General features: G+C 39.4%; 1 long non-coding RNA gene across 8 annotated transcripts; it reads right to left on the bottom strand.

Annotated features, from left to right (window-relative positions):
• Positions 1-54435: 54435 nt before the first annotated feature.
• On the bottom strand, positions 54436-108012 carry LOC135175470 (uncharacterized). 8 transcript variants are annotated; one of them, XR_010302365.1, is made up of 8 exons: positions 107856-108012; positions 107462-107499; positions 103325-103498; positions 102471-102512; positions 97753-98080; positions 97491-97637; positions 74586-74982; positions 74047-74486 (listed from the first exon to the last, which is right to left on the bottom strand). It is a non-coding gene; the product is annotated as an uncharacterized LOC135175470 (long non-coding RNA). The 8 variants fall into 8 exon arrangements; XR_010302366.1 differs by lacking the exons at positions 74047-74486; positions 74586-74982 and adding an exon at positions 54436-55454; XR_010302370.1 differs by lacking the exons at positions 74047-74486; positions 74586-74982 and adding an exon at positions 65202-65958.
• Positions 108013-144179: the final 36167 nt, after the last annotated feature.

Here is a 144179-nt window from a genome sequence, read left to right as displayed (position 1 = left end):
TGGTGTAAACTCACATAGAATCATAGAATCAATCAGGTTGATTCTATGATTCTATGAAAAGAGAAATTCTCATGAAAGAAGCTCAATAGTGTAAACTCACATAGAATCATAGAATCAATCAGGTTGATTCTATGAAAAGGGAAATTTCCATGAAAGAATCTCAATAGTGTAAAGTCACATAGAATCATAGAATCAACCAAGTTGATTCTATGAAAAGAGAAATTTCCATGAAAGAAGCTCAATAGTGTAAAGTCACATCGAATCAGAGAATCAACCAGGTTGAGTCTATGATGCCATGAAAAGAGAAATTCCCATGAAAGAATCTCAATAGTGTAAACTCACATAGAATCATAGAATGAATCAGGTTGATTCTATGATTCTATGAAAAGAGAAATTCTCATGAAAGAAGCTCAATAGTGTAAACTCACATAGAATCATAGAATCAATCAGGTTGATTCTATGATTCTATGAAAAGAGAAATTCCCATGAAAGAATCTCAATAGTGTAGACTCACATAGAATCAGAGAATCAATCAGGTTGATTCTATGAAAAGAGAAATTTCCATGAAAGAAGCTCAATAGTGCAAGCGCACATAGAATCATAGAATCAACCAGGTTGAGTCTATGATGTTATGAGAAGAGAAATTCCCATGAAAGAAGCTCAATAGTGTAAGCTCACATAGAATCATAGAATCAACCAGGTTGATTCTATGAAAAGAGAAATTCCCATGGAAGAATCTAGATAGTGTAAACTCACATCTTTCCTTACTGTCAGAAACTGTGTTGCGTAGAGCAAAATTCACACATCTCTCTCTTCAAGCTGTATAACACCTTCATCCATCCTAAAACACATAGGTAATGTCTGCAATGTTTTTAGTGCATCTGTGCCACCAGTAACTCTCCATGCCACAATTAATACTCCATACAAACAGTTATACCACTAGTATTTTCAGAAGGCAACGTTTAGCTGTTCACATTTTCCTGGCTTTTTATATCCGGGATGTCAACTCTATTGAACATGAAAGATGTTCAATCTTGGGAAGATTTTAGGCATGTCATTAATAGCCAAGAATCATTTAGTAAAGTAATTGTGCCGAAACAGAGCATTTATAAACCTAAATTTAATCTATAAACTGGAATTGTCACCTTGGGGTAAGGAAAGTTAATCCACGGCTGTGCATTCTGTGGCAAGTTGCCTCTCTGCCTGTTGGAGAGTGCACAATGAATTGCCTCTCTGCTTATACTTCATCATGTTTGTATGTGCTGGGACCTGATAGGTTCTTTGCAATGTTATGAAACAAACTCTTTTTGCTACTTGAGGCAACCATAAAATCCAAGATCTGAGACCACTGTTTGTCACTGAATGCCAGTGTGGCACTTAAACTCTCTTTGTAGGCGAGATTTATAGTTTTGTATTACAGCTCTGAGCTTCCAGATTTACCTGTTCTTTCTCCTGTGTATGATTTCTGTTGAGCAAGCCACGGGGCTTGGGTGCCTGCTGTGGGGGTGGGGTGCATGAACAGTATTATTTGCTGTTCTTCTTAGAAACTCAGCTGGTGCAGACTTCCTAATTAACATGTTAACAAAAGCTGGCTGCAGACATGTTGTCTGAGAATTATGGGTGGTTGATAGACATTCATGCAAGAGAAAGAAGCTATTAAAAGGAATATTGACTAATATTCATGCATGTTTGGGTGCAGGCAAGTGGATTTCTTCATTAATAAAATTTGCTTATTAACATAAAGGTCATCCTGAAAGAATCTGCTGTTAAAACCCAACCTGAAACTTTTCCTTGGATTTGATTCCCTCAAACCTTACCACTCTGTCACGATTTCTCTTTATTTCTCCTATATCTGAGTGGAATAAGTTGACTTTGCTGCTGAGTCAGTGAAAAAAACAACAACCCATTTTTGCTTCCCCAGCTTGATCAACACCTGTCAGCAGGGTGAGGAATCTCAGGCAAACATTGCTAGAGGTAAAAAGAAACACAGTTTTAACTGCAGTGTTTGAAAAAAGCATGTGCTTTGATTCAGCAGTAGGATTCCCATGCAGAAGCCATGTCTTTTTGGCCATATCTGGAAGCCATTGCAAAGCTCAGATGCTAAGATAAGAGGAAATTAAAAGAACAATAAATTATCTAAACATTATTGTGGTTATTTTGCGACTTAGTATACAATTTATATTTCTGAACTAGCAAGATCAGACTTTTTTTATGTCCAGTGCTGCTCATGCTCATTAAGTTCCTCAGATGCCTTTGTTGTACCACCTGGAATAAAGAATTAGGTAGGACAAACTAGGGACTGCAAAGTTATGGTATAAACACACAATTCTGGCAAGTTCAGAACATGTTTTTTATTGCAGTGACAGCCTTATATATATATATATATAGTGATGATGCTGGCAAGCTTAATACATGTACATGTAATGAAAGTTAGAGACCATTATGGTCCATATGATCTATAAAACTTTTCAGTTTTTAAACAGAGTCTTTGAGGCAACGTTAGAGTAGATATCTGGAAATTTTAGCTGCAATGCTTGCTACATTCATCAATATATTTCTCACTTTGGTGGTTATCCTACAAGATGTACTAGATGGGAAATTAATGAAAGATATTATGTTGGGTAACACAAATGAAGACATAATATTTGCAGACCAGCCAAGTGAGAGTAGTTCTGAAACAGGGGTGCTTGGGTGAGCCATATTTCTATTTCAAAGTGTTTGAAGCTTTAGTTGAATTTTGTTTTCCTTAAGCTGTTTGTGACCATGAATTTAATTTACAAACCAGAAATGGAAAACATATACACACTTTAACCCGAAATCTGATCACATTAAAAAGCCTTTGTGTAGTGGAGATAAGGCATGTATACTGCCTTCCATCAGGTAAACATGTGTGGAAGCCATACCTTCATGTATTTATTTGTTCATATGAAGAGGTCAGATACAAAGAAGTGCCACAAAAGGGATGATTCTGACTGAGATGAAGTGGAAATGTCTATGAGATGATGAAGCATTCATCTTGCAGACTAAGAGGTGTAAATATGTCTACTTGCTCAACAGAAAGAGTTGTTCATGCTATGACTACACCAGGGAATCTGTAATTAAAAGTTTCTTAGGTCTGTGCCAGGTGTCTGATCTCTGCTCTTCCTTTATTAACAGAGTGCCACCGCTGATGCAGATGACATATAAGAGAACAGTGGAAAATAATGATCAACTTTGGTGTTGTCTAGCATGTAAGACAAGAAGTCTGGGCAAAATTCTTGAGCTGTGTGGATGACCAGTGGACTGGACAAGCCTTGAGAGAAAATGCTGATACCTGCTAGTGTAAGACAGTCATCTACTTGTGTCAAAAAAATGGCTGGTGAAAGGATTTTGATTTGACTTTCACTGGGGTTCTCAAACTCCTGAGCTCAGAATTTGTGACATGTAAAAACTCAGCTGTGACATGGCATTGATCTGATGATTCTTTTGGTATGAAGCCTGAGATTTCAAGAACAAAGGAGCACAGTGATTTCCTTATATTTCTTTATACAAGGATGAAGGTGATCTCTTTCTAGAGATTGAAGGTCTGCTGAATACTGCAGTTTGTATAGGATTTCCTTGGGAGTATGTTGTGCACTTATCACAGAGTAATACAGTTCATCATTTCAAATGGAGACTTCCAGACCATCAATGGTGTCTTGGGGAATTACAGCAAGGAAAACCTCCTTTATTTGGATGAATGTAGACATTGTGGCAGGCTCTGCTAGAAGGTGGCATGTGATAATATATGAGCCTTGTCTACCAGCACAAGAGTAAAAGCCTCATTATTGTCACTTTGGTAACAAAAATCTTGTGTTTAAATCTGCCAAAGAGGGCTAGATGACAAGATGAACCCAGCTGTCACAACCCTGAGAGGTCGTGTGATAACCTGGTCTATGGCAGATGCAGGAATGTCGAGAGCCTGTATCCCTGCTCCTGCTGTTTCAAAGAGTATTTGGAGTCACTTAGCAGAACACAAATCAAAGTCAAACTTCAGGTTGGAAGGGTAGATGTAGTTGTCTGAGCTCAAGGATTCTTGGTTCTAGTTCTTTAGACAGGGTAATAGATAAGCTAATCTAAATAGGCAGCTACAAAACATTGGACTCTGGTGAGCTTGCTTAAGTAGTAGAACTGCTGCTAAGGTAGCATTTGTTGAAGTCTGCAGAGATTTATTCAGTTCCAAGGCCAAATGGAACAATTTCACATGCACATTGTGGAGTACAAGTCTCTTCTGGGGTTAAGCCAGTGTTGTACTGTTGCTGAAAACTTCCCCAGTCAACATGGCTTTATGGAGCCTGTGCCCTTCATATTGATTTGACTGAAAAACACAAACCTAATTCCCAGATATGTCATGTGGGCTATTGTTGGTAGATTGAGAAGTATTAATGCTTCTGTAAAGTTGATATTTCCTCTGAAAAATAACATACAGTTTGATTAACTTCTGATTTTGATTCACTTTTTGATTTTGTTCAGGAAAGATGGAGACACTTGGATGTCATCATCACAGTATCATCATCATCATGTCCAGAGGAACAGAAATGATATTTTTGACAGGAACCTGCAGTGGTTTAGCCTTACAAAGCGAAAACTAATAGAGAAAGTGTTTTTGTTTTATAAATAAAGTTCAATATAAGTTTAAAAATATAAAGGGAAAAAATTAAGCAAAAAGAAAGAGAATGGTATATGCATAAGAAGACATATATAAGATGGCCACAAATATATTAAGACTTCAAAATGAGAAGGCAGTTTCTAACAACCAGGAGCAAGTGGAAAAAGAGTCTTTGATGCTTATGATTCTTTAGGAGAGAGATATGTTCCTCACAGTTAGCCTGGGTACCTCTATGGAGAATTGCGTTTTGCCATGAAGTCTATTACATATCTTGTAAATTGAAAGGGTTGTTTAAAAGAGATGTAATGGAAGAAAAAGCACTTTTGAAATAATATATAAATTTAGTTTAAAAGAATGTCACTTTTGAAATAATATATAAATTTAGTTTAAAAGAATATCCAAATGATAAGTCAATTTTAAAACTGGTCTATGTTTTTTAATAATAAATAGTTCAAATCTGTGCTTCAAATGTAAATTTAATGCTAGCAAGGTAACATCAAATTGGATTCTGAGTCTTTAGAAGACAAACACTTAAAATATATCACAGCATTTTTAATCCACTGTGGAACTTTTAAATATACTTTATCTAATCAAAACTGGCAAAAATGCATAAAAAACATAGGTAGACATACATTTCTAGTGTGCATTTGTGTACATGCATGTTTAAATACTTATGAAAGAACTTGGGAGTAGAATAAAAACTCCAGGTATGTGTGCACCTGCATATTTAAAGCTGATTGCTTGAAACAGGATATGATATTTCCTTTCAGCTGTACCACGCAAGCAAAAGAATGAGGAATGCTAATAAATGAAATAAACAGCAGATATAGTATAAAGTGGATTTTTCTTTTTTTTGGGATCCTCATTTATACTAGATAATTTGCAATTAATACTTTATGAAAATTGCCTGTTTTGTATGCATGAACAGACAAAAAAGCTTCCTAAGAGCACCATTGTTTCCTTAACGAAAGATACAATGCCAGTGACATTATCAGTATTATACACTTGAACCACAGTTGGTGGAGACGACATCTTCTATAGTGTTCTGTCATGCATTTAGGACTAAATCTTATTGCAGCAAGTGGATATTTTGCCACTGAATTCAAAAGGATACAGATTTGGCCCTCATTACTTGCCTCCATTTCTCCATCTAATTAAAGCATTTGAATGCTGACAGGTCACTGGAATGAATGCCCAATTAATTACTGACTTGTTCATCATAGCCACAGCCTGAATGCTGTGAGTTTATACTGGGGACTCAAAATGATTCTACCTTGGATTTGAACTGTGCTCTGAATAATCAGACATTTTTGCATGGCACATAAAGAAACCCCAAATACATGAATTTTGAAAGTTAGGTTAAATTTGGACATTCAGTGTGTACTGATCATTATCAAAAGACCTTTTCCTGTTGCATACACCGCATAGGTGTATTTGCAATATACAAAACACATACTGCACAGTATGTTGACTGTTCTGCCAGTTAAACTTACATATGTGCAGATTATAAAAGATGTCAGAACACTAAAGAAACATCTGCTAACCAAAGTAAAAAGTATTAAACATGGTGATAATAAGGAAAGACAAAAGTAGGTAGTGTTTGGGATGGTTTTTTATCCAGCTGTGTACAACTATAAAAAAGTTATGAAACAAGGCTAGCCTCTTAGCTGACAATCCCAAACAGAAAGGACTTTTTAAGTGTTGAAATGAATTCTTTTTGATGGTGTTTTCTTCATTTCTGTTATTCAGAAGTCTTTTACTAATGCACCCTCTCATAGGAGAGCAGGATGATGGAGCTAAAAATTGATTATTTTTTTAAGGATGTCAGCATTTTGAAATGTGGCTTTGTTCCTATGAGGAACAACTGCCAGAAAAGAAATTAAAAAGATTGTTTGCAAGGCATCTCTAGGCTGTTTTCCTAGAGGTCTCCGTAACAGCATGAACAGGAAGCCTCTGAATTCCCTGAAGCAATCTGCTTGAAGAGATGCCCTGCATCACAGACTTTGAGCAGCCAAAATTTCCCATCATATGTTCCAAGAAGCTAGGCAGATGACCAGGGAGGACAGTAAGTGTCTCTTTGAATCATTCGACCTACCTCCTGTTGTTTGGTTTCACTAATTTGAATGCCATTTAAAGTGTACACTGCCCAGGTTAGCAGGAAAAGCACTTCAGCTGGTATCATGACAGGGACAGTATGTGACAAGTAATCATATAATCAATCATAGTACCACAGAGTCACATGATGACAGGGCCTGGATGAGATCTCTGGAGATTGTCTAGTACACCTCCCCTGCTAAAGCAAGTTCACCTAGAACCACTTTGGAATTTCATTTGCAGGCTTATTTGTATAGTCAACCCATGTCAAGATGCTGTTAGATATTTATACATGTAGCAGTTGTGTCATCCTTGTTACAGAATGTTAAGATGTTGGCTACTGTGAGCAGTATGTGGGTGAATGCAACACTGACCTCAGTACTTATTCTACAAATGTGAAGTCAACAATCACTGTTTTGAAGCAGAAATTTCATATCCCAGCCTTTTCATTTTAGCTTTAACTTCAGCATTGGTAGCAAAACATTTTGTGCCTTAATGACTTTCACATGCTATAACAATGTAACTCATTAACCACCGATAAAGGTGCATTGTGTATGGATGTTCATATTATCACCTTCCCATCTCCTCACCTTGCGTCCTTGCTTTTCAAGGAAGTTTAATTTTCATCTACTGAAGCCTGGAATAGAAGCTGGACAAACATTCTCGCAGGCAGCTTGCATGGTCAGTCCCTACAAGTAAAAACATTGAAACCCTTTGGGTGTCATTCAAAATACCTTGCCTGCTCTTTCATTCTCTGTAATATCCACTGCCTTATGTGTGGTCCTTCTAACCAGATTTCCCTGTGGTTCTATCATTTATGGTCAGTATGAAGGTAATGCTAGCTCATCTCCAGCAATCCCTGACAATTAAATCTTCTATTTCATGTGATGAATAGCCTCATTTTAATTCTTTATGTTGCAAGGCAAAATATATGGTGCCTCTGATAGTGCTAGCAGAAATGGCTTGGAGTGCTTTGCAGTCCTCCCAGAAAACTAAAAACAACATTTAATACACTATTCTGCAAAATGTTACTTTTTTTTTTTTTGTGCTGAAGAGGACAAATGAAATGAAGTACACACTGTACACACTGAAGTATTTCTTTCAGCTTTATTCATACATTGTCTAAATAGCGTGTGAAAGCTGTGAGAACTCAACTATTTTATAGTTATGACTATCAGCTGAGTAATAACATCCCAAGCCAGAGTGAAATGTAGGCAGACTGATCCTTGCTATTCTTTCCACTTTCAGAGCATGTATACACAGTTTGTCCTCTTTCCCACAACTTCTGAAGCTAGGAAACAAAGCAACACAGGTAAGATACCTCAACCATTACATAGGTATAGGTTCATTATGCAAATTTGTTTAAATCAAAACTTCTCTTGCTCCTAGTTCCTGGGTATTTCTGAAATAGTTCAACATGGGCAAATCACTACGAGTGATTTCTTGCAGTTGAATAAGTTACTAATAACTCATATGGGATTTAGAAGTAGTAGAAGACCTTATTATTGCTCCAGCTCCACAAAGTGTCTATGATCTTTATGGAATGTTTTTTTCTTTCATCTCTGGATACAAAGAATACACTTTCCTCTAGACAGTAGGAAAGTTGCAAGTCAGAGTTGAAAAAGCAAATGGAGCTTTTGGTGTGTTCTCCTTCAAACAAGAGCTTTAGAAGTTTGCCTGTTCATGAACAGTTCAGGAAGTCTGGATAGTAGTAGGTCAATGCTGTAACATTTATTACATTGTAATAAACTAGCAGTTTTATCTTAAGGCTTTCATAGAATCAAGCAGGTTGGAAGAGACCTCCAAGATCATCCAGTCCAACCTAGCACCCAGCCCTAGCCAGTCAACCAGATCATGGCACTTAGTGCCCCATCCAGGCTTTGCTTCAACACCTCCAGGCATGGCGACTCCACCACCTCCCTGGGCAGCCCATATATTTTCGCTTGTGAAAACATGGATTGGATGGGTGATATATACTCAAATTCTATCTTTACACAAAAGTCATAATGAATAAGGGCCATTAGAGTTGTATTCAAGTCTGCCTAATACCCTCTAAAATAATTCTTCTTGCACAATCCAACATTAGAAGAGCAAGTACTATGGAAGATGTGACAAGCAAAACTGCAGTAGAAAACTGATTAAAACCAATCAGCCAACCAACCAACCTCAAACCCAAACCAACCAGAAAACTCCAAATATCACCTGCTTTTGTCTTTTTATGAACCCAGAAAATCCAGAAAGTTTTAAAATGATTAATTTACTCTTTCCAAATGTTGAGATACTTACCTGAACTTTTTGGTTTGTTCATGTTAAATGCAGAGCAGACATTTCATCCCCTTCCATTTATAAATCTGTAATCCATGTATCTGGTAAATATGTTTGTAAAATAACGTAAAGAACCACTTTATTTTTATGCCTGAAAGAGCAGACTAACCTGTGTCTAAGTAAATATGAGTACTACCATTAAAAAGGTACAATATAAGTCACTTTGAAAATTCCAAAAGTATTCAATTATTTTTTTTTATCCTCAAGGAAGAGCAATAGTGCAAACATTTTAGGGTCAATATGGAAACAGAGTTTAGAAAATGTTATTGTGTATTTATATAAATCAATGATACAAATTCAAATTAATACTGTATTCATTGTTGGAAACTCTGACTTGAAATAAGGAAAGGAAGAAGGGCAATAGAAATAATCAGTAGAGTTACTAACAGAATGGGAAGAGAGATGCCATACACAGTTAATATTTGCCATGTAGAACAGAGATCATTTAGAAAATGCACAAAATAATGAAGGGCATACACAGGTCAGGAAAATTCTGTATGTCCTGTTTGATCATAGTACAAAGAAAGAAGTCATTCAACAGCATCAGCAGGCTGTTAAACAGGTCTCCTTTCAAAACAAGGTAGTTTGGGAACCCAGTTGTCATGAGGTATTGCTGAAAAGTTCAGATTGGAAGTTCTGCATATTGAAAAATAATTAAAAAATAACAGCAAGAACTAGTGTCCTTAAGCAGGAACAAAAAAAAAAAAAGAATTATTTTCCTATATTTTTTCATTTTTAGGTAGTATTTCTGTAGCTTCTTTAAAGCAAACTATTAAAACCATTATGTAATTTAAACAAAACAAAACAACTCCCCCCCCCCCGCATGAGAGTTCCTGTGAATCCTTATTTCCTTAGTGGAAATTTCCTGGTGGATTTTAAATATGATCAAATTCATGGAACATTTGCTTATTAAAATATGAGAAAATTTGACTTAACTCTCATGAAATGAGGATGGGAAAAAAATCTCTTTCTTCCTGGGAACAACTGGTTGGAAAGCAAGGGAAGAAAGCTGGAAGTATATGGGAACTAGTTGATTTAATTGACTTGTAAGAGCTTCTAAATGGCACTTCATTCAGAGCTGTGTTCTTCAGACAAGGCTTTCTTGAAGATTACATGCCATCCTTGAAAAAAACAACCAACCAAACAACCAACAACTCCAGGGTTGTTGTTGGTATTTACGCCAAACTTACTGCAAGAGGAGTCCTTGCTTATTTTCTAAAATTCTGAGTGCAAATTCTTTAAGGTAATGAATATTTACAGGTTGCAGTGAAGTAATTGAGGACAGAGAGAAATTTTCTGCCTACTATGGACACAACAGACTATTCTTTCTTGAATGTACCTTTTTTTTTTTGTTTGTTGGAATTGTAATCATTAATATAAATACTTGTATACATATGCCAAAGTGTTGAAAGATCACAAGATACAGTGCTCCTCATGACAAACTGGACAGTGTTTTCACACGTTATTTGCTTTTGAGTTTGTCCTTCAATATTACTCTGATTATCACAGTTTTCTCTATCATACTAATGGAAATAATTTAAAAGCTTCTTCCATTTCACAGGATCATAGGGTCAAAGTGATTGAGGATGGAAAGGAGATCTCTTGTCCAATATCATGGTGCTCAAAGCAGGGTCAGTAGTGAGATCACATCAAGTGGCACAACTGGCCTTAAAAACTTCCAAAGGTGGAGACTGTACTCCTGGGTGAACTACTCCACAGCCTACCTGTTCTCATGGGGAAAAACGTGCCTCCTTATACCTAGTCTGAATCTCTCTTTTAACTTGTGCATTCTGTCTCTTGTCCTCACACTATGCACTATCTCCTTGATGCTCCTCTTTACATTTGGAAAGGTTGCTGTGAGGTCTGCCAAGGCCATCTCATCTTTTGGCTAGAAAAGCCCAGCTCACTCACTGTTTCTTCATTTGGCAATGTTGCAGCCATCATCCATGCTGGTGATCATCCACCAAAACTACTCCATCTCACTGAAGTATTTCTTTTATTGGTAGATGAAGCTCAAAACTGAATCCAATATTCAAGATATGGTCTGGCAAGTGCCACGTTGCACCCTCATTCAGCTATCTTCTCCCAGGCAACTAGCAATAGAACAAGGGGACACAGTCTCAAGTTGTGCCGGGGGAAGTATAGGCTGGATGTTAGGAGGAAGTTGTTGGCAGAGAGAGTGATTGGCATTGGAATGGGCTGCCCAGGGAGGTGGTGGAGTTGCCGTCCCTGGAGGTGTGCAAGAAAAGCCTGGATGAGGCACTTGGTGCCATGGTCTAGTTGACTGGATAGGGCTGGGTGCTAGGTTGGACTGGATGATCTTGGAGGTCTCTTCCAACCTGGTTGATTCTATGATTCTTATTGGAAGACGAGGAAAGACTGGCACTAAAATACCCTAATGCAATTTGAATTGGAAATTCACATCACACACTCCTTTACTTCACTGCAATATGAAAAATGCACAGAAAAATACCAAATGAATAAAAATTAATGTGAATTTGCTTGAATTTGAAGATCATTTAAATTCCCATAAATATTTCTTTTTCTTGCATGGATAATCTTATGGAAAAAAAGCCTATTGAAAGCTTAAGGGAACTTATGCATCCACTCACATTCTAATTGAAGATAGTATCAGTATTATTTTCCGACCTTTTTTATTTTCTGACTTATTTCCTCACTTGTCAGCAGGTGAAATCTACTGCCAGTTAGAGACTTACAGTGTTTAGCGTCCATTCTGATGCAAACTGAAAAAGGCGAGTCTGTTGCTAGCTGAAGACAATGAAGTCATTAATCAAAATCACTCTCCATCTCCACTGATGATGGGAAAAAAGAAGTCTGCCTACTATTGAGGCTCAAAACTAAACTAGAATCATTGGACTGTGACTTTAGAAAAGCACTTACTGTGGAACAAGTTCTAGAGACAATGATGGGAGGGGAAGCATATTCCAAATCTCAGAATTCCAGGGCTGATCTTTGGGTTCCATAGAAATGGATCAAGGCTACCTCAGGGGACTGCTGATTTTGAAGAGCCACGTGGAGTCCTTCTGACAACAGTGGGCAATACCTAGGACACAGAAACTTACAGTAAGTTCCATCCCAACGTCTTTGAAATGGAACTTGTAGAAAAGAAAAGGGAAAAAGCTATTATTGTGGGATTTCTGTACGTCAGAGAAATCCTCAAAGAGATGCCTAAGCTGACTTTAAGGCTGCTTTGTTCTTCCACTATTACACAGAACAGGATGAATTTCCCTGTGGATCTGTCTTATAAATATTCTGAGGAGACAATCTTGAATTCTTTAAAATGTTTTAGTGTGCAAGTATCTGTCATGGAAGGTAGCAGAGCCCTTTAGCAGGCCTCATTTCTGCACAGGGTCTTGGCTCACATGAAGCCAAACCATCGCAAAAACCAAAACAATATTTCCTATCTGCTATTCAGCAGCTATAGGGCCCCTGAGAAGATTCCTCCTTCAGAGGGGTAAAAGGTAAACATTAGCTCTGTTTTGAGCCAAAAGACCTTGGTTCCCATAGCCCGCTGGACACCTGTTGGGGGCTGACCCCTGGGTGGTCCTACAGGTTGTTTATGGTAATGTGGCCGTTTGAGCTGATCCTCTAGCTCAGACATAGGGGAGAGATGAACATTCCAGGGATAGGCCACATAAATGGCAACAATAGATAAATTAATGTAATTTCATTGGAGCATCAAAAACTTAATGTCTAGAAGCACAGTTTGTTCTCCCCCTTCTCCCGCTGGCTTCGGCTGCTTCAGCTTCGCCTATCTTCCTCAGCTGCTGTTTTGGCTACTGCTGCTTCTGCTGCTTCGCCGCCGCCTGACCCCTCCCCCATCTCCCTTAAGGTTATTGTATTGGTTTTTTCCCTTCCTTCCTTCTCTAGTTATTATCTCTCTTTACATTGTTATACTATAAGAAAATACAATTTCATCTTTCCCTGACTTTCAAAAAAGAAGGGTTTTGTGTTGTGCTGAGTACACTTCTCCCTGGGGGGAACCTCCCCCAAACCCGGGACAGGTAAGAATTGTCCAATTGTATGAATTGATTATAATTTTGTACCAATCTGAAATATTAAAGTAAAAATCGCCTGAACTGGCTAAACACACAGCTCTTGAACACTATAAAAATGCTGCATTCGCCTAAATCGAGCACCTACCTACCTCTTCCTCTGCAACCCCCTTACTCTCTGCACTTTGAGACCCTCTCGCTCTCAACCCTGCTCTCCGTCTGACTGACACCCTGCCTGCATATGCATCGCTCGGCATTCGCACTGCAGCATTAAGAATTACGGCCAGCTCGGCACGAACTCGGCAACGCCCGATCACCGTAAGCCTCAGAAGCCAGGGTCCAGCTCAGCCTGAACCGGCAGAAAGCTCAGACAACGCCCTGAAATTCATAATACTTCAAAACCCTGCTGAACTGCTTGTGGACAGTGAATAACTGATGAACTTTTTTATCTAAAGACTGAGTAACCTCTCAAGACTCAAATGAACTCTTTTAAAATCACAAACTTTCTTCATTTTAGCAATTTTCTATTTTAATCTGCAACCGCGAACCAAGAATCTACGTGGGATAGTTATAGGTAAGTTTGGGGAAGGGGATTTCTTCTATGTTAGCAATAAATCATTTAATCTTCTTTCTAAATCGGCCTCGAATGTTTTTCCCTACAAACTCCCCTAAACTCCATTTCACCACAGTATCCTGAAAGGCATGTGAAGTTCCACACACATGTAATTGGCCTAATCCAAGTGGTTGATGGGATCCTACAGTTGAAGGTCCTAGAAAATGCTGGTGAGGCCTTTAGCTAGTGATTAATGGCCAGTTGTGGGAAGCTTTCTCCTGCAACGAGGTATGGAATGCAAACATCAGGCCCTGTGATGGGAAGTGTCCTTGGAGCCTTACAGGCTCCCAGGGGCCTAGGCTGACAACAGTGAGCAACCTGCGCACAGCTGTCAGGGGGTGGAATCTGCTGGCCCCTGGGGTGGACCCAGCCCCAGGGGGGCTGACTCTGGCCAAGCCCTCTGAGTGGTACTCACAGGTTGTTTACCACAGGTAACCTATCTCTGCCTTACACAACTTGGGGCCAATCTGTACTGTCCACTTGTGCCAGCCCCAGGCTGGCTGGAAACACCTCCTCTGAGCACTATATAAGACACTGCACTACCCTAATAAAGCTGTACTGATGCACAGATGCCTAGAAGCTGCTGTCTCAAGTTGTCAGTACCCCGATCTCGCCTCTCGTCAGCCAGTAACTGAGATTTCCACGTAAGACCCCTAATCATAGCAGGAATAATCTGCACATGAGGAGCACAGGGAAGGAAGAACACTAATAAAGAGCATTAGACGCATCACCTTTTCTTCCCCTGCCACCTCCCTGACATAAACCAATCTCCTTAATAGTCTTCATGTAAGTCAAAACACTGATTTATCTGAGTGAGGTCTTTTTGACATTTTTTCTATCTGCTGGCTTTAGATCTACTGTAGATCTAAAGTAATAGAAAGCTTACTGGGCAGCCTCACCAACTTTTGCAGAATTTAAGGTTTCTTTGATTAAATAAATAAACAAAACCTCCTTTCTTTCTGATCTCCAGAAAGCAAAGTCTTCCAAAAACCCTGTTGATTGGCAGACTGCTGAGAAGTTATTTCACCACTGTGTTAGCCCTGAAGTATGATGACAGTTTTACTGCCAATGCCATGAATTATTCCATGGCTAACTCCCTTAATGGGGTGAAGTAAACAAAATTGTAAGAACACTTCAACAGCTTTGCTGTAAGAAGACCCTATCTATGCTTTTCGGCCTATAGGCTGATGAATGCTTAAATGGTTAATTCATAAAGTGACATGTGTCTTATCAAACAACAAAACAACATGTTCAGTTTGACAAGGCCAAAGGAAAAAAAAATGACAGATATGTACATGAAACCAGGAGTATTCCTCCAAAAGGGCAGTAAATTCTCTGTGGATTACACCATAGCAGAGCTATACCAAACAAAAACAATGCATCAAGTCCAGTCTTGAGGATGAGACCTGAAATGCACTGATCTTGCTGAAGCCACTGGGATATGGAAGGGCCCACCACCTCTTAAGATCTGGCCTTGAATTTCAAATCAAGTCTTTCATTTTACTTGCAAGTGCTAATGTCAAAAAAACTAAGCAAAAAGGAAAATGATGTTTCAGTCCCTCAGGCTTTTATTAAAGAGATTACCTCGGGCTCAACACTTTTATCCTTGGAATAAGATACCAGGGTCTGTAAGAAAAGTTAAAATGATCCAAAATACTCAATAAACAAAAAAATATAAATTATGAGCACACTAGTTATGCAATTATTAATGACATCTCTGAAAATAGGCATCTTGTGCAATCAGTAACATGACTAAACAGTCACATCACCTCTATGTCCTTTAGGTCAGAACTTCAAACTATGGTTTAAGGATCACACCGAAGTATTTAAGTGGCTGAAAACACATGTTGCCTTAAACTGTACCTTTTGACCTGCAGCTTTTGATTTCTCGACTCATTGATGATTTGATCTGTTCTTTTTGAAGTGTATGAACTGTAATGTTCTTATGTTTCCACTTGGATAGTCTGCATTTGGTTTCTGCTTTTTTATTTCCTGCAGAAGTACTTTTTACATAGGCTATCTTCTTCATTGAATAAAAGAGCATTTAAACGGATGTGAGCAACTGGTGAGAAATAACATGGCTATTGGTTTTCACAATATACAAATGCTTCCTCTATTTAAGTCAGGGTAGTGAAACCAAGCTTTAGCTATGAACTTTAGAAGGACTCTACAAGACCAGAGATCATATTTCTGATTAATTTCAGAGCAGAAGGAAGTGTGATCCGCTTGGAAATAATGCACAAGCCCTACCAAAAGAGACTAAGGCAGCTGTGGTTGTTCATCCTGGAGAAGAGGAGGCTCAGGGGTGACCTTATTGCTGTCTACAACTACCTGAAACGAGGTAGTAGCCAGGTAGGGGTTGGTCTCTTCTCCCAGGCACCCAGTGACAGAACAAGAGGACACAACCTCTAACTGTGTCAGGGCAGGTTTAGGCTGGATGTTAGGAAGAAGTTATTCATGGAAAGAGTGATTGACATTGGAATAGGCTGCTGGGGGAGGTGGTGGAGTCACTATCCCTGGAGGTGTTTAAGAGGAGGCTGGATGAGGCACCTAGGTTTAGTTAATTAGAAGGGTTAGGTGATAGGTTGGACTCAATCTTAGAGATATTTTCCAACATGGTTAATTCTTTGATTCTGTGATAATCAAGGAGAGCTTTATACATGCAGTGCCAGGTGTTGAACAGGCTATTACTATCAAAAAATGAGATAATGGAATTATAATAATGAATATGTCAGCTCAGTGCTAAGTTGTAATCAAAAACAGAAACATGTTAGGATGCATGAGGAGAGCAAATACATAAATTTATAGGTAGGTATATTCTATGATGCAACTGCAACTTGAACAGTGTGTCTATTTCTGGTCCCTTCACCTTGACAAAGTAGCAAACTTGTAAATCATTCTGAGAAAGTTGATAAGGATGACCCAAGCTATGGAACAGCTTCTATAAGCGACAAAGTGGATCAAAAACTAGCTAAGCAACAGTTCAGAGGATTGTCATCAGTGGCAGAGAGTCAGGTTGGAGGGCTGTAGTCAGTGGTGTTCCCCAGAGGTCAGTACTGGATCCAGTTTTGTTCAATATCTTTATCAACAAGCTGGATGAGGGCATTGAGTGTACTCTCAACAAGTTTGCTCATGAAACCAAACTGGATGGGGGGTGGCTGACAGCCCGTCAAGTGGATCTGGACAGACTGGAGTGCTGGATGAGGCTAACCACATGAAGCTCAATAAGGACAAGTGCAGGGTCCTGCATCTGGAAAGGAATAACAACAGGCACCAGTACAGGTTGGGCGCTGCCCTTCTGGAAAGCAGTTATGTGGAGAAAGACCTAGGAGTCCTGGTGGACTGCAAGTTCTGCATGGGACAGCAATGTGCCTTTGTGGCCAAGACACCCAATACCATCCCGGGGTGCATCAAGAAAAGTGTGTCTAGCAAGTCCAGGGAAGTTCATCTCCCCCTCTACTCTACCCTAGTGAGACTTTATCTGGAATACTCTGTCTAGTTTTGGGCTCCCCAGCTAAGGAGAGACTAGAAAGAGGCCAGTGGAGTGCCACAAGGATGTCTGGAAGACTTAAGCACCTCCCCTATGAAGAGAGACTGAGAAATCTGGGGCTGTTCAGTCTGGAGAAGAGAAGACTGAGAGGAGATCTTATCAATGTCTATAAATATCTGAGGGACAGGTGTCAAGTGGATAGGGACAGACTCCTTTTGGTGGTCAGCAGCAATAAGACAAGGAGCAACAGCTACGAATTGGAACATAGAAGGTTTCACTTCAACAAGAGGAGAAACCTCTTTACAGTGAGGGTGCCAGAGCACTGGAACAGGCTGCCCAGAGAGGTTGTGGAGTCTCTCTCTCTCTGAAGACTTTCAAAACCCACCTGCATTCATTCCTGTGTGAACTAACCCAGAGGATCCTGCCTTGGCAGGGAAGTTGGACTTGATTACCTCTGGAGGTCTCTTCCAACCTCTAAGGTTCTGTGATTCTATGTGAGAAATTATTAATTATGCCAGAATTATTCATCATGGAATGGAAATACCCAGTTGTGGGATTCTACTATAGTTGACAAAACAATAAATGAGAAAGAGTGGGTAACCAGGGAACAACTCTTCATTGTGCTTTCAAATACAACAACTAGGAGGCATTGCATGAAACAACTAGATGACAGCTTCACTATGATAAAATGAGATGTTTCTTTGGGCTGTACAGAGTTAAATTGTGAATATCCTTGTGAGATTCCTGGATTCCAGGAGTTTTATGTGGATTAAAAAAGCAATAGCAACATGCATAGAAGATGAATCCACGACAGATCAAACAGAATGATCCTATCTCTGCACTAGAAGCTATGGGAGAGATTCAGGGAGTGCCAGTCTGTGTGCTGTTCTAACATCCATCTCTGACTGCCATGGCCTTAGTGAAAGATATTCAGGCTTTTTGGGACACGTGGTTTTTGGCTAGACACAGTAGAGGCATACTAACATTTCAAAGAACCACAGCATGGATATAAATGACAATAGAATATATTTTGACAAGCCATTAAGTCCGCATTTTGAACATTAGTTTTGTCCTAAAGTTTCCTAGTTGTGCTGCTAATGGTGCTTTGACAGCAAGGTTAAGTGACCAATTTGGTCATGCCTTCATTTCCCAGACAATTTTTGGTCTGTTAAAAGGCTCATCTCTCATGACCTGGTTACCAAGTTTAATTAATACCTTCTCATAGAGAGACTTTATGAAAAGCCTTCTGAAAAGCTAAATATGTTGCATCTAAATAATCTTCTCTACATAGTATTTCATTAACTAGTATCAATAAATTGTTTTAGAGAGAAATCAACAGTGATTCACTACTTTCATTGGTAAAACCTTCTAAACAAAGATTCATATTAGGAGTTTGTCATAATTCAAGATTATACAATCTTTCTCACTTTTGATTTTTTCCTCTCCTAAGTTTAGCAAGGGCATCGTAGTAATTGTGTGCTTTCTTGGGCAGAATTAGATCAGGCTTTCCTTGTACCAGCTTGATTACTCTGTGCTGCACTGTGAGACTTCTACTCCAAAACTGTGGGCAACATCAAGTGAAAAGACAATATCTGTATGTTTATCATAGAATCAACCAGGTTGGAAGAGACCTCCAAGATCATCCAGTCCAACCTAGCACTCAGCCCTGTCCAGTCAACTAGACCATGGCACTAAGTGCCTCATCCAGGCTTTTCTTGAACACCTCCAGGATGGTGACTCCACCACCTCCCTGGGCAGCCCATTCCAGTGGCAAATCACTCTCTCTGTGAAGAATTTATGTTGAGCTTCACAGCTAACTGTTCACAAATTCACATGCCAGCAAATAGGCAGCAATAAATCTGACATTTCTGATCCAGGGGGTTTAAATTTCTGTAAAACAACAATAGGCAACAGCACAGAGATTATCTTGGTTTCTTTTGTCTATAAGTGTAAGAAATACTGAGTTTAGAGGACTGCAGAATCTTAGAATCACAGAATGCCAGATTGAAAGGGATTCCAAGAATCATCTGGTCCAACATTTCTAGTTAGTAATATAGATTAAATGAGATGGCCCAGCATCCTGTCAAGCTGAGGCTTAAAATTGCCTAACGTCAGGGAATCCACTGCTTCCCTTGAGAGATTATTCCAATACCTAACTGTTCTCATGGTAAAAAAATGTCTTCTGGAGTCCAACTGTAGTCTCCTCAGGAGTGACTTGTACCCATTACCCTCTGTCTTCATATGACTTGTAAGAAGGAAGTCTCCATACTCTTGGAGAGTGCCCTTTAGGTACTGGTATATGGTAATAAGGTCTCCACTAAACCTTCCGCTCTCAAGGCTGAACACACACAGTTCTCTCAGTCTTTCTTTGCATGGAGAGTCTTCCAGTTTGATCATTCTTGTGGCCCTTCACTGAATGCTTCCCAGCCTGTCCACAAATTTTTGTATAGTGGGAGGCAAAACTGAACAGAGTACTTCAGGTGTGGTCTGACAAGTGCTGAGTAGAGTGGGATAATAATTTCTTTATGTCTGCCAGTGATGTCCTTGTTGATGCGTTTTAGAATCCTTTTTGCTTTCTTTGCTGCTGCAGCACACCATTCACTCATGTTGAGCTTGTTGTTCACCAAGACCCCCATGTCCCTTCCCACAGGTCTGCTCTCAAGCCAGGTGGATTCAGCATGAGCTGTGCTCATGGGTTACGTATTCTCAAGTGCAAGATCCTACTCTTGTTCCTGTTAAACCTCGTAAGGCTAGTTGTTAGCCCACTGAAGGAGATGTGCATATAAGGTAAGTCAATTGACTGATGGGTTGTATAAAAGTTGAGTTAAATGTGAAGAACTGAGAATCAAGCATAGGTAGGTGATCTTTTTGTTCTTAATTTTGATGTACAATTTTTGGACCCAAGATAGAAAGCATAACACTTATTCCCTTTACCACTTTCCTTCTGACCTCTTTTCTTCACACTTCATATGTAATCATAGCAGCATAATTAAAAACAAAATTCCCAGCCACAGAAAAGTACAAGTAGAGATGGAATTGCTCATATCACAATAAATAATCCCCAACACAAACAACCACAACAACAAAAAGCCCAAATCCCCCAGTGTTCATTAGGAAGAGGCTTGAAGCAATGTAGGCTATTAATCTGGGGATTTCATGAGACAAAAGTCAAAGCTGTGCCCCTGCTACTAATCTGCCCCAGTGAGAATTGCCCACACGATTCACAGTGAAAGGGGGACCAGAACCATCCTAGGACACTGACAAAAGAACTTCTCAGCTGCAGCATTAGACAGTCTGACAAAATCAATAGACAGCAGCAAGGAAACCCAGTCCTTAAATGAGAACCATACCACTGCTGGACATATGATCCTTCTGTGCCTCCCCTCAGATTGGGTCCAGGCCAAGTTGGATGACATGAGCTTTTTGAAAGAGTCTGTCTTCCTAGCTTTGACTTGCTGTGTCACAGAGTTTCTTCAAGGTGAGGGGGCATGGCTGCAGCTGGTGGCTGAACTGGTCATGCCAGAGGTAGCCAGCCTGATGAGATGCATTTGTCCCTCACAGCATTCACACTGATGAAGTCCAACTTCTGTAACAAACATACTTTGCATTCTTTCCTGTAAATATCAGGTGTATGCTGACTGACACATAACATTTAGCAGATCTGTTTTGTGTCTTCCCTCTCTCTAGCCACATTGATGGGGTTGGGAATAGACAGCGAGGTGGATCTAATCTGATCTCGGGGGAGTGGGAAGCATCCAGTTGCCAAAAAAGGGTCATATTAACAGAAACACTGTCTAATCTATGAGCCTGCTGCAGATTTGAAAGACGATGAACTGCTCCATGGAGCAGATTTTATGAGCTCCGTGTACTGTCTCAGTGGGAGTGAGCAAGGCAGTGTCAGCAGCGGGGAAGATCGGGTGATGATAAACAACTTTCTCTCTACCACTCTATAGGTGTTTGTCTCCCTCAGCTGCCCCCATGCCTGGGAAAATGGCATATATCCCAAAACAGAGCAATCCCCAAATAGCTCTGCAGCCTATATCACTAAAAAAAGCAAGGAGTAACTTGCAAGATTTATGTTGTATAAACCAACCACCCCTACCCACCTCTCTTCAAGGAGGAGTCTACAGTGTGACTGCAGTGACCAAGAAAGGGTGAGATACAGAAGGCTTGGACAAGCCAGTAAGAAGCTGTTTAAGCTGGTGGGAATCTTCTGGGTGCCTTAAAAATGAATCTTCAGCACACTCTCTTTTCATAGGTAAACTGGTGGTTCCTATCACTTCTGAGCTTTTATTCCTGTTGTTTTAAGAGCATCCACTGCCATGCTTATATAGTTCCAAGGGCTTGTATTTTCAAAGTTAGTATGGTAAAATCTTCCAAACCCAGCAGCTGACATGATGCAACAGCAAAAAAATCCCACAACCCAACAACCACAACCAAAAAAAGTGAAAAGGAGAAAAAAAAAAGTTAAAATTATGGCTGATTCATGATCTTGTTCTTTTTCCATCTCAAACCTAAACTTTCTAGGTGAATCCTTCTCTGATTGCCACGTTGTTTAAACAAACACCTTTAAATACAAAATCTATATAAGTACAACAAGTGACAATTATAAAAACCTAGGAGTAGACTCTAATCAACTGACATTTTTCTCAGGTCATTGGCAGACTCCAAAAGTCACTCCAAGTGTTGATTTATGATGCTAGAATTCAGTCTTGTTATGACATAGGACTGCAGTCACTGGAGATGAAGAAAATGTATTAATTTGTTTTATTGATCTTATTGGTTCTTATTAAGCTTCCCAGAGCCCAAAGCCTAACAGAACAATTCAATAACAGGATGCCTTCCCCCTCTGGAAAGAAAGGAATTAGATATAGAGAGTGAAAAAGGGTAAAACACCTAAAGAATAGTCTTGCTTCAATTTGGAAGTTAAAAGAAAAACTTAAATAAAAGGTATTTAAGGTAAGGGGAGTTAAAAAAGTATAGGGAAGGGAAACAAAGTACAAGATACCTGACTGGTGGCAATGGATGGAGGTAGATCCAGAGGTGGTTGTGCCACCACGTGGTAGGCTGGCCACGTGGCAAAGCACCAGCAGCAGGAACCAGGCCATTGCTGTCAGGCAGGCAGGGCAAAAAGAGAGAAACAGGCAGTTCCTTGTTTTTTTATAGGGCTTCCAGACAGAAAGTGGGAGTGGGCTAACCAATGCACCTGGGGTCAGGTTCAGACCACTCCCAGGGAGGAGTCAGGAGGACCTGGGGTCAGATTCATACCACCCCCAGGAGAGGTTAGCCCTTTACACTGATGGGTAAAGTTCAGCAGCTAAGGATGAAAGAAAATGTGCAGTGTCAGGGTTTGAGCAGAACTGAAGTGAAAAGAACAGGCAGGGTAAGGTTAGGTCATTCTGATAAGGAGGCACAGCTGCAGAAAAGTGGCCTTGGGGAGGTTAGTAGAGAAGCTGAGAAGTTAGCTGCAATTTGTGACTGAGCTGTGTGAGGGGGCCTTGAAGGGGGGCAGGCTGGTCAGCCCTGTGAACAGCTGATGATGGAGCTTATCAAAAGTACATGCCCCTGCACCGAATCCACGATATAAGCATCACTCTTAGCTTCAGTAAACGGATTGACCTTCTGTGTGTCGTATCGGTATAAGCTCGTGTCTTTCCAGCTCCCACACAGCCTTTGAGCAACCCAGCAATCCAAAAACTTCTTCAGTTTTTTCTTATCCCTTTTTGCATTGTATCCAGTTGTGTTTTCCATTTTCATCTAATTATTTCCTGTCAATACCTATTCTCAGTTATTTTAGTTACAAATATCACCATGAAAGAGAGAGAGTGAGAAAACATAGAATCATAGAATGGTTTCTGTTGGAAGGGGCCTCTGAAAGTCATCTGGTTCAACCCCCTTTGCAGTCAGCAGAGGCAACCTCAACTAGATCAGGCTGCCCAAAGACTTGTTGAGCATGACTTTGAATATCTCCAGAGATGGGCCCCCAACCACCTCACTGGGCAACCTGTTCCTTGTTTCACCACCCTCATACTAAAGAACTTGTTCCTAACATCCAATAAAAATTTGCTCTTCTCTAGTTTGAAGCCATTGCCCCTCATCCTATCACTGCGGGCCTCTGCAAGCAGTCTCTCTCCATCCTTCTTGTAGGGTCCCTTCAGGTACTGAAAGTCTGCTACTAGGTCTCCCCAGAGCCTCCTCTCCTCCAAACTGAACAACCCCAGGTCCCTCAGCCTTTATAGCAGAGGTGCTCCAACCTTCTGATCATTTTCATGGCTCTCCTCTGGACTGGCTTTGTCAAGTCCATGTTTTTCCTATATTGAAGGCTTCAGATCAGAACACAGTACTCCAGGTGAGATATCTCCAGGGCAAAGTGGCAGAATCACCTCTTTGGATCTACTGGCAATGCTGCTTTTGATGCATCCCAGGATGTAGTTTGCCTTCTGGGCTGAAAACACACTGTCTGCTTATGTCCAACATGGCATATAAGGAGGGATTTGAAGACATAATACTCACGTGTAAAAAAAAAAAAAAAAGTGAAAGGTCATACCATAGAGTCCTTTTTGATAGACACAATTAAGGATGATGAAGAAGAAGAAATCTAACTGCTATGTGAGTACCTCAGCAGCAGCACCGACTGAACAGAAAAGCCCTCTTCATTGCCTTATCTTTTGCCCATCTGCAGTAACTCTTAAAGTGTTACAACCCACCACTCCCTTAAGAGCAGAAATGATCAATGCTTTGTCTTTCAGCGGTTTGTTTCACAGAGGAACTGATGTTAAACTATTCCTTCCTGATGCTCAGGGTTTAATGTCAATAATAAATGCATTTCCTTTTTACAAATATGTTTAATTTATTATGCCATGCAGACATTAATGTTAGGAGGAAGTTCTTCACAGAGAGAGTGATTTGCCATTGGAATGGGCTGCCCAGGGAGGTGGTGGAGTCACCATCCTGGAGGCGTTCAGGAAAAGACTGGATGAGGCATTTAGTGCCATGGTCTAGATGACTGGATAGGGCTGGGTGCTAGGTTGGCCTGGATGATCTTGGAGGTCTCTTCCAACCTGATTGATTCTATGATTCTATAAACAGAAATAACGGATTTGTTTAAGTAGTTAAATACAATTATTAAGTAGTTAAGTACAATGATTATTGCAATAATGACCAAGGACAAAGAATATTCCAGCCAGTGAATTAAAATGCATGATAATTCTGACAAAAGTCAAAGTATCTGTACTGTGTGCATCAAACCATTTAGAGCACTGTGTTTGTTTAAATATGCAGAGTGCTGAGCTAGCAAGTGATTTATACCAGCTATGAGAAAAATACAAAGTTTTTGCAAATAAACACAACATTTCAGTACACCCACTTCCTAAAATCATGACTAAAAGATATTGATTTCTAAGATGACAGAGAAAAGAAATATTGAAAAGTTTTTATTTTGAAATTGCAGCCTATTCCATAATATACACAAATGTAGACATGTTTAGTTGGACCAAAGCTTCATTTAATCAAGTACCATCCTCTTTAACATCTTCATTGATGATCTGGATGAGGGCATCGAGTCAGTCATCAGCCAGTTTGCAGATGACATTAAGCTGGGGGCAGATGTGACTGAGTTGGAAGGCAGAAGGGCTCTGCAGCGGGACCTTGACCACCTGGACAGATGGGCAGAGTCCAATGGGATGGGGTTCAAAGTGTGCTGCACTTTGGCCACAACAACCCCATGCAGAGATACAGGCTGGGGTCGGAGTGGCTGGAGAGCAGCCAGACAGAGAGGGATCTGGGGGTGCTGATTGATACCCGCCTGAACATGAGCCAGCAGTGTGCCCAGGTGGCCAAGAGAGCCAGTGGCATCCTGGCCTGCATCAGGAATGGTGTGGTCAACAGGAGCAGGGAGGTCATTCTGCCCCTGTACTCTGCACTGGTTAGACCACACCTTGAGTCCTGTGTTCAGTTCTGGGCCCCCCAGTTTAGGAGGGACATTGAGATGCTTGAGCTGTCCAGAGAAGGGCAACGAGGCTGGTGAGAGGCCTTGAGCACAGTCCTACGAGGAGAGGCTGAGGGAGCTGGGATTGTTTAGCCTGGAGAAGAGGAGGCTCAGGGGTGACCTTATTGCTGTCTACAACTACCTGAAGGGTGGTTGTGGCCAGGAGGAGGTTGCTCTCTTCTCTCAGGTGGCCAGCACCAGAACAAGAGGACACAGCCTCAGGCTACGTCAGGGGAAATTTAGGCTGGAGGTGAGGAGAAAGTTCTTCACTGAGAGAGTCATTGGGCACTGGAATGGGCTGCCTGGGGAGGTGGTGGAGTCGTCGTCCCTGGGGCTGTTCAAGGCAGGAGTGGATGTGGCACTTGGTGCCATGGTCTAGCCTTGAGCTCTGTGGTAAAGGGTTGGACTTGATGATCTATGAGGTCTCTTCCAACCTTGTTGATACTGTGATACTATTTCTCATGAAGGGACCTGACGTATTACTGGAGAAAAGCTGAAACGTGAAGTGATTCTTTCAAGAGCTGAACAATGAGCAGTGTACAGTATCTAAAACACTGATTTATCATCCATTTATTTATCTAACACAATTTTTGTTTTGTTTTGTTGTTTTTTTTTGGTTTTGTTTTTGTCTCTTGTCATGTTCGGCCAATGAATTCCCGATATAATTCACTTGGAGGAATGGAAGAGTAAAGATGTGTTTCTCATCTATTTTAAATATGATATTCAATATTTTCAGTGACTGACCACTTGTTCTCCAACTATAAAAAGCAATATTGCTATGATCTTTTTCACACAGACTTACAGGTGGTGGTCATATACCCCACTGCTGAAGAGTTTCAAGCTATACAGTTCTTCCCTGTACAAAACTACCTGTGCTAGTTTGAAGCTAGCTAGAATGTTTTGGTGAGAAGAACTAGATTACAGGCTGTGAAAGGAAAACAGTGGTGATGTCTACTTGGCTCAGAGTCTTGCTGAACAAGAAATGAAATCATTAGATAACACTCTCGCCATTTTCTCGCTTGGGCTGCTGGCTGAGCAACATCTTACTCCCTAACCTCACCTTCCATTTGGTCTAACCCACCTTTGCTTCTTAACCTCTGGCCGAACCTCTATTCTTCTTTAGGACTGGGGTAAGGTTAGGAGGGGCAGGGGGAAAGTGCAGGGGTGGCTGAGAGCCCCTCCTGGGGACTCAGGTTTCTGGGAGGGGAGTTGTGTTTCTGTATTACCTTTTACCTTGTATATTTCTGTCTATAACTGTATATACTGTAGATATGTGCTTGTATATTGTGCCAGCTGTAAATAAATAGCTTCATTCATATTCCCAGAGCTGGCAGAGTCTAGTCTGGGTGATTTCTAAAAGTGTGGGGAGGCGGGGAACACCCAAACCATCACACTACCCCATCCTACTGCTCCTTCTTAATTTTCTCCTCCCTTTCACTTTTCCTCTAAGTTTCCCATAATCTCATAGTAAGATAAACCAGATGTAATACTCAGGATTAGATTTATTTGCCTTTCTGGCTGCTTTTCATCATCAAACTAATCTTTGCAGAGTGGTAGTAGTAAGGTTATAGTCCATTATTTTATATCACGTGTGCACTACTATGTGCCCATTTACTGAATTTCATTTACCATTGACATATGAAGATCTTCTGAAATACTTTGTAATTAGTTACAGATTTGAGTGTCTTGAGTTATTCTGACTTGTGTACTTTGTTGGCTCTTTGCTCACTGAGGTAATTTATTAAGAGCCAAGAGTCCTGGAGAACTTTCGTTGTGAAAACTGACCATTTATTCCTACCTACTTTTTCATCTTTTTAAACTAATTATTAATCCATGAGAGGGCCTTGCCTCTTACCTACAATAGCTTAATTTCCTTAGCAGTCACTCCTAAGGGACTTTGTCAAATGCTTTTTTTTCCCCAAATGTAAGCCCTGAGTCATTGGGTCACCATTGTCCATAACCTTCATGACTCTTCAAAGAGCTTTCACTGGTCTGCGAGACTGAACTCCTTTCAAAAAAGTCCACTTGATTCTTCCCTGGAATATCTCATATTTATCTAAGTATCTATTAATTCTCTTTGGGGCTGAGGTTTCTTCTATTTAATTGATACAGAAGTCAGACTCACTGCTCTGTATCTCCCCGAATCATTTGTGAAGCCTCTTTCAAAGAATGGGGACTTGTTAAGTGACTTCCACTTCCCCAGCACTGAGACTCATAAAGCTATGCTTTACATAAACCTCTGTTAATAGATGATTGGGTTTGCATCTTCAGGACTCTTGGGAGTACATTGTCAAAGCCTTCAATATTTCTATCAAACTGTATAACAGCAACTCACTCCTGAGATCGAAGTGTTTGGTAATCTTAAATGACTCAAACTGGAGCAGCCAAGGTGCAGCCAGCCCAGAGCATTTTATGTACTACCTAATAGCGCTGGCAATATGATATGTGGAGAAGTCCAAAATGCACATCTCTTAGAAGTAATAGCTTCCAAACCATAGAGCAGAGTAACTGTTATTTTTACTTAACTGGTAAGCTATAAGATTTCTTATAATATGGTTGTGATCTCATACCATACAAATACATCTGTGAGCATCTAATTAGTATATCTTTCTTATTAGTGAGAAAGTAGGAAGGGCACAGTAGAGTAGCCTTCTTTATATTTTACTAAGCATCATTGTTGTTCTACTAAGGTTGTATTTTAAGGAACAAAAAAATATATCTTTTGCTAAACTTCCATTTGCTGGATTTCCCAATTCAAAGACTGCAAGCCTTTATGCTGATCTTTGAGGTTACTAGAGATAAATGCTGAACATATGGAAAACATATAGTTTCAGAATGCGGTACCTGCATCAACAGCCTGCTTGCAAAACAGAAAATAAACCCCTGATCATGATCACTGTGGAAAAGCTGCAAAAGGGAGAGAGGGTGGCTGAGAAACCTCAGAGTGCAAGAGCAAGAAATGACCACTGTTATCACAAGAAGCAAAAAGAAAGATGAAAGCTTTGCGGTTAACTATCTTTAATATAGATTTGTTTACTGTTGAAAACCAGCTACATGGTTATTTGTAGGGAACAATGCATTACAATATGAAAAATTAATATAAAACTGCATTTAAATAACTAATGTGTTGGCACCAGAACTGATGTGGACCCAGGAGGAATTCCTTGGTTCCCTTGTTAAAGTAAGCTCATTAGCATAAGAAGCACAAATATGAAGGGCAGGAAGGGAGGAAGGTTCCCATGTTAATAAATATTTACTTCATGATTCCTGAATGACAAAAATCAACAAAAGCTAGGAAAGAGAAAGTTTCAGCAGACATTCCAACATTAACTAGGAAACAAAATCAGAGGCTTGAACCCAAATTTTCCTTGTTTTTTTCTTAACATGAGTCACAAAAGAGAAATTCCCCCTGGCTTTCCCTGCAAAGTTTGGTTCATGCAAGTAAATAAGAACGGCTCCAACCATTCCACTTTGCCTGCAATGAGGTTAGAATTCCTATTTGCATCTTCTGTATTCCCCTCCCCCCCAAAAGTAGATTTGTTTTCATTTATGCTACTTCTATTTTTATAGAAACTTTTATTCTAAAAAAAAAATCTCCTATATTTTATATAAGAAAATGAACCACTTCATCTGCTCCTGAAATTCAGCTAGCTGTCAAATGTCTAACACTACAGAATGCTGGGTAATAACTAAAAGTATTTTAAATTAAATAGGTGAAAGACAGGTGCCAGGGTGGAAAATTTGGGAAAGAATCAATTAAAAGAAACCAAACTCAAAACATATCTGCAAGTAGCCAAAATCTTGGTTTATGGTCCCTGCTACTGGAACACTGACACAATACTGATTAAAAGGATATACAGAAAAATAAGTCAACTATAAAACAATCAAACCCAAAATATCAGAACTTTTGTTGGAAGCATTCTCCACAGGATTGTCTCAGCTATCTCCTGCTTCATGTAGGAGGTATAATGACCACATGCTCAAAGGGGGTTGGAAGCCAGCTCTATATTACTTGGGAGGAGAAGAAACCTCCTTAGCTGCTTTCATAAAGATACCAGTCCTGCCGATGGATTCAAGGGATTTGTTAAACTGTGTGTCATACTGTGAAGATGGCAGGGGTTTGGGTTTGCTGTGCTGTGTAGCTGTTTTTGTGGAGCACACGACTTACATCTTGTTCCACCCCATGCCAGCTCCGTTGGGTCAAAGAGTGAAAATTCTTTGCAGCTGTGGGCAGGTTGTGGCTCAGCAAAAACAGAGGTCCCACTCACTCTGTTAGCAGCCCCCAAAACACTTGGTTGAGAATTGCTATCTTAAAATTGCATCAGATAGCTCCCAGCTAGTCCCAACTGAGAAAGTAGATACACATATGTACTACCATGGCCTTACATCTTTTCAAAACAGAGCCCCTCTGAACAGGGCTATAGATGGTTTGTGCATGCAGGCTGGAAGGAATGAGCTAGACCCATCTCTTTTTGGACTTTCCAGCATTCACAGTGTATAAACCTGCATGTTATAAATGAAGGGATGTCTCTCAGCCTTTGAGCTAACTACTGCAATGGAATTAGTAAAATATCTTTCATGGGAAGTACTAAAAGACATTTTTGAGCTGAAAAGTGGAGAATCAAAAACATGTAAACCCATGCAACCTGATTAGAGTCTCTGTGTGAGCTTCTGTATGCATGTTGAATTGAGAAACAGGATCTGAGTCTGCTTCTAAAATAAACATAAACCCCCTTTGAAGTGCAGCTCTAAGATAGATTTTCTCTTTTAATGCCTATTCCTTCCTAACTCTGCTGAAGCCCAGCTTCTGCTGTCTGGTTTTGCAGCCTACACTGACATAGTAACATATGAGAACAGTTTTTGCTATCCAAATTTCTCTACTACCTGAGAGGCAGTCAACTTTTGAGAGAGTGATAGTATCTGCATGTTGATGCACTGCCACTGCTGCTGGGATTCATAAATTCTTTAATGCAGGTGTTCCTCGAGGTGTACTGGCAAAGCTGCTCATGCACCTTTGGCTGGGATGGGGTGGGGAAGTCTGATTTAGCAGCCTTGTAGGTGGGGTTTACACTGGAAAAAGAAAGCTTAGAATAAACATATTGAGAAATTTTCAGATTCCATCACTTGCAATTCCAGAGAACATTAAATTAATTAGGACAAGAGTGGAACCCAACCTACATACAGAATCCCTTAAATAAGTGGCTTCGGTTCTCACCACCAAGAGAAATACGCACTGCCTGGGACAAATGGATAGCCAGACACACAAACTGCATCACAGGCATGGAAATCATCAAACATGAAGAGGAACACCAAAGCAGATTCACAGATTAACCTTAATCAAGAAGGAAAAAAAAAAAAGAAAGAAAGAAAAAAGGTATTGCACACATCAAGGGCAAGTCCTGCACAGGAATGTAGCTATGTTCCAGAAAAAAAGCCACCGCATCTTTAAATAACTGTGCAAGGTAGATAAAGAGTTGGAGCTGTGCCAAGGTAAAAGTTGTAAGACTGGATTGATTTTTGCTACTACTTGCTAAGGGATCCCTAGAGCAAATATGCAATGTTCAAATATAATAATTGGTAGCCTGAAAAAATATTTCTGATAAGTGTGCAACTGTAACTCAGAGTCTTGTCTGAGATGAAACAAGCTTTTGAGTCCTAGCTAACCTGAATACTGGGGTGACCCAGATCTGCTGTTCCTTTACCTTCCACATCCTTCAGCTGCAAAGAAAATGGGCATTTTGTTAAAAGCCATCGTGGAAAAGTAATTACCTGACAGCCAGACCAGTGCATATGAACGGGGAGGGCTCTGGGGAAGGAGGGAATTCACATTCATTAATAGCACCCCAGCAATCCCAAAGGGCAGAGGAGTTAGTGCTAATCTAACCTCTTTTCAGCCTTCACCTTGGCATGGTGACCACCTCAAGCTCTGTGTATGTGTGTATAAATTGCTTAAGATTCAATTGAATACATTAAGTTTTAAAAAGGATTTAAGTGAAAATTTTCAATAGCTTCTGAAAGGGGATAATTTATTAGCTCTGAGTAAATTAAAATCTCAAGCAGGGGTAAGGACTTTAGAGATTACTTTAATACATTTTATATGCTTTCAACAGAAATGTTCTTTTAAATGGTCCCAAAATCAACTAATTTTGTCCTATTTAGTAAATTACCTCCTAAGGCTGTAATGTTACAGGTTACAATTGCTAAAAAAAGTTATGCCTTATCAAAAAAGAATAAACTGCATTTTATGGGTTTAAATATCGCATTAAAAAAATGTTTTCATAATTGAGGCTGGTAAAATGCTGTGTTAAAATAATGGTAGGAAAGGACTGAGTCTTTTACATTCTTGCTAGGTCAGATAGCAATGTAACAGAATCTCATGGCTACATCTCCAACATCCCATATTAGCAATTTAGAGTCTATTTTGTCTTTGAAATCAGACATATGATCAAATGACTCTGGTTAACTGTTACCACGCATCAGACAAGTCTCAATAACTGCCTGTGCAAATGCTCTTAGCCCATGGCATAGTCAGAGTAATTTGGCTTAGGTTAGCCCCTTTTCACTGCGGGCTAACGTATGTCACATTATCTCATATCTGTAGTGGACAGTTACCACAGCTTTGCTGATATGCAGTAACCTGCTGTGCTGAGACTCTTTGATTATGTCTGAGTCTCAAATTTGTCTATGAAACAATTGGTATACAGGTTTAAGGTCTCTTTGGGGATGACAGCAGGAAAAGCATTGGCTCTGAACAAAAATCCTGTCTGTCCATCCTTTACACAGTCAACAGGCTATCTTTCAAGTTGCTTCTTTTATGGCAAGAAACCGTACTGCCTGCTCAGCAGAGAAGCTGGCTTGGCTTCAGGCAGCTTTAAAGCTATCAGTAGCTGGAAAGCCAATGACTACATTTCAAAGCTAGAAATCAGTTTATATAGGGAAAAACTTTGAATCTGGTTTATTATAACAGTTCCTGCAAACCACAGGAGTCATCTGTTATGCACATCACTGCCTTAAGGTTTTCTTTTTCTGCTGCTGGTGAATGTGGCTGTGGTAGCAAATTTAACAATGCCAGAGGTTGTACTGGAATTTAATTGTCTATTTTGGAAAGTTTGAGAGGTCTCAGACTCTGTGATAATCTTCACATTGTTCTTGGATGGGATTTGGGGAGGGTTTGAATATAGCCACCCTATCTCAAAAGATAAGAGTGTGAATGAGTGTCACTCTGCCAGCTTGCTTCAGTGCAGAAAATGGCTTTGAAATAATTTATTTTATTTATTGATGCAGCCTAACTTACAAAATCTAGTGAAAGAGTTAGGTGATGAGTAGCTGTTGAGAAGTGATTTCAGAGACTGCTGATGGTAAGTTTGAGAAGTTGCTGGTGACAGCGGGCTCAGAAAGAGAATGCAATCAGAAGAATATAGGGCAGTGAGGCTGAACGTATCCATATATGTATAAGAATACTGTGCAAAAGAAAGAGCCTGGAGCAGAAATAAGGCTAAACTAAATATTGCTGCAGCTGAGACTGAAAGGAAAGGTATTGAAAGTCTAAGCTACAAAGAACTTTACTAGCTGCTGACCAAGGAAAGATAAAAAAGTGGATTTTTTTAATTACAGAAAGTGGGACAAAGCACTCCATAATCTTTGGATGGATATTCAGATCCATACATTTGTCTGCATGGATATACATGTCCAACAGCATTTAGGATGAAGACACCTAAAGCTTATGACTTTGGGAGCTCAGATCAATTAGTATCATCAAGAATTTAAAGGAAGTCAAGGTTGTATTTTCCTGGTGAAGTTATGGAAAGGGCAGGAACAAAAGTAGTCTGGTGACTGTTATGTGCTCAGAAAAGGGGTGGTTTACTTTTTGTCCACGATTTTGTGTTTTGTTTTTCTGTATCCCTTGCCCACATAGGTGCAAGCCAAAGTTGCTATTAGGGTTCAGAGAGGATACATACTTTTAATTGTTTGTTGTTTCATGCTCAGATATGTTCCCAGTAAATCCAACATCCAGGACAAAAAGTAAGGAATCAACAGTTTTTGATCTCCAGATCTGCCTGACATCAATCCTGAAGCACAGAGAAGATCCTCAGTATAAATGTAACTTTTTTCCCCTAAGATCTCCATGTGTAGGCAGACAGACACTTGTCTGTGAAGACATTCATTGTGTCCAATTAGTCCTATATGACAGGTCAGGTCAACAAATCATGTGAGCCCTGGGACTAACGAATTCTACTTTTCTGTCAATCTCTTTCCTATGTGCAGTAATTTGGTTCCTAAAAAGGCCCTGGACCTGACAGAATCTTTTTATGGATTTAGTCACTGGGATGGTTTGGCCCTAACTGGGGGACGAATGCCCACCAAAGCTGCTCTATCACTCCTCTTCTTAGATGGATGGGGGAGAGGGGAAAATATAACAAAAGCCAGTGATAAAATAGAAACAATTTAATAATAATGATAATAAGCACAAGCAAAAGTCACACATAGAAAAAAAAAAGCAAAGCTCGATGTTATTCTCTACTTCCCATCAGCAGATGGTGGGAGGAGGCAGGGCTTCTGTGTATGATAGATGCTCTGAAGGACAGGTACCATCAATGAATATTCCCCACACTTCCTTCTTTCACTTCATTCTTATATCTGAGCTGACATCATCTGGCATGGAATACCCCTTTGGCCAGTTTGGATCAGCTGACAGGGCTGTGTTCCCTCCCAAGGACTTGCCCACCTCTCAGCTTACTCTTGGAGTGGGGAAATGTTGGAAAAGCACAGCGTGGAATCTTGGTCAGCAGTAGTGAAAACACTGGTGTATCTGTATCAGCTACACTGGTGTATCTGTATCAGCTACAGCACCGCAAGACACAGCACTAGAAGATTGCTTTGAGGAGAATTAACTTCAGCTTAGCCAAACCCAATGCAGTCAGTCAATGAAGTCAGTCTTCACTGCATGTTTTCCCACCTGAGAAGGTGCAAATCTCCCTCCCCTGGAGCATTTAGGGAGTACTTTCATCTGTTCCTGGATCCCTATAAACCTTTAAGACCTGGAATATCTCTTAGATCTCATGACTCTGCAAAATTTCTCAAAGCTAGTGGGGTAAGACAACAGACAGGGTACTCAGCACAACTGGAAATATACTAATTGTTGATGATACTTCTTTGGGGATACAGGTTCCCATGCTGTGTTAGTCCAGTGCTGATCCTGCCTCAGTATCTTACCTCTGCTTACCATTACCTTTTACTAGTATACCAGCATCTATGTAGTCAGAAAGTGAAGTCTTGCCAATAGGAAACTAGTGTGCAAACCACTGATTTTATATTATTTTATTGAAAAAGCTCCTTTTTATTTCATTGTCTCATATCCTTCATAATTTTCACATTTTGAATTTTCTTTTTTTGCTATGCTCTTAAAGAGAGTTTCCTCCCTAATGCTATCCCATTGTCATGTAATAAAAAAGTATAGTAATTTTTGTATTATTGTTTTCTTTTGATCTTTGATATCTTCTAGAATGCCAAACCTCTCTCAGCAAATTACTAGTCTACAGCAGCAATCACCACTTCTCCCCTCCAGAAGGTGCACTCATTACTTATATTCATTGCTGTTTAAACTCTTTGCTGTTTAAACTCAGAGATCTCAGTAGCACAAACGATTTCACCTTCAACATGCTTTAACTTTTGCTAATTGAGTTTCACCTACTACCCTGCTGTCCTTTCACCTCACTTCCCTCAACCTCTCTGGAGCAATCTGCACATTTCTTTAGCGTTGGTCAAGCCTTTTTTGTACCCCTAAGCATGGTCAACTCACTGCTCACACAGACTTTTGTGTCACTAACTTACAAAACGATACCAATCAACACACAGCTTTGGACTATGCCAGTACTTCGTTTTCCTTTTCCCCTGGAAAATGGAGCGATTTCTCCTTTGTGATAGCCTGTTTTTAATCCAGTGTACTCTGCACGGTGTTACTTTTTTGGCAGCTTCCTACAAGGAACTTGCAAAAACCACTTCCAGTAAATCCAAATATATCACATCAACCCTGCTTTTTCTTGAATGCTGATAGAGTACTCAAGGAATGCTTGAAGAAATGAGTGATAGATTATCCACCACTAAATCATGCTGCTTTGTCCAAATCGTTATCACGGTTAGCTAGTGTTTTACACATTAGCATTTCAGTCAGCAAAGGTCCTTGACAGGTTACTTTGAGATATGACTAAACACAGAAGTTATACCTTTTAATTCAATGTCCTATTTTCATGCTGTGAGTTTGATATGTCTTGAAGGCAGGATCACCAGGCTGTGATCCTTAGGCAGTGAGCATTTTCATCACTTAAAGTTGCTTCAGCACAGAAGTAGGAGGGGAAGGGAGACATACTGAACAGGACTGTGATCCCTGGCCTTGCAACTTCAGGGTGATGCCTGCTGCTTCTGCTTCTTACAGAATGGGGCAACCACAAAGCTAGCCCTTCTGCAGCACTGGCAGACCCTTAGGAGCCTGTTACACCATACCATTGCAAAAATAGTTTGGTGTTTTGGGCTACTGCCCACTCTTGCTCATGCTATAACCAGCCAGGCTCTCAACTCATCAGTAAAAATACTAGAAAGCTCTCAACGTTATAGCATGTGGTTAAGTACCTTTTAAAGTTTTGTTCATTTCTGGTATCCCTGGGTCAAACCTTTGCATATTTTTTCAATATTTTTATTTTACTGCCTCTGTCTTCTTTGTCCTAATGTGTTTTATCTATGTAACTAGTGTTGTATGGACTCACTGGACTAAATCCAAGCACTTATAGTGTCTTTATAGTCATCTCAGCCTTTCTCCAGTTATTACTTCCTTTCCATCTCTTCCTCCCTGCCTCCCCAAATCCCACCTATCTCTATATTTTTTTGGTGTTTTTATGTTCTGTGACAATCTATCTCTGACTTTTGGGCAAAGGCTAGTTGCTGTCTTCAGATCTCACACATTGTGCTCTCAAGGGTCAGACGCATCTTGGAAAGTACTGTGGACCTTAAACACCGTAAAATCAAGAGACTGGGGAAAAAAAAGGCATTAAAATAGCTACACAGATATAAGGATAACTATATAGATATAAGGGTATACTAGGGCATATTTGAAGCTATATTACAGAAGGCAAGAATATTTAAACCTTAATACCCCAATACTGGAGACTTAGAGACTGACTTCTCAGAATGCAGATGAGATTCTTTATTTTTTTTTGGTTTTTACTGAACTCGTGCTCTAGCTTCTAGCTAGGATGTAACAGCAATAACACAAATCAAATACTGAACCCTTTGTAATTATTTACTGGCCATTTTTCACACTTGTTTTATGAAAAGTCAAAATATTGTTCACTTTTGCTTTTAAGAATCTTGATCTGCAAATAGTAGCACTGATTTTTATCTTCTATCAACTATTAGAAGCCTTCAAGCTGAGACACATATTGCACACTGTCTGTCTACAAGAAATACTGAAGCACAGGGATGTCAAATCAACCTACCATTTCAAGAGACAGAGACTGCCATTTCAAATGTCCTTGTGCAAGAATCTTTCTGGTGGTCATGGTCACTAGAAACGTGTCTGAACAGTAGAAGACAAAGGGTGAAATCTCATTAATTTCAGCGGGGTCAGGGTTTCAACCAATTCACTTCTTCCTACAAAAGTAACCTTGCCAGTACTTCTGGTGTGTTGCTTTAAACACATTAAGAGGTGATTCACCTTGCTTTTCCAGTGTTTTTTTTTTTTCTCTCAGATATTTGTGTATCTAACTATATCCCTAAAAAGGTGCTACGTTAATAGCTCCAACAGTTTGATTTTTTAGAAAGTAGCATCTAATTTTAGCAAACCATTAGATAACTCAGAGTGAAATATTCACCAAGTAAAGGGTACTTTACAAATCTCACTGTCTAGATGGGTGATTTAAATACTAAATTCTGATTTTATTTTTACTTGCCTGAGAGTTGAGGCTATGATGAAAATCAGGTGGAAATCTGTCTCAGCAATTAAATAAAATCCAACTAATGGCAATATTTAAGAGTTTTTCCTATAGGAATATGTAAACTACTGCTTATTTGTGTATTGCTGCTTGCTGAAGGTGCATAGCCTGTGAGGAAATACTGCATCTTTTATCTAGATGACCTGATTCTCAAATTCTAAACACTGAGGACTAGAAAACAAGGCAAGAGCTAAAGATGATAATAATGATAATAACAACAACAACTACAAATCCCCAACATCTGCATTTATTTGAGTTATAGATGAATAAAATATAGGGCACATAAAAGTGACAGTACCTTCTAGGTGAGCAGATTGCACAGTCAGTATTTTCATGGCTATAGTATTTTCTCACGCATGTGCTACACTAAGAATACTAAAAATACCTACATTTAAAAGGTGGAGATGACAGAACATATAAGTATTGATGAAATGCTCAGATACTTGTGAATTACATCTTCCAAAGAAGTATCTCAAAATGAAGTGTAAACACTTTAGTTCTTTACTCATACTGATTGAAAGGAAAATTCTTGGGGGAAATCTTAGATATATAAATGCCCACAGTACAGTTCAGGAGATGGTAGTGGCAAGATTAATTTGGCAGAGCCTTTAAATTCCTGGGTGAAGGCATAAAATTGTGTCTATCTACTTTTGTCTTCAAGAAACTATTAAAAAAGACACAAACACCTGGGCTGCAGAGGTATCTTGAATTCTTTCTCTTTTGACATCGTATCTGGAAGGGCCTGCAAAGAGAAAAGCGATGATCTGATTTTCTTCATTAAAGCAACCAAAGCCATGACCAAATACAGTCCATTTGAGTATACTTACACTTCTATATCAAAAGAGGACAGGAATTGGTGCAGACACTGGCATTTTGATCCTCTGTTGAGCTGCTTTGTCCACTACTTCTTGTTATCAGCCATATTTTCAGCAGAGTTTGCACCCTCAGACGACCTCATCATGCCAAGACCTATGACATGGCATGTGTGTGGTCACTTTCATGGTGTAACACCCACAAGCTTTGTCAGCTCCAGTGCAAACCTTTCTGATGTCAGACACTTTGAACTGAAATAAAAAGAAGCTTTAGGGTCATGAAGATATTGTGTGGAGTCTACAGGACAAACTGATCAAGACAGAATTAATCTGAACCTATTTGAAAGCCAGTTAGTTGGTGAGACACAGACTAATGCCTACAGTTTCTGGAGGAAGGCATTTTTCATGTTTTCAGATACTAAACTAAAATTAAGTATGCTTTGAAAGGCTTGAAAGGTACTGCAAATCACATGAAAGAATCATAGAATCAACCAGGTGGGAAGAGACCTCCAAGATCAACCAGTCCAACCTAGCACCCAGCCCTAGCCAGTCATCTAGACCATGGCACTAAGTGCCTCATCCAGGCTTTGCTTCAACACTTCCAGGGACGGTGCCTCCACTACCTCCCTGGGCAGCCCATTCCAATGCCAATCACTCTCTCTGGGAAGAACTTCCTCCTAACATCCAGCCTAGACTTTTCCCAGCACAACTTGAGACTGTGTCCCCTTGTTCTGTTGCTGGTTGCCTGGGAGAAGAGGCCAACCCCCACCTGGCTACAACCTCCCTTCAGGTAGTTGTAGACAGCAATGAGGTCCCCCCTGAGCCTCCTCTCCTCCAGGCTAAACAAACCCATCTCCTTCAGCCACTCCTCATAGGGTTTGTTTTCCAGGCCTCTCACCAGCTTTGTTGCCCTTCTTTTGATATGTTCCAGTATCTCAACATCTCTCTTGAATTGAGGAGCCCAGAAAAGGACACTATACTCAAGCTGTGGCCTGACCAGTGTTGAGTACAGGGGAAGATTAACCTCCCTTGGCCTCCTGGCCACACTGTTCCTGATGCAGGCCAGGATGCCATTGGCTCTCTTGGCCACCTGGGCACACTGCTGCCTCATCTTCAGCCTACTGTCTATCAGTACCCAGGAATATATTCTGACTCTTAGTGTTATTATAACAAGTTCCACTTCCTGTAAAATGTCATTTGACTAACCAGCCATGCTGTTAAGGTCAAAACTAGAACATAGACTGCTAACACTTAAATGGTAAGAATAAAGTTCAGAGCTGTTACTACTGCAAGACAATTGTTAAATAGTTAACACTGAGAGAAACAGGAGCATTCAGAAGCTGGCCAGTCACAGTTCAGCATGACACACTTTTTGAAACCACATATCTTGCCAAACTTGTCCTTCCTACTTTTTATGCCAGCTCTGACATCCATGACATAACAGTGTAGTTAGTTGCAGAACTGAGTTAATTCATGCTAGCTAATAAACATGATGCACTTTGTGCATTTTTAATGCAGAGTCCTTCCAATGATTACCACTAATAACCTCCTCTTCAGTACAGGAGAGTAAATCTCCTCCTGTGTTATCTATGCTTAAGATGAGATTTCATCTCACACAACTTTAGCTGTCAAGTTTAAGCCACTCGCCACAGACTCTAGTCACTGGAGAGAGAGAGGCACCTCCAAAGGGTGATTCCTTCCATCTCACTTCGATGCCTGTCTTCAAATGGGATGAATCAACCTCTAGAGGTGGCTATTTCCTCTTCATTGTCTAGAGATTGAGTCAAACTAACTTTATCTTACAGACATCTAACAGACGCTTCTAACTTATGCATAGTGAAAGTTAAATGAATCTCATCTTCAGCATACTGTACTTTAAGTAGTTCTCTGCTTCATGTAAAGAGGATTGAGGGAAGATTTCTCTGAGTGCAAGCATGATTTTGTTGCTGCTGGTAGGAATGCTTTGCTTTCCTCTCTTGCCTCCCTGAGATGCTGACAGCTCTGATGTTAATAATGGAGCACCAGTTGGGCTTCAGTGATTTGGAGAAAAAAGGCAAGTTATGTAATTTTTGAGGTAATAGCTGCAGTCTGGGAAGAATTGGCCTGAAACTGTCTGAAGCAGGGAGAATTTTCCATGTTAAACAGTTTAATTTCAGGATAATATATCCATGACTTGAATGTAAAAAAAACTTCACAACCTATTTAATTTGGTGTATTAAGTATCTGGGTTTATTCCTAATATTCTTAATTAGGTCAATTTGAAAATTTCAGCATATACTTTTCAACTGTGAATTTAGAGAAATTTTCACAGCCTATTCCATTCACACTTCACTTGTACAAGGTACCCATATAGCCTTGTATAGTGATAAAATAGTGCTTCATGAATCAGACAAAGAATTTTTGACATTGATTAATAGAATGGATTCATGATCTGTCACCTGACATTTTCCCAGCACTTATCCATGGCCTGGGTTTATCCCTGATGTTCCGGACCAGTTTGTTCACATACATTACAAAAAAACCCACAACAAACTAGTTAATTTAAGAAACTACTTGGCCCAAGTGGCCAAGAGAGCCAATGGCATCCTGGCCTGCATCAGGAACAGTGTGGCCAGTAGGTCAAGGGAGGTTATTCTTCCCCTGTACTCAGCACTGGTCAGGCCACAGCTTGAGTACTGTGTTCAGTTCTGGGCCCCTCAATTCAAGAGAGATGTTGAGGTGCTGGAACATGTCCAGAGAAGGGCAACAAAGCTGGTGAGGGGCCTGGAGCACAAACCCTCTGAGGAGAGGCTGAGGGAGCTGGGGTTGTTTAGCTTGGAGAAGAAGAGGCTCAGGGGGACCTCACTGCTGTCTACAACTACCTGAAGGGAGGTTGTAGCCAGGTGGGGTTGGTCTCTTCTCCCAGGCAACCAGCAATAGAACAAGGGGACACAGTCTCAAGTTGTGCTGGGGAAAGTCTAGGCTGGATGTTAGGAGGAAGTTCTTCCCAGAGAGAGTGATTGGCATTGGAATGGGCTGCCCAGGGAGGTGGTGGAGGCACCATCCCTGGAGGTGTTGAAGCAAAGCCTGGATGAGGCACTTAGTGCCATGGTCTAGATGACTGGCTAGGGCTGGGTGCTAGGATGGACTGGATGATCTTGGAGGTCTCTTCCCACCTGGTTGATTCTATGATTCTATGAAATAAATATGTGAAAACTAGTATGGAAAGACATTTTATTAACTTGTCAGAATTTGTGCTTTAATCACACATTTTGCAATAATCAGTATCTTTAGTGATTTAGCTGCAAGAATCCTGATTTTACCTGACAATTACTGTTTTTATTGAGAAAAAGAAACAACAACTAAACAACAAAAAAGGGTTTCCTAATGATCTGGGCTTCCAAGGAGAGCTCAAAAATATGGACTGTAAAATAAAAATAAAGAAGGTGACAGATGAAAAGGAGCAACTAATATAACATTTTATAATTTTGGAGGCCTGATTTGATCCCACTGCCCCCACTTCTAAAGTACAAATTTCCCATAGAGCTTTCTTTTCAGGATCACAGTCCTTCATGAGGTTGAAGTGAGACACAGGACTGTGTGATCAAATTCTTGCTTGATGAGTGAGTCAAACTAAAGCGCTCTGCCTTCCTTTAGGTCCAGATTCTTGCCAAGACAGTCGTCTTGTTGGATGGTTAAACCTGAAGGGGCTTTACATAAGTTTTGCTCTGTTTTGGAAACAGGTCTTTGAATCAGTTTGCATAGAACCAGATGGATAATCTGTCCTGAACCAGAGTGTTGCAGAGGGGTGAATTTCATCTTAAAAATAAGATAACCAAACTAAAAGTCTTTGTGAAAGGAAGAAAATTATACACTTTTCTTGGTGACTAAATTTAGATACTTGAACAAGTGCCTGAAATAGGTTAGTCTCATATAACTAATGGATAGGAAGGGAAAGACACTCCTGTAAAGCACCTTAATGAAGTTTCTGCTTGGCTACTGAGGAACCCTGCTGTCCTAAAGGCAGCTTCCATTGCCAACTAGATCCTGATTCTTGGAGCACAATGCAGACCTGATGTTGAGTCCTGTTCTTGGTTACATTAATTTTGTAGAGGTCACTGACACAAGGCTTGTGAAGGCATAGGAGCAAGAAAATGATGTGTCCCAAAACCTGTGTAGATATGGCTGTTCTCCTGCCCCAGAAGCCACTTGGAATGGACACGTTTTAGGCAAGTATGGACATGTTTTAGGCAAGTATGTGGCATTACAGTTTTAAAGGAAAGGGAAAGTTTGAAAAGCAGTTGACCTCACCTCATCCATCACAGAGAGAACGTGGAGGAAAAGAAGAGTTCTTAGAATGAGTTAATAAGTGGCTGATATCTTTGCCTGGGATTTTTGAACAGCTGACCTGGGCTACGCTAAGTATGAGAAATCCTCCACCATTGCAGGGTGGAAACCTGCCCATCATTTACAGCCACAAGCAGCTGGATGCTCAGAAGATTCAGAAAGATCACATGCTCGTTGGAATGTTGAGAATTAATGTAAATTGGGATAGCTCTCATTCCTGAAAAACTGGGTTGTTTTTTAAGAGAAAAGTGATCAAGTTTTATTCATGCTCACTGCAATGTAAGTGTATGTTACTCTTCCTTCCCTTCTTTCTCCCCTCCCATCCTCTCCTCTCTCCTCTCCCCTCCTCCTCTCTCCTCCTTTCTCCTCTCCTCCCCTCCTCTTACCTCCCCTTCACTCTCCTTTCCTCTCCTCTCCAGGACTCATTAGCTTATGGAGCAGGCAAAGGCGTCCTGTTCTGTCCAAAGTGGCACAACAACACCCAAATCTCCTTCAGAGTGTCTCTACCTGGAACTGTTCCAGCACAGCTACTCTGCATTTAAACAACCCACAATACTATAACCTATTCTGGAATAATTTCTGTGTAAGCTGTCATCCTAAATAGCCTGCCAGATACAGCTTGGTTAACAACCTAATCAAGGCTTGCCTCAAGATGTTATTTAGAATCATTAACAATAGAAAGGAAAATCTAATGGGCATCCATGCAAGGTCTTACATGGAAACGTTGGCAACACTTTTGGGGAACAAAACCTGGGACTGTCTATGTGCAGATTGCATTGCTTTAACTAAGAACAGAATTTAAAATCAAAGTATTTAAAACAGTGGAATAGGTTGTGTCAGCTCTTTCAAATCAATGCAAGGCTGACAAAGCTTAGTTTAACTTATACTAAGTTAAAAGTAAACCAAAATAAGCTGCTTGTAACCCAACATTAGTGTGTCTACATAGAACTTGTACCAAATTAATGAAACTGATTTTAAATTGTTTGAAGTCAAAACAGTGCTAAATCTGTGTGCAGACAAAACTTTAATTGGAAAATAACTGATTGATAATGTAGCAAATGATGGAGTATAAGAGAGAGAAGGAGATCAGAGTCTGGTCATAATGAAAAAATCTTAATGAAAATATCTAGGCATTGTGCAATGTTCAGATAGATAAGGGGAAGAATATTTAGATTGTAGCCACTTCCCTACATAATGTAAGAAACTAGGATGCCACCTGGAATACTAGTTCAAGAAGCAAATACTGCAGAACAGGTCTCAGCAGCCCAATTTTCCCCCCCTCTTCACTTCTCTAAGGTCTTCACATGCTAGTATTCTAAAGGGGAAAAATATGCAAAGAGCTTTTTCTGGTATTGTTAGAGATTGCCTGTTTTTCTTTAGACAAGAGTTGTTTTACTATGCAGAGCTCCTCAAAAAAATTGGAGATGTTTTCAGCACAATATGAAAATTTGTCATGAAAAGCATAAATGCTCTTTCAACTTGAGAAGGAAATCTCTTCATAATTTGCACTCTCTCTACCTGAGAAAAGAACAACTTCACTACTCATGAGTTATCGGTTTTCCCCTCTTCATTAAGCATTCTTTGTCTGTGTTTCTGTTTAGTGCATGTTCTTCCCACCCCCTTGTCAATGCCCTTAGATAAAAGGGATATATTTGATACTCAGTGCACAAAGAACTTTCACTTTAATATCCAGTGAATTAGAGACGCTGCACATGCATGTATATGTGGTGTGCCAGACTATTAACCTCTAATTCGTCCTCCTTGGGTAGTCTTTTGCTCACATCCCACCACTGTTTTCTAACATTTGCAAACCAATTAATTTCTCTCCTGGAGGGAGTGCTTTGTAGACTTTACTGGTGATGATACATGTACAGGAGGATATGTTGAAATGACATCTGAAGTATTGACATTGCTGACAAGAAGCTGGGTGATGTGAATCGCGTAGAGTACGTACAGAAATGTAGTTGCCCTATAAATTTATCCGTGTCTCTAAACAAAGACAAAAATAGGTATAACTAGCCAGATACTGTTTAGTTATGTAACAGATTGAGGGTTTGAGTTTTAGTCACTGAAAATGTGATAAACAACATTGTGCATTAATGCAGAAAACAGATTGAGCTTTTTAATGGTACATCAAATAAGATTTTATTAGCATCTATTAGGTTCAACCCAAAGCCCGGGAAATAGCATTAATGAGCATCATATATCAGTCTGTCTGTTATTAGATAACATTATCCCTTAAAACTAGCAAGTCATATAGTACTTTATACTTTTTACCTTTATCTTTAGAATTAGCTGCTGACATCCTCTCCTGTTACACTGGCCTTACTATTAGTAATAGTGAACCAATTTATAAACCCATTAGTGACACTTTTTCCCGAAGATAAAAACAGTCAAAATTATCTGGCAGCAATTAATCTTAATGGCTGTATGCAGTAAACAGCAATGGGCTAATTCCAGCTCTGTCAGCCCCATCAAACAATCCCACATTAGGCAGCTTTTCACTGATCCATTAAGCATATTCAGAACAACAACAAATTCAATGCTGAAGGCATATGCACTAAACATTACAACAGTGATCTTCTGAAGCCATCATTATCTCTTAAATAGTACTTCCCCCATGTATTATCATTATGCTGTACATTAGAAATACTTTGATTAAACTCCCTTAATTCATAACAGCCAGCTGCAGACCATTTATGCAGTTAATCTCAACACAACAGCTATTGAGGAAATATAACAAATGAAGGCTGTAAACTGGAAGTCATTACTATGAAAGATACTGGTTTCCTAGCCCTCATAGTGCAAAGTGCACGGCAAGATTGCACTTTAGGATGAGAGCAATGCAGACTGAGACCACTGGTGACCTTCCACATCCTGTAACACATGCAGAAGGAGTGTACAGGAGCAACCTGACAAACTGTCAGCAGAAGTAGCAGAATCATTCAGGAGCCCCTCGTCCACAGAACCAAAATGCCAGGAGAGACCTGGCTTGAAAACTGCGGCCTCTTCATGGCTTTGCTGGCTTCATTAGGAGCTCACAACAATTTGTCTCTATGAAAGAATGGTTCTGAAAAACTGAAGACCTTTGAGTTTCCTTTCCCACAAGTAATAGCTGTTTTGAGAATTTCTATTAGATTATTTTCTCTTTAAGGTATAATGGATATGGTGTGGCAAAATGATTTGCATAAAGCTTTCCATGGTGATGTAAACAAAATAATATTATCAGGGCAGAAAGGAAAACAGTAGCTAATTTATATTTCCACTCTGACCTGAAATTCACATGAGGTATCCTTATTTAATAACATGAAAATGTTAAATAGATAAAAGTTGATGGTATTTTTCTTAAGTTTTCATCACATGTACTCCATTTAAAAATACGTGTTAAAAATTCACTCCGAAGGGTTCATACTGCACGTTAGGGAAAAAACAGGAGCTAAGTTTGTGTTGCTAGTCTAGATAGTGCTTTTTCTTAAGGTAGAAAACACCCCAAGAAATCTGTGGGATTTGGGTACAAAAACCACTTTCACAAATTCTTTACTTGTCAAGTGTAAAGAAACCATAAAAATATTAGTGAATAAGGTCTATGTGTTCTACAGTTCTTCAACATATATAAATAGTTTATTTAATTTTACAGATATAAACCACAGACACAGTGTCTACCTTGCAATGAAATGATCAAATAAATAAAAGTTCAATTTGGCACAAGCCTAGCTGCCAGTTCTGATCTTAGTTCCAGTTCATAAGTACAGCTCACTTGAAGGTGGAATGTGAAGTCTTTGCAGCACCTTTAGGATCTGCACTGAGTCGGCAATGGCATGATATGCAACAACACTCTTCAGAGGGCCAGAACATCAACTTCCTGATATATTGCTTAAAACCTGGCAAAAAAAATCTCACTACAAGTCCAGTTTCATATTTCTATCGCTTTTTTCTCTTTCATGCACTGACTGGACCATGTGAGGCTGTACCTCTGCATCATTTTCACTGTGAGTAGCCTATGCAAACAAGTGCTGCATACACCGAAGCATAGAAACATAAAATACACTGGCTTGCCTCTGAGCAGAGCAGTTTAACATGGCCAGTTTTCAAACGTAGCCTTCCCTCTGCATGGGTAGGCAGGCCTGCATACCATGTTAGATGTTGTGCACCACCTAAACAGTAAGTCTACCTGGAGAGTGAATTTTACAAAGACATATTTCATCCTAACCATAAACATTTTACAAACGATGATAGCATTTTCCCTTTCAGAGGGAAAAGAATGGACTTCTGCTTCAGATACAGATTTCAAAACCTTCACTCTACCTACCCTTATCTACCTACCTTCACTCTGCCTTGCCATACAATCTTAGGTAAATAAGTTGCCTTGGTCTTCCTTTTTTTTTTTTTTTATCATTGATAAAGTGACTTTTCCTTATATCAGAGCTCTTGCTAAGGCTAACTGGTAATGAGTACAATGTTTTCAAGGATGTTGTTCAGAAAGCCAAATAGAAAATATTTACTACATCATTTATACTGAGGTACTCTGCTTCTTGGCCATCAAGACTGGCTCCCCTCATCAGAATCGTGTAGGATCTTCAGGCAACAATAATTCTGTCTACACAACAAAGCTACTGTGAGCTCTTGCACAACTCAGCAGGTCTCACCAAAGTTTGAGATGATGGAAATGAGCAGAAATTCATATGATGCTCAAGAAGGCAATACTCCTTTAACTCCAGCCTTCACTTTTGCTGCAGTAAATGATTTACTTTTTCACAACTAAGAGGAGATTGATTTGTTTCAGGAAATTATTTTTCCAGATCAGTCTCATTCACGACGTGCTAGAGCAAACTGGATTCCAATCTTTGGAAGTACTGGAGTTCAACTTTACCTCTATCCCGTTTTGGGTGACCAGAAGATAACCTATAACAAGAAAAGCACCCAGAAAGCAGGTCAGTTTCTTAACCCTGTAGAAAGAGTTGATTATTTTTTTATCTTACACAGAAGCATTTCTAGACATGAGTTTCAGGCAAAAAGGAGTATTAGGCACATTGTCAAAAATCAAAACAACAGACATTGGGAAGTCAAGAGCAAGAATTTCTAAGACTAAAAAGTCTCAAGTGCTTAAACATAGTTGAAGTTTCCTACTGAACATAAATCTAGGTGTCACAGATGAAACTCATATGTTTCAGATATATGAGCTATTAATTTGAGAAAAAGAAGTTCTTTCCACGCTTAAACAGACTGACTCACCATCCTCTCCAGCAGGCAGAAATATCTGTCATATGATCTACAAAAGTTACAAAGTGTGCTTTAATAATTAATAACAACCTTTGTCCAGCTTCACATATTTCTTCCTTTCCTAGGAGCATTTTCTTCCTTAAAAACTGTGAAAAATGTCATAAGCAACAGAATTTCAACAATTCATTTTAATTTTTGAGATGTGATATGATATGATTTGATCTAAAGAAATCCAAATAGGTAAGTGGTGACCTTCAAAAGAAAACAGAAGATCTGTACATCCTTTTCTCATAGAAAATGGGGCAACAGAATTCATCTTTTCACCATGGACCAAATTCTTGGGAGTACAGAGTAATGGACACTCTGCAGATGACAAGTAGTACAGCTAAGAATGACAAATTGTTCTCAGTTGCTATTGCTCATACCAGTGCAGAAATTTCACTTAGTTGCAGTTTTACCAGGCAACATTTTATGTATCTAGTTATTTAGCTATGACTGACTGCAGAAGAATGTACAGCTATGTATATACCCTCTCAATTCAGTTACAGGAAGGCTACTTTGTTTACTTTCCAAGGAGCATCTACTAATCTTGAATTAAGCTAACCAAATGGTGGTGCAAGGAGTTTATAAAGATTCCCATCATTCTGCCTTGCACATGACCCAAACACACAGCTCCTACTGTAGCAGTAAGAATTTGAAGCAGAATCAGAATCAGACTGCTTTGGGTTGGAAGTGACCTTGGAGATCATCCAGTTCTAACCTCCCTTGCCATAGGCAGGGACACCTCCCACTAACCCAGGTTTCATTTTTGTTGATCCAAATGACAGTTTCTTTCCCAGCTGGAAAACAGAACCACCCCAAAAGAGAACTATGTCCCACAAACAGCTCTTCTCTCATTAAAGAAGGTGTCCCCTCCCCACCTCCAGGTGCTCAGAGAATGACAGAATCAGACTGCTTTGGATTGGAAGTGACCTTGGAGATCATCCAGTTCCAACCGCCGTGCTACAGGCAGGGACACCTCCACTACCCCAGGTTGCTCAAGGCCTCCTCCAGCCTAGCTCTGACCACTTTCAGCCTTGGGACCACCACAATTTCTGAGCAACCTGTTCCAGTGCCTCAGCAGCCTCACGGGGAAGAATTTTGCCCTCATTTCTGATCTTAATGCAACTTCTTCCAGTCTGAAGCCAACACTCCTCATCCTGCTGCTCCACACCTTTGTGCAAAGTCCTTCCCCAGCCACCTCACAGCTGGCACAGAACAATGGGAAGCCTCCTCCAATCCAAGCACACAATGAATGTGTGTGTAAGGTGTCCCAGCCCATGGCAGGAGGGGTTGGAGCTAGATGGGCCTTGGGGTCCCCTTCCAGCCCTGACAGTTCTGTGATTCTGTGAAACCAGCACTTTGCATCACCACACTCAGAGTTTCCTTGCATTGAACTCCTGACTTCCCCATACCTCCCAGCTACCATCCCCAGGGCTTTGGGACTAAAGAGAAAATATACCTACCAAGTTTCTGTTAGAAAATCATTTCTGTTAACTACAGATGAATTTTGTTGATGGGTTTTAGTTTAAATTGTTAACGTTGGTTCTTAGTTTGACAATGGATGAATAGTCAGATGTGTATTGCTCTTGTGTGTGTTTCTGAAAGGGAATATGGTATTAAGGAGAGCCACAAGATAGTTTGGTCATACTATGGCATATTTTTCTTATTATAGTTATGTTTCAAAAGGATCAAACCTGATTTTCAAAATGATGGTAATGTTGTCGTTGGTCTAAGCTACTTTGAGGCCACCCAACAGTGGTAAGGATCTTTGTCAATATTCTACCAATTTCACTAGTAAAATTGACAAGGCGTGCCTTTGGCTATCCAGTCTGAGATTACAGTGTAATGTGCATAGAAGTAGAGGAGACTGTTCATCAAATTATTGCTAATAATGCCATTAATAGATATCAGAATGTGATGGTTTGGGTGTTCCCTGCCCCCCCACACTTTAGAAATCACTCAGACTAGACTCAGCTGGCTCTGGAAATATGAATGAAGCTTATATTTACAGCTAGCACAATATACAAGCAGATATTTACAGTATATACAGTTATAGACAGAAATATACAAAATAAAAGGTAATACAGAAACACAACTCCCCTCCCAGAAACCTGAGTCCCCAGAAGGGCTTCCAATCACCCCTTCACCTTCCCCCTACCCCTCTCAACCTTACCCAAGTCCCAAAGAAGAATGGAAGTTCAGCCAGGGGGTTAAGAAGCAAAGTGGATTAGCTAAGGAAATGGAGGGTGTGGTTAGGAGAGAGAGATGCAGCTCAGAGCTCTCCAGCAGCAGAATTGAGACTGGTTGTCTATGTTTTTATTTCTTGTTCTTATACATCTCAGCAAGCCTATGAATGAAGTAGACATTGCCATTGTTTTCCTTTCACAGCCTGTCATCTAGTTCTTCTCACCAAAACATTCTAGCTAGCTTCAAACCTGCACACAGAAGAATGTGAATCATGCCTTAAAGGAGTACATCTCTACTAAGAGATGACAAAGACAAATGTTTCTCAAGTTTTATTTTGTTCACCTATTTATTAAATGTTTTTTTAGCATGAACACTTCTATTGCTAGAATTAAATGAAGCTCTAACAAATAATTCATAATTGCCCAATTTTATGATTTTTTTCACAGTTCTTCAATGGCTTTATACAGTTGGAAGAAATTCCACACACAAGTAGTTTCTTTTTTCTGCAGCAAGGGGATTAATGTGTGCAAACTTTGACTGGGTCCAAGTGCAAACTCTGCGTGCTGACAGAATGTTAGGAAATTCAGACTAATGAGTGGTCAGCATACAAAAGTAGTGCTAGAAATCAAAGAAAGCATACTGATTCATAAGAAGCACTGCTAAGGAGTGTAGGGGTTTCATCTTTAAGGAACAGAATATAAATACTGAAATGCAGAAGTGGTTTTCAATTTTTTTTTGATTTTGCAGACAATGTAAAAATGTTCTTACTGGAGAGTAACATCTATGTAACACGTTTAAACTTGCAGATAATAAACCAATTCTTTCAGAGACCACTGTCAGGAAGCCCAAGGATCCCCAAGGATTCACAGGCTACAAGCAAGAAATCACTGAAATTTATAATGTCTAATTTTGTTTCTGTGCTAGACTGAAACTAGCTAGAACGTTTTGGTGAGAAGAATTAGATTACAGACTGTGAAAAGGAAACACTGGTGATGTCTACTTCACTCATAGGCTTGCTGAGATGTATAAGAACAAGAACATAAACATAGATAACAGAGTCACTCTTTGTCTGGGCTTTGGGCTGAACTTCTCTCTCTAACCTAACCTGCCATCTGTGTGATTAATCCATCTGCTTCCTTAACCCCTCTGGCTGACCCTCAAAACTATCTTAAACATAAGGCAAGATCTAGGGTAAGGTAGAGGGGTGGGAGGAAGGTGGAAGTCCCCCCTCCTGGGGACTCAGGTTTCTGGGAGGGGTGTTGTGTTTGTGTATTACTTTTTACCTTGTATATTTCTGCATATAACTGTATATATTGTAAATATATTGTATATTCTGCTAAGCTGTAAATATAAAGCTTCATTCAATTTCCAGAGCTGCTGAGTCTAGTCTGGGTGATTTCCAAAGTGCAGGGGAATGGGTAACACCCAAACCATCACAATTTCCTAAGTTTGCCATGTTGTCTTGAATCTGTTTATTAATAATCTGGGTTTGTGTTATTATTCTGGTTATACATCTGAAAAAGAAAGGGAAAAAAAAAAGCCAAACAAAACCAACAAACCCAAACCACACAAAACAAAGAAACAAACAAACCTAAAACACATGGAGAAGTAATTTTATTGAATTACATTATGCCTCTTCGAAGAAAAAAAAACTATTTCATGAAGGAAAGAAAAGAAATAAAGGTATTATTCAATGCATATGCAATATGTCAGTTATTTATAACCAATTTGTCAATGAGCACAGAGCTGCAATCATTGCAGATGAAAAAAAAACCAAACCAAAACCCATGTATTGTTTACACACGCTCTGAAACCATAGCATCTTAATAAAGGAAGAGGAAGGCACCAGAGTAATTAGAAAGGTATATTGTAGCGCATATAATGGCAAAGGAATGTTTGTATTATAGTCCAACACATCATTAAGGATACAATTGTTATTTAATGTGGCACAATCATCTTACTACTCTTCATGAAAGCCACTTAAGTAATTACTTTTCTTAGCTCATTGGCTCTATGAACTGACAGTTTAGCAAACTGCTATGTCTAAAGAAATACTGCATTCCCATTTTAATAATACTTTTCCTGTTTTTAAGCTTGACTGTTACTGCTTACCTGGAACAGTCATTTTTCTCTTTTGAAGAAGTGCTGAGAAGACTGGGAAGGAGAAGGCAAAAGTGGGTAAGGGGGAAAGAGGGGAAAGAAGTACTGAAAGCTTCCAGAGCCATCTTAAAAAAATGGAAATAGTAAATGAAAAGTTCTACTCTCTTTTTTTCCCTCTTTAGTGTATTCCTTCCCCCCAGTCTTGTTTTTGGAATATTCCTACATATATGTGTATATAAATATAAAGTAATGGATCTGTTTATATGATGTTTAACCATTTCTGTATCTGTTAGCAGCAGAACATTGGCTCAATAGTGCAGCACCTTGAGTCATTTCTAATCTGTTTTTAGGAGAAATAGTTTGACTAAGCATAGTTTTCAAAATTAAGGAGAGTACAGAATTAAGAAAGTTAGTGAGGAACATTAAGTAACCTATTATGTTATTTTCTGATCTTTTTGCACTTATGACCATAATAATATAAGAGAGCAGACAAATATAATCTATATCCTCAAAGACCATTTGTGGTTTTTTTTTTTCCTGTCATGCATATTTTAACAGTAAGTTCAAGATCATTCTGCAGAGCAAGCCCAGCATTCAGCAGACAGCACTGAAGTGCAGTGTTTAAATTTCCCAACAGCTTGTGCTTTTTCTCTTTTCTGTTTTAAACTTTAAGGTCTCTTTCAAAAGAAGTAGTCTTCTTATTTGCTAGCATTACAACAAGGTAAGTCCGAAATACCTCTATCTTATTTGGTAGATCTATGTTTGATACTCTTTGTTTGAACAGAAGTGTCAGCTGTATTTTACTTTATTATATAAAAAAGTTTCAGAATTTAATTAAGGGTCAAGTACTTGCAGTAGATAAATGCAACAGCTAAAGCATATTTCTGATCTCTCTGAAGACTGCAATCATGAAAATTATTATCATTGAGTAAAACTGGTCTCAATGATGGTGACTGGGAGATGGAATCTGTGTTACTCAGCCATAATTTACATAATAATGGGTTCCGAGTTTTCATCAGCACCTTTTGTTTGTACAGTGCTTACTGCTACAGTAAATTGTCAAAATGTCATTCCTATCCAATCAGCCAGAAAATATCAACAGTAAACAAGGCACAAGAAGAAATTCTCTGATTAAAAGTATGGTAGAGGAAACAGTAAAACAGGACACTGTAACAGTCATAGCAATCTTATTCTGATATCTTCAACAGCACTGCCAAACAACTTCTGCAACATTTTTATTGTTATTTTTTTAATGAAGCAATACTGCAGTGTTGTCATTAAAAAAATCTCAGCAAACAGTTAGATAACTGCTTTGTTTACACTCTTGTCTTTGTCTTTACCTGTTTGTTTCCTCTTCCATGTGGCAAACTATTTCACTTCTCCAGGCAAAATAGACTCAGCTAAGACGTTACTTTCACTGTGGGTTGGGTGGCCACAGACCTATGAGAATAGTACTCAAAAGCAATGTAATCAAGGAAAATACTGAGTCTTAAATAAACATGCTGGCCGAAATAAATCTGTCTTCCCTGTCTAACAAACACACAAAGCCTGACAGTATTCAGTTTGAAGTGAATTCAGTGTAACTTTTGGCCACTCTCTAAATTTCACAGAAATGCAAGGAAAGGGGCAGCATGAATTGGTCACAGTGTAGGCTTTATGGACATCGTACTTATATACTATAGCAGAATTAAAAGTTTCACATTGTGTTTGAAATACTAATGAATAAAGTGGCATCCTGCCAAGGAGAACCAAAAGCCACCCTTGTGCTCAACTGAAACATTTGGCTCATATAATACTTAATTTATTTCCGTGAAGTGACAAGTTACATAAATGTATCTTTTAAACAGAGATGCAAAAAATGTTAAAATCAGATTCTCTATATTGTAGTTCATAAAGGTTGACACAGCCATTGGTGTATAAACAGAACAGAAATCAATAAACTTTCCTTAAAGAGGACTTCCAGTACTATGCTCTTTAAAATCTTCAGAAAGGACAAGATCATGTAGTTGAGTCACCACAGAAAAGACTCACAATGCCTTCTTTTGGAAACGAATAGGAGTTTTAAAATCTATTGAAATGAAGTGTTGACATGAGGAAATATTTTGTAGAACTTTCAGGTTTCTTTGCCATTCACTGTATTTCACTTGGCTACTTTTAATTTTTTTTCCCACTCTTTCTCTTTGGAAATCCTACATTGTCCAAGCTTTTTCGATTAAGCAGCTTGCTTGAATGAAAGCACTGTGATGATGCTGTGGTGCATCAATAAACAGAGTGGCTCTCAAAGCAGGACAAAATGCTGAGAAACAGGGCTGATCAGCAGTAATTACTCTGATGCTTCATGCAGTACAAGGAATTAACTCTTAGGACTTTGGGCCGAATGGAGAAGTAGCAGTTGATGTTCATCATCGTGAATGCCTCAATGCTTTGAACCAATGATGAGTTTAATGGAGATGGGAATTCAGTGTACATAAGGCTTTTTCTTCCTTTCTTTCTCCACATCACCTACCCCCTCCCCTCCCACTTAAGAATATGAAGCAGAGTGCAGAAACCAGAAATGATTCAGGATGCTGAGCAGGCTTTTTTTTTTTTTTTTTTAATTTATTATTTTCCATTTAAACACAAATAATTGAATGAAGGGATGCTCATAGAAACCACATTTATGGGAATATATCCACCAGGTTGAGGAAGACACCCATATATCAAGTTAAGGAAGTGGAATTGCTTTAAGGCAGACCTGCAGAAACTAAGGTACACAAAAATACACAACAGGAGGGGAAATGCAGCTAAAAAGGCAACTAGTTAGCAGCTGCCACTATGACCTTTAACTGCATCCATGGTAACTGGGCTAAAGATGGAGTTCCATTTTATTATTCTCACACCCACAATGTTAAGCCTATGAATCCCACTGCAATTTAATGGCTGAAATCAGAAGGCAGATCTGTGTTCATTGGACCAGTGCCGACATCCTCTTAGCTAATGAGTGCAATAAACATTTTCATGCCAGGAAACCAATGCAAGTGGAAATATTATGCCATGCAGAAATCTATCCCCTAAACACAAAGAAATGGTCAGTAAAGTCAGTCCTTTATGATAATTTGCATATACTGTAATTTCTCGTGTTTTAGGTCATGCATCTTTGAAAGAGGAAGATATTTAACTCATGTATTCTTTTATACTGTGGAGTGCAACAGCATTCATTTCATATTAAGAATCATTGGAAGAATTATGTATTCCAGAGTTAATGACTATTACTGCCTCCAATTATTTTCCTAAAGGAATCTTAGGTTTTTAAATAGTATTTTCTTCTTTCATGCATCTAAAATGTATTTCATGCACTTCCAGGCTGTGTATGCTACCACCAACTGAGAAAAACACAGTAAAATAGCAAACTGTTTTAACAAGAAAGAGGCCTTTGTGCTAACTTTTGGTGCTATTGTAATTCGATGCATAGAGCTTTTCTTAGGAATCAGTGACAACAATGTCATATCTTTGTCATGTGAGCTGAAAGCAAGACATATATCACCCTTACTTGGCCTGAAGAACCAGAGCAATGACAACAGCAGTTGAAAGGATCCGTGCTAGATGTTCTTTGAATTCTTAAGCACTTCCACCTCTAAAGTTCTGTGGCAACCTGTGAAATCGACAATGAGAGGTACAGAGTGTAGCTAACACTTGATTTGCAAGCATTTACCTGGTAAAAGTGGTATGGCTGAAGTGTAGACATAATTAGAAAACCCCCAAACAACTGTAAATAAAACAATTCAGACCCATTGAGCTGTTAAGTCATTTACCTCTCCGTTTTCCCCTGAAGAAGGAGCATTGTTCTAATAACACAACAGACCAAGGTGAAGAAGAAAACTCAGAATGCATAAATGTGCAGCTGGGAAATGAAGGTCACCAAAATCTCCTTGAACTCTGGGGTAAACTCACTGCATTTACTCCAATGTAGTGCAAAGACATGAAACTACATGAGTGTATTCATAAGGAGCTTTACGTGAAAGATCCCTGCCTCTCACAGCCAACTTCCTTCTCCATCGTAAAATATCCAGAATTTTCTTCTTCTAAAACATTAGCTTGGCATAAGGAGAGAAGGCTTAATGACTTCCCCTGACAAGAACTACATGTATTTTTTTTCTTCTTATGGAATACTGCCAAATATCCTTTGTAATAAAAAGCCTGAACTATTTTGCTAACAGAAGCTGCTTGTTCTGGTAACTGGAAAGGTCAGACAGAAAATAATTTTGGTGTTTCTTATCTTTTAAAATAATGTCACTTTTTATCATTAAGGTAACATTTTTGGACAACAAAGAAAAGGGAAAACAGAAGATGTGATACACCAGACCACCAGGTACATTATTCCTTAAAAGACATTAGGTTAAAAATTCTGTTAGCCAATTATACCAAAGACTGAAAATGTCACAAAAGCCAGTGAAATCTCCCTGGTAACATTCAGAAATAATATGCTTTGGATCATACTGTATATTAAATGACAACTGTCAATTTAAAAAAGAAGTCCTCCAAAATCTTTGATGCATGATAATTTAGAAGTTGAAACACACTGTTCCTACCATTTAATATCTTTGAGAGGAAAAAAGCTTTTGACATGTTAACTAATGTAAAGGAATAAGGGCTCCTCTCATTTCCCTACCACAATACTGGACTGCACTGAGTGTCTTTCTGTGATAAATGCAACAAGAAGCAAGGTGATATATAACAAGAGGCAAGGTGGTATATAACAAGGGAGGTTATTCTTCCCCTGTACTCAGCACTGGTCAGACCACACCTTGAGTACTGTGTCCAGTTCTGGGCCCCTCAATTCAAGAAAGATGTTGAGGTGCTGGAACATGTCCAGAGAAGGGCAACAAAGCTGGTGAGGGGCCTGGAGCACAAATCCTATGAGGAGAGGTTGAGGGAGCTGGGGTTGTTTAGCCTGGAGAAGAGGAGGCTCAGGGGTGATCTTATTACTGTCTACAACTACCTGAAGGGGCATTGTAGCCAGGTGGGGGTTGGCCTCTTCTCCCAGGCAACCAGCAATAGAACAAGGGGACACAGTCTCAAGTTGTGCCAGGGTAGGTATAGGCTGGATATTAGGAAGAAGTTCTTCACAGAGAGAGTGATTTCCCACTGGAATGGGCTGCCCAGGGAGGTGGTGGAGGCACCGTCCGTGAGGATCTTCAAGAAAAGAGTGGATGAGGCACTTAGTGCCATGGTGTAGTTGACTGGATAGGGCTGGGTGCTAGGTTGGACTGGATGATCTTGGAGGTCTCTTCCAACCTGGTTGATTCTATGATTCTATGATTCTAAGAGGCAAGGTGGTATATAATTGGTTTATTTAGGTAGGAAGTGTATACAGTTATGACTATTGCACTGCCTAACAACAGAGAAAGGTGAGATTTCAAGTCATAAATATTGTACAGTGATACGTGCAGTATGTCTTTTAGTTAAAATGGGCATTTGAATGGACATTGATTTTCAATATTATCTAATCTGCTTTTCTGTCTGGGACTGTAGCACAGCATGATTCAGAGGGAGCTGTCAGTCTACGAATGTGTAGCCCTTACAGGATAAAAGGTCCATTGAACTGCATGTTAGTTGTCTTTTCCTTGTTTGTCTGTCTTTGGTGTTTTGTTTGTTAGGTTTTTTGTTTGATTGTGGTTTTTTTGGGTTGGTTGATTGGTTTTGGTAATTAAAAAAAAAAAAATTACTTTTCCACTGCATAGAAGACATTCATAATGCCTAGCTTTAGGCCTGAGTGGCTTCCAGTTAGCTGAGGAAATCTCCACTGGGCAGTGTTAGCTGGTGATACTCCTTTTTCACTTCCACTGGGCTCCCAGATTCATCATCTGTGGAGGATGCTTGATCCTACCCTGCGAATGCATTTCAGCAGTCAAGGCAATAGCTCAAATCTTTGTGCTTTTGTCTGGGATGAAGCTAGAAGTCTCTCATTTTAAGGATAATCAGAAGTTGTATATACCATTTGTCTCCATGTAGCAACTTCTCTTGTCAGTGAGACAAAGGAGAAAAGGTATTTAGATAAATTTCTGACCCTGGGCCAAGGCGGTGTCAAAGAGTCTAAGCCATAGGTGATCAAATAATATGAATTTGGTTCATCAGAAGCATTTAAGGTCCAATTTTGGAGCTGTTTGAGTTAACACCCTGTAGAAAATGAGACTAGCTATCTAAATAAATAGTAAGGCTCTAGGTACCTTTGTTGGCCTTAATGTGTGTGTGTTAGTTGTTAGGCATGGCATGAATGGGGATTCATGGACCTGAAAACCTCACATTGAAGGTTCACACTTCTCAGTTGTTGGCAGAATATGTTTGAAGGTGATTCAAAGACAAGTCTGTCCTTAAAAAAAAAAAAAAAGTCTTAAGCAGTATAGACCTCACCAACTGGTGCCATTGGACTCTGGGGAAGAGATTAGTTCCTGAACCTCTTCTAATTAACAGCATAGACACAGACTGGAAACACTGCTGTACATTGCCTCAGATCAGCTGCTGACTATTTTCAGTTATTTTGCTGAAGAGCAGACCACAAGTTAACCATATCAAGACTGGGAAGCTTTATGAATTAATTCAGTAAAGCTTTATAATAATACTGGAATAAAGTGAAATAGAAGATGAGAAGATGGTGCTGAAGATGGTGCCAAAAGTGTGAAGAAGGCACTCTGTTGGGAAATATTTCTGGCTCTGAAAGCAAGAGAAGGTGGCAGAAATACTCTTCTTGAAACCTCAGTTGCACAATAAATTTGAAGATACAGATTTCTCTGTTGTGGAACTACTGAGCCACTGGCACCTCATTCTGTTAGATCCAGGAGTTTTATAAAGTGGGCTTCATGTCATGGGTAGGATACATAGTGTCTTTGGCTGCAGAATAGAAGGAGCATCCAAAATGCCATTACTAATGAAAGATCTTGTGTTGACAAATACGATGCAGACCTAAGCTATGTATATCCCAGTAGATCTAATAAAGTGTAGAAAATTAATAGAAGCATCTGGAAGAACCAAACAAAGGTGTATTCCAAAGAGCTATAAACAAGATGACATTTTAAACTTTTATATAAATGAAATAATCTTTATATACTGCAGAACTTTTACAAAGTTGAGGTGGTAAAACTATGATGCCTAAAGCATATACTTCTTAAAAAAAATGTTTCTGGTTTGAATCCTCAAAAGCAAAATTATGTACTCATGAGTGTGATCTAGGAATAACTGTTTTACTTGCTGTTTGGCAATCCAAGCAATGTATTTAATGCAATTCCAAGCACAAATACAGGCTGAGCAGTGACTGGCTGGAGAGCAGCCCTGAGGAGAGCGACTTGGGGAATCTCAACAGGAGCCAGCAGTGTGCACTTGCACCCAGAGGGCCAACCAGATCCTGGGCTGTATCAGAAGTGTGGCCAGCAGGGCGAGGGAGGTGATTCTCCCCCTCTACTCTGCAGTGGTGAGACCACACCTGGAGTACTGCATCCAGTTCTGGAGCTCCCATTACAAGAGAGATGTGGACATGCTGGACCATGTCCAGAGAAGGGCCACCAGGATGATCAAAGGACTGGAGCAGCTCTGCTGTGAGGACAGACTGAAAGAACTGGGGCTGCTCAGTCTGGGGAAGAGGAGGCTCCGAGGTGACCTTATTGTGGCCTTCCAGTATGTGAAAGGGACCTACAGAAAAGCTGGGGAGGTACTTTTGAGGCTATCAGGTAGTGACAGGACTAGAGCGAATGAAGCGAAGCTGGAGATGGGGAGGTTCAGACTGGACATGAGGAGGAAGTTGTTCAGCATGAGAGTGGTGAGAGCCTGGAATGGGTTGCCCAGGGAGGTGGTTGAGGCCCCATGCCTGGAGGTCTTTAAGACCAGGCTAGATGAGGCTCTGGCCAGCCTGATTGAGGGTAGGGTGTCCCTGCCTGTGGCAGGGGGGTTGGAACTAGATGATCCTGAGGTCCCTTCCAACCCTGACTAATTCTATGATTCTATTCTAATTTCAGGTAAGTTTAAATAAATTTATGGATTTTTTTTTTTAAATTTCATCCTATAGAAAAAGAACACTTTAAAAACCATTTCCATGCGGTGTCAGTAGCCCAATATATATATAGGTACCTAGAAGTGGAGTACATTCAGAAGGAGAGTTCAGCTCAGAATTTCTTTATCTCAATGCCTAAGATGTTTCTTGTAAGATGAGAGAACAGGATCACATTCTTCTCAGTCAAAAAGAGAGGGATCTGACCTTTCCTTTCTCACTTCATAGGTGGCTGGTATGTGGATCTAAATATGTAAGAAGTCAGCTTTCTCTTTTGTTTTGGCATGATATTTAAATCCTGCTGTACTTGTTTGTCTTACAACTGTTGATCCAGTTCATTCCAGACTCTTGAATACATTTATATCAATCAAAACTAATGTCTTTATGTGAGTTAACCAATCCAAGGTGAAAAAAATATTCAGCTGTACTTTTATCTCATAAAGATAATGAAAGGGATTCCCATTTGTAATCAAAAAAGCTGTTTAACAATGAAAAAAGGAAAAGATTCTGAATTCAGCTGCTCTGGATAACCAGCATGTAAGAACTTCAAAGACTAGCTAGCAAAATGTTCAGCACATTGGTGATAATTATGATGCACAAGAAATGCTACAGAAGGCCACTAGACATTGTTACTCACCAGACCCCTTCCCCTGCAGTTACTCTTATGCAAAATAATACAAAGCTGACACTGGATGTTTCCTCTCTGATTCCATGAGACCAGGTACTAGAAGGATGTTTCCAAGTTCTTTCATTAGCGGTTCAGCAGTTAGTGTGAAATTACTCCTGGAATAATTTATGGATAGGTCAGAGGCAAACAACAAAGAGAAGATTAGGGATTAGTAAACAAGATTATTAGAAACAGGATGCTTTAATAGAGACCAATCCTAAATTACCTTTCTAGAAACCAGGATGAAAACCACAGAACTGAAAATGTGAAAGCCACTACTTAAAAATATGGAAGATCCATACTATAAGAGCAACAAAACTGCTCAGAATTGTATGACGTAGGAAGAAACCCAGCATGATTGCTGAACAGTCAGGCAGGGAGCAGGACAGGTAATCTTTTACAATCTGGGGAGGACAACGCTGCAGTATTGTATCTGCTCTGCAATCCACTTTCAGAATGATACTGGAGCCACTGGAGAAAGTAGAGAGGGAATGCAGATCTGTTTTGAAAACACCTTCTGGTGAGGCATCTGAAAAGTTGGGTCTTTCTGTTTGTGAGGCAGATGACTGAAAGGTGACTTGCTTATGTCATATATACCTTCTCAGGCAGAAAATAATGGATATGAAAGGACTCTGTAATCTAGTGGAGAAAGGCATAATAAGAACCAAAGCCTGGAGCCTGAAGCCAGATGAATTCAGATTGGAAATAAGGCACATACTTTTAATGTTGATAGCTATTAGCTATCAGAACATATTATAGAGGGAAGTGGTGGATTTTCCATCTCCTGAGATCTTCAAATCAAGATTAGATGCCTCTTAGGAAGACATACTTTAGCTGCAGAGAAATGATTTGGCTCAAGGTGGGGATAACTGTGTGAAAGATAAGTGCCTGTGATGGAGAAGAAAGCAGATTAAATGATCTAAGGGTTTCTTTTTGCTTTTTACACTATGAAAATTTGAAAACCTTCAGTAAATGCCCAGGAGTTAATCTGAGCCCACCACCTCAGATTTAGCCCAATCAGATTATTGCTGCATTGAAGTGCAATTCACACCCCATCCCTCACTCATATTTTTTGCAGAGTTTACCCAGAGGGAAATCAGATTTATTGCTGTTTACTTTCCTTCAGTATTCTGATAAGGCAATGCACTGTGATGGGGAAATTAATGGAATTGATGCAAAGATCTGCAACCACTGTTTAGACTTTCACTCACACTTAATTTCTAGACCTCCAAAGTGACATCATTGTCTCTGTTAAGCACTTCTAGGGTTGAGGCATGGCAAAATGCAGAAAGGTTGTGTTCACTGTACCACCTACTACCATTTATATGGCTTTGATTTACAGTCTTCACTCCCAAACCACAGGCAATTACTGAAAAACCCTGGCTTCATATGTAAATAAAGGTGACAAAGAGAACTGTTTTCCAACTTGTGTCATCCATAGATACAGGAAATGGTGGAAATTTGTTATTATGTTCAATGTGACTTTGTGAAAGGATGCTGTATAGTTCACAAAGAGAAAATACATGAATCATAGAATCATTAATCAACCAGGTTGGAAGAGATCTCCAAGATCATCCAGTCCAACTGAGCACCCAGCCCTATCCAGTCAACTAGACTGTGGCACTAAGTGCTTCATCCAGTCTTTTCTTGAAGACCTCAAGGGACAGTGCCTCCACCACCTCCCTGGGCAGCCCATTCCAAAGCCAATCACTCTCTCTCAGAAGAACTTCCTCCTAACATCCAGCCTATACTTCCCCCAGCACAACTTGAGACTGTGTCCCCTTGTTCTGTTGCTGGTTGCCTGGAAGAAGAGGCCAACCCCCACCTGGCTACAACCTCCCTTCAGGTAGTTGTAGACAGCAATGAGGTCCCCCCTGAGCCTCCTCTTCTCCAAGCTAAACAACCCCAGCCTAAACAACCCCAGCTCCCTCAGCCTCTTCTCACAGGGTATGTGTTCCAGGCCTTTCACCAGCTTTGTTGCCCTTCTCTGGACATGTTCCAGCACTTCAACATCTCTCTTGCATTGAGGAGCCCAGAACTGGACACAGGACTCAAGGTGTGGCCTGACCAGTGCTGAGTACAGGGGAAGAATAACCTCTCTCATCCTACTAGCCACACTGTTCCTGATGCAGGCCAGGATGCCATTGGCTCTCTTGACCACCTGGGAACACTGCTGGCTCATCTTCAGCCTACTACCCACCAGTACCCCCAGGTCCCTTTCTTCCTGGCTGTTCTCCAGCCACTCTGTCCCCAGCCTGTAGCACTGCTTGGTTGTTGTTGATAAGTAAGAATGTCTCTTGCCTGATCCTGGTCTTCTGTATTAGACAACTGGAATAATTCAGTTGTGGGACTTGTATTTGAAAAGAATTGTGTTGATGCTAGCAAGAAAACCAGGTGGATATGGACTTAAAATTAAGGGTTCAAAGCCTCATTTTATGGTAATGAGCATAATAAGAAGAAGCTGTCCAAGGTAAGAGGGATTGGTTTAACAGAGAGAAAGAGGAAAATAAAAAGTAATTGCATATTTGCAAACAAGCAAGAAGAAGACAAATACATGCAGAACAGTTCTATGGTATTTTAAGGCAGAAGAAATCTTATTTAACTCAAACTGTCAAAGTTGGAAGTTGTCACTATGGACTCCCTCTACTGCCAAAAGAGAGATGTGCTTTTAAAACATGATTCAGTTGACCTGTTTTAGTCATCTTCTTCAGGATGAGATGAATCACACCCTAAAAGTGCCTATTTCTCTCCATTGATTATGAAAAGAGTCTAGGATGGCAATCTCAGATGTAGATGTCGCAGTTATAGATTTTTGTATTTGGTCAGATGAATCCCACTATTAGAGCCTATAGATTCTGACACATCTTCACATTTTTCCATAATCTCTTATTGAAAAAACAGCTGGTATGGAAAAGCAGAGAAGATACATATACATTTGTATCAGGTGCAATTTACTGTAGAATACCTGGAAAATTGACATCATCTATGTCAAATGTTGACATTTTAATGAAAAACATCAACAGCCAAAATACTTCATCACAGAAAGAAACTATTTCTGTGTGGAAATACTGACACGTGACCTCAGCGGAGTGATAGGTCAGTGCTTCACACTTCCAGTCTTCTCTATAGGGGAGTCTCTACCTGGACTATATATTCCAGGATTCATCTTGGTGCCTTCCATTAGTAATCACAGAATCACAGAGTGACAGCATGTCAGGGACTGGAAGGGGCCTCAAAACATCATCCAGTCCAACCCTTCTATGAGAGCAGGATGGCCTATACCAGACCACACAGGGACATGTCCAGGTGGGAATATCTCCAGAGAGAGAGACTCCTCAACCTCCCTGCACAGCCTGTTCCGGTGTTCTATCACCCTCACAGTGAATAAATTCCTCCTCATGCTTACATGGAACTTCCTATGCCTCAGCTTCCACCCACTGCCTCTTGTACTGTCATTGAGCATCACTGAGCAGAGCCTGGCTGCATCCTTCAGGCATTCATCCTTTACATATTTATAAACATTGATGAGGTCATCCCTCAGTCTCCTCTTCTCCAAGCTAAAGAGCCACAGCTGCCTCAGACTCTCCTTGCAAGAAACATGCTCCATTCCCTTAATCATCTTTGTGGCTCTGCATTGGACTCTCTCAGACAGTAATATGTCCCTTTTGAACTGAGGGGCCCAGAACTGGACACAGTACTTCAGATGCAGCCTTACCAGGGCAGAATCGAGAGGCAGGAGAACCTCTCTCAACCTATTAACCACACACCTTTTAATAGACCCCAAAGCAGCAGGCCCTTCTGGCTACAAGAGCACATTGCTGGCTCATGGTCAACCTCCCATGAACTAGGACCCACAGATCCTTTTCCTCTTCACAGTCCTCATCAGCCAGGGAAGACTCTTTTGTCATGATCTCCTCTGGTGCCTCAGCTCTCAGGTGCTCCTGAGGACAGTCTCCAGCATCATAGATGAAGACGAAGAAGGCATTTAGTAACTCTGCTTTCTCTGTGTCCTCTGACACCAAGGCACCCACCTCATTCAGCAGAGGGTCTACATTGCCTCTAATGTTAGCTTAACTTGCAATGTATTTGAAGAAGCCCTTTCTGTTATCCTTGACATCCCTTGCAATGTTGAGTTCCACTGAGGTCTTAGACTTTCTAGTTGCCTCCATACATCCTCTGACAAGAGTCCTATACTCCTCCCAGGTGGCCAGCCCCTCTTTCCATGATCTGTAGACTCTCTTCTTCCACTTAAGTTTGATTAGCAGTTCCTTACTTAACCATGAAGGTCTCCTGGCTCCCTTTCTCGGTTTCCTGGTGATGTCTCTTGGGATCCCCACAATGATGAAAAATTGCAAGAGGTAAGCCCAGCCAAGCAGAACGAGTCAGAGGAGATTGAAGGATCCAAATTACACCTGCAAGGTGTAAAGGTGACATAGTTTTAATGGAAATATGTGGAGTTTTGATAGGATCATAGTAATTAATATTTAAAAAAAAAGACTTTTTTTTTTAAAGAAGGAAGGCAGTGTGGGATCAAGAACATCACTTCTCAACATCCAGATTAGTTATTGCAATGTTTTAGTGCAAGGGCTAAACTTCCTCATTCCTCCTACTCCCCCTTCATGTCTCCTCTCTCCTCTATCCTTACCAGGAAATAAGGGCGGAAAAAAAAAGGCAGAGAGGGAATTTTCAGTTGATTTACACAGAATATTTTATTCCTCTGTTATAAAGATATCAGATTGCATCAGTATATATAGAGGACAGGAGGAAAAGAGAAAGGTGTACCCATCTGAATCCCTTAACAGGCAAAAATGCAGCCACCTGCTCAAGGACTGGAAAAGCAAGAGAGAGCCCAAGACTCTCCTTTCCAGGGCTGTAATGCCACACAGCCATGAGTGCCATAGTTGTAAATTCATGATTTTGATAGTGGGGAATATTATGTGGTACACTAAATTCTCCACCCCTCATTCCACACTGTTCTGCATCATGCTCAGCAGCAGTTAACATCATAACATATATACAATATACAATTTACTGTGCATTCTCACCTAGAGTGAGATTATTCTGTGGTACACAATGATTTTTTCCATCTTCCTGCCTTATTCACCAGGTGCATCCTACAAATGGACTCATCCAACCCTTCTACCCTTGAAATATTTTTTATGTGTACCACAGGAACTTTATCACCTTCCACAGCATATGGCAGCTTGGATTGGGGATTGGGCAGGGCCAGCCCAGTTAGTAGATCCTCTGGTGTTGACCGACCAAGTGGCTTCTGCTAAATGTGCACCACTTCCCCTCTTTTGTTTCTTCACTTGATCTTCTCTTTCCTGTTGGTCTTCTGTTTTGTCTCAATCTTCTGTTTTCTCTATTTTTCTTTTGATGAGGGACTGTGTATGGTGCAGATAAATTTAATATTCAGTTCACCAATCTTTTGTTAGAAAAAGACACTTCCTAGCATGGAGAAGAGCAGGGGAATACAGAAACAAATTAGATCTATGTGACAGGTTATCAAATGAATCTTGAGTGCAAAGATATGCATAAGTTAAGTTCAGAAATATCTTTGAAGATGAAACTTATGCATAACATTTCTAGAGTTAACATAATTTTAAACTTACAGAGGCTTGCATACATGAAATAGTAACCTGTGAATAGTAACCTGTGAATGGTCTAAAAAAAATCACTAATCAAGAAGCCAGATTCTGACTCCTAGTTCCAGCTAGGGGGGAACTGAAAGAGAAAGAACCCAATTACCCAATTTTACTGTGTCCTTTATACAACAATCTCAGCATTAAGAAGAAGACCAAAGACTGAACATCCTCTGAGGTTTTGACTTTCTTCAGAGCTCTGCTGATGTTGCATTATTTGTCAATAAAATTAAGGTGGAGAAATGGGCTATTCTTAACTTTATTTGGAATTTAAACACATCTGCTTACAGTAATATAAGATGCAATACAAGCAAAAAAAGTAGGCTTTAATCATATGCATATTAGACAAAAAAATTTGGTGATATGCATATCACCAAGAGCTATAATGACATAGCAATGAACACAAACACTAGGACATTTGGGAAAAAAAAAAAGACTTTTAAATGTGTATAGTGATTTGTATTTGATTATGAACTCACATATTATTTATTTTTGCAGATGTCACCTGCCATTTCCCTAAATCTCTATTCCCTTTCTTTGTAACTTTCAAGATGGCACAGAATTCTCAGTTCAATGTCTTCTCTATAGGTAGGATTTTAACCCACCTTCATTTTCAGTCATTGTAGTGAAATCCCTTAATGATCCAGCATGGCATTCATTGTTCACAGTAACAGCCTCATCTCAAAATTTTTCCTTGAACTTAGACCCTAAGACTGTCCTCATCTTTGTTCCACCCATGAGGATCCTCATCTGATCTACTTTTATTCTTTTCTACATTGGTTTTACTGGCAATATTCATTGCCTGACTCCCTACCTCTGAGGAGAAGGGCTTCCAACCTTACTTCCTGTATACTCACCCCAGATTTCATTTTTAGCCTTTTCCTGTGACTACAGAATCATAGAATTGTTTCTGTTATAAAAGACCTCTAGGATCATTGAGTTCAGCTGCCAACCAAATACTGCTGTGGCCATTAAACCAAGTCCTGAAATACCATGTCTGCAGATTTTTTGAACGTCTTCAGGAATGGTGACTCCACTTCCCTGGGCAGCCAATTCCATGCCTGACCACTCTTTCAGTAAAGAAATTTCTCCTAATATCCAAGCTAAACCTCCCCCAGCACAGTTTTAGGACATTTCATCTCATTCTACTGCTTTATACTATGAGAGTAGACCAACACACACCTTACTATAACCTCCTTTTAAGGAGTTGAAGAGAGAAATGAAGTTCCCCCTTGGCCACCTTCTCATCCTTCTAGGGGATTTTAACCACCCTGACATCTGTTGGAAAAGTAGCATGGCTAGCTGTAGGCAATCCAGGAGGCTCATAGATTGCCTCCATGACAACCTTCTATGAGAAGAAATTAGCAAGCCTACATGAGGAGATACTGGACCAGGTGGTCACAAATACAAGTGGAGTCATCAGGGATGTCAAATTCAAAGGCAGCCAGGGCTGCAGCAATCATGCTCTAGTGCAGTTCACTTTCCTAAAGAGTATGAAGCCCGTGAGAAGCATAGTTAGGAGCCTAAATTTTAAAAAAGCAAACTTTCAGCTCTTCAAGGAGTTAATAAATACAATCCCATGGGAAATGGCCCTCACAAGGGAGCAGAACAGAGATGGATCATCTTTAAGGATGCCTTCTATAGAGCACAAGGGATCTCAATCCCCACATTTAAGAAATCAGGCAAAGATGAGAGGAAACCACCATGGTTGAGTCATGACCTACTGGTCAAAATAAAGGGCAAGACAGAACTACACAGGAAGTGGAAGAAGGGACAGACAGCCTGGGAAGAGCATAGAGACATTGCCCAGTTGTATAGGGATGAGATCAGGAAGGCTGAGGCGCAGCTGGAATTGAACTTGGCAAGGGATATAAAGAAAAACAAGAAAGGCTTCTGCAGGTACATAAATCAGAAAAGGAGGGTTAAAGAAAGCATAACCCCCTTGAGGAGCAACTGTGGGGAACCAGTAACAGAGGACAAGGGGAAAATTGAGATTCTCAATAACTTTTTTGCCTCGGTCTTTACCAGCAACACCTCTCTTCGTGGCTCTCAAATTGAGAAGCTGTACATCAGCAGACAAGTGTGTGTTTGCAGCTGTCAAGGGCTCAGGAGGCAAATCACATCCTGGGCTGCATCAAAAGCAGCATTGCCAGCAGATCCAAAGAGGTGATTCTGCCACTTCACTCTGCTCTGGTGAGATCTCACCTGGAGTACTGCATCCAGGTCTGGAGCCTTCAATATAGGAAAGACATTGACCTGATGGAGAGGGCCCAGAGGAGGGCTATGAAAATGATCAGGAGGTTGGAGCACCTCTGCTATGAGGACAGGCTGAGTGATATGGGGTTGTTCAGCCTGGAGAATAGAAGGCTCTAAGGGGACCTAATAGCAGCCTGGCAGTACTTGAAGGGAGGCTACAAGAAGGATGGAGAGACACTGTTTACAAAGGCCTGCAATGACAGAAGGAGAGACAATGGTTTCAAAGTAGAGAAGAGTATATTTAGATAATACATTAGGAACAGGTTCTTTGTTATGAGGGTGGTGGAACATGAAACAGGTTGCCCAGGGAGGTGGTTAGGGTCCCATCCCAGGAGATATTCAGGGTGAGGCTTGACAGGGCTCTGGACAGCCTGATCTAGTTGAGGATGCCCCTGCTGACTGCAGAGGGGTTTGGACTAGATGAACTTCAGAGGTCACTTCCAACCCAGACCACTCTATGACTATGATTCTATGATTCTCCAGACTAAGCAGTCTCAGTTCTTTCAGCCACTCCTTGTAGGATCTGTTCTCTAGACCCTTAACCAGGTTTATTGCCCTACTCTGAACACACTCCAGCAACTAAATATCCTTCTTGTAGTTAGAGGCCCAAAAATGAACACAGTAGTTGAGGTGTGCTGCATACAGGGTCATAATAATTTTCTTACTCCTGCCAGCCACATTAATTTTGATACAGACCAGGATGCTGTTGGCCTTCCTTGCCAGCTGAACATGCTGCTGGCTCATATTAACCTCCAGGTCCTTTTCTGTGAGGCAGCTTTTCAACCACTTTCCCACAGACCTGTGGTACTGCATGGGGTTGTTGTGACCAAAGTGCAGGACCTGGCACTTGGCCTTGTTAAACCTTATACAGCTGATCTTGACCCTTTGGTCCAGTCTGCCCAGATCCTTTTGCAGAGCCTTCTCACCCTCAGGCAGATCAAAACTCCATCTAGTTTTGTGTCATCTGGAAATTTACTGAAGCTACACTCAATTCCCTCATGTTTCTTCTCCTTGCCCTCTTTAATAAGGTCTAATCTACTTCATTTGGTCCTGTGCCTTTTCTTAGCAGAATTTAGCTTGCTGTCACCCAAAGCAACAAGCTCTTCATCATCAGATAGTAATTCCAGTCTTTTAATGACTCCTATGACCGAGAGGTCTCAGTGATTCTTTCTCTGGCTTCCAAGTGTCCTGGATATCTTTTTGGAGGTTGCACTCTTCTCTCAGGCAGCCAGCACCAGAACAAGAGGACATAGCCTCAGGCTGTGCCAGGGGAAATTTAGGCTCGATGTGAGGAGAAAGTTCTTCACAGAGAGAGTCATTGGACACTGGCATGGGCTGCCCGGGGAGGTGGTGGAGTCACCGTCCCTGGGGCACTTCAAGGCAAGATTGGACGTGGCACTTGGTGCCATGGTCTAGCCTTGAGCTCTGTGGTGAAGGGTTGGACTTGATGATCTGTGAGGTCTCTTCCAACCTTGGTGATACTGTGATACTGTAATACTAGCTTTTATTCCTTTCTTTAATTTTCTTTCCACATTAGAATAAGGTGGCTACCTTCTCAGTGTGGTGCAGGGGCAGCAGCCCCAAAACTGAGGCCTCCCTATGCCTCTACATGCCTGGACATGTTTTTCTGCCAGGGACCTATGGCAGTAAACAGGTTGTGTAACACACACACGTCCAGTCCGTGTACCCCTGGGATCTGCCCAGGTAACCCCCTATTGGGAGGGTCCAGGCAAACAGCTTCTGCCAATTAAGATAAGGTTTGGCTTACTGCCAGCCTGATTGGTCATTTTAGATGGCCAAATGAGCCATGAATCTAGGCTCAGAGTCTATAAAGAGGAGTGCAAAGGTGCACCACGTGTTCAGAGTGTTCAGAGGTTCAAGCTCAGCTCTCTGATCCACACAGCAGTCCAGACCTGCTTGCATGGCCTAGATACAGGATCAGGCCCTTACTCACTCACTTGCACTGATCTCAAGGCGCAGTTAAGCTGTCTGCGAACCCTTTGAGAAGCAGAGCGCATGCACGCCTGCATTTGGTACATATATGGGGAGCTGAGAGCCCCCTGCTTAAGCCTAAAGCAGCCATACACACTGGCTTGCTATCTTGATTTATCTATGGAGCTCAAGTCTCCCTGCAGCCCGGCACACTGCTTGCCAGCTGTCCTGTAAGCCTGGAAAAATCTAGGCCCAGCAGACCCTTTCAGGCTGTCTGCTAACCTGCAAACACAGCCTGCTAGCTGTACAGATGACTGTGTCAGAAGCTGCACGGACAAATCCTTCTCCTGCACCTGGAAATCCTGCCAGCTGATCATCCCTGGACACACGGCATCCAGAAGCAGCAGCACCGAGGCAGAGACCACTTCACTCCAGGAGAGAAGGTCAGAGAAATCCTGTTTACCCCAGAGACTGGGAACACCTTATCAATTCACCTGCAAGCCGGGACAGATTCCAGCTTCACCAAGACCCGAATACTGGGCACACACTGTGACACAATCCCGGGAGGGTGATTAATGATTAATACTTAAGAGCAACACATTTAAGCAAGCTTTAATTCCTTTGTAAAATAAGTTACCTCTGTCTTAAGAGCACACACAGTTTCAGCCCTTGCTGGGCAGACAGTATAGTTGTTAAGAGGCATTAAGCCTAAGGGAATCTTTCTCTCTGTCTATAGTTGTTGATAATTTGATATTTCCATTTAATAATCAAATCCCTATAAATATATCCCTACTGTTTTCATAACCTTGCACAAAAGAACTTGATTACATAGTGGTAGGGGGTGGTACAAATTTGTAAATATTAATTTTAATAAATAATTTTATAAAAATTAATACCACCTCAAATTAATTTCTCACCTCCCCCTAACAGGGAAGGAATAGAGAAATCCCCTCCACAACACTCAGTGCAAGTAAGAATCTCTCAGTACAAAACTAGAGACAAAGTCTGCCCATTTTCCATACTGCTTAATGTATGGGATGGACTAAACTCCCTGAAGGTTAGGGAATACCAGGGAAGGAGCTTTGCTGAAAAGCATCTAGGAGAAAACAGGCTGAATATGAGCCAGCAGTGTGCCCTGGTAGTCATGATAGCTAATGGAATCTTGGGCTATTGTAGCAAGATGAAAAGTTGGACTAGATAATCTTCTAATTCTGTATTAGCTGTGTTGTTGGCGTGTTGAGAAAAAAGTAGTATTTCCCTTTACTTGGCCATGTCCAGATACTGTGTTCAGTTTTGGAAACCCAGTGCAAGAAAGATATAAATAAATTGAATTCAAGTGGTAGAGCAAATGCCCTATAAGAAATATCTGTGGCAGATGGTTTTTCAGTCTGAAGAGGTGGTTGCAGGGGGCCCCCATAGGTGGCTTTCAACATTTATGAGTAGGCTGTTAGGGTGGCATAGCAATGTTTGTTACTGAGAGGTATGGCAAGAGAACAAGCGATAATGAAATTAGCTGTAATGGGGAAGATTCTGACTGGATATAAGGAAAAACACTTTTAACTGTGAAGAAAATCACAGAATCATAGCGTTACCAGGGTTGGAAATGAAACCAAGGATCATCTAGTTCCAATCCTCTGTCATGGGCAGGGACACCTCACACTAGATCAGGTTGCTCAGAGCCCCATCTAGCCTGGCCTCAAAAACTTGCAGGGATGGGGCTTCCACCATCAACCTGGGCAAACTCGTCCAGTGTCTCACCACCCTCATGGTGAAGAACTTCTTTCTGACATCCAATCTGAATCTACCCACTTCTAGTTTTGCTCCATTCCTGCTAGTCTGATCACTATCTGACATCCTAAAAAGTCCCTCACCATCCTTCCTGTAGGTCCCTTTCAGATACTGGAAGGCCACAATAAGGTCTCCTTGGAACCTTCTCTTTTCCAGACTGAATAGCCCAAACTGTCTCAGTCTGTCTCCATAGGAGAGGTGCTCCAGCCCTCTGATCATCCTCGTGGCCCTTCTCTGGACACGCTCCAGTATGTCTATATCTTTCTTGTAATAGAGACTCCAGAACTTGAGTAATCCAGATGGACTCTCACCAGAGTGGAGTAGAGGGGGAGAATCACCTGCCTTGACCTGAAAAGAATCACTAGAGTAGGTTGGCCAGAGAGTCTGTGGAATTCATCCTAACAGAAGTCCTAACAGGACAATGTTCTGAGTAATCTGAATTCTGAATTCATTGTTGACCTTTGGTCAGGAGGTTGGAATAGCGACTTACTGAATAGTTTTTCACTCTACATGATTATATATTTCTGTGGAACCTCTGTTAAAAATATTGTCCCCCAAATTCCTTACTTGTTCATGTTAGATAGTTTTGTATTTATATCAATACTGAGTATCCCTTTAAAATTTCAAGGCTTTGCTCTCAGGCACAGAAGACTTGAAGTACTTCAAAGGAAAAACTGCCAGATTTTTTTTTTCAATGTATACAAAACAAGATTATCTCCCTGGACTCATTGTCGACTACTACTGAGTATTTTTGTCTGAAATATTTGAAGAGAGGAAAATGATGTCTGCGGCAAAGCAAACATCAAGAAAAAAAGCTCTGATTCTCTCGTCTGGCACTGGTACTACCAAAGTTGTGGTTAATCTATCATGACTATGGTGTAAAATCAGCTCCCCATAGAACTAGACAGACATCACAAATTCAAAACCAAATGAGCTGCCAAACACTCATTCATTTTTAGTGGGAATGCCATGGTTTAAGAAATCAAGAGGTAAATCAGAATATACTCTATTTTGTCATCTGTTCCTAATGCACTGTGTTGTTTTTTAAGTGTCTTTGTGTAGAATTAATGATTCAATGTGTTGTCTGGTTGTAAAAATTGCACAGTATCACAGTATCACCAAGGTTGGAAGAGACCTCATAGATCATCAAGTCTAATCCTTTACCACAGAGCTCAAGGCTAGACCATGGCACCAAGTGCCACGTCCAATCTTGCCTTGAATTATGCACAGTATCATCTGCAATCCCTTTGAATTGTATTTCTCTCCTTCCTCTACCCCTGTGCAAGTCCTTCAAAACAGTATTATTGCTGACCTGCAGTAAGATTTTGCTCTGACATGCTCTCTTAGCTAAGAGATGAATGGTGACAAATAGCAAAGGTAGTAGACAATAAAGACAATGCTACAGCTGTAAGTACAAGACAGCCACCACCAAAAAGAATAACAGACAAACCCACAAACAAACAAAACCTGCCCATAATGCATTTTGTCATATTTTATCTAATTGAAATTGGAAGTTAGAATAGAATCATAGAATCAACCAGGTTGGAAGAGACCTCCAAGATCATCTAGTCCAACCTAGCACGCAGCCCTATCCAGTCAACTAGACCATAGCACTAAGTGCCTCATCCAGTCTTTTCTTCAACACCTCCAGGGATGGTGACTCCACCACCTCCTTGGGCAGCCCATTCCAATGCCAATCACTCTCTCTGGGAAGAACTTCCTCCCAATATCCAGCCTATACTTCCTCCAGCACAACTTGAGGTTGTGTCCCCTTGTTCTACCGGTGGTTGCCTGGGTTCTAGCAACGTTTATTAAACTTGAAAACCAGATGTTCAAAAAACCCAAAACTAGTGAAAAATGAATTGTAGACAAAATTGAGCTGTAAGATGTATCTCAAAATGGAATACACAAAGGAAAGAAAAGCTAAAATGCGATGGTCTAAAGAGGCACTTTCCTAAATGAACTCAATCAATACTGAAAAGGAAAGCACAGAATACTTGCCTGAGTGAATGGTTATCAAAGACAGAATGTTGATCAAGCTTGTGATATTATAGTGATATTATAAATGAACTTAATATATAGGAGATCTTTTTGGAATGAAGAAACTGTGTGCACTCCAGGGCCGATAGCTGATGCCAGCATTATCATTCTGTATTTTCTGAAGATATCAACATTATCATTTTGTATTTTCTGAAGAAGCCAAGAAAGCAATCATTTTGCAAGGTGTCTGGGATAGGCAGAGTTACAGCAGAAGAACCCAGATAGACCTGCAGATTTTCTCACACCAATTTTCAGTTCTGGAATAGGATATGGACTTCCTTGTATTAGATGGGGCATGTGAGAAGCAGTTGCAGAGTCCTGAAAAGAAGAGTGAAAATCAGTAATATTATCTTCAGAAAATCTCCTGAATTTCTGCTAACTTGAGGTTGCCACATTGCCTCTGCCAAAAGTATTCACCTGCAAAGCGTGAAGTCTCTGTGAGAAAACTCTCTCTGTTTCTTGTAACTCCATCCCATAAGTGTGTGCCTCTCACTGAATTTCTGTCTGAAATATAACTCAGTAGGGTTCTGTTTATCCACACTAATAATCTTACTTGCATGTTTCTGACTCACTTCACTTCAGATTGAAGAGTTGTTTCAGGGTATTAACATCCGCAGTCCTTTCTCACTGGATGTTTCCTGATGTTCATTGACATTGAACGGTTCTCATAGTCTAGTTTTTGAGGAGAGGTAAGTGATGGCATGGTTTCCCCCAAGTCAGTCCTGTTCATGCAACCATCCACAGCACTGTAGTTGTTAGCCAGACCACCATTTCCTGAGGCCTGGATAAAAATATTTCCTCTACCACAAGGATCCTAAGGGAATAAAAAACCATAACAAAACAGAACTGAACTTTCCATGCAGACCTTTTATTTAAACAGCCAGTGATGTATTTCTGCCAAACTTAGAAGGTGTTTTTGATTATGCAGCTTTCAACTACCATGGAATTAATATAGAAAAACTTGTGTTCTTCAGGGAGCCCTGTCATACATCTGCAAAATAAGGTTCTTTTTATGTACCTACACATTAACATTGACATCCATTCCCTCATTTAATTAACAACATTCGAATGCAGTTTCCTTTCAAGTAGTAATTGTATTTTTTAATCCTAGATTGATCTCTTATTTTGGATGAAGACACAACTGGAAAATGTCAGGATTTGTCCAGAAAGAAAAAATTAGTAACATTAAGGGGTTCCTTTTTAACTTGAGATTTTTGAAACCTGGATCTGGATTTCCCTGATGAGTTCTGGGGAAAATAATAATAATAATAATAATAATAATAATAATAATAATAATAATAATAAAAACCCACAACAACCCCCCCCAAAATAAAACAAAACAGAGTAAAGCACCCCCCCCAAAAAAAAAACCCCACAAAACAAAAAGCAAAGCAAAACAAACAACAACAACGACAACAAAAACCCAAACAACTAAAACAAAAAAACCCAAAACTTGAACTGGAAACAGAATTTTTAAAATTTTACCTGAGGGGAGAAATTTCTAATTTTTTTAGTTGTTTCTTTCAGTAAGTTCAAAGCTTAACCTGCAGCATCTGGGAGCTTTCATGTCTTTAGGACACTGGTACACTGGTAGCAACTTTAAATAGTTGTGGTTGTTACTCTGGTTATGCACGCTGGAGAATCTAGAGCATGTATTATATGTCTGCCAAGGAGTTGAATTCCAAAGAAGGAGATGTTTAAAGTGCATTAGTAATATTCAACAGCCAGATAAAAGATATCTGGTAGAGGAGTGCAACCCAGTGCTCACTAACTACTTGAATTTCTTTAATACAGCTGACAAACTCATGAATATTAAAGAGAGTCCTGGGTCAGATATCCTTGTATGTGGTAAATGGTGTCCATGCAGTTATTAGAAAGGAGAAAAGATGAGAAAGCGAAGTTAGATCATGAGGGAAAGGCCAAAATCTTGAGAGGTTTGTTAGCAGTCTTTGTTCAGTACTTTGTCTAAAGAGACATAACATATAAATAGTTAACTGTTTGGTTTTTAATCAGAATGTGTGCGAGAGGTAATCCATCCATTTATAAAATATATACATATATATATATATATATATATATATATATATATAATATTTATATTTATATTTATAAAAAAAATATATATTTTATATATATATAATATATAAGTGTACAGTTAGAAAATATTGCAGTGGCTTGGGTTTGGGTTGTGTTTTTAAAATACATATTTAATAAAATATATAAACCAGTTAAATATTTTAACAGAGTTGCAGGTAATTATTTTTTCTCTTTGCAATAAACCTAATCTTTTGTAGTAATTCATCTGGTGATTAATAGATCAATATAAGCAGCATAGTTTGTGGACAATTTTCTTGCTAACAGAGGACATGAATTGATAACCATGAGCAACCTGTGCTGCGAAGTGTCCTTGAGCCCATCCCGGAGGCAGGAACTAAGACGGTGAAAACAGCCCCCCACATGCAGCTGCGAGGAGGCAGGGTCTGCCGGCTGCAGGAGGCTGACCCTACGAGTTGCTTATATAAGTTTAACCTATCTGTGCTTTGCACATAACCTTAAGCCTATCTGTGCCTTCCACATGTACCAATCTTAACTAAGCTAGCTATGCACACCTCTTCCAAGTTGGCATATAAGTCGCTGTATCACTGCAATAAAGGTGATTACTGGAGAACAATTATTAAACCATATTAGTGTCACAATTGTTACTCTGGGATACAACTCCGGCAATAGTATGATAGGAGTTCAACTCTACAGATGGAAGAAAAAGAAAGTTTTCAAGTAGATCTGGGATAAGGTACCTAGACATGTCTTCAAAAAATCTCTAATAAAAAAAAAAATATAACATTTGTTCTGGTTAATTTTCTTCTTTAATTAGTGAAATTATTTTGTAAGTTTATTTTTATGTGAAGTTTCCTGTGAGTGGAAACTTCTAAAGAGAACTCACAAGATTCTTTTAAAGAATATAATTAAAAAAATATAGAAGCATCGGGAAGAAAAGCTTTTAAAATAGTTGTGTGTATCCAAATGAAGAAATACAATTTTTGAATGGGTGTGTGAGCAATATCAAAATGCATGTTATTCTCAAGTTTTCTTTTCAGCTGAAGTTTTGCCACTTTTGCTAGCATGTATGACCTTTCTCCCTCTCTCACTGGTCCCCAGATTCAATTGCCTTGAAAAGAAGACATTCTGCACTGTTTCACAAAGAACAGTATTTTTAATCAACTAGGTCAGCAGCAACTTCTGTATTTTTGAAACAAAACCTGTTTTAAAAAAAAAATCCTACAGGTACCAGATTATCCCTTTACTACCTACATTAATATTAAATAAATCCTGCAAACATAGTGTCTTGGGTTTGGAAAATATATTAATTGGGTGTACGTCAGGAACAAAATCCAGGAACTCACTTTTAATATTTCTTAAATCAAAAGCTTCTTGTTCTTAACAGCTAACCCATTTAGATATTCCTTCTCCCTCCCTCTTCCGAAAGTAAGTTCCTTCCTCTGACTGCTGCACTCCAGTTCTGTCTATGTACAGACATCTACATTTATACTTGTCTTAGTGTCAATGTTACTTCCATAAATGGCTGGGGTTTAATTTTTTCTTTCTTTCTGGTAATTTTCTGAGTCACATTTACTATCAAGCACCTCTGGAAACTGAAATTAAGCACCCGGTTTTCTTTGGGTATCTAACCCAAAGCACTTCTCAAAAGCAAATGAAGATTCTGAACACATTTTTCTCACTTCATATATTTCTATGTATACAACAAATATCTAACTGAAAGTAATTATAGAAATGCAAGAAAAATCAGTTAATTTTATCACAGCTTTTTATTATAGGTAATTCACAGCTCCATTGGTTAGTAGTGCATGGTTTGGACATCGCTGAGTGATCATGATCTATTTACTGAAGAATTATGAAGCACATAACACTACAAGACGAATCTCTTACGAGTCAAAACCTGCAAACAGGTTTGCTTATATGTACTCTTATGAATAGACTGACAAAAATAAATGGAACTGCTCATGCATAAATCTAAGCATATGCAAAAGTACTTGAAGACAGGAGATTTAGCTCTTAATTATTTTAGGTCACTGAAGGAAATGGAGGCCACAGTTTCTCCCAGAACGGGTGACAAATCTGCTTAGAAACATAGTGTGGAATGGCATGAGGAAACAGTGTATAAGTAGTCTCATCCAGGAATATATGAGCAGACTGATACTGCTGTAGAGCATCCAGCTGGGGAATGACTGAACTAGGTAATTATATTGCAAAATCTTTAGAGAAGACATCCCATACAAATTTTAGAAAATACAGATCTGGGACTCAAGGTACCTGCCAGATGCATAATTCACTCCGAATAATTTGTTAGACAAACCATACCTCCTTTTTCTATTTGTGAGTTGTATGAGAGCAGTTTATGATTTTCTTAGATTTATTATTTAGAATTATTCCCTGAATGAAGGTGTATCATTTATGAGCACTTCACTGCAAGTACTTGATATTCAAAATTTGGCATTCAATATTGTCATGCTGGTTAGTCGGAGCATAACACATCACTTTGCATCTCTCTGAGTGGAATTAACTTAGAGTCAGGTTTTCTATTGCTCACCATCATATTTCAGAATTCAAAATTCACTTTATATTCTCATATTGCAGTGGCCTCAAGATGTCTCACAAACATTCTGGCTAAAGGCATATTTGTTCAAAATTAAAACATCATTATTGGAATTCTTTTGTTCTGTCATGTGCTATTTATGACTTATAATGTCTCTACTATTCAACTGTAACAGGAAGGTTCATCAAAAAATATATATCATAATTAAAATAAACCCTAACTATCAGGGATAATTGTGTCCAGCTACATAATCCTGCAGATAGGATATGGTTTAAGAAAAGACTGGGTGAGGCACTTAGTGCCATGGTCTAGTCGATTGGACAGGGCTGTGTGATAGGTTGGACTGGATGATCTTGGAGATCTCTTCCAACCTGATCGATTCTATGATTCTATGATTCTATGATATTATGGAATATCTGATTCCTTATTTATTGGTCCTAAATCATTAAGAACAAAACTTCCAAAAAGTAGCACCACTGAAGACTTCATAGTTTTTAGCTTTCTAAAATCAGTCAGAGGAAATATGAGTAGACCTGCTTCTGTCTTGAGACCCTTTTATGTGTGTACTCATAAAACGAGCATCTTGGTCCTGCTTATGGAGCTCTATTTTCCACATCATAGAGAAAAAAAACTTCTCATGGTTCCCCTGTTGCTGAAACATCCTGTAATAGATGGAAGATTGCAAGAACATGATTACAAAGGAAAAAAGAAAACATCTTGACGTTGTTCCTAGCTCCCATTTTTCATGATGAGGAAGAAAATGGGTAAAGAATTAGAAACAAGATATGCAGAGAAATTGCTCTGCTCTTAATACAATCAGTATTTAGTAATTTCTTAGCCCTGGCTTGCAGTCATCCTAACCATCTGCTCAGAACTGAACTTTTTCTTCTTCAGTGTAGTTGAACTATATCAACAGAAACATTTTTTTTTCAGACAGAGTAAATGTACTGCTTCAAACGGTTTGATGAAAGACTGAATCTTTGTATTCCTGGAAAGTAAGTTTTTCTGTAACAAGCAGCTAACGTTTGAACATGTCGAAGCAAGCCCTTTAGAACATGAGATAAGAGCACTTGAATGATTCTTACAAAGTGGTAAGTGGTCCAAAATAAAATGTTGTGTACAGTAATTTATTCTGGGAGTTACGTTTTTCTCAGCCTTGAAAAGAACTTTACCACAACTCAATACATTTGGCTTCACTCCCACTCTTGTTTGGGAGATTCATATCTGAAATACAGACCAATTGTGCAAGTAAGTACTTTGTTCATACAGGCAATGTTACTAGCATAGGTAACTGTAAGATAATGCCCAGATCCTTATTAAGAATGGTTTGTGAAATATTATCAATATGAGTTGGTGTGTTTACCCATGGTTTTAATTATGACTGTCAAAACTATGCTGTAGAAGCTTTAACATTTAAGAAACTATATTAATGTAAAAGTACTGTTATTGATAGAAATTATTCTGCTCTTTGAACTGCTGAATAATGTACCATCAGAAAACCTTTACTGCTGGTGTAAGACAGCTGTACTAGAGGAGATAGCTACACTAACTTAGTGTCACTACCTCAGCATGTTAGGAGGAAGTTCTTCACAGAGAGAGTGATTTCCCATTGGAATGGGCTGCCCAGGGAGGTGGTGGAGGCACCGTCCCTGGGGGTCTTCAAGAAAAGAGTGGATGAGGCACTTAGTGCCATGGTCTAGTTGACTGGATAGGGCTGGGTGATAAGTTGGACTGGATGATCTTGGAAGTCTCTTTCAACCTGATTGATTCTGTGATTCTATGATTCTATGTGGCCTGTTCAAAGAAGTCATTGTTTACATTTTCTACCACATGTAGTTATAAACATTTTATTGCAGAAAACTTAGAGCTACTTTGAGAGTGTTTTCTCCTTTCAAAAAAAAAAAAAAAAAAAAGAAAAGAAGAAAACTGAGGAGGAAAAGATTTAATTCTCTCCCTAGTAATCTTCTCCCATTAGAAATAAGTCAAGCTATAAATATCAAGATGTTTAAGTATATACACCTGTTAATATATTGTAACATTTCATATTTTGTGTAACCTCCTCATTTTCAAGTGCCTGAAGCTCATCATGTTGACAATGTCATTTCACCTCTGAGAGGTCACACGACTGTCCCCCAAGCTGGCCCCGCCTGTGCACCCAGCAGATGCTTGGGCAGAAAACACGTCTTTAGCACATGCAACATCCTGTATGCCTGAACACATGGGCCATTCTTAGGTGGTATTAATATGTAAGTAGGTGGTTAGGATCCTGCCAGGCATGTTTGGGCAGGCTGCCCAAGGCCCCGGTGTGGATTGCATGTAGGCACAATGCACTCTTGTCTGCTCCTGGGAACGCATTTTGAGCAAGTGAGGTAGACATACCTATGGAAATCTGAGTAAGGCAAACTGTTCCGGTTCATGTTAAGAGGGAAAAGGAAACAAATAAACATTATAAATCTTTGTTAGCTCAGCAAGTGTGAAGAACATTCTTTCATGCACAGTAAAGAGTAACAGAAGTAAAAGGCAAGTAAGAGTAAGATGAATTTTTGAGCTCTCTGGAGCAAGAACCCTATGAAAACTTCTGGAAATATTGAGATGTATTTAGATAAACCAAGGTACTTCAGGAGTCTTTGTTAGTGCATGCACAAAAGTTCTAAAAAAACAATGAATTGTATGAAAAAGATAAGATTGATAAACCTGAATGTCTAAAGTTTTGACAAATACTGTTCCACTAAAGGTTTGTTTTGAAGAGTATTTCCTTGGTCCACCTTAGGGCTCTGACATATTCTACATTTACTGCTTAAGGAAGAGACACCTTAAACACTTGAGATGTAGCTCCATAAATGTGGGTTTCAGCACAACAGTTCTGTATCAGCTTCAACACAAAATGGTCTCTCAAGGCTTTTTATACCAGAATGTCTAGAACTGACTTTGCTTAGCTCCAGGCTAGTCCTGCAAAGGCAGCATCACTGGATTGGGGTTCAGTAGTGGTTGCATTGCCTCCTGCCTGCTTCCCAGGTGAATTGAGGAAGGATACACATCCCTGTTCTGAAACATCACGTGTCCAGGTTTCTGAAATGAGGTTTTGAAATTCTAGCTTGTGGGAAATTGCTGAATATTTGATTTCATAATTAAGGTGGAAGGAAATACCACATCAAAATACTGTTAAGTCCATGCAAATAAGAAAATTTGTGGTTTGGATAATTCTAGTCTAGCCTTCTCGCTGCTTTCACAGATCACTGATTAACTGTGTACAAGGAAGTACTCTTTTTCCAAGGAAATAATATGTATATAAAGATTTTTTTTTTAAATCCAGATGTACACAGTAGCAATAGTTGAAATGGTATGGAGATAAGCTTCTGATGGGGCTTTGGTATTGCTGATGAGAGTATTCAGTTGCTGGAAAGAGTCTATACTACAGATGACATAGCAAAATTACTCCAGTGGCTAAGAATACATTAGTGGTACTGGGACAAAGATTCAGATAAGGCAAAGATACATATGAATAAGTATGAAAATGGGAAGCATATGTGGCCATATGGAAACTCAAAGCAGATGATGGAACAGCTTAAGAGTAGAATGATCAAAGTTACAGATATAACCAGTTAGATCAGAAAACTCCAGCAAAGGGAGCAGTAGTGATAATGGATAATATATTGAGCAAGCAAAAAGGACAATGCTGTCACAGCAAAGACAAATGCTACACTGGGTTGTGTTAATTGAAGCATTGTACATAATACAAGGAAGGCAGTTTTTGCGCTCTGGTTGACTCAACTGAGCTTCATCCAGAGGGCCACATTTAGTTTGGGCTACAGACAAATTAGAAGGACTTAAGAGCAGGACATCAAAAATGATAAAAGGTGTTGAAAATAAGGCCCAGGAGGAAAGCTTAAGAGACTAGGATATGTTCAGGCTAGAGAAAAGAAGTCAAAGGGAGATACAATAACTCTTAATAATTGCGTAAAGGGTGTTACCAAGAGGACAGGGACCAATTGTTCTCATTAGTAAATGGGGACAAAACAAGAAGTAATAGACTTTAGCTGCAACATAGTTAAAAGGGTTAAATATTAGAAAAACTTTACAACTGCAGGAACAGTTAGGTCATAGAACAACCCATCAAGGGGTTATCTGCTACAGAATTTTAATGTCAATAGATCTATCTGCAATGGTTGAAGTCTAATGAAATCAGTTCTGCACAATCTCAGAATCACAGAATCAACAATGCATGAGGGAAGAAGAAAAAAAGACTGAACTGGATGACCTGCACGGGGTGTATTTGTTGGTAAATAGCTCTCTGATCTTCTGACCACGTGCAGTACAATGAGAAATTTCATTATTATTGTTATCCCCACCCCTGCCTCCCATCTGTAATCCCTGTCTTTGGAAAGAGAAAAAACATGTTTTCAGGGCTTAAACTAATGCTGATATGTATCAGCACTATCCATTTAAAGAGGAGACCACATTTCCTATCCTCAGACTTGCTTGTGACTAGTGTGCTTTGAGAGTGTCAACTGGGAACAGAAGCTTTCCTACCTTTCAGCTGCAGGGTGACTCTTGGGTCTAAGCAGTGGCTGATTGTGTCTGACACCCTTCTGCAGTGTGCTGTGCATAAGAGTAAGGTTTGTCTTTGAAGAACTTACAAGCCTTCACACCCATAGCTTCCATTAACTAGTAAAGGCATTAAACTAGTAAACTGTATATCCTAAATGTACACTTTCTCTGCCTGTAGCATAAGAAATGCTAAAGTAAATATTTTTCATGAAAACAGTGCCCCTAGCTCTATCCTACCTTCTTGCTCAACATCCTTTATGTAGCTTAGGCTGTTAAAATTCAAGATAAAACCACTGTGCCTCAGCATCCACAAAATGAACATTAGGATCAGGATCAAAATCCAGGACACCGACAGCTTATAGTAGCGACAAACTTTTTCAACTACTCTAAGCAATTCCCAATGTATAAATGTAAATCAGATTAATATTTAAGCCAAAATTCCAAGGTACCAATATATAATTAAACAGAAAGGGGGGGGGGGGGGGGGGATGTTTTTCTTTTTGTTGTCTACTTCTTTGAAATACTAAGTGTCCTCAAACCATTGCTTAATGACATAGACTGAAAATGAAGTAGCTGAGTGAACCTCCGATATGGACGTGTTCTGCCAACAACCATTCCAGTGCCAGCAATAAATTCCCAGACTAAACAGTTTAAATTTGGCATTCTCATTTGTGATGCTGTACTTATGTTACACTCACAAGATTGATTCTCTGAATTCAAAGTATTCTAGCAAATGAATTATTATAAATATGAAATTTTGGATGACAAGCTTGGGTCTACAAAAAATGAATACAATATTTCAACAAACCCCCTATTTTTATCAAGAGAGATTTTTGATGATTTATAGAATCATAGAATCAACCAGGTTGAAAGAGACCTCCAAGATCATCCAGTCCAACCTAGCACCCAGCCCTAGCCAGTCAACTAGACCATGGCACTAAGTGCCTCATCCAGGCTTTTCTTCAACACCTCCAGGGACGGTGCCTCCACCACCTCCCTGGGCAGCCAGTTCCAATGCCAATCACTCTCTCTGGGAAGAACCTCCTAACACCCAGCCTATACCTACGCCGGCACAACTTGAGACTGTAATAGCTACAGTCAGGGTCAGTCATGTTTCTGCTCTAATTCCTGCTTTCAAGAATTGAAATCCAATGCTGACTGGAGCCTGACAACTATCAGATGAGACCAGATGATTTTTTTAGTAACTGGTAGAAATGCAACTTTTTTTGTACTAAATCTTTTTGGTTCTTTTTCTCCCTACTTTTTGCCTGATTAAAAAAACCCAAAAATTTTACTGTTGCATAACTAAAAAGTTTTAAATTTGAATTCGCACAAAGGCTATTACAGACTGATTTAGGTATTCTGTCAGTGAAAAAGGAAGAAGTATGAATGCTTGGAAATGGACTGCAAAACAAAACAAATAGAAAAATCTTCACAAGCATTTTTAAATGTGGACTTAATATGCATGTGTAGCAGCTGGACTGACACAATGGACCCTAACGGCGCCTTCAGGTTTCTTTCATACTGTATTATTCACACTGCAGAGTACCAAAGACAACATTTTGTTGGGAAAGGCCTATATTTTTTTGCAAACAGCTGCATTTAGACAATGACACAGGCGATGTTATCATATGACTGTCCCAACAGAAAAGTGCTTTTGTTTAATGGGAAGTATTTTGTATCTGGATATAAGGTCGTCCGTGGGTTAGCACGAGATGCAAGCCAGAACACTATTTGGTTCAGGTCACTATTTCTGAAACCTTTAGCTGACAGATTCCCTAGCAAAAAATAATTTAGCCCTGCTCTTTATTTCCTCACCTGCCAGTTTCCAAAGATCATTCAAATGTAAAAAAATGTTACTTACATAACTAAGCTCATTTTCTGTTAGATATAATGAAATATGTTTGGGATTCATTGAGTGATTTCATCTGATTTATGAAAACCACTTTTGTCCACTCTTTTCTATTGCGAGTAAGTGTACTGTACTGGGAATATCAAGCTAATGCCCTCGAGGAAGACCATGTGACTGCAATTATTTATGAATTAACATGTCATGGATTTGAAGCTTTGAGACAAACACATTTCCCAGCTGCACATTTGTGACTTCTGAGTTTGTAAATGGAACAGATGAAATAATGACTTGATCTTCCTCTCTATTCCTCTTATACATCGGTTAGGTTACTTGCTGGGTATGTGAAGACAGGTAGGAATGCTTATGCAGGTATTTATCATTCACAGAGAGTGAAAATTAAACATTTCATTACTTTATCAGCTATGATAAAGCTGATACTTGATGTCAGACTGTATTTTTCTACAAGTGAGGTTATTCCTGTTTTTAATACATCATTTACATTTAGAGATACAAAAATAATTTCTGATTGCTAATGCTGCTTAAACCCAATACAGTGCAGGAATAAAACCCTGCAATTAAAGACTGAATTGCTTTATAAAGCACAGTAACGTGTGCTTAGTTAATGCTTTAACTTGATTTGTGCTTTGGGAGCCAAACAATAATTTGACTGATGTTATCAGATACATACTTGCATGGTTTGTCCTGCAAACTTAAAAGTCATGCTGAAATCAGCCTCAGATGTCTTAGTCGATAGTGCAAACATAAAGGCAAGGCATATATGTAGAATACATATGGTTTTGCTGTCAGATATAAACAAGGGTAGCTGATACACATACATATATATATTTGTTAGCTGACTATGTAAATTGAGATGAGACAACATTTTCAAGCGTGACCTGTGATAAACAAATGCATATAAATAAACAATAAACCAAGATAACACTAGAATAACATCAATTAAAACAATTACAAAGACTTCAAGTCATCATGAAGTATTGTTCCAGTTCCATCTTAAAGCAGGAAAAGCTCCCAATTGTTCTTAAATCAACTGGTAACTGATTCCACATTTGTGAAGCCTTGAAACAAAAAGCTTTTTATCCCTAGTTTGCATTCATTCTAGGGCATGGTAGTTTCACAGCATGAATAGAGTGTAATGTATAAGCTGCTGTAAGTGAAAGTAGCAGGATGAAATAGTGGACACTGATTGCTGCAGTACTCTAATTGCTATTTTATATCCATGTTTGAAAAGTAAGATTTTGTAGTGGAAAAAGAGTCATATCTAATGTTGACACAACTGGCAAGTTGAGAGTGCATTTCCAATCTATGGAATTTAACATAGCATTTGATGTTATGTCAGATATACATAGAGAAGTATAGTGAAAAAAAAATAAATCCACAAGGGAATAGGATATAGAAAAAAGACTTGCAACTCTGATAATCAGTCTGGACTATTAATCAGAATACTAAATCTGCCTTTTCATTCCAATTTCCAAACAATAAAGTGCAGAACAAATGAAGAGCAAAATTATATGTATAATATATAAATGTATACATATATATATATATATATATAATACTTATTTGCTTCATCTTCTTCAAACATATAAATAGATCATAAAAAAAAAAAAGTTCTGTAATCCAAATACATTTATTTTTCAAGTACTGGTTTCCATGTTTTCCCTCTGCAAGTTCACAGGAGTCTAGAGAACTAGTAGGATTACAACATGAAAAGAGACAAAGGATTGGAAGCTGCTTAATGACAGGAGGGTGGAACATTTTAGTCATCTTCTTTAAAAGTGGGGGATTTTCCCATAAGCACTCGTAGGACTTAAATTCCTGACAAACACATGAAAAAAAGGCTCAGTCAGCCCTTTTAGAAAGAGTTCTGAATACTGCCAATTGCAAAGTTGCCTAGAAAGTCTTCATGGAAAAGGGAGAAGGATAAGAAGGTTTGATATTGCTGAAGTTAAAAATAAAATAAAGATAAAAGTAAGAAAGCTCAGTGCCTGTTGTTTCTTTGCAAATCACAGGGTCACTGTAAAGGACAGTGTAAAAAGGAATAATTTTTACCCTTTCCCAGTCTTTTATCAAGGTTACACTCCAGGGGTTGCTGCACTGCAACTGCACCCCTAAAAAAAAAAATTAATATTCTGAGAATACAAAAAAAACCCAAAAAAAAACCACACACCAAAAAACCAGACATGCCCAGAGAGGTAGCCTGAGAAAGGCATTTTGGAAAAGAGCCAGTCACTCACAAAGTATTACAAAATAATCAAAGCTGTGCCCAAAGAAGTTCACGAGTTCTGGAAACAGGCAGGAGGAAAGGCTTGTGAGGTGCCCTCAAATGGTCTCTGTAGTTGGTGCACATAAATGAGGTGGGCAGGATATCATCTGCTCATTCTTTCAAAATCTTATGCATGACTTGTGTCTTGGCCAAAGCACCATCAGAATTTGTTACCACTCATCATCAGCCACTTCTCTTGGTTCAATGGAGGAACAGTGAAAAATGGTACTTTTATAGAAAGACAACTACTAGGACAGAGGAAAAGTGTCTATGCATGTGGACTTATGATCCTGGAGACTGGAAACCTGCTGGACCACAGCACAGCAAATGAAGAGGACAATAGGTCATGCTTAGTACATTTTCAGAGATAGCTCACTTTTCAACCACTCTGAGCCCTACTTCCCATATTGTTGTCTGCCACAATGCCCTTTTATTCTGATTTCTTGCTAGGGACAGAGATTTTGAAATTTAATGCCATGTCTGTCCAAGAGGTGAACCATGCTGCTTTTAACTCCCCAGCACCTGCAAAGGCACAAAATGCAACTGTATTGGAGGGCAAGCAAGTTGGTCATTCCAGCTGCCTGAAGTAGTTAACAAAGTCTTGTTTTATCCTCACTGTTATGCTCTGACACAAAAATCTTGCATCTTCCTCTGTAAATGAATAAAAATCTCTGGAGGGAAAATCAAAACAGCAAGATCAAAAACTTGGCTCAAATGAAAGCAAAGGGACCAGAATGTATCCCAATTCTTACCTTAAATATCAAAGGAGGTTTTTATAGGGGACCTGCATATCACTGATAGTCTGACATCTAAATCCTTCACAAGGTGAAGGGCTGACAAATCCAGAAAAAAAGTGTATTATGCTTTGTTCATTCCTCTGGAGTAAGGGAATATGAAATTTGTATACTACATCATACAGTGAAGTAGTGATTGTAATATAAAAAACATGGTGAAGTTTAGGTTCAGACACATCTGTGTGAGACTGTAGTGCCACAGTTAGATTCTGACTAGTGAGAACCTCTGATCAGAACTAGGTCATTTTCAGCATCAGTATAGTGATTGTAGAAGAAAAAAAAATCTGAGTTTCAAAAAGGACAGGCAGAAAAGTAGGAGGTTAATATAGAAGCCTCACGGGAGCACAAGGGTGTCTTGTGGGTGAAATAATGATATTCAGTCTACAAGCTCTGTAGATACACAACACCAAAGTATTGCAAGGGAGAATATTTAGTTGGTACCTACATTTAATGTGGTTATATAATTCCTTAGTAGTTGCATAGTCCTGGAGTTCTAAAGTTAGACAAACTGAAATAAAGATAAATGACAACCATCAGTTAGAACCACACAACAGTGAAGAATTGGGGAAATGAAAAGAAAAGGAAAGGAAAGGAAAGGAAAGGAAAGGAAAGGAAAGGAAAGGAAAGGAAAGGAAAGGAAAGGAAAGGAAAGGAAAGGAAAGGAAAGGAAAGGAAAGGAAAGAGAGAAGAGAAGAGAAGAGAAGAGAAGAGAAGAGAAGAGAAGAGAAGAGAAGAGAAGAGAAGAGAAGAGAAGAGAAGAGAAGAGAAGAGAAGAGAAGAGAAGAGAAGGAAAAGAAAAGGAAAAGAAAAGAAAAGAAAAGAAAAGAAAAGAAAAGAAAAGAAAAGAAAAGAGAAGAAAAGAAAAGAAAAGAAAAGAGAAGAAAAGAGAATAAAAGATAAGAAAAGAGAAGAGAAGAAGAGAGAAAAGAGAAGAAAAGGGAAGAGAAGAAAAGAGAAGAAAAGAGAAGAAAAGAGAAGAAAAGAGAAGAAAAGAGAAGAGAAGAAGAGAAGAAAAGAGAAGAAAAGAGAAGAAAAGGGAAGAGAAGAGAAGAGAAGAGAAGAGAAGAAAAGAAAAGAAAAGAAAAGAAAAGAAAAGAAAAGAAAAGAAAAGAAAAGAAAAGAAAAGAAAAGAAAAGAAAAGAAAAGAAAAAAAAAGAAAAGAAAAGAAAAGAAAAGAAAAGAGAAGAGTCAAATTTTGAGCTTTGTGGCCCAAATTTTATACCTTTAAATTTTACATCTGCCTGAAAATCGACTTTCAAAATCAGGAGTCAAAGGAATAGTCCAACCTAGATGAAGCGCATCACCTAATGAGATGCCAGTTACAGGACAGCATAAAAACTGTGCTTTAACTCCATTGGAAACTAGCTTGAGCTGCTGCTGTGGCATTATAACTTTATAATATGGTCAGTCAATAATTTATTTCCAGTGGGTCTCAGAATGGCAGTTGTAACTGTCTCCAGTTTTGCTACTTTAGTGTCTTTATTGTTCGCACAGTTTCTTTTCTAGTGCTACCTTACAATTGCTGACAGAAACCAAATGGGTCTTTGTCTATATAGTAATTCTGTCCTTAATTAAATACAGTGGTTCTTCACAATGGAAGTAGGCAAAAAAGTGAGAAGAATTCTCTGAAATCGAAATTGTTTCTTTCCACTCATACAAAAGGTAACAAGATTTTTTTTTCCTAGTTGCTGAAAAGCTATGCATTATTTAAAAAGAATCTGCTTCAGCTACAGCAATCATGTTATGTTAAATAACCCAAAACTCACTACATGAGAAACCTTCTTTTCAGTTAACAGCAGACACGGAAATTTCAGCCAAATTCTTCAGTTAAGATATTCCAAACAAAAATAATATGTGTCTTCCTTTTTTCTTTTTCTCTTTTTTTTTTTTTTTAAGTCTCACATCAGGAAAGGTTATGTTCAGAAACAAATGAAATGTTAAGAAAGGGCACCCGGCCACTTCTAGCCATGAAACTAAGGCAAGAGAAGTCCTCTGTGGCTGCCACAGCTAGACAAAAAAAGGTTTCATTCTTTCCCAGATGAAATTATGAACATCTCTAAAAAGTGCCTCACTTCTGTGAGAGAAGAGTAAAAGATATCTACCTCCCCAAGGTAAAAAGAGGCTAATGACTGAGAAGCAGTAGGGGAAAACTAGGACTAGAAACCCAAGCAGAGTAATAGCTAGAAGCAGTTGTGAGACAGTCTCTGACACCCACAGCTAATTTGGAAGAGGATAAAGGACGCATATACTGGAAGGTGTGGGAGGGAAAAAAGGACTGTAATGGTCTTGATTCTTTCCAGCAACATGAGACTAAGACAGAATCATCTTAAAGGAAGACAGTTGAGGTGGAAAGAGGGTTCAAGCTTTTCACTTGGTGGAGTCAAGTGTTTCCTGAGTAATCCCAGCACTCCTAGGCTGAGCAATCTGCATCATGGACTAGGGTCCAGAGGCATTCACTTTAAGGTTTTCAAAAGTCACAAAGCCCCTAGTTCTCCACCTAATTTTAAGTACTTGAAAGATGGGTGAATGTTAGGAGAGCAGTTCTTCAAATGGCCCTCTAGAAGATAAACACAATTTCCTAAGTGTAAATCCCACACTATATATAACTTGACCTGCTTTCAAGTGAAATTAAGATCTCTGATGTTGGTTAAAGAGGAACTGCATGGAAGACAGGTCTTGGCCTTTGTGGAGAATAGAAACTTTCCCAAGTAGAAAAATACAATGAAACTAAATCTTAGAAGGGGTAGGTGTTTCTACAGATAGTTTGTGGAATCAAAGTGGTGACACTCTGGTAAATCATAGAATCAATCAGGTTGGAAGAGACCTCCAAGATCATCCAGTCCAACCTAGCACTCAGCCCTATCCAGCCATCTAGACCATGGCACTAAATATCCAGCCCTATCCAGTCTTTTCTTGAACACCTCCAAGGACGGTGACTCCACCACCTCCCTGGGCAGCCCATTCCAATGCCAATCACTCTCTCTGGCAAGAACTTCCTCCTAACATCCAGCCTATACTTCCCCCAGCACAACTTGGGACTGCGTCCCCTTGTTCTATTGCTTTTTGCCTGGGAGAAGAGACCAACCCCCGCCTGGCAGGAAAGAGGATAAGATAGTAGGGCAATTGGAGTAAAACATGATTCCAGAAGGGTAGAAAACACTAAGCCAGCTAGATAAGAAGGCCCAGAATTCAGACACTCCAGCCAGCTTCTTACCTTACTATAACACTGACTATCAAATCATGAGCACAGAGGGACAGAAAAAGAATTTGATATAAGAAAAGAGAATGTCTGATAAAGGAACTTCATTCATTCAACCACTTTCAAGTTGGAGATTTTATTTTTTGTTGATTTGCTACCATTTGAATCATAACACATAGAGTCACCAGGTTTATATAGATTATTTGACTGATATTTTTCAATTTCTCTGCCAAACAACTTACTACAGCAAATAATGGCCTGCCTGAGAAACTGCTTTTCAATGGAAGCCACAGTGAAATTGAGATAGGTCAAAAGAAGCTGCCATTTTCACTCCCATTTTTTATGGAAATGGGCAACAGATTGGTGAAGACATTGTGAACACTCTAAAGCAATCGCTCTTTCAATTTGTCCAATATTAGCTTCAATAAGAACTGAGAACAGAAACAATTGCTGGTAGCCCCTAGTTGATTTGTTAAGACTCACTCTTGTCCATTTCAAATCACCTTTGACATTTACGAGCTCAACTTTGCAAACATCATTTGAGTATTATTATTTCATTTGATGCCTCTATTATGTTAGTGCCTAGGCTGCCATAATGTTAAAAGTGATGCATAGGTATCAAGAAAACCATTGCTTCTTGTCTCCACTTTGTGAAAAACAAGGTAAGATACTGTTTTTATAGAGAGACTCACTACCTCCAGTAGTACAGATGTAAAAAGTAGTAGTTTACAAAGATTTATGTGTATGTATCCAAAGTGAATTTGGAAGAAGTAAAATCTAGTTTGGCAGACATTTACAATAATAGCATATTAATAGCAAATTTGATTTCCCTGTACCTATATTTTCCTTCATGGAAACTATCTTTGCAGAGCTCATAGGACATAATAATCAACAAAATGCTAATAGAGAGCATTTAAATCACTCTAAGTCAGTACACTTTGCAGCATGCAACAACCTGAATGCAATTCTCCTCTACAGAGCCATAGGAATAAGAAAAAAAATAACCCCAACCCAAATAAACAAGCAAAACAACAACAACAACAACAAAACCTATGCCAAACAGGCCTTCTAGTGCATGCTGGAGATCGGAAGGAAATGTCTATTTGGGTCAAGTGGTTTGAAAGATAGTGAGCAAGAAAGAGAGAGAGAGAAAATATTATCAGTGTAGGATGGGTGATGCTCAGTAACTAATGCAGAACCTTGCAGAAAAGATGCCACCTTGCCTGAAGCCAAAATTGTACAGCACATGCTTTCTGTCTACTGTCTCCTGTAAAACTGAAACTCAGAGACTGGCAATGAAAATGGGAAATAATTTGGACATGATTGAAAGAAGAGTGGAATGGCCAATACTGATGACCACATTTAAGAAGCACTGACCTGCCAGCACAGGTTCGATTGCATACAATATATCTGCAGTGAATTCTACACTAGGATGCAGAGATAGCCAGGCTGTCTTTAGCTACATGAGACATCTGGTGGGTCACGGCACAGGCTGCCCTAAATATAGTTTAAAGAGAATAAATAAATGTCAGGAAGTAAAGTTAGTATCTTCCTGAGGGTTTGCACACAACCACGAGAGAATAATAGTCCTTTTTTGGGGAATTTCTCTGTGAGGAGAGACTTGATGATGATGATGATGATGATGATGAAGTTAAGCTCGACTGAATAGAATTTCTACAACATATATGAGGAAATACTGTTTGCAGCTAATTTTAAATTAAATCTGATGTAGCTCACAAGTACCTAGTAACACTAGGCCTCAGGTATGCATACTTGGAATTATTATTGACCTGGACAGGCTGGATGGGTGGGCAGAGGCCAATGGGATGAGATTTAACAAGGCCAAGTGCAGGGTTCTGCACTTTGGCCACAACAACCCCAAGCAGCGCTACAGGCTGGGGACTGAGTGGCTGGAGAGCAGCCAGGAAGAAAGGGACAAGGGAGGTTATTCTTCCCCTGTACTCAGCACTGGTCAGGCCACACCTTGAGTACTGTGTCCAGTTCTGGGCCCCTCAATTCAAGAAGGATGTTGAGGTGCTGGAACATGTCCAGAGAAGGGCAACAAAGCTGTTGAGAGGCCTGGAGCACAAACTCTATGAGGAGAGGCTGAGGGAGCTGGGGTTGTTTATCTTGGAGAAGAAGAGGCTCAGGGGTGATCTTATTACTGTCTACAACTACCTGAAGGGGCATTGTAGCCAGGTGGGGGTTGGCCTCTTCTCCCAGGCAACCAGCAATAGAACAAGGGGACACAGTCTCAAGTTGTGCCAGGGTAGGTATAGGCTGGATGTTAGGAGGAAGTTCTTCTGAGAGAGAGTGATTGGCATTGGAATGGGCTGCCCAGGGAGGTGGTGGAGGCACCGTCCCTGGGGGTCTTCAAGAAAAGACTGGCTGAGGCACTTAGTGCCATGGTCTAGTTGATTGGTTAGGGCTGGGTGCTAGGTTGGACTGGATGATCTTGGAGGTCTCTTCCAACCTGGTTGATTCTGTAATTCTATGATTCTATGATTTTAACACTGGGGTTTTTTGTGTGTTTCAATAAACACTTAGTTTATTTTCTTCAAATACTGCATTGTGAATAGTAAGTAAATATCAAAATTTGTTGAAAAAAAAATAGTAGACAGTGAAGATATTTCCACTCTTCTTAATTTGGGTGCAGAATAACATGCTGTAAAGAATAAACTGTCAAATATTCTTATACGGAAACCTCCTCTCACATGTTGCAAGTAAGCTAAAAAATTTCCTATTGACTACACTGTGGAAAGATCAATGCCACTAACACCTTGATATTTGCTCCCATTTTCCATTTACTTTTCACTTGTGGCTCTAAAATATAAGTGACAATGAGGCATTGTCTCTGTGGCATATAAATGGGAGCTTATTTCCTGCATTTACTCTGGTTTTCTTAGGGGAAAGGGGATTTACAGTTAATAAGAAATCCCGTTCCACATTTGGATTATTCCTGTGTACACTAAAAACTCCTTGAATTTCAAATAATGACAATTTCCATCTCTTCAGCTGGAGAGGCTGTGGGGACTCTGGTGCATGTTATGCTATCTCAGAACTGTAAGTGCTGTGGTAAAGGACTCATCCATAAATAATCCCACATGTCTCCAAGGCCAGTGATAAGCAAATGCTTGCAGAAAAGTCCTCCCTCCCTAATCTTCACAAACCTGTCACACCGTACTGATTCTCCACAGCAGGTGAGTTGCAGTGGTCAGTTCAAGGCACAGTGGTGGTACTGTCCCGTTCCTTGCTCCCTTGGCATTTCTGTGCAGAAGTAACAAGGAAATGTCCACCATCCTTGACAGCTAGCAGCAATGAATGCACATATGGAGACAGATTTAACCAACTGCCAAACTTATCTCTACAGTATTTTATCAGCTACTGGCAATTTGCAAAAGAGAAGCCAAATAGACAATATTAAACATACCCCCCCAACATTACCTAGCTACAATCTTCATAGAAGGAGGAAGATAAACAGAGAGAAACACAGTCTTTTTTTCTGTTCATGCTATGAAAAACTCATGTAATAGCAGAGGTAATGTTTACTTTGTCTGTTACATTCCTTTTATTTAATGATTTTACCAAGTTTCTTAATGGGACATTTATTACTGAAGTATACTAATGCTCATTTAATCCTACTACAACTAATTATTTATCCTCCTTAACTAGTACCTTATCAGCAGAATTAAACCTAATGAAATATATCAATATTGAAGACTCAGATGATGGCAGTTACTATCTATACAAAGAATTATAACCAGTAAAGCTCATACATGTAATTCTACAGTGGCAATGTCAAGAGAGTGGGAACAGCAGGGTAATGACATTCAAATGGAAACCCAGCACCCCTTCACACTGGAACCACCAATAACTTCAGCTGAAACAACTGACAGAGGGGAAATGAATCATTCCCTTTGACAAAAGTAAAACTATATTAAAATGCAATAGTTTATTAAACAACTGACTTCAGAAGTTAAATTACTAAATTACATCTCCATGGGTTTTAAGAAGTACTGTCTGATCACAATAATGGATTGCCTGCAAACTTTTATCTTGGCCATCACTCCCAGAGTTGCTGTATTTAATTATTTAAACATCATATTAATGAAACATGCTCTACTGGTAAGAAAAACTTTTATCAACAGACATGAAAGACAAAAAAATATAATATGTGGTTTACACTGCACAATGACATTTACATCCTCCTTGAAAAGGCAAAAAGCCTCTCCCTGAGTTGCTTTTCCCAGCTGCCCTGCATGCAAAAATTTTCAGAACTAATCTAATGGATGCTATTGTTCATGATTCTGACATTTAAGAAACAAAACAAAACAAAGCTAACACCCTCCACATCCCCCAACAAACTACTAAACAAAAAGAAGGAACAAAAAGCCATTTAAAACATTTCGGTCCACCTGTTGTGCTGCATTATGACCCACTGTTTTCAACTGATGTCACAAAAGAGCATATCACTTAAGAAGCATATTTGCATCATGTGCAAAAACCCTAGCAAGCCTGGAAATTGATGCCACATTGTACTTCATAATGCGTATCTATGCATATACTGCATAAAAAGAAGAGGGCTAAATTAAGATTGAAAACCAGAAACCCCACAAACCAACCAAACAAACCCCAAACCCAAAACAACCAAAGGAAAATGAGAACAAACGTGGCATGAATGATGTTAGGCAGTACCATTCTGATTTGTACATGTGTCTTTTTAGAAGCCGAACAAGGAAGACCTTTGTCATTTGATCTATTGAGAACCCAGCAGCAATAGGAGATTGCCATCTTTTAAAGGGTTTTTTTTTGGTGTATCAGGCACAAGGAGGAAGTAAGACATTTTTAAGTGGATTTCAGATGTTTCTTGACACTAGAAGAACACTGTAAATTAAGAGAACTTGGAAAAATCCCATGGTCTAGACAGACTTCAGATGTGGCTGCTTCAGCCTCACCTCTACTCAGACTGTTTCCTGTCACTTGAAGCATCACTTTTCTGCTCCTATCTTCTCCAGATCCCTCTCCTGCCTTTCTCCTTGACCAACTGTCCCAAGAGGGATAAAATAATTTTGCAAATTGGTCTGGATCACATGAAAGACCAAAACTTAGATACTAAAATGGAAAATGTAGAAATAAACAAAATATTAATCATATGAGCTTACAGTCATATGAGCTTACAGTTAAGCACCTTTGAGAGCCCTTAAGAGGAGAGACATGGCTTGAAAACCTGCACTATGAACACACTTGTTGAATAATCATGTTTTGTGGAAGGAGATTTAAAATACACTGCAGAATCCTGTACAGGATAATCCAGCAATGCTTTTTCTCCTCACAGGGCACAAGACAAAATATGCCTTTGCAAAGCACATTTTGCAGTCTTGCAGTCTCTCCATTGGTGACACTAATAGCTCTCTGCCTTACTATTGTATTGAAAACACTAATAATGACAACATGCTACAAGAAATGCTTGGACAACATTAAAAATGCTAGAAATGCCAAAAAGTCATCCCTTAGCTGCCTAAATAGTGTACTAAACGATCTCGTTGCTTTTATGTAGCAACATTTTTACAGCCAAGTAAATGCACTGGACAGGACAAGTAGATGTGGAATTAACCCAATAAAAATCCCTTTCCTTAGGGAAGAAAAAATTGAATGCATGATCTGAATTCTGCATGGTGTCTGTGGTGCTTCCAGTGATGTACTTTGTCCACTTTTTTTACCACCCTTCTTTAAAAACAGATGTGGGCAATTTGGAGAGCAGAGGTCAGAAGATAATGAGAATGATCAGTAAATAACCCTACGGATGAAGGCTAGAAGGATTTTATTTATCCTACGTAAAAGGAATGAAGATTGAAAGAGAAATAACAGCAGATGAGAGATATTTAAGGGAAAGAGAATAACATGTCTGACAAATCCAGTGTGGATAGGACAAGAAGTAATATCCTTGAATCACTGCAAGAGGGATTTGGGTTAGAAATTAAGAAAAAAAACTCCAATTGCAGGAAAAGTGAAGCACTAGAGAAGGACACTTACCTCAGCTGGGGAGACTGTGGGATCTCTGTCACTGGGAGATGCCAAAAGTCATCCAGATACCTTTCAGGAGTGCTCAAGGTCCTGCCACTTACAAGGACGAACCAATGAAGAGTCCTGATTCTGTGGTTTGAAGTTTTGCTGTCTAGCCTGTACAAACAGTGAGGAGTGCTTTGTTTATGTGAGAGCTACAGGGATCAGCCACTTAATGTGTGGAAATCATTAATGAAAAGAAAGCGTTAATGGATCTTCCAAAAATACTCACCTTCATTTCAATGTGGGAAGGTGATAATCTATTGCTGAAGGATTCCTGTTCTACTGACAGGAAGAGCACCAGGAAATTAATTCTCCTTGGAAATTTTCTTCTGTGTGGCAGCCAAGCCTGCAAGATGCATTTCCCAGGATTGTTCTCCTTCCACTTACAGACAGCTGCTGGTAAGTAGCTTTATACAGACTGAACAGATGGTAGAAGGGTCAGGATACCAGTGAACTTGTTTTTTAGGAGAACAGGAAGGAGCATGAATCCTCAGAGGAGGTGCTTCTGCCGTATTTTTCTATAGAGAAAGGCTGGACAAGCAGGTGTTTTTCAGGAGCTGGAAGAACACTGGATGTCAATAATGGCATGGCAAAACTGAAACCATACATACATATGACATACAAGTGCTATAGTGCTATGACAGACCAGTTATGAAGGGTCCACACTGACATCCATAGTGCTTTGAGTTCTTATGTATAATGAAGACTGGGCTGGAAAAGGACCAAGGTAAAAGGACTTTGCAGGGAAATTGTGGCTTATGGAAGACTTGTATTCAGCCAAGTCTTCCACTTAGCTTCAATACTTTGCACCACCCATATCATAGAATCATAGAATCAACCAGATTGGAAGAGACCTTCAAGATCATCCAGTCTAGCCTATCACTCAGCCCTGTCCAATCAGCTAGACCATGGCACTAAGTGCCTCACCCAGTCTTGTCTTGGTCACCTAATGGCTTGGCTTATGTGCTTTTGATCCTGCCTTGGCTAGAGGAGCAGTTTCAACTAAGATTCAATTGCTGCTCACAGGAAAATTGTTGTTTGCTTGGGAGATCAGTGAAGTTGGGCTACCATAGCTTTGAATGCATATCAGCCACAGGTGGTGTAACCAATGGTTTTAGTATCACTGGATCGATAGCTCATGTAGTGTACAGGTAGTCTGTGCATTGAGAGTAACTGTTTTTCTAGGACTTCTTGATGATAGCTCATTGCTCTAACAGATTTTTGAATGCCTGGAAATACTAAACAAATTATTATAGTGCATGAGCTCTGCTTAAACTACAAAAGCAAGACTTATCGGTTCTTTTACCAGCCTATCTAATACTAGATTTTAATTTTTTCAATGTGTGGTGCCTTTTCAGAGAGCATGACCATGAAAGACAGCTTTGTGCACCATTAAAAAGCAACAACAACCAAACAAACCCAACCCCCAAACAAACAAACCAACCTACCATCAAACTAAAACAATGAAAAAAACTAGGCAAAAAAAAGTAGGGTAGAGTCAATGAAAACTAACATGCATAAATACATCTGTATTTGAGAGTCTGGTGAGCACCTGTAGAGGATATGGAAAGAATGAGTGATTTGTTGAAAGAAGTAAGGGTTGTTTCTGTTACACCCCTTGGAAGTTGAATACAGGAGGGACTGTGAAAATAATGGAGGAAATCTGATTCTCTACTCAGAGATAAGCTTGCAATAGAGTTGTACACAAAACTGACAGAATTTCCATGATTTTGACTCTGAAAGGTGCATTTCACTGAGAGAGTCATTGGACACTGGAATGGGCTGCCCGGGGAGGTGGTGGAGTCGCCGTCCCTGGGGCACTTCAAGGCAAGGTTGGCGTGGCACTTGGTGCCATGATCTAGCCTTGAGCTCTGTGGTAAAGGGTTGGACTTGATGATCTGTGAGGTCTCTTCCAACCCTGATGATACTATGATACTATACTATGATTTATTGCAATACTAAATCAATTAACTACTTGATAGGAGCATCTTGCTTTCTGACATGCTTTTGGAAACTCAGTTCAAACTGACATGAGAGCCAGGTCCTTCCACATAAGTAACAACTGTTGCTCTAACTGCACCTCTGCTCTTAGCAAAAGCACAAGAAGCACTTGCATCCTTCATTTTGCTTCTTTACAGCACCCTTCTTAGATTACTTCAGATGATGAGGATTCACAGATAGAAGAAGGATGAGATTTGTATTTTGAACAGAAAAGGCAGAAGCAGTACAGAGAAGAGGTGAAATTCAGACAAGTGTTTGTATTTTTTATGCCTCTGCTTCAAGTGGATCCTCAGATGCTCGTTCATGGTCCTGTAGAAAAGCTGCCTTTTGGTGGTCCTGCATGAATCTGCAGTACAACATTTGATTGCACTCTGTTGGAAAAAAACTACACAAAATTCTGAACCCTCAATCATATGAGAAACTGGAGCAAAAAGTTTTCTTTCACCAGCTTGCTTTCTTCAGAATCAGTTCTGGGGCCCAAAGACTTCTGTGTCTGCTTTGTATTGGGATGCTTCTTGCGGCTGTTTTTTCTCATTTCCACCTATTCTCCTAGTTTGTTTCCTCCTTCACTGAAGCAAAGCCAGTCAAGTTTAAACAACCTACAGCCTCTGCTGTTCCCACTAGAAAACCCCACACTATATCCATCATGAGATCTGATTAGACATCTGAGGATAGGGTTGGCTTGAACTGCTTTCATCATGTCAAAATGGGAAGGCAGGATTTTTGAAGACTGGAGTCCTGTTTGTCAGTACACAATGCTGCTGCTGACTTGAGGCACAACTGCAAGACAATCAAGTCACTCAACAATGAGTATTTTAGGCCAGATTATTGACAGTTGCCTATAGAACATTTTGTTCTTCGTGTTCCAGGGAGTATATAGCAATTTGGGACCCCACTGGGGGACAGTCCTTCACTCAGGAGAGGGGAGGTGTGATATTACACTTCTGCTTTATCATACTTGTCCTCCAAATGGTAAATATATGTGTGTGGGTATGCACATATGCAAAGAAAACTTAAAATAATTTATGAAGGAATTGCAAAATCCAAGATGGCATAATCTTACTTACTAAAGAAAGAAAAGACACCAAAAAAACCCTCCCACATAAGAACAGCTATACATTGCTGCACTTCAAAATACACCTGGGGGAAGAAAGAAGTATTGCTGGAGTTAAATACACTGTTATAAAACAATGTACTTAAGGGCTTCAGATGGATTAGCTACTTAAAACTTGCTCTTCTTTGGCCAACCTTTTATGATATGAGAGATCACCTGTAAACTCTGGTGTAAGAGTGTACCCTTGGAATCAGCTATGTTCCATTAAAAAAAGCTTTCAATAAACAATGTATTAAGTGTATTGTACACAACAAACCTGAATGTTGAAGCTGAGGAAGCATTCATCCTCCTCCTTCCCTACTTTCATCCTGACTCCTTCAAATATCTCAAAAATCCCTTCAGATCTCTTTACTTTTCATTTTAATCACCCAATTCTGACAATACATTTTAGCCCCAAATCAAAATACATCAGTCAAATTAGAACAATGTTAAAATCAGGTGGAGTTAGATGGAGTCCGCGGTTTTAAACACAAACTTCTCTTTGTGCTAAGAATCAATATTTATGGCCAAGAAAGCTTTTAAATCATTTTTTCAAGATAGTATATCTACATTTCCTGCCTGGACATCTGGTTTTGGATTAGGGTGGGGTGAGAGTTGGTGTGGATAAATCGTGAAGTGAAATGTTGAGCCTCATCAAAATCGTCTGACAAAGGCAACTTAAGAGTTCCACACTGATGCTGTAAAAGAGAAGTTGACAATACATAGTATTTAACAGCACTACAGTAGGGGGCTGAGGGGTGTGGGGGATGTGGGATTTTGCACTGGGAGAACACTATTTCTTAGTGAAGACATAATATTGCATTTGAAAGTGGAAAGTTAAATCAATGTATTCATCTCCCAGCATTCAAATATCATATACAAATACATGTTAAAATATCACCATAATGCCATTTCCCCTACGCTTTCTAAGGAGACCTGTCCTCTGAACTGTCTATAAGATGCCCTTTGAACTCTCCCCATAAATGTTCCCCAAAAAATCTCAAAGGTAATATTCAGAGGAAAGTACTTATTAAAATAACATGGCAGGCCTGACTGGAACTGACAAAATCAAGAAATTCTTGGTTGAGCTTGAAACTCCATCTTTGAGACACCCCATTGTGCTTTGTTGCATTTTAATAAGTGCTCATCTGACCCTCGGTCAGTTAATTATGGGAATCTTCAGAGTTTTGTTCTGGCCTCCTTGCTCTTCAGCACTCAAGTGCTTCTTTCCCTTCTATTTTTAGGGACCTTAAGGTGAGTTATCATTGTTAACCTGATAACACCCAGATCTATTTTGCTCTTTCAGCTGATCCTACTGAAGCAGCTTTTTGTCTTTTCATCTTACCTCCCTATAGCACAAATTGGGATCTTAACTGAATCTCTTTAAAAGAGAGAAAGAGAGAGAGAGAGAGAGGTAAGAATCAGAAAATTTAGATCTCTTCTCCCTTCAGGTAGCTTTGGGTTTTCAGTTACATTGGTTAAAATCTTTATATTTACAGTATGTCCAACAGAATTGAGGTGCTGGTGGACCTTATTTTGCCATTTGTTTTGTGGTTTAGTTTGGTTTTTGCTCTTGCTGTTTGTTTGCTTGTTTTGTGTTTGGTTTTGATTTTTTTTCCTTAACATTGTAATGTAACTTATTTCTATTTACTCTGAATTTTCCACATGAAAATAAGAAGAGATTGAGATTTTAAGTTGCAAGAATCTCCTTTTATTAGCTCCTCAGCAAAAAGCAACACAGGTAACTGGGAAAGTTTTAATGCAGAGAAGAGAGAGAAAACAAAACAAAACAAAACAAAACAAAACCAAACAAACAAACAATAAGAACTACACAAGAAAATGTTTCCTTGTACCTCCTGTGGCTGCTCTCTGCATCAAGATTTTGTGAGTTATTCCTGGAAGAAACATGGATTGGAGAATGAATTAATTTCCTCTGAAATGTAGCCCGTTACTCATGAGGAGACATTGCTGTGCTTGGTAAAGGAACCTCAGGAGAGGACAGAAGTAAAGCTAGACATCATTAAAGTACAACAAAAATTGTGATTATTTAGAGGTTCCTGGGTAAGTTGACAGCAGAGATGATCTTTCAAAACACTGTAGACAAACACTGATATCATTATACTTGTCTGAAACAGTTTGAATTTTCTCAGATTTTCCCATCACTAGGAAAAATTAATGAATACTATTTTACTAGTGGAATTTTCCCATTCAGTGAAAATTATTCCAAAAGTTTATTTTCAGAATGCTTCATGCCTGCCTTTGTCAGACAGCTGGTAGAGGGAAAGGGTTGCAAAAATAAAGAAAATTATATGTAATGAATGACCAATTGCAGTAGATGCTGGGAGATTAAATGTACATTTATTGTGAGGACATAATACTGCTATAACCTAACCTTCTCCACCCCCATAGAGTAAAGAACACTTAATGAAGGAGAAGATGCTTTTATTAGTCTCTAGTCCATTTCTGTGGTATATAGGAATCATTAGACATTCACTAGCAATTTCTTCCATCTATCCCATATTTTGATGAGACTGAGAAGTAGTTAACCAATACATGTTGTCTATTTTTTTAAGACTCAGTAAAACATATTTATACACCCTGAGATATGGAGATCAGCATGAAATTTGTTTTAAGAAAATCTTCCATGACTTGGCTCGCCAAAATTCCATGGTTTTTTTTTGTTCTTTGAACAGTTCTCAAACTGTACCTCTTAGAAGCAGTCTTCAATCTGTACCTCCTAGAATCAGTCTCTCTCTGGGTGTAGCTTTTTTCTCATAAAACCATTCAAAAAATGGCCTTTCCATTGGTGTGTATGTTACAAATAACATGATCTTCTGGTTGCTTTCTTTTGTACAGTCTTGGAACTTCCTTCTCTCCTCACCTAGGAAATATTAGATTTTGAAGTAGCTGCTAGGCTAAGCTCTTTGGTTCTGCATCTACTCCTAAACAAAGTTAATGCCTCCTTGTTAACTCTGCTTCTTTAGCTTTGGTCTAAAGTTAGTTTTCTGTTTACACTTAGACATTTGATCAGTAACTTAGATTATTTTCTTAGGTTTCAATTTAAAACAGGTATTACAGGAAGAACAGCTCCTTAGAGTGGAGAAGATCTCCTTAAATCTGAGGAATCCCCAGCTTTACCTTTTTTCCCTTAAATAAAATTCTAACTTTGATTTAAAAAACCAAAAGTCTATGGAGATTTGGTAAAATGTCCCAAACTGAAGCAATTCTACTCCTCACCTCTTTCAGACTGTGAACACAATGGGTTCCTATGCTCAATACTTGCTATCAGGATATTACTGCTTTCCTTTTCTATATAAATTGATATTATTTGCTCCTAGTTAGTTGTCTGTTGACCTATAATAGTGTAGGTTTTTATACTGGTTTGTCAGACCTTTTTTATTTGTGTTGGTCAAGGCAGGTGTAAAAAGTAAGAACAATGGTATGAGGACTTTGGGTTAAATGAGAGTGAGCAGTTCATTAATTTGGTAGGTCCCAAATTCAATAGTAAGAAAGATTTCTGCTACTTTTTTTCCAGAGGTTTAATGAGTAGTCTATCTTCACTTCCTTAGGGGGGCAGTTCCAAATCTTTAGGCTCCAATCCTACCGTCAAATATTTTTATTCTAATCACTTCAGCAAGTTTTTAGGCAAATGCTAAGGTCAAACAACTGTGAGGTCATTCCAGGAGAATTTCCTATGACAATCAGTTGTGGAGTTGTTGAGAGTTTCTGATTGGCTGGAGATCAGCAGATGCACCGATGATGCAGATTCCCATTTTTTTATACTGCCACAGTAACAGTGTCTGCTGAGGTATCACTGGTGGGCCTCAGGGGCCCTGGTGACAGTTGTACATTCATTTCTCTCTCTCTCTCTCTCTCTGTACATACATACTTGTACATGCATACATGTATATGCTAGCATCATGTAGCTAGTTTATCTACAAGTACATATATCTGTATAAAATCCAAGCAAGCACTTATCTCCAGGAGTGCATTTATCTAGTTTCCAATTTGCTGTGTATCCTCACTTTGAGATAATTTGTTTTCTCCATAGGATTCTGAGCAGGGATATGATATAACTGCAGTCACATTAGTCCATTCAGGAAAAGCACAAAAAAAGTGAGAGAAAAGTCACAGAACTGTGAATTATGAAGTTTTTTTGCATTAAAAGCATAATCATACAAGTAAGTAAGTGAGTAGATGCATGCCCTTGTATTACTGGTTTTTTTTAGCAGTTATAGTGTACTGGAGTTAGCTGATTTGGGATATTGGAGCTGATTCCTTTCTTATGCACTCAAATTACATAAAGAGAAAAACTGCTAAGTCCACTGAGGGCAGCCTTATAAGACTGTAGAAGAAAAAGGTCTCATTTCTGGACTTTGGGCTAATATTTTACAGTTTTCTTTCTGTGAGATCAATAAATGCAAGACTAGCTTCCAAAAACCCCACTGACTTCTACTGATCTAGAATGTGAATGCAGGACACAATTTGAATAAAATAATCTATGAAAAGGAACCCTGATCTCCTAAGAACACTGAAATAAAGTTTGCATGGATTCCCCATTAAATACAAGTTATGTAATTAATACAAAACACACCCAGGAGTACGCATAAGTGCATTCTGGAGTGAAGACTATTTTCCTTTACCACAATGTACATTACTCTTTTAAGAAATACTTAATCCTTGAAAAAAGAAGAAGAAAAAAGAGGCAAGGGGTATATTCATTTTCCTGACTATTTTACAATGACATTTTCTCTAATTCCAAATGATCCATATGTGCCTTTTGTCTTTAAATGAAGCCACTGACATAACATAAAACATTCTTCGTGTGAAAAAAAGCCTCCTAGGACTGTGAGTTCTGACAGAAAGGAACTAGGATGCATTGTCACACAATACCTAGAGTTTAGTTTCTCTTGAAACTTGTATTTGACTGTTGAAATGAAATGACAATAAATGTAAAGTTGGACCTCATTTTTGTAAACTGATTAAAATGCAGAGTTGGCAACTTGGAAAACGTCCCAATGGTACCTAAGGGGTGAAGCAGGAGGATTAGAGATACTGAGGAAAAAACACATAGAAATGATAATTTTCCCACTGTACTTCTTGTTTCTTGTAAATATAGGCTCTTTGTAGTTTTCTTGCAGCCTCAAACTTGCTAAAGAAAATATGACGTTACTACAGATAGGTAGCTCTTTCAAAGTCTTCTCAAGGTTCATTTCACTTTGTAAACATCTCTGAATAACAAAACAGGCAGGGCTACATTCAGCCCTCTACCATGTACAGAAAATCTTGTTGAGAATCTTCAAAGTTAATGCATGCGGCTGCAACTAGAATTTGGTCTCCCTTCTTTACAGGGAGGCCAGGGAGCCATCTTATTTTTATCACTCTTTTTATTCCAAAGTTTTGTTGGATGAATCTTCGCCCCTCAAACAACTTTCTTTCTTTCTTTCTTTCTTTCTTTCTTTCTTTCTTTCTTTCTTTCTTTCTTTCTTTCTTTCTTTCTTTCTTTCTTTCTTTCTTTCTTTCTTTCTTTCTTTCTTTCTTTCTTTCTTTCTTTCTTTCTCTTTCTCTCTCTCTTTCTTTCTCTCTTTCTTTCTTTGTTTTCCTTCCTTCCTTCCTTCCTTCCTTCCTTCCTTCCTTCCTTCCTTCCTTCCTTCCTTCCTTCCTTCCTTCCTTCCTTCCTTCCTTCCTTCTTTCTTTCCTTTTTTTTTTTTTTTTAAATTAAGAAAGAAGGAAACAAAGTGAATTTTCAAGTCACAAAACTCCATCATGGGAAGATCCACACAATTATGCCAAGGGCTTGAACCACCCCTGGCCACCTCAGAAAACATGAAAGATGAATTTGGTTTGAAACTGAAATATGAATTTGGTTGCAAATTGAAGGTTGTGGAGTTGAAGGAACATAAAAGCTGGAAATAAAACTAGTTAAACTGACCAGAGAGTGTTATGAATGACCATGTACATTCCATGAGACTCTGCTGAACAACCTGCTGTTACTAATGTCACCTACCACGTGGGAATGTTGCCATGTTTGTAAAACACTTTGAAGGCATAAATTCCCATATAATGTCAGTGCTCTATACAATATGCTATATATTTTCCTTGTTCTTTTTTTTTTCCTTAGGATTGATTTTTTTCCTTTGGAGATATTATGGGTTTCTACTTCACTAAAAAAATAGGACATTATCCATATCAAAATATGTAGCAATCAAAATTAAAATGTGCCCTTTGTTTGAGGTAAATTTTATGCTGATTTCATTTCAAGTAACAATCTTCCCCTTCCCCCCACCTGAGTATTCACAGACAAGGGATACCCAAAATATTTACAGACAAGGGATATTTTAGCTTTAGCTGAAATACACTTATGAGAAGTAAGTTTGCATTATAAGGAGTCTTTCAGGGGTCCTGCTGCCCTGTCAAAAAGCTAAACCAGTGGGCATTCCCTCAAATGCCAGCATTTTCTCCAAAAGATGGGGCAGAAGTAGCAGCAGCAGCAGCAAGGAGTCTGTTGCACAGTCTCTTCTGGAATGCAAACTGGCTTCAAGATAAATACTAATATTTAGAGACAGGAATATTTACTGATATTCCCTTAGCTGAACACTGCAGTTGTAACTATAAAGCATGTGAAGATGGCAAAGCAGCCAGATCCTTCCCAAAGAGTGGGTTTTAATTTTTTTTCCCCCTTCTCCTAACTATAATGGGTGACTGCTTTTCTGCCTAAACAGCTCTAAAGGGCTATGAAAACTGAAGTCCTGCAAAGCTGCTAAGTATTTCCTCAGATTTACAATGAAATTCTGCTTTACGAATCTCCTAGTAAAATCTCTGAAGCATTGCAAGCAGTACTTACGTAATTTTCCGTTAAGTCAGTATTTGTGTGTTCAACACCTAGAAAATAAAGAAAGTCAGAGTGGATAAAGAAGGGGGAAAAAAAAAAACAAAGGAGGGAAAGGAGGAAGGGGAGGGGAGGGGGGAGGGAGAGGAAGAAAAGAAAAGATAAAAAAGAAAAACCCTACCCTGAAACAGCTATGCAGCTATTAAACATATGCCAAAGTAAACAATAGTGTGAGGGTCTGCCATAGCTTTGCCCTGCAGGTAGACGGCAGGCGGCACAGAAGGAAAGCAAATGGCAAGGAAAAGAGAAAGACGGTACAGGATATGGATGAGAAGCCGAGCCCTGAGAGCATGAACGGCCTGATTGTGATCCTCAAGTCACACCATCAGCCATGCAAAACAGGACATACCTTTCTGGCTTGCTGGTTCTGTCGGCTGAAACAAAGCAGTCCCATTCTCAGCGGGAGGCCAAATCAAAATGAAATTTTATTTAGTCTGCACTGTCCCCAGATTGGTTTTCAGAATGACTGCTTTAGGAGATAGCATGGATGTGGCTGATGCATGCTTTGCATATGAAACTGCAATGGGGGGGGGGGGGGGGGAGAAGAAAAAAAATCTACATAATCAAAAAAATCTGTGCCGGGTGTATGGCAAAAAAAGAAAACCAACAAAACAAACCCTGGACGTTAGTGGAGCAGCTACAATAGATTTTTTTTCTTTTTAAATATGACTTTTCTGATTAAAATGCACATTTGTGTGCCACAATATTGTTTTCAATAAACACATAAGAAATCATTTTGCATATGGTTATTCAGAAGCTACCAGGAGAGGCTGAAATAGCAAATCATTTTCTTCTTCTTCTTCTTCTTTTTTTATTTTTTATTCACAAAGTAGAATTACAGTTTGGAAACAAATACAGACAAAATGTATATCTACAGGGGATTTCTGGGTCTTGCAGTGCCTGGTGGTAACTGCACCTCAGAATCCTCTTCAGTTTAGTGTTTTGTTTCAGCCCCTGTTTCCTAGAGGACCCAAAGACAGGCCTACTGCATTAAAGAACATCTGCTTTTTGTACCACTGATCTAATGCATTCAACCTTGCACTTTTAAGAAAGGATCCATTCTTTGATTAGACACACTTAATTTTACAGATTATTAATAAATAAAAAAGATCATCAACCGATCGCACAGTATTTCCCTTAGAAGTTAGAAACAACTTACAAAGGCAAGGAATAGTCTGCTGAATATGCAGGGCATACACCATGTAATGCCTTTGTTGTCAGTTATGCTGCAAATGAGATTTTCAAATAGGATTTGCAGAGGCAGGGCAGTGAGCAACACAGTGCAGCATCCAGAAAAGGGAAGTTAAGCACAGTATTCTGTGAAACAAGGGGGCAGAAGGGAGTCTATTTGTAAATACATATTATTATCCAAAGAAAACACTTATCACTGCTTGAATTTGCTACACCAGCTACTTGGAACTAGGTGATACCAATAATTTGGTAGGTGCATATCTGCGTGGGCATGTGTGGTTGTATTTATCTGTGTGCAGGGCATGTAAACTTGTAGTTAGGACCATGTGCACATGTACACGCTTGGTACTCACACTGTAAAAGACAAGCAAAAGGCAGAACAAGCAGTACACATGTTTTTAATTGACAGATATTTCTCTCCTAAAACAAGCAGTGTTAATACTGTGCTCTATAACATATGGACAGTCAAAAAATGGGAAGGAAGAAAGAAAGAAACAAACAAAAAAGCTCACCATAAAATCTTTAAGCATGTAAACGGGACAATGATGCTTAATAAAGAGTATAGATAAAAACTTCCAGGCATAATGAGACACAGTGCAAATCATTCACACAATGCGCTTTCACACAGCAGTGACGGAAGTCACTGACAACAATACAACCATGTGCAGATACTCCTTGGAGAAACAGTCAAGCAAATTCTGTAATTCTATCTCCTATGCTTTGCAGGCTGAGTTTGAGACTTGCCATAACAAAACGTGCTAGAATATTGGTGCTGTAAAATTAAGCGCTGGTCATTATGGAAGGTAATGTCATAATAAGTTCTCCTGTCGCTGTTTAAAGCTAGAAATCCAAAAGAAACCCAGTGAATAACAAAACATTCATTCTCCTTATGTCTTGGAACAACTGTTTTTATAATTGTAGTCTACCTAACAAGATATTTAAATAGACCCTAGCCTTGTGCCATGTCCTATTTATTCTGATGTATATCTTATTGTGAAGCTTTGTCTATACTGAATTGATTTGATTTTTGGGGCATTATTTTTATAGATGCCTTTTTTTTTTTTCCTTTTCCTCACAGAACTTCCAACTTTAGGGAAAAAGAAAGATGTGATTGCTTTAAGAATAGAAGACCAAAACTAAAGCTAGTATTCCCCAAATTCAATGCACCTGGCATTCACTTTATATCTAATAAGCATCCGTGAATATGCAAATGTTCAATGTCTCCAGTAACCTCATTAATTTATTCCTCAGGCAATCAAAGAATGTGAACCAGTCCTCTGCTACTAATACTGGAAGTGGTACACTGCTCAGCATTGCTAGAATCATCTGAAAGCACACTCTGCATATTGAAAAACTGTTTCATCTTTCTTCTTTCCTTTACCACTCTAATTCAAACAAAGACTTTATACCTCAGTTTACACAGCTGAGAGCAAAAGTTGAAAAATGCCAAAAAATAATGAAGACATATATATATATATATATATATACATCTCCACATGCATGCATACGTGCTGAGAAGATAAAGAGTTTAAAAGAGATCTCAATAGAATTCTAGTTTAAGAATCACCTGAGTTTTCTTCTTTATTTATTTGGAGAGGGGAGATCTTGGGCAGGATTGGGGGGGGGGAGAAATGACCTGCTCCTACTCTGCAGAGCAGCTGAATAATCTTTTTCCTTTGCCCACATTAAAAGCCCTGAATAATGTTTATAAAATGTTAGGGAATCCCGGTAGGTTTCCTATTTAACAAGCCATGTATGACAAATCACAGTGTAATGTACTACGTTCTTAATCTTTAATTAGAATGTGAATATCTGCGCGAGAACGCAGTTAACTTTGACACATTAAATCTTCTGGTTAAAGTGCCTTACAGGAAGTGCAAAGATGAAACACTGCAACAATCTACTGCCTCTCTCCATTCACCCAGACAGTTGGGGAAGGATGATAACATCTTGTAATACCTGCTCTGTAGTAATTAATCGCTGTGGTATTTAGGACCATTCAAGTAGACAAATATGACAGAGACAGGGACAATTAGGAACCTTGTTCAAGCTACATTAACTTTTCCAGCTATTACAACACAGCAGCTCAAGTTTGCTTGTAAAAGCTGCAGAGGGATTGTTATGCATTAGCCGTGCGATTATTAATGAAAGAAAAGGAGAATTGTGTTTATTGTAGTTTGAAAATTGCAAATAAATTTCAATTATCTGCTATGTCATTTTGTTAAACATGCATTCTGGAAATGCCTTTGTACTCTAAATCATGAGCTACTTAGAGCAAACTAATACTGGAAAGCCTTGGGGAGATATAGAGTCAATATTTTTGTTGAACTGGCCTTCTTTCTTGTTGAAATTAGAGATAGACAGAGAAACCTGAAGATATTTCAGATAGCAAACTCCACAGACTCTCTGGCTTTCATCCTGCCTCCATGCACAAACAGGCAGTTGGCTCAGGCTTCAACACATTACTGGTGGAACATGTGCTCTACTGCCTAAGAAAAAGAAAGCTCAACTCTCTTACTGTTTGCATGTAGAAAGTGCACATATAAATAAATAATCAACCTGAGGGAAAAGCCTCTTTATAAAAAAAGCCCTTTGATCTTGCCCATTATTGCCACAATCATCACCAAGGCAGACTGAATGAAAGATGGGGGAAAGATTTGGGCCCTGGTGTGGAATAGGCATTTTAAAGTTTACATGCTGTGTTTTACTTTCCAATCAATAAAGAGCAGCAAATACACTGTAGATGATAAAGTTGGTGCTTTCACTATACATTTGAGGTGGAACAATTTGCTGTTCCTTGTTAGTGACACACAAATACGTATGAGTTCTCAGTGTTAAAGGGTAGCCAGAAAACAACAGAACTGGACAAACACCGCGATGACTTTGGTGTGAGGACTCGCACGGTGGATGTTTTCCTTAAACAAAAATGAAACGACCTAAACCTATGGCCCTTTTATCTTCACTTTCTATGAGCATTTGAACTCGAGTTTCTTAGCAGCACGAATTCTTGCAAAAAGCTAATTTGAAAGTCATACGTGCGAGTGTTTGTGGAAAATGAATTCTAAATTTGCATGTGCAAATATTTGCACTGGGTATGTTGCTGTCTTCCCCCAGTCAGGGAGCGGCAGAGCTGCCACGTGCCTTGCCCCACCAATCCCGCCTGAGGAACCCAGCTTGAGCTTCATGTATTGTGTCAAATTTCCCTAGCGAACTTGTTTATGATTAAGGGCCCAAAGTAAGAAAAAAAAAAAAAGAAAGGAAAAAAAAAATAGGTGTTAAAAGTGTATGAAATGTACTTGAACAACAAATGTTTGCAGCGATGGGAGATGTGTAGCTGGGCATTTCGAAATCAGAAACAGAGGCACCTTGGCACAAAGCAGAGTTTGTTAGAAAGTGTTCTCTCGGCACTTATATGACTGGTTTTACCTCTTCCCTCCTTCCAGGGGATGAAAAAGAAAACGAAAGGGTGAAAATAGTAGTCAGGACAGAAGAGGTTCCATTCCCATCTGTCAAGTGTCGAGTCAAGCTATTAAAATATTAACTTCTAAATTAAAAATAACGGTGAGCCTCAAAGTGCTTTCTAAAAGTATAAATGTGTAGGACAGAACTCCACCGTTTATTTCCAGGTGAGTTCTTCCATGCTTTTTCTGTCTCTTTTTCTTTTGGTAATTTTTTTTTCCCTTTCAGTTTGGTACTTGCAAACTACACTGCCACATGTGTGCCATTTTCTGCGACCTGCATCATTGTACTCTAGAAATGAAAAGAAAAGCCAGCTTAACCCCGCAGAAATCTGCATCCCCACCCCAGATTCTGTTGTCACAAAATGAAGGAGGGAGTGAGCTTGGGCGGGGGGGTGGGGGGGAGGTGGGGGGTGTGAGAAGGGGGAAAGCAGCTCAGTGCACAGCAACAATTCCCCCTCTCAGCTGAGCTGCAATGATGTCAGCTTTCTGATTACAAACTGCTTATTTATGCTTCAACAGCTGCCAAGAGCAGCAAATAAGTGGCTAAAAGAGTGTCTAGACCAGGCATTCAGGCCTCTATTGTTTGCTGGTTGTTACCTGGTTGACAGCGATGGGTACAGCTGCCTGGTGTGAAAGAGAGCAAGGGATGGGGAGGCAGTGATTGACAGAAGGGCCCTCGGGGTCAGGCACAGCCAGCCCCGATGGCCCCATGGCTTTATGTTCTCTGCTCTAAAGGGAAAGCGATGGCTCTGCCTAGAGGTTGGAGGTGAAAGGAAATGTTTGAGGGTAATGAAAAAAATCCTTTAGCCAAATTTGTGATCATGAAGAGGTACTCTGGGGAATTTAAACCCAAATGTTAGGCGGTTTTCTCTACATGCAGAAATGGTTATTGGTAGGCACCGCAGGAATAATAATGTGTTACATGCATGACGGCAAAATGTATCTTTGTGCAGTGCCTCACACAGGAGCTTGAAACTGTGGGTGGTGTTACTTTCATTTGGGTTAAAAACTGATAATTGCTAAAAACGGGTACTCTGTGCTACAAAGCTCCTTCTGCTCCAGGGCTAGCTTGAAAAGCATTCCCAAGGTTTTCTGAAAAACATTCAGGTATTTGGAAAGCAAAAATAGAGATGTGGATTAGACAATGACTTATCAAAATCTCTCATCTACTCACTCAGTGAACTTCTGTCACTTAGATTCTGGAAGGACAGTGTCTAGTAAAGCAGCTTGGAGGGAACTACTAAGCCTGTGACTAGGCTGACCAAAATCCATGAAATATCCTTTTTTTTTTTAAATTTTTTTTTTCAGCCTGTATGGAGATGTCCTCAGTCCAGCTCTGATCTCACACATACTAGTGCAGTCCAGGTGTAATCCTGCTGAAGTCAGAGGACTGGCATTGGCTCAAGACAACTGCAATAAGGCTGACTGAATTCCTCACCTCCCACCCTACTCTACCCACCATAGTGGAAATGTTTCAGCACAGAAGCAAAAGCTCTCAGAAGTTATAAAAGGATGAAACCAATGAATTGTTTTTAATACAACAACAAAACCAGGTTCAAAAGTCTTGCAACAACACGCAAAAACTATGAAGATAGGGAGTACCCTGGGAAAAATTAAAGCTTTATGTGCCCTACCAGATCTGCTCCTATCCTCCCTCAAATACATGTGCATTAAATTGCTGGGGCAGCCATGAGTAGAATTAATCTTGCATTCCTGTTTGGCATTTTTTGACACCAGGCGAAGTCCTATGCCAAGAAAAAAAAAGTTGATTTTCAGAGCTTGTTACATATGACTGAATTATTAAATGTTTTATGACCATATGGTATATTTTTTTTTTTTACTGTAGTATTTGAAATAGATTATAATTAACAAATGACTAACCTTTCTCCAGTAGAGGATAAGGAAACAAAAAATATTCTGGGCATCAGTAGCAGCTAGAGAGCTAAAAGTATAGCAGAGCACCTGAGCAGAACAAGCTTAATTTGGGTATATAGTTGGTGTTCTACATATCTGATGCAAAAGCTGTAACTAAAATGAAATCATGTTAAATTAGCTGTAAAAAATAAGTTGATTTAATTAAGCACAGAAAGACTTATTAGATATAATAAAATGTTAAAAAGTCAAATGATGTGCAGTTACATTTCAGCTAACACTGCTCAACAAATCTACTAAATTTATTCCTTTCAATAATGATCTGTTTTGAGCATTTAATTAGATAAATAATATTTAATCACTTCAGCAAATTTGAACTAGAAAAATTCCTTGTCATCAGTGGTGACTCATTCTCGCTAATACCTACCTTTAAAGAAAAGGTAAAGCTAGATGATCTTCTGGAGCAGTAAAGAGTATGAGACTAATACAAATCTGTCTCTAGGCCTCATTAAAAAAACAAGGTTTGCTAAACAAACTATTATTTGCAGTGAGAAGTGTGCATATTTTACCAGGAAAGAGCATTCACATGTTTGCCTCTTTTCAGCATCAGGCACTATAAGTAGATGATAAGAAAAGATATTCACTAGATGTCCTATAATTCATCATAATACTGTTTCATTTAATAACTACTTTGCTGAAGTGATTGGCATGATTACAGGAAAATTACTTCAAATTATTCATCTCTTATCTAGCATTTAAGATGTCCTAAACTTGCATGAGAGTTAGCATAATGGGACCTATTAATTACTAATGCTGCAAGTCCTTCAATACTTAAATATCCTTACTACCAGGTGTGCTGTGTGATGAAAATAAAGAAATACAATCTGAAATGATTGCTTTCCAAGACAGTGTCACCCAAAGTTTAATAAATTAAATACCAAGTGCAAAACTCTATGTCCCACCCATCAATTCAAAATATCTACATGTTCATATCTTATTTTTTATCTTTCTCTGTATTTCTTCCTCTCTCATATCTACATACCTTTGCAGGTGTGTATGTGTGTGTAAAAATAAGTATGTGAACAGTATGTGATATATATTCTACTTATTTTCTACTCAGAGGCATTTGATGTGCAAGGCTGCTATAAAAGACAGGGTAAGTACATAGTCTCTGTCCTAAAGAGCACCTTTTCATCTCACCCCCCTATCCATCAAATGCTATCTGCTCAACAAAATTTACTCCTATGTGCAAACACTTTCAAGCAAAGAAGCATTATTATCTGTTAAGGGCAGGGAAGCTAAAGCAAAGATAGCCAGAAGCCATATTTGTCCTCTCTGCAATCTGGATTTAACAGCCAATGTAAATGAGAGCAGTCATACCTTTACACCCTTGGCTTAAATTTACACCCTGATTTTCTAAGAGCCCTTATGAAAAGCATTGCAGCAGAAACCAGGGGTAGATCCTTCACATTCGTCTTTCTAGCCCACCTGTGACATGCCCATAGGGTGACTGCTGCTTTTTAAAAACACCTAGGATGGACAATGTTCCCTGAAGGCTTGATGCTTCAATGTCTTACACCTCAGAAACACACTCAAATTGTTCAAAGAAGACCCATGCATTTACAAGCTCTTGTTAGTGATGCATTAAATTCTCTTTTTGGAAGTAAGGCTGTGAAAAATACTGGTTTGTTTTCTTTATAGAATCCAACCTCTAGTCCACGATCAACTGTTCTCCTTTTCTCTGTCTCTCTCCCTTTCTCCTTTGCTATTTTTATTATCATGACCAATACTGAAGTTCTTTCAGTTAAATTTGTGATGTTGAAATAAAGAAACAGGAAATACGGGACCAAAACAAAATCAAATTGAACTAAAAAACCCAAACCAACAAAAGTGAAACCTGAAAGTAAAAAGCAGATAAAGACTCCATAAAAATTGATTGTTACTGGCATATGGCAAGTGACCAAGCCTAAAGGCTCTGGGCTTTCTGACAAAAATCTAGTGAAAATACAAGTGAAAACTTTCAAAACTCTTTGCTGTTACTCTTTTTTCACTTCAAGCTGACAAACTCTTTTGAGGTTCACAACAACTTTTATTTAACTGGATAGTCACTGTTGAAATGATATGAAGCCTTCTGTGACAGGCAAGCTTTCATAAATCTACTACAGTTTTCCTCTTGTAACATAAAATACTGCCAAACTAGTGCTCCTACAGTGTGCAAGGGACTTCACCAAATCTCCATTACTCCACTCATTCATAGATATTTGCTATCTGTACTAAACTCATGGGTATTTAGTGTTTGTAATTCTGCAGCTACTAGTATTACAGAACACTCCACTCCAAAAGTTAGAATTCTATAGTAAACAAAGTATTTGCAAACAAAAAAAACCCACTCCTTTTTGGCCAGATGAAATTATACCTGGCTTGTTACATATGACATTACAGAAACCTGTTAGCTAGTCAGTAGATTTGTTTTTCAACGCTGGCTGTCATGCATATTGTAAAAGAAAGATACCAACAGCTGTTGAACATCATAAGCATCGGTAATCACAAGCTTTGCATAGCTCCCATGGTCAGAAACTCCTTGCTCACCCAGTATTTCCTCTGCAAAGATACCTTCAAAACTAGTCTGGGCATTGCACAGAACAATCCAGGTTACCTGTTGAAGACACATCTTTTCCTCCACCTTAGCTCATTAGAACCAGGGATTTATCATATTTGTGTGGTGCCAATGTGGAGAAGTGCCAGCTTCTACATAATCACCTCAGCTTTTGCCTAACATAAGAAGATGCCATAATTCCCATTCAGATAACCTGAACAGCATTGTATTGGCTCACCATGCACTTAAAATTTTGCCATGACAATCATGATTGAGATTTGAGATACTCTTTTTTTCTCCTTCATCAGTGTGTCCACACCATTTAGTATACTTTGCATGTGACAAAACCACAGAAGTGATTCGCTTCGCAGAACTGCTTTATTGCCTTACCTTGAAAAGCTGACAAGCACCACCACATAAGGGATGTAGCAGGATGAAAATGGGATTAAAAAAAAATCTAAACCAGTTCACGTTGGTTATGACTAATAAGAGATATGCCTGAGAGTGCAAACTGATTCAGAAGAAATTACTCAGATCTCTAATTTTTGGATGCATCCACTTCTTTCCTCCTGGCAGCCTGTAATTCCCATATTCTGAAGGCCTTCAATTTAATTTAATATTCAACAATGTATACAATCTCTGCACTGAAAGTGCTTGACTACTTAACCTGCATACTGCAACCCAGAATGAAGTCTTCATGTGGAGTACTAGAATGGAATAATACTGCAAAATACCTCCAGTTAAGTCTCCATAAATGGAAAGCAGTTCTGACAAATCTTCTATGGTTTAGAGAGTCATGCCTAATGGATTAGAAAATCTTGTCTAATGGATCAATCAGAGGACTTGGACAACTGCAGGAGGGAATAATGCTGGGGAACCATCAAGCCCACTGGCTGGGTGAAAAAAAAAAGTGCTATGTTTAGTGCAAGTACTTATGGAAACGTAATTAAGGGCCAAATTCCCTGAGCATCTGCACCAGCTTCTGTTTGGATGATGTTTGGAGTAAATCGTACCAGCAAATGAATGTGTTGATGGAAGATATCACTGGTGCACTTGTGATTCTCACTGCTTACCACCTCAGCTGAACTGCAGCCTTTCAAGAAGAAAAAGCATGAGTTTCTTTGCTGCTTGAGCTAAACAGCCTGGATTCTAGCTGAAATATCTGGGAGGTGAGTCCTTTGTAAGTTGGTTTGGGGGAGGAAACTCAACACATACAAAGACTAATTGGCAGCAAGTAGTGTTGGTAACTCCTACACTTTTGAGAACTCAGACTTCCAGCCAGTTATGTACTGCAGGAACTTAAGGACTTTGTGATGCCCTTGAAATCTCTTTCTTTCTTCCCGTGTCAGGTTGTAACTGCAACTTTTGGTCTCTTTACTTAGTCTAAAGCTCGGTGTAGGGTACTGGGAGGCATTTTATGATCAGTGATAAATGAGGGGTTTGCTTTGCTAAACACATCGATTGCACAGTGACCTGTGCTTGAAAGAATTGGACCTGATGATCCACTGAGCCCCTTGGCCTAGAAACGGGCATCAGCGAGAAGCATGGTGGAATCTTGACACTAGCAGACCCTTCTCTAACAAAAAGCAGCACTGTTCTATGCTTCAGGTCTTGCAGGTGCATCTGTCCCTCCTAACAGGGGACGTTATCATTCTCTACAACTACCTAAAAGGAAATTGTAGTCAGGTGGGGGTCAGGCTCTTCTTCCAGGCAACTAAGGACAAGAGGCCATAGTTTGAAGTTTAGTTTGAAGCTGTGCCAGGGGAGATTTAGGGTCAGTTATTAGGAAGCACTCCCTCACAGAAAACGTAATTAGGCACTAGAATGGACTGCCCAGGGAAGCGGTGGAGTCACCATCTCTGGAGGTCTTTAGAACAGGATGTGACACTCAGTGGCACAATTTAGCTGATGTTGTGGTGCTAGGTCATAGGCTGGACTGGGTGATCTCAGAAGTCTTTTCCAGCCTCAATGATTCTCTGATTCTGTGATTCTGTAACAGTCTAAGCTCACGTTGTATGCCTAGAAGTACCAAGATTCCTATCAGGAATATGTATGCTGTGGGACCCAGGGACATGTCTTTCTGCAAATATCTGTGTTTGTGACTTAGCAAGATCCTAGTGTAAATCAGCATAAGATTTGTTGGGTGAGCAGAACTACTCTTTGATGCCCTGTGGTTTCTATGAAATGCATGTGAACTACCTCTTGGGGTGCACCACAGAGTGCCCCCTTCCATTGGAAAGAAGTGGCAAAGAAGCACCTGCCTGTGCCAGTAAAGACCAATGACCCTGAGGCAATTTTAAAGTGCATTTGGAAACCACAACTTTTTACATCCCCCTTGTAAGACCAATCTAAGTGAAGGAACAATTGCCTCCACTGGTGACACTAGCAAAGAATTATTTCTTTGTGTCTGTTGTAAAGCATTGGAAGACCTGCACGGCTATTTTGCTGAGAAATGCTTCTTTCAGGTGTCTATAGGTGGCACACTGAGTAGGATGCCTTGCTATCAGAGCCGTATGGACCTGAGAGTGGAGCCTTGTAAATAGTGCTTCATCATGCAAACCGGGATGTCACCTCTGTGCAGGCAGATGGTGGTATGAGTGGGCTCTAAGCATCACTACTGAGATGAAGTGAGACAGCACTTGTGACAACTTAATGCTGACTGAGTAACATCAACACAAGCCTTCTTTTCTGTTGTAGCTGTCTTAGGATGTCAGAAGATATGGATCTGAGATTGAAAAGACACTTTTGACAGCATAATGGCTGAAACAGTTTTGAAACATTTAAAGCAACAATAAAACGCAAAAGGGGAAAAAAGGATGAGGATAATGGGGTGTGACTTCTCAAAGGACATGAGGTTTCATTTCTCTTTGAATAATTTTGTGCCTTCAGAACTTCTTTTTTTCTGAAACCCCAAGTCACAATTTTCCAGAAAAAGTCTGTCACAGGCTTAAGCATCTTCCAAAGGCAGTAATCCAGCTTCATACCTTTTTTCACTGTAACTCTCACCCGTTCTAACTATGTTGGCTTCAGCTGTAAAGGCATAAAGCATACCAAAAGATATTTCTAGTATGTTCATAGTTCAGCTTCCTAAAATCATGGCACATTTTAAAACAAATAATAGAATGAAATAACAGACTTAGAACTCCATACATTTGTGCAGAGAAAACAGAAGTGAAGGTCTTTAAACACATCACCCAGCAATATTTCTCCTTCAAACTCAGAGCCTTTTAGAATAATTTTGACCTATTAAAACCAGGAACGCATCCAAACTCTGATACAAACTGCTCTGGATTTGTCACCTGAGTTCCCTACAGAGGAGCCCTCAGTACTCTGTATGAGTAATCCTTAGAAAGGAACAGATAAATACAGAGATGTGATTAATATTCTAGCAAATGATGATCACATAAAAACTACAATCAAAGTGATTTCTATTTTTGCAGACTCTGTCTTTAACCTGTGACTTCATAATTGAACACTTGTAATTTGTTTAGGATTCTTCTTCTTTTATTATTTTTTAAATTCTATTTTAAAAATCAATACATTTCTCTCCCCTCTACCTCCCTTTAAGAAAATCTTTATTTTTGTGGCGACTCTTTAAAAGTACAGAGGAAGAAAATATGCAAAAAAGACTTAAAATTTTACAGTTAAAATTCATTCCACATTTGTTGTATTTATTACTCTGATGTGGAGTTCGGAAGCTGTGTTAGCACTATACTTCCTCACTGCAGCATGATTGGACTTTCAGAACACTGTTCCACACAAATTCAAGCATGCTGGAAAAAAAAAAAAAGAGTTTCAAATTTCTGCTCTTCTCTGGGGGGAGTAGAGTAATTAAAACAAACTTAAAAAACACTAAGAGAAATGGGTAATGTTAGATACTTCTTTTCCCTCAAAACATTTAAGCTTTCTTTTCTGTTTAGCACATTAATAGGTATTTCCCATCAGAAATAAAAGCTATAGGCCCAGTTCTGTCATGGCGGTGAGCAGGCAGTTGGATACAGTAATGCATGCCTGAAGCCTTCACCAAGGATGATAAGCCTGCATGAATTTTACGAGTCTCAGTATCAAGGTTGCCCTCGCCCAAGGGATTTAAGAATAAGGGGGGAAAAAAGAGAAGGCAGATGTATGAATAACTGGCATTGTAAATCTTCACCGTGGCAACCTACAGCTAGAAAAAGTCTGTGATGGGTTCATGACTTGAGAAGAAAGCGACACAGCAGAATGTGAATGGATTTTCTTCAGCTACTTAATACACTGCTTAGAGCAGCTTAAGGGTGTGTGTGTGTGTGTGAGAGTATGTGTGTGTGTGTGTGAGGGAGAGAGAGTATGTGCGTGTATGTAAGGAGGGGGAGATCTGTGGAAATTTGTTAGAAGGAATTACTAGTGCTATATGGATTGCTAGGGCTTGCTTCTCTCTCTTTTTTTTTTTGCCTTTTTTCCCCCCTTTTTGGGGGAGGCTGTAGAGGAGGAGGAGGAATACCATTTAGTCTCAGAATATAAATGACTGGATTTTGCTTGGGAAAAAAAAAGATGGTGGGGGAGGTGCATAGAATTATGCAGGCAAGTAACAATGAGCAAATTGGACCCTTAACAATACAGCACAAGGTCATAGCGAAAGTCACCAGAGTAGGGTGGTGGGGGTGGCTGGTGGTAGAAAACAGATCATGATAAATAGCTTCCCATTTTGCAAAATCTGGTAGTTAATGAAAATAAGATGCATTTGAGTTGTCTGTGAACACCTGTTTTCCCCCCCCCCCCCCCCCGCCTTTCTTTCTCTCTCTCTCTCCCTGGTCCTGCTGATGTATGAAAGCAAAGCACTGACTCTAATTGTGCAATTACAAAACGGAAATGATGCAGGTTTGGCAACACAGAGAAAGAAGGCAGCTCAATAACATTGTTTAATAACAAGCAAATAAAGCTCAAAGGGGAAAGAGGTGACTATTTCTGCTTTAGACTCATTAAGGAGCCTGAAACATATTGTAAAAGAGTGATATTTAATTATGGGCTGGACTGATAACATGGAACAGGGCCTCACTGGGAGAAAGAGACCCCGTGCTCCTAGGAGCGAGCAGCTCTAAACATCAATTACCATGATTATCTACCCGGTGCTTAGAAAATGTACCCGTCTCCATGTTCTGGCAGCGACCCGTAAACAGGCACTGCATAGGCAAATTTATGGGCACAGTCAGCTGGGGCCAGGTGGGAAAGCGAGCCTCCCATTGGTGACTTCTCTGCAAAAGCAGGAAAGAGGCAAAAGAAAGAAAAATCTGTCTTCTGCACTACTGAAAGAGCAATTTATTACCAAGCATTTGCAGGAGACAGCATTTGTTGCCCTGCTGCCTTTTTTGCCTCTGTTGGCTGTCTGAATGAGAAATGGGAGTATATTAACCAACTCATGGGTTACAGAAGACGGCTTGGCATGGGCCCATCAAACTTCGCTGTGCTAAGGCAAGTCAAAGGTCAAGAGAGCGTTAGCAGCAGAGATTTAGAATCGAGTGCATCTCTTTAACCTTAACTGCTGGGAATGGATGGAGTCACTTTATTTCTTTAGTCAGGAACTTGGTTGCTGTGAAAGATGTCACAAGGAGGAGGGTGCCATCCAGCCTGGAGCAGATAGGAAAGTATGGAGTGCAGTGAGTCGTAATATTACTTAGGGGTCATGTAGATAACCTTAGAAACCTCTTTGCTGTGCCTCAGCTCCACATTTACCGTCAGACCTAGAGGCTGGATGTCTGGCATATGTGTTTGTGCATCTTTGTTAATACTCCACAGACCAAAGAAATAGAGACTAATGGTGAAAAGCAGATGCCAAATCCATCTGAAGCCATTTAATCTTTCCTTCTATTTGAACCAACATTATTTTCACAGAGGAAAATCTTCAGTAAATAGAACATGCTAATGACATGTGCAGTGAACTTTATGTTTAATGGCAGAGAGATTTCTTTACCTGGAAAGGCAGCGTGCAAGGCAAGGCTTGCTGTGAACTGGTTTGTAGCTTTTCTGCCTTCCTGGATCTACCACAGGTTACTGGATGGCCTTGAGCACATCACGCAAACTATGAGTATGACTCATTCCTTTAACTGTGATTCTGCATCTATATGATCCTTGAAACAGCAGTGTCTCTTTCTGTGGTATTTGCCATGTGCCCTGTTTTGCCCCTAGTCTCTGAGGACTGCAGGAATCACTGGGATCAGACACATCAGGGAATGATTTGGCTCTACACCCAGTTCAGACACTCATTCTCAGTGTGAGTTCTATTAAGCCATCATGGTGCACTGTGCACTGATGCATGAAGCGATCTGTGCAGAGAACCACATTTTAAATTATTGGGAAGAGGCCTTGCTGCTTAAAAGTAGCCTGACATACACACACACCCTGATGGCCAAGCATAAGAGAATACTTTTGCTCAGATGTTATGACTAAGATTCTGAAATTCTCCAGGACACTTAACTATAGATAAAAGGGGAAATTTAGCTTTAACTAAGGCAAAGTTTTCATGCAACACATGTATTGAAAGAGAGATGTATTTTTCTGCATGAGAAAACAGCCTGTCTATTCTCCTAAATCCATGAAGAGTATTTTTCAGACAGCTTTAGGTGATCAGCCTCCATCGCTCTTTATTGTGGTTACATCCATTGCAAAGCAGACAAGTCAGTGTTGAGGAAAAGAGGTTAAAGATACTTTAAAGTAAGAACAACATTCCTAGAATGGGGAAAGGATCACAACATTTAGAATAAGGATGGACTTTTTTTTTCTTTATTTCCATTACCTTTGGGTCTGTATAAGCCTTAACAAAATGGAGCTTGTAGCAATGCATTAGCAAATAATTAAAGAATTAGTGATGCTTAAAAAGACTAGGATCTCTGCCAGCTGATGGGAAGACAGCATCAGTCAGCATGGGTTTATGAGGAGCAGGCTCTGTTTGACCAACCTCACCTTTTTTTATGACCAGGTGACCTGCCTGGTGGATGTGGGAAAGGTTATGGTTATAGCCAATGTGGACTTTGGCAAGGCCTTTGACACTGTCTGCCATAGCAAACTTCTGGCAAAACTGGCAGTTTGTGGCTTGGAAAAGGACACTCTGTGGTGGGTTAGGAACTGGCTGAAAGGCACCCAGTGACAGATCAAGAGGACACAGTCCCAAACTGCACCAGGTTTAGGCTGGATGTTAGGAGGAAGCTCTTCACAGAAAGAATGATTCACCATTGGAATGGGCTGCCCTTAGAGGTGGTGGAGTCACTATCCCTGGAGGTGTTTAAAAAGAGTCTGGATGAGGCACTTAGTGCCATGATTTACTTAATTAGAAGGTCTTAAATGATGAATTTGACTCAATGATCTTGAAAGTCTTTTCCAACCTGATTAATTCTGTGATTCACTGTGATTCTGTGATCTGTATGGACTGACAAAGTTCTGGTGGTCTCTTTCTTAGAAGATATACAGTTAAAACTACGTTGTCCTGATGTGAAAAAATATATATAAGACAGATCAGGATAGAGAAGTTGTGAGATATACAAATGAGGGGATGCAGTAAGGTATAGAGTAACGTTAAGTCTAATGCATTCTTAAATATCTGTCATTGGTTTTGATGCCATGGAATACTGCAGGAACAATGAAAATCAATGTATTGGCAATTATTAATAGGCCACACGACTTCCAAAATAAAGAGGGAGATTGCAGAGAATCATAACCCACACTATATCAACAGCAGCCCATTGGCCCCATATTTCAAATCAGAAGTGCACAGGTTGGAGAGTGAATAAACAGAAAGGAAAAGAATTGGAAGAAGCTGGTTGCTAAATAACTTGAAAGAAGAATTCCAGGCTACCCTCCCAGCTCTGAATTCTTACATCCTCTTTATCCCTCCCCCCACTCATGTAGTGTTATATGCACAATTTCAAAATGCTTGCAAATGGTTTGGTCAGACACTGGACCACTAAAGATAAAGAGAACAATTAGGAATATTGCATAAAAATGAAGCAATTTATTTCCATCTGCATTCAATACGGAGATGCCTTTCTCTAAGCCAGTTATTTTCAGATACTAAGCACAAGGCAGTACAGAAATCATGTTGTCAAAAGAAAAGAATCTTGAAGAAGCCAACAAAACTATCACTAAGATTATCCATTGTAAAAGTCCCAAATAAGCATTGAAAAATGGTCAGTTTGGAGAAGAACACACTTCCGTAAAAACAGCCACAGTGTCTCACAAGTTCTTGGAAAAGGCATACAGAAAACCTGAAGAGTCACAAATCAACTTACCTTACTCTGCTATCAGACAAAGTATCTGAAAAAGTAGGTGAAAATAAAATATTTTAACAGACCATGACATAAGAAAACCAAACTGCCTGGTCTCTTAAAAGGCACACTGTATCTCCCTTACCTAGTGAAATTCTTTGGCAACCGAAGAGAAGACCATATCTTCTTCAATAAGTTACCAGGATTTGCAGAAAGATGTTGTGCTAGTTTGAAGCTAGCTAGAAAGTCTTGGTGAGAAGAACTAGACTACAGGCTGTGGAAATTAAAACAATGGTGATGTCTACTTCGATCACAGGCTTGCTAAAATAAATAAAAACATAAGTCAAAAGATAGATAAGACACTCAGCACCGCTCTTGCTTGGGCTGCTGGCTGAGCTGCATCTCTCTAACCTCATCTTCCATTTTGGGCTAATCCACTTTGCTTCCTAACCCCCTGGCCGAACCTCCATTATTCCTTGGGACTGGGGTAAGGTTGAGGGGGGCAGGGGGAAGGTGCAGGGGTGGTTGAGAGCCCCTTCTGGGGACTCAGGTTTCTGGGAGGGGAGTTGTGTTTCTGTATTACCTTTTACCTTGTCTATTTCTGTCTATAACTGTAAATATCTGCTTGTATATTGTGCTAGCTGTAAATAAATAGCTTCATTTATATTTCCAGAGACGGCTGAGTCTAGTCTGGGTGATTTCTAAAGTGTGTGGGGGGGGGGCGGGGAACACCCAAACCATCATAGATGTGCCCTAACTAGAAGGCTTAAACCTCTCCCACCTTTTCACACCAGCAAGGTGTGCTGCACTGCTGGAGCATGGTATGAGGAAATTCTTATGCTGCTGAGCTTTTGGCTGAGATTCCAAAGGAAACCAAAAGCATCCACTCAGAGCTGCCTTTTAGGTCCATAGAAGAGACTCCCAATAACAGCACAGTTTAAAAGTTAATGTTTTAAATATCTGTTGTTACATTTTTTTGCTCCAAGCAACCATCCAAAGCAGGATAGCCCGGCCATTTCTCCTCCCTTAAAACAAAACACATTGTTTCTGCTGTTGTTGTTTGGTTGGTTTTGTAATGTATCACTAAATTTTTATGTACTGGTGAAATAGTACTGGGATAGTAGGAGAGATGATGGCCTCAGGTCGTTCCGACAGCGCAAGCAGCAAAAGGACTGATGCTCTGCAGCCCACCAGCAGTCACCCAAAATCTCTACGCACCCAGGCTGCGCTCATGTTTATGCCTAACCTACTTTGCAGTGACTTTTTGTGCCGCCACAGAGCTTTTGTAGATGCACCACTGAGGGCAGGGAAAACGCAGAAAAAACTCAACAAAACAGTGCTCCAATTCTGTAGCTATTCACCTGATTCTTTTGCAAATTTGGCCCCGTACTCCTGTAACTCACAAGCTGATAGACACTTGGGAGACTCCTAGCTGCTAACGTTCCTGTCAGCCGTGTCCCAAAGAACAAAGGCAAGTTGAAGTATTTTTTAATTCTACCCTCTCAACTCATCAACGCTGAGTTTACATAAAATGTAAGAACATTACACTACACACACTGCTAATAATCAGAAAGTAAGGCTTTGAAGTTTCCCTATTTCACAGCTACTGCCATGACAGATGCTTGCCAGGGAAAACTCAGGGGGCATTTGTTTGCAAGCATTTTGGCTAAGCGCAGTGCCCATTGTGCCACTTAATATTTCAGCTATCTCTAGTGTAATCAGGGAACAGCAGTTACTTATTTATCTCACGTCTTGCTCCTTGCTAGCTACCTACTATCGCCAGCATGACCTCTGAAGCACACACATTAATTTTACCTCAGTATTTCTATAGCATCAATTAATAAAAACTGACTATGTTTTCAACAAACGCACATGTACTGATAAATGAGGGTCCTGACTTAATTGCTCTGTAAATTAAGAGCTCACGGTAGTGACAATAGAGAATAGTTTTAATATTTAAAAACTCATTAAATTTGTGTACATTTTGAATAATTAAACTCACACGGCCACTTTAAAGAGCTAATTTAAGTTTAATTCTTGAATGTATATCACAGAAGAACTTGATCTGTTGAAAATTATTGGTTAATTTTCAGAACAACTTAATTCTGGTCTATTATTTCCCTGAAATTCTGCATTTATTTGTATACGTATTTCTGCTTTCTGCCTGCCAGAAATTCCTAGCAACATCAATTCCATGATGGTGAGACCAACCTGCACTTCTGTTAGTTATTGATGCATAGAAAGTGTAAACCAAAATGTTAATATTGTGGTTTTCTCTTTTCTGCAGTAGATCATAACTCTACATTTCAATTCTTTACATCTCTATCAGATCTCTTGATTAGATTTAAATAGCAGATGTTTTGGAGAAAACATCTTTATGACTTGCAGCTCTGTAAAGATGCAACCCAGACGCTCAAATATGCATTATTTTGACAGAATTTGCATCAAAAACTCCATTTCATTGCAGTTATGTGAAGACAAGGGAGTGCCCAAGTTAAACCTTCAAACTGTGGGTAAGTACTGTAAGTACTACTTCCTTTTCCACTCTGAACTCTGATTTTTAGAAGTCTATTTTAAATATCTGATTTCCTGGTTGTCGGCAGAAGTACTCCTAACAAAAAACAAGTTCACCCTCCTCACTTGATTATTTGTGTGGTCTTCAAGAGGACAATTAAAAAAAAAAAAGCTGTTTCCCTTGCTGAAGATCATGCTTTGAATGGGACAGAAATCTCAGTTACAGCAATCCACCTTTGTGCAATTAACTTTTCTTTCTCCTGTGGCTCATATGCCAATCTTCATATTGTTACTAGTGTTTAATCAGTGATTAAGCTGCCATAGAGTAAATACAGACAGATTGTGCTGCAACATTTCTATGTTCTTTCAATATTTTGAAGTGTAATATTCAGGTAGGTGCTTAGATATCAAAGTGATAGACACTTAATACCTGTAAAAAATAGAATGATTCTTGCTGAACCGTTAAGTGTCTAGCTGTAGTAGAGGAGATGAAATGTTGTTCTGTGACTTTTTAATAAACAGGGGGAAATAGTGCAAGGCTTTTGTGACTATAGTAAATTTGTGCATTAAAGAAAAATAATTCCCTTCTAATTTTGTCTTCCTGTGCACTGATTATCTAAGAATGTCCTGGGAGAACAAGTTGTGGAGGAGAAGAGGAACACAAATGGTAGCCAGAACAGCACATTAACACCGGTATCTCTGAATTCTCATGAGACTTGCACTACAAGCTCCTAGTCCTGAGCAGTTTCACAGGAAAACTTAATTTCAGATGATACTCAGGTGGATAGAAACATGTCATCACTTGTATCTCCTAAAGAAAACTCATATATTGGCTAAGGAAGACTTAAGCTCCTCATAGATTTGTCTATGACCATTTGCAGTGATCTCGTCTTTAATGCCAAATAGAGGTGCTCTAACCTCTACTTCTCTGAATCTCTTACTTCTTTGTTCAGATTTCATATCTTAGTCTTTTTAACCACAGTACTGCACAGGAGAGTTACAGTTTTTTTTTTCAGCATCATTGATTCTCAGAACAGAATTCCCTATCCTAAAAGCACACCCATCTCCTTTCTTTGCAGAGTTATACAACGATGAAATGTATTTTCTTTGAATAAAAGGGGTTCTAATCTCTGCAAGACATAATACTGTACTTTTGTAATAGTTTGTGTCTGTTCTGATCTTTGTGTCATCTGCAAACTTTGTTAATAATCAGTTTGTGATTTCTCCTTGTGGTTGATAAGGTGTTAAATAGTAAAGGGTCACAGCTTATCTTTGTGAGACCTCGATAGAAGCACTACTTGTAGGGCAATATTTGTGAGATCAGTTAACTACTTGGAATCTGTTCAAGGTGCGTTATGCAAACTTTATATTGCTGTACTTCAGTAAATCTGTTCTGTGCAAGACTGAGTGATAAGTCTAAGCTATATACATCTACCATGTTGATAGAATTACCTGTAACAATTAAATTTGTGATCCTCCTGTGCCATGAATTTCAGAGGTTTTGAGGATTAGAAGATTTTCAGTTTGGCAGAGCCATATGTCAGTTCCTTCTCTATCACACACACACGTGCACACATAAAGAAGGTTACAAAAGCTACACAGGCTAATTGAAGACCTCTGTGCTGCTGTCTGTCTTTAGATATTGGAAGATTTTTCCTGACCATAATAATTTCTAGCTTTCTTATATGCATATCCAGCTGGTTAATGAATGGACTTCTGAGCTTTCTTCTAGGGCCAGAATTTATTTGATCTACACAATATTTTTCTGATAGATTTTGCAACATTGAGTAGCCTTTCCAAGATTTTTTTTTTCCTTAATTGATCTTTCTTGCTCTCAAGTTTTACAAACGGGGGAAAAAAGTGTTAGCTAGCTAGAAGTTATAGTGGTATGATGTTTCAGTCAGGGAAACATGAAAATCTGTGAATAGAAACTAAAACCAAAGCAAACTTAAACTTCAACCGTACCATGAATTGGAAATCATAGAATCACAGAATTAACCAGGTTGGAAGAGACCTCTGAGATCATCCAGTCCAAGCTATCACCCAGCCCTATTGTGTACATATTGTACTCAGGTCCTCATTAGCTTTCCTTCATTTTTCAAAACCTGGCAATATTCCTCAGCTTAACTCCAGAACACTCCACATTTCATGTTCTTAAGGACAAGGTTTCATGATTCATAACACTTAAGTGTGTTTTATTATTCCATGTAAAGTACTGAATTTTTACATTTGAATCCTTGTAAGATTTGTGTCATTTAGTAGTATTTTCCTGGTGACTGAGTAGAATCAAAAAAGTGATATTATTTACAGTAATTCACAATGCTTATGTTTAAACCATATATATGGTGGTGATAACGATGTGATAAATTGTGAGGCCACACAGTAGTTGTCAGCTTTCAGCAGGACATGCTGGAGAATAAGAAAAAGAGAGGAGCACATTAGAAAGGTGAATCTGCAGGGAAAGTTAAGCAGCAGACTACAATCACCCAAGGAGGAACTTAATCAGGAGAAAGAAATTAACACCCACAATCCTGTGAAAATTGCTTATGATCTCTAGTGACAAAAATTGGCATATTAGCTCAAGCTTCATTGGTGAGACAGCATTAACTAGTGGAAGATGCCTCTTAAAACAGGCCTAAGATTTACTTCTAGTATCTGTTTTGCCCTTTCCCCTGAAGGTTCTAAAAGACTGCAAAACTTGTATGGAGATGCAATGCATGTGCAGAATCCCTTTACATGTTAACAGTTTCATCTATGGGGCTTTATGTAGGAAAGGAAAATCTTTACATTATCTGGTAACACTTCACACAGCAGCTGGATTTTCTGAATGATGTCTTATGCACTTAGGTAATGAGTTGTGCCAAAATCAAACGAAAGGTAATAAGGCTATATAATGTTACTTGATCTAGTCTGTTTACTGTATGCAATTAGTATCAAAAGAATGTGTTCATAATATCAGCTTGAAAACATGTTTAATGTATGTAGTAAATATTGTGAGATCATTATATAAAAATCTGCCATACAGAAAAGAAGTAAAAAAGGATAAAATCAAATAGAATTTGTGAGGATGATAGAAATCTGTACTTTCTGTGGTGTTAAGCATGATTCTGGGGGAAAAGTGCAATTTTCTATTAAATATGAGTATTTTGATTCTACAGTCAGGGGCATCAGTGTAAGAACATTGAAAGACAGATGGGTAGATATATTACTGTATTACACTCAGTAGGATGCCTCCATAAGGGACATTAAAAGAAAATAGAAGCAAGACATTTGCTAATATATATTATATGCATTAGAAAACAGAACCTTTGAATCAGCCATCCATGTTTTATACAGAATACACTCTGCTTGATATTTTCTTTGCTGTGTTTTTGTTTTAACAATGCTGTTGTCCTACATTGCCCTCCTTTAGCATTTCCCCTGTTCTCATACATCCAGATCAATATCTCAGAAGCCCATCAAAATCTTCACAGCATGTAATATCTCATTTACATATTCACAGATTATATCATAACATCATCAGAGAAAAAAAAAAAAACAAGTCCAAACCCAAAAATTCACTGACTAAGGTAAATTAGCATGTACCTTAAAAAAAAAAAAAACCCACAAAATATTTAAAGATTTTGTGTGTATGTGACTCTTAGAGTCACAAGTATTTTAAAGTAGTATAGAGACAAGTATTTTAAAGCATTATATACATATAGGTCTGTACAAACAAACACACACACATCTATTTGTATTTGACATTTGTTGTTCCACCTTCGTCCTGGCCATTACCATTCCAGTAATAGATCCTGTTGTGCGTTAAAACTCCCATTGTGGTCCATTACCACTTCTTTCATTGACAGCTCTATTGCTTCACAAGCTATTGTGCTATGTATGACATTGATTGGAGACATTAGCAACATTGCAACATGCATAAATATGCTGCGGTGTTGTTCCGCAGCATATACCAGAAATGGACAAAAAGCTGTGTAGCCAAGTGCAAATATTTGGGCTCCATGGGCATTCCGTCTCCTGGGGTTTGTCCTCCAAGGTCATGGCATGCTCAGAGCTGGCACAGCCAAGGATGGGACTATTCCTGACTGGGATGTCCTATCCTGATAGCCCCCTTGGTGACCCCTCAGCCCTGAGGACTAACTGCTTTCCCAGTGTCTTGACTGGTTATCAGCCAAAGCTGTAGCAAATTTAAATGTGAATATTTTAATTCTCTTCATTGCTTTAGTAGAAAAGGAGACAACATGAATTGCTGTCATGCAAATAGTTCTCTGTGGCAGTTTCCTTTGTCAAAATTTATTTCCTCTATGTCAGCAACAACTTCTTTTTATGATGGTTCTCTCTGGGGTCTCATCTGAAGGTCATTAAAAGGAATAGGAAACTTTCTGTTGGCATTGATGAACTTTGATTCAGATCTTAAAACTCATGAGCAGAAGCATAACAGCTGCATTGCTGGAAATAAATGGAAATAAATGGAAATCTTTGGGCTGTTGAAGTCCAAAACACAGCAATCTCTAACTGAGACTATGTAAGTAAGAGGGGTGTGAGGAGTACTTGTCCTCTTCAGGTACAGTTCTTGAGTGAGTAGAGAAGCAACAGGACTCCCAGCCAGGAGAAATATTATGTCAGCAGTCTAATTCAGCAACGTGTATTTTTGAGGGGCCACTAACACAAGAAAAATTATGACTTGTCAGAATGATTTCTCCATACAGTAGCATCAACAGAAGTATTTCTCAGAGAGCTCAGAGAAGGATTGCATGAAATACAAGAGGCATTCAAATTAGTGAAATAAGAGATTAAAAAAAAAAAAAAAAAAGAATCAACCAGAGGCAAGGATTCATTCAGTACAGAAATGATAGTCACTGTCAGGTGTTTCTTGATAGAACTAGAACAGAGAGAATAGAGAATCTTTACTGTTAGTATCAACTCTTATGTCCACTGCTGTAATGCTCTCGCAATTTCTGAAACTTCAAGGGCCAACAGGCTGTCCTAGCAGGGTAGTATTTTCATCTCACTGCCTTTCTCTTCATCAGGGATGATGCTGAATGATTGAAATTCTTGTTTGGTGTAGATCCCAAGTCTCTTCTTTCCTTGTCTCCCCTGTTGTTTGTATAAAATCCAGCAACCCACACAGGTTGATGGACTTGGTTGAGGATATTAAAAGTCCTGCAGTTCTCACTCCTACATAACTAAATTATTTTGCTATCTCCAAATTACAGATATACTCCTTTCCTTTTAATATTTTCAGCACTCCACTATTTCTCACTTCAACTTTCCTGGACTCGCAAAATGAGTCATTGTCTTGTATGGAATTCCTGCTGAAATACAGTCTCCAAAGTGCATGGTGGAACATATTTTTCTTTGCCTTCCTACAGAAACATCATAGGAAGAAGAAGGAGGGGTAAAGGAGGTTTTTGGGGATTTTTTTCTCCTCTCTATTCCAGATATTACTTATACTGTTGTTGCTAACCACTATCCTACCCTAATTTATGGCACATTTCTTTCCATCTATTAAAACAGTTTTAAAAGATGTATAAGAAACTCTATACAAAATAAATCCTTATCTCTCTCTATGTTATTACACTACTCTTTTTCTGTCTATTGTGCAGTGGATCACTAGGTTGTTGTAATCTGTTCCTTTTCTCTCCTTTTAACTCCCTGAAGTTCTGTACTTGGAATAAAAAAAGACCTGTTAGTAGACGAATGTCTGATTTTCATATCCATGAAATGATCCATTGGCTATGTTTTTTTGTATGGAATAAGTGTTGTTAAGGTCACAAAGTTTCATTCTATTTTCAATGTTTTTTTTATTCCCTCCCCTCCTTCCCCCCCCCCCCCCCCCCCCCCAGGGAGACTTGCCATTGTGAGATCTTAAATCTCACCCATTGTGTTTCTGAGGTAGGGAGAGCTCAGTCTCCACTGACTTTAAGACCCTTGCTAAAATACATGTGAATGCTGCTACTTCCAGCTCTCAGCGTTTCCCCCCTGTGCCACGAATTGAAAATACCAAGTTTATTTCACAAAAGCAACCACACACAGAGCATCTGGTAGCCCCATGACTGGGCTGTGTTTAGCCCAGTGGCAGCTTCCAACAGCTTCTCAGATCCCAGTCCTGGATGCCAGCTTCCAACAACCTGATTCACTTCTGGTTGTTCACGGTCCTTTCCTTCACACTGGGGTCACAGATAACTCGGTTTCCCCAAATGCCATTCTGCACTGTGCTTCTACTTTTAATCACTTGGGAGGCAGGTCAAATAACAATGTAGTAGCCATCATTAAAGGACTACCTCGCAAACTGTGTGTGTTGCACTGCATCTTTAATTGGACTGTATCCTGCAACTACTTATGCTCCCAGTTTCCAAATATTGGTTGGTTGTTTTTTTTTAAGAACCTAGATTTTATCTCTTAAGAAAGTTTTTTACACTCAATACTGAGAAAGAGCTGTTGGAATTATTTTCCTAATCTAACAAACTATCTGTGCTTTCCTGGCTTTGACATTCTCCCTGGGGACTGGAAGATTAATAAAAACACCCAAAGAAACAAATGAAAGAACAAACAAAAGAAATAAAATGTTTTCAGATTTTTTTTTAATGTATAATTGCTGTCAGTCAAAATAAATAATATTCAAATTTTCAGAATTTTTGTTCTTAATTTGAATCTATACAACTGTGAAGCCCTTTAAAAAATTTGAAATCAGTGTGCAACTGGCATAAAATTAACATCTGAGGTACAGAGTACATTTAGAGTTCATTCTCTGAGAAGTAAAAAAAAAAAAGGGAAAAAAAGGATATATTTTTTTCTGTCTGTGCCACAGCAAATTATGCAGCATCATCATTCAAAGTGAATGATAAAGCAGGCTAGTCCATAGATTTGGAACAGTAAACCTAATTAATCCCAAGATAGACAGTGTTTCAATAAATGAAGTATTTAAAATTAAATAAGTAGTAGTAGAGATATTTAACTAAGAGGACCAGGGCCATTATTGAAATGATGTCATACAATCTGGGAGGCATTGTCATGTTCAGTAAATTAGCATGGCCTAACCACAGCAGAAAATTTCCTTGAGCTGCAATAAAGACTAAATGCTTTCAGACTCCCATGATCCTTTGTAGTCATCATTTTAAAGCACTGCCTTAGTGAGCTAAACCTGTAAAGTTTTCTTTTGAGCGGCTGTGAGTTGATTAGATCTATTTCAGCCTAGTAGTGGTAATAGGCTCCTCTCTGTGAAACTGCTTAGCCTCTGCTCCCCTGGCAGCTGGAGAAACTGGAATTAATCAGGTCTGCTGGGGACTTCTTCAGCATCTCCGCAGGCCAGCGACTCTGGAATCATTTACCACAGAATCTTACTGTCAACTCTTTGTCATTTAGGCTTTTGATTATGCTTGCTTTCTTCAGAAAAAATGGAAATGGGTGACAGATTATCCTAATGCAGAATTTCACTAGTTACTTTTATAGGCATCTATTATCCTCCTTTGTACTGTCCATAAAAAGAACGTAGGTGTGTGCAAAGATTTTTGGGGGCAGAGATATGAAGAATACACTATTGAAATTAACATATTTTTTATAATTAAAGTGTATTTCTTTCTAATAAAAGCACCATTCCTCCACAAATAACTGCATATTGTTTTGTCACTAGCACAATTATCTAAGGTCCTTCTGGGTGTACTTAACTATTGATAGGTTGGGGAAAATTCTCAGATTTCTCAGGTATCATTATTTCCAATTACTTCTGTCCAGTAATGCAAATTTCTATTAAATATACTGTAGATGCAGATTTTTTTCAACTGTATTAAACACTGGCCTTAAGAATAAATGCATATTTACACAGACTGATATCTACTCTGAGCTTTAGTGAAGGGAAAGTAAACAGTCAACACTGAAAAAAAAAAGACTATTAAATCTGCCCTCTTTTCAGCATTTCATTCCTCAGATACATGGCTTTATAAACTTGGTGTTCTGTCAACAGAGTCAATGGGCAGTCTGTGGCAGTCCTTAATGAAATCATCACCCCTTTTGACATTTAAAAATTTGGGGCTTCATATTACAAAGAGTTACACACAGTAGCAAAAGTCACTTTATTTATACTGCATGATATTTTGAGACACAGCATTTCAATAGGTGGTATAGAGAAATATTGTGCAGCAAATGGTTGAAAATTTGTTGAGAACTGGTGATTTATAGGAATCTTTTGGATTATACACGTGTGTGTGTATAATAACATAAATATATATATATATATATATATATGCATAATGCTTACTAGTGTTCTGTACACTCTCTGAGGAGTTTGGCAATAGACATTTTCCACAAACAATGTAAGAAAAAAAAGTTTCTCTTTTCTTTTATATATATATTTTTTTTCCTGTTCTTGAGATTTTTTTTTTCCCAGTTTAATTATGGGAAGTGGATTTAAACAGGAGTTGCATTAACAGGTGAAATACATTAAACTTTTAAAAGTATGTCTTAATCTTTTGTAATAACCCTGTTATGAAACGAAAGGTAGGCATTGGAGCTCTAACAGGTTAAAAATGACTAAATTGAGCAACTACCAAAATGTCAAAATCATTTCATTATTAATATTGTGAACGATTCTGCAAATTACAGAAACAGATTACAGCCTCCATGTGCTTGCCTCCAAACAGAAAGCTCCGCTCTGTCTTCATTAATAGACTTGGTAATCACAGCAATCTTGAACTCTAGACTGATGAGATCTGAAACATATCTACATCCCATAAACAACCTAGATTTTCTCATTTGTCCTGTCTGCCTGTGTCTAGTCAGCCAGTGAACTGGCATCAAACTCCAGTGGTCTAGTTATCTTCTGCTCACTACTGAACATAGTAGTTCATACAGGCTGGGCTTAGAGGATGAGTGGTGTGGTTACATCAGCTAATTCAGATTAACCAGGTTTCTTCACCTAGACTCCGACTGAGACGAAGGGCTCAGGTTAGAAATTGTTCCAGACCTGAGTTACATTGTTAGACTACCCACGTTTGATTTTGCAGGTACCAGCAATGTCGTTGCTTTGCCCCTTCTTGTTTCAACAGCCTGTAGCCTTGGCTGCTCTGTAGACCCTTCTTTCCAGCTATGCAGACGCCATTGCCTGGAGCAGCTCTCCAGAAATCACCTCTGCTGATCATCCAAGAGCCTCTGGTAAATATGCTTCTTACACTGAGCCTCTTGCCATCATGTGGTGGCAAAACCCCCAGTCTTTTCCCCCTTGTATTCACATGTCCTGGCTCTCATGCAGTCTAGTAGGGGCCATGAGGCTGGAGCAGTTTGGCATTGTCCCTTCCATAACAAAGCATATGGTTGGTAAAATTGATGTAACCAAAATAGAAAGACTCACTAATTGAGCTGTTTAGCACAGAGTGACACACCACCTGGAAAGCACCCAACCTAATGCTACATCTTAATGTGCACAGTCTTCCTCACTCTTTCAGTGGGAAAAAAATCTCTAACCCACAAGCAGCAACGTCCCCCCGCAATTACATTACAGGTGTTTGGTTCCTAAACTGTTAGAACTATCTAAAAATCCTGAGTTTTATGTGCTAATAAATAATCCAAGTACTCTTTCTCTATTGAATACTTGCCCTTCTTTTATCCTTAGACTACTATGGTCATTTGTCAATGACAATTTGTTGAGTTTGGATGTGTTCCTCTTCTCAAGAAAAGGACTTCAGATTAGATCTGTACAAATATTGAGGCAGCTAACCTTGGGAAGTGTCCACTGACATCACCATTCTTAGCTAATTGCAGATGTTCAGAATTCAAGTGGTAAATATTTAACAAGGAGGGTGGTGTGTCTCTCTCCTCAATATGCATGAAAGAAGATGCAGCATATTTTACCCAAGCTCTGCCAAGCTGTGCTCTGCAGGTGTTCAAACCAGGTTGCAAATACTATTGATGCACACATGACAAACAAGTACTATGAAATTGTTACTTCAGAATGCAAAGCATTGCAGCAAATAATTATATGCTGTTAACAGAACTATACATTGTCATACAAACTCTTTAGGGTAAAGCTGGTTTTAAAACCTGATTAATGGAAGCAACTCCATGTGTTTTATTCTGTTTGTTTGGTTAGGCTTTTTTTGGCAGAATAAGCTTCAGAAGAGAGGGGTAGGTGAATCTAGGTACTCAATAGTACTTCTGCCTGCTCTGCCTTCTGATTTGGGGTATACATTTTCTCTCTCATCGTATGCTACTGCTCCAAGTTTCATGGAACTGTCCATTTTGCTATGCTCCCATTTCTTCTGTGTCTTGATCTTTCCAACCATCTTTCTTACCACCTAATTTCAAACAAATATTTCAGTTTATTACTGTTTCTGTGATTTCAGAACATTTTTCTTCATTTATTTACCTTCCCACCTAGAGCTAAGGAGCATATGAAACATGATTATCTACTCCAAATGACCTTCCACTTTTTTTTCCTGCTTGTTTGTCCAGAATAGCCTATTAGAATCACCAAGTCTCCAGAAGAACAGAAGAAAACACAGATTATATTGTTCCTTAAGGAAGTCAGGTTATCTTGGGGGCAGTTATTGCCCTCAAGATAACCTGCTCCATCAGTTTCCCTGGCACTGAGGTCAGGCTGATGGGTCTATAGTTCCCAGGTTGCTCCATCTGACCCTTCTTGTGATCCCCATCCACAAGAAGGGTCGGATGGAGGAACCTGGGAACTATAGACCCATCAGCCTGACCTCAGTGCCAGGGAAGCTGATGGAGCAGGTTATCTTGGGGGCAATAACTGCGCACCTGAGGGATGGCAAAGGGCTCAGGTCCAGCCAACATGGATTTAAGAAGGGCAGATCCTGCCTCTCCAACCTGACCTCCTTCTATGATCAGATGACCCGCTTGGTAGGATGTGGAGAGGCCTGTGGATGTGGTCTATCTGGACTTCAGCAAGGCCTTTGACACTGTCCCCCACAGCAAACTGCTGGCTAAGCTATCAGCCCATGGCTTGGATGGCAACACTCTGCGCTGGATTAGGAACTGGCTGGAGGGCCAGACCCAGAGAGTGGTGGTGAATGGTGCCACATCCAGCTGGTGGCCAGTCACTAGTGGTGTCCCTCAGGGATCTGTGCTGGGCCCCATCCTCTTTAACATCTTCATAGATGATCTGGATGAGGGCATGGAGTCAGTCATCAGCAAGTTTGCAGATGACACTAAGCTGGGGGCAGATGTGGCTGGGTTGGAGGGCAGAAGGGCTCTGCAGCAGGACCTTGACCACTTGGACAGATGGGCAGAGTCCAATGGGATGGCATTCAATAGCTCCAAGTGCAGGGTGCTGCACTTTGGCCACAACAACCCCATGCAGAGATACAGGCTGGGGTTGGAGTGGCTGGAGAGCAGCCAGAGAGGGATCTGGGAGTGCTGATTGATACCCGCCTGAACATGAGCCAGCAGTGTGCCCAGGTGGCCAAGAGAGCCAGTGGCATCCTGGCCTGCATCAGGAATGGTGTGGTCAGCAGGAGCAGGGAGGTCATTCTGCCCCTGTACTCTGCACTGGTTAGACCACACCTTGAGTACTGTGTTCAGTTCTGGGCTCCCCAGTTTAGGAGGGACATTGAGATGCTTGAGCATGTCCAGAGAAGGGCGACGAGGCTGGGGAGAGGCCTTGAGCACAGCCCTACGAGGAGAGGCTGAGGGAGCTGGGGTTGGTTAGCCTGGAGAAGAGGAGGCTCAGGGGTGACCTTATTGCTGTCTACAACTACCTGAAGGGTGGTTGTGGCCAGGAGGAGGTTGCTCTCTTCTCTCAGGTGGCCAGCACCAGAACGAGAGGACACAGCCTCAACTATGCCAGGGGAAATTTAGGCTGGAGGTGAGGAGAAAGTTCTTCACTGAGAGAGTCCTTGGACACTGGAATGGGCTGCCCGGGGAGGTGGTGGAGTCGCCGTCCCTGGGGCTGTTCAAGGCAAGGTTGGACGTGGCACTTGGTGCCATGGTCTAGCCTTGAGCTCTGTGGTAAAGGGTTGGACTTGATGATCTGTGAGTTCTCTTCCAACCTTGTTGATACTGTGATACTGTGAAGTCTAAGCAACAAGCAGTGTTTAGGTTTTTATTACTGAGATATGTACCATCAAACTCCATCTCTTATCTGCTGAAATTTCAGAGTTCTCATACTAAGAACACACAATTGCAATAAATCTCTCATCAGATGTTCAAATAATATAATGCAGTAAAAAAAAAAAAAGCTTTCTTGTCTTTGGTCTTTGTAGTAGCTACAATGAGTTTCTATTCTTTCTGCTCCAACAGCATGCATATGGACAATGGTATAATTTCTGTAAAACTGGAGGGGTTTTTTTTCTGTTGATAATTTTTTAATAAGTAGATACAGTAGAGAAATAAAGAGAGACATTGGAGCTTCAAATTAAAAGGGAGTAATTAAGAAGGGTGAGACTTTTGAACTGACTCGCTATAAATGATCAGGGATAGGTGCAAATCAGTCATTACCAAAATTATATAGTTTTAGGTCTTAGGTTAAGTTCTGTGAACTGTTTAATGTCATAATTGGCTGCTGCCAAAACCATTGAGTTGAATGAAGATCTAAGTTTAAAATGCCATAAACTCTCAGCATAAAGATTTATATAACACAGGTATCTGACCTACCACCACATGGCAGGAGGTATTTGTTAAGTCTTATTTGACTTCTGCAAAATGAAAAAAAAAAAACCCAAACTAGAGAAGGAAAGCATACATCTTCTGGACAATATCAAAACGCTGTGAATCTACTCTGATATCTGAGCAATGCATTCAGAATACTGTGATAAACATAGTTGTTTCTTATTAAAAAATCAGATCTGATACTCCAAGTGGAAAACTCATGTGTTTATTATGACAAATGAAGGTGGTTAATGTCAAATCTCAACAGCATGTATTTAGCAAAAGTGTAATGGAACATCTCACAAACTAAGCAAACTCTTTCTGAGCTTTTGCAGCCATTCGATGGCTCTAACCCATACACATCTTCCCTACAGTAATTTCTTTACATTAATAACCAAAACCATTATTGTACTTGGTTATATCTGCATATTGAAATCTGTGGTCAAATTACAATATCTTGCACCATCCTAGAGAAAGCATAATGTTGCACAGGGTATTGCAGTCAGTTTAGGGGAACAAGTTAAGGACTGAGAAACACCATCTTGTCAAATGAAGCAGAAGGTAACCATCAATGGGAGAAAAGCCATATTGCTTGGATGTGTGTGCAAAAAGGTGTATGCAAGCCCATGCAAAAAGATATAAGAATTATGTTCCTTGAGTCTTATTTCATACATCATGATTGGCTTCAAAAAAGGCCATTATGAGAGCACTTTGAATATATCCTATATGTCCAAATATCCTCCCATTTTAACACAAGAGGAAGGACTTCACACGTCTGCAATCTCTCTGTATGTTGGTGTCTCCTTTGATTCAATAGCAGAACTTGTTTAGAGCAAAAAAGAAGTAGAGAAAGAAGAGATGGAAGAAAGATATAGAAAAGATTTCAAGTGTAATGGCCAGTGAAGCTTCCCACTTGTCATTTGTAGTTATGTAGATGATATCTAATGCAGTTACTATTCTTTAGAGAAAAACAAAAAAACAAACCAAGAAAGTATTTCCAGTTGTTCTAAGGGTGATAGATGATTTGGCCTTGGCTTATGGTGCATGGGAAAATAGCTGAAGCTTCATACAGAGCTAGATAGTCATACAGTTCTTGTTCCCAGCAATTGCTATGGACACACTTCTTCACTGCAAAGAAAAGCTGGTAGCCAGTGAGTACCTACTGCCTGTACAATACTCACATTATGAGTTTTCATTCATTAGGACATTTTATTTAATCTCCCAGAAACGGTTATGTCTTTTCCCAATATCTTCCTTACAAGCACTTCTCTATGTAAATACAAACTCTGGCCATATAACTCTTATAGGGAAGAAGAGGAGGGCTGTGTAGTTCTGCACAAGACAAGTGAGAGTGACTAAACACTATCTAAATGTCATGCTTTGTATAAAAGCACTGAACATCAAAGCTCTTAGAAAACTGTCACTTTGTCCACATTTTATCCTCTCCTCCACATTTTATTTTATTCCTATTAATTATTCTACGCTCAGCCAGCTGCATTATTAATCTTTGGTCACTGGGACCAAATCTTGAGGAGCTGAACATCTTCAATTTTGAAGAGCTGAACATCTACAAAACCAATTATTATCCCCCCCCCCCCACTCCACCCAGTTTCTGCCAAGTCAGATTAAAATATTCCTCCCAGACAGACCTGGATTCCCTCCCGAATGAATTTTCTCCACCTCCCACCCCAACTCTTGCATATTGGTCTTTTCTCCCCTGGATAGGTCTCATTTGTAAACTCAGCATCTTTTATTCTAAACCTAGCTCCTACGTATCTTTCACCATTCAAAAATACAAACAGGAGAAACACTAAAGTAATGAGTCAGATATATGTTTAGAATAGTAAAAGCACCACATTTATGCAGTAAAATTTCACAGTAAATTTAATATGCAATAAATGTCATACATATGTCTTTCCACAGATACTCATTTGATTTCAAAAAGTAGGAGAAATGAAAAAAAGTAAGTTCACAAAAAATAAATACTGAAGACATGGAGAAGTAAATGAAGTGACCAGCTGGAGTGATATGGTTTATATTAATTTCATTTTTTCAGCCTTTATTTTTTTTTCCTTTTCCAGCAACATCTCTTCCTCGGCTTATTTTTCCTAAATACACAAGGCTCAGAGACTTAACAGATGCCACAACAAGGCAAATGTGCATCTCTTCTGTAATTTGTGCAGCACTCAGTTTCACTTACAGTTTTGTGGATCTGAGAATATTTAGTCTCACTACAAACCATCTGATTTTCCTAATGTCTGAGACCAGAGCAGGGTTAATGGCAAATGTCTGCTTAGTTCTTGCACTGAGTTCAGAGGTGGAAGCTGATGCAGAGAAGCCCGTCTGCAGTCTCAGCTTCTAAAGCAGACAAAAAAAATCTCCCAACCCAGAACATACTGCTGTGCACAAGCATACCAAAGCCTTTCTGTTCACTTTCAGGGGTTAGAAACCAGAATTATTTTGCTGGGACAGAGGATTCTGAGGACTGGCATGCAAATGTTCATAACAACTGTCCCACTTTGCTTCAGTTCCTGTTTATTACTTCTTATTCTTTACAGTATCAGTAAATCCCTTCAAGGCTGTTCTTATTATTAAAGAGGGGCCCACCTGGGAATGTTTAGGTCCTTTAGTAATAGCCTTAGGCCCAGATCTAATGTCTGCTGAGAAAGGATTCATTGCTTAGAGGAAATACTGATGACAATTCGTTAGGGCATCATAAAAAAAAATCTGTTTCAACTCAGAAAAAGACTGCTAGATATGTGAACAAATATTGTAAGTTAGCCACTTATTGTATACAGACTGCAGCACACACGTCTGTCCTGTAATCCAAACTTCCTTTAGATGCTTGCTAAGCCCTTTTGCTTAAAAAGAAAAAAAAATAATGTTCATAATGTTTTAAATTATATTATAAATCTACTGATCTGCGATTAATACAATTCCTGTTGCTGTCTGAGGTTTGAGACACACATGTGCAATTCTTCAATGGCATTCTGTGTGTTATCTGGAAGGTCTCTCACTGCTGCTGCATCAATGCAAACCAGACTACACCCTGGCGAACAAAGGAAATTTAACTTTCATAAGTTGGTTTTAAAAATGCATTTACTTTGACTGCATTGAAAGAATCTAAAAAAAGATGAAAAGCATCTTTAGCATGCCAAAAACATCTGGTTTCATATTTTGAGACCAAAAGGAAATTGCATGAAGACTAAAATCTTGTTTTGATTTATATTATTATTGGAGGGCTGAGAAGCTGACAGTCATAAAATAAAATTTTATGATGATAAATAAATAAGGAAAACAATCTGACAAAACATGTTGTGGAACAAAGCTCCATTTCAAGTTTAATTAACTGATAACAATGTTTATGATAGAAGAACTGTGCCACCAATTATACAGCTAGTAAATGCATGCTACCAATGCAAAGACTGGTCTATAAAAGCCTGGCTAAAAAGGTTTCTTCTGCAACAACACCCCCCCCAACCACACACACACACACACAAAAGAAGGTATACCTCATGTAGTAACTCATGCAGCAATTAAGACCCTCTTTGAAGATGTGTATGACTAGGTCTTTATAGATTGTATGGCAATTGCTGTGTTTCAAATGTACATTGTAATTTGCACAAGAGTAGTTCCTGCTCTCTAATATGCCTATCGATAGTGTCTGGAAAAGCTCACTGTTTAGAAATTGCTATAGGATAGACATATCTGTGGGGAGAGAAGCTCTCTCTGCAGCACTTTCCAGTATTCCAAACCCTTGCATTAATTTGTAACAAAGTGTTTCAGAAAGAAGATTATTTCAGAAACATGAAGATCAGCTGTGTACTGCAGGGGGAAGTGATCTTTAATCATACATGTAAGAGTTCAGCCTCTTCTCGTAACAGAGGCTTGCATTTAAAATTGCTACATACTTCCAGTCCTTGTGGTTTGAAGATGCTGGGATCACAGCCATGATATGCAGTACAAATCATTAACTGTCAGTTTATGCTATACTATAATTTGGCAGCTACTATATAAAATGAAATATACAAAATACAGGATTTTGCATTGCAGAAATTATGAATCACTTGCTAAAATAATGCTGACATTTCTGTGGATAGGTTAAAAAAGCTTGGCTCATATTATGAAACTACTCCTTTTTCAACTTCTGGAATAATAAACCACATTTAGGAAGCCCTGAATTTGGCTGGCTTGTAGGAATA

The sequence above is a fragment of the Pogoniulus pusillus genome, chromosome 5 (assembly GCF_015220805.1).
Source record: "Pogoniulus pusillus isolate bPogPus1 chromosome 5, bPogPus1.pri, whole genome shotgun sequence".
In the NCBI taxonomy this organism is placed as follows: domain Eukaryota; kingdom Metazoa; phylum Chordata; class Aves; order Piciformes; family Lybiidae; genus Pogoniulus; species Pogoniulus pusillus.
Note: the sequence above shows the minus strand (reverse complement) of the source record. Positions and strands in the feature narration are given on the sequence as shown.